The sequence below is a fragment of the Melitaea cinxia genome, chromosome 27 (genome assembly GCF_905220565.1).
Source record: "Melitaea cinxia chromosome 27, ilMelCinx1.1, whole genome shotgun sequence".
In the NCBI taxonomy this organism is placed as follows: Eukaryota; Metazoa; Arthropoda; class Insecta; order Lepidoptera; family Nymphalidae; genus Melitaea; species Melitaea cinxia.
In genome coordinates, this window is record NC_059420.1 from 8,334,275 (window position 1) to 8,463,863 (window position 129,589).

Below are 129,589 nucleotides of genomic sequence, written 5' to 3' on the forward strand. Positions count from 1 at the left end.
GACCCGGGGTTTTGCGAAGGGAAAACCCTACGAGTAGGGGAACCATCATTAAGGATGCAAAGATTGGCATCATCAACAATGTCCACCAATAAGTGAGCATATCTATCGCAAGAATGACAGCCCCATGCAGTGTGATGAGCGTTAAAGTCACCCATTATAAGGACAGGAGGAGGTAGTATGGAAAAGACAGAGTGAAGATCTGGAAAAAGGGAAGAAGAAGGATGAGGTATATATATAGAAAGGATAGAAATGTTTAAGGATCTCACAGCAACAGCACTAAAGTGCTGGCTGGGAGGGAGGGGGATTTGAGAAAATGGGATAAAATGGCGGATAAAAAGGGCACAACCTGCATATCCATCACTTCTGTCATCTCTCAAACAGGAGAAACCTGGGACCCGAAACCGAGAACCAGGAACTAACCACGTTTTAGAGATGGCAATAATGGATGGACTATGCTGATTGATGAGGGAAATGAGTTCATGTTTTTTAGGACGAATGCTCTGGCAGTTCCACTGAAGGAAGCTGGTCGGAAACATTATTAGCAAAATTAGCTAGTTTGGAAAGGTTAAGGGCAACGTTGGACGGTAGGGGAACATCACTGCATGAAACAACCATACTAAGGATGAGTTCAGTAAGCATTTCTAAAAGGTTTGAGGAGTTTCTAAAGGAAGGAGTGTTATTGTTTTCATTAATAGCGCAACCGTTAGGAGTGGTGGAAGGACAGCTGCCAATAATGGCTTGGTGGGCTTGTCTATCGTACCCTTTCCCAAGAGCGGAAGAGGGGCGAGAAGAACGGACTACGGTTTTGCGGTAGGAGGAGATGGAATTGTTTGAGGAAGGGCTGGCATTGTGGGGGTTTACAGAAATATGTGAGGACGGGGAGGATACTTCTTTAGTTATCTCCGCGTAGGATCTACGAACAGGAGGAAATTTAGTGGATGCTTCGAAATATGAACTATTACTAGCGGCCATTTCTAATTTAATCGAGTGTTGTCGCGAATACTCAGGGCAACCTTTGTCTGTAGCGAAATGCATTCCTGAGCAATGAACACAAGAAGCATTGTCCTTAGTGACATCACATGAATCTCCACCATGTTGCTGTGAACATTTGTAGCACCTCGGTTTCGATCTGCATTGATTTTTAACATGTCCATAGCGGCAGCAACTGAGACACATGATAGTAGGAAGGTTGTAGGTTTCTACAGGAAGGGCAGTGTGATAGGAGAAGATTTTAGTGGGCAATATTTGTCCCCTAAAGGTCAAAACTATGGATTGGGTAGGAACCCAGGTGATGACTCCCTCATTGAGAACTTTGCGATTCATACGTCTCGCTTTCACAACTTCACCGCATCCAGCCGGAAGTTCTAATGAGTCGACGAATTCCTCCATCGATCAGTCCACGGGAACTCCTTTAACTAAACCCATTCGAGATATATTATATGTCGGGATAAAGGCATTATATTTGCAGAGGCTTAGAATGGGGTTATTTAAAAATGAATTAGCTGCATCAGCGGAATCAAATTGAACAGAGATTTTATTTCTGCCTAGATTTTTCACTCCGTCTTTTACGACGGAGCTGATTTTATGTTTATGTAAAAATTGCCCAAACTGTATCGCACGGAGAGTAGTACCTGAGGAGGGCTCAGTTACTTCCCGCGACACCTGAACGATGAAGGGGCCTTTATCATCACCTGAGTATTTTTTAGGACCTTCAGAGAAAGATGGGTGTACGTAAATGGATTGGATGGACGGATTTGCAGTGGCCGGGTTGACAATTATTTTCTTAGATGCTATATCAGTTAAAATATGTTCATTCGGTCGTTTACGAGATTCGGAAGATGAATTAGATAAAGAGGGATCAGGGATATTGTTAAAAATCCCAGGATCGGGGGGATCGGGAGGTCGATCGACCTCCATATTGAATTAAAAAACTTATTTCTAAACTAAAATAAATTTAAGTTTACAAAAATAATAAATAACTAACTACAAACACTTACAACAACCAGTAATGAGAGTAGAATACAATGATTATAAAAAACAGACTATTTTTACAGTAAATTAACGAAAGAAATGAAAATAAAACACCAAAATCTCTCTAATACGTGTGTTAGCCAAAACCACTAAGGCGCGAAAAAAACAGATTCTTAATTTAACTTCCAGAAGTTTTATTCAACTTATGACATTGTCAAACTTGTATGGCAGAAAAACATGACATATGACATTTTTATTTACGTTTTAAATTTCATTAATGTAAATTTATACTTAAATATTTCTATATAAAATATTTGATTGTAATTGTAACTACTAATGTATACTGTTACATGATTCCACCGTTACATCACATTAATCTCTATACGTGACATTGTCGAATCTGTACGCTATCTTAGCAGTATTACAGAATAGTACTTCATATAGATAAATATCGTTCATATCAACTAACGACTCTCCCAATCTTTTAGTATTTGATTGTCAATAAATCAAATAATTAATTAATTCAGCAATGATTTGATAGATTTAAGAATTTTGTTGAGTAACCAGTTGAACATGTCAAACAAAAAGTCGAGCAATTAGTTGAGCATCTAATCTACCGACAGGTCAAACATAGATCGGCTATCCTAGCTATTTGTCTAGAATCTAGCTGAGAAACTAATCCAGCTAGTATTCGAACAGCTAACCGAATAACTAATTAAGTATCTTATCGAGCAAGTAATAGACTAACTGATAATTCAGCATCTGGCCACGCTCTTAATCAAACAAGTTGAATGTTCTACTATATAATAATGAGTTTTCTACATTTTATAATTATGTTCCTACTGCAACAGCCTTAAAAAAGACTCCCACCACTCTTATAATGGACTATCAAATGCAATTGACTATGTAACACATTTGTCAATTTCACGCAAGGTTTACAAATAAAATAAAAAGATATACAAAATAATAAATTTTATTTTGGTTTCTCGCAACGATAGTTGTACACACACATATATACAAACACGTATCCACACAGAATTAACACTTATTTCTTACACGATAAACTTAATATTACAAAGTGCTATACAACAATACAAAAACTGTTTCAATCAAACTTGTACCAAAATACTATTGTAACTCCCTTTATAGGGGGCGAAATTGAAGAACCATTTTTATAGACTCCTTAAGGGTTCGTGCAAAAAATATTTAACATTCAATCATCAAGGCTTTAATTTTTTTATTATTATTAATATAATTTTTAATCATCAAGTCTGAACGTAATATAATTTTAAGCACCCATTATAATAAAAATAACTACAAAAATCAAACTAATTTTTAAATGGCAACAAATATCATCAATGATTTTTTTTTAATTTTGTTAATAAATAAATGGAAAAATAAAATTATATTGTCCGTTATATTATCTAAAACTAAACTCGAATTAGTTATCCATTGTCAGTTCAATGTATAATTGTGACCTGTTATACATGTATTGCAAACCATTAAACTGTGAACTGGTACAAAATTTACATCTAAACAGATAGCTATAAAATTATTTTGATCATTAAAATCTAATATTAACTTAACCTAATCCATGTTTTTGTTTACCATTTAGGGACGGTACACAATTTTAAGGTTTGCAATTAAATTATATTAAGAGGTCTAGGTTAAGATATTTTCAAAAAATCCCATTGGGTGTCCACAGCTGGGCACAGGCCTCTTTTTCCATAATCCACCACGCTGCTCCACTGCGGGTTGGCGAATAAAATTACTTAATAACCTAGGGGATATTAAAATAGGCTATTATTTGAGACATTTTGTTAAGAAACCCTAAAGAGAGTGATTCCAAAATTGAACTAAAAATTGCTTTTGAAGGAAACATTTATTTAGCATCTAGAAAATAGGTTTTTTTTTTAATGTTTATTTAGTACATGTTTAATTGAAACAGATATATTTACAGACTATTAGAACGAGACAGCAAGTGATTTTTCGTTCTTTCCTTACATGACATTTTGAACATTTCTGACATAGCCAAGGCGGGTTTGATGTTAAAAAAAACTTCTAATAACAAAAATGTCAACAAATAAAATGATATCTTGTTTTGTCTCTTTAAAAAACACCTGATCTAGAACACACTGTCCTCAAACTACTCCTTCTATTTGACCGGTTTTTTGTATATAGCTTGAGTAATGTTGTTTCGTATTTAGTATATGTGGATTTTGCACCACGATAGTAAGTCCACTTTTATAAAAAAAAAAAAAAAAAAAAAAAAAAACTAAGAAAACAAACCGGTTATCCGCTCCCGCAAAATAATTTGAAGATGCTCTCAATTTTATACTAATAGAAAATAATTGACCAAACTGCTTGATACAAAATTAGCTGCATTTATTATCACGCTTAATATACACTAATAATTAACATTCGAGACTTAAACCTATAAATTTACAATTTATATACACAATTTAGGAGATAATTTCCAAAAACGGCCATTTCCAAAATTTTTTTTTTTTTCGAACATTATCACCAGATTTCTCAATTGAGGATCGAGTACAAAATACACGTGACTGAAGTCTACTCCTTTAGAATGATAACAGCGATATTTAGAACCATATTTATCTACTACTAGGACTTTATACTGAGGTAGGGCACAGTAGGAATTTCCTGCTCATAATCTGGAGCAGCCCGACTGGGGTACCTCGACCTTATAGAAGACCACAGCTAAATAATACTGTTTTCAAGCAGTATCGTGTTCCTGTTGGTGAGTAAGGTGACCAGAGCTCCTAGGGGGATTGGGGATTGGGTCGGCAACGCGCTTTCGATGCTTCTGGTGTTGCAGGCGTCTATAAGCTTCGGTATTAGGTGAGACGTACGCTAATTTTCCGACCTAGTTATATAATATACAGCATCAATAATTATAACTCTATTTATTAGTCTATAATAACTTTGAAATGTTGCAGTTGGAATTGTTGAGCATTATTGGCTATTTTTGAAAATTATCTTCTAAATATTACCTTATTTATATTATACAAAGTACATAATAGCTGACGAGATCGTGTATTTACTTTAGATACATTGGTCGTTATCAATACACAATTATTAATTATATAAATTATTCTTACAAAGAAATGATAAGTCAAAATCGCTTAAAAGTTACCGATGTAAATAAGTACTAAGAAAAAAAAACAACTTATTAAATATAGGCATAATGTTTTACTTATACAAATGGTTTAAACTTGGTCTAAAAAAAAATCAAATGAAAATTAAATTTTAATGAAATTCACAATTTTATCAATAATTTGTTAACATTTATTACAAATAAGGACTATAAATATTGTTTAGGTCATAGGAGACCTGCCCCCTTTCCAATCCCTACCCTCTACTGGCCAATTTTCAAGCAAACGGCTTATAACTCCATTCCCAGACGTGATGATAAAAATCCACAAATAAAAATGTTAAATTTTGTTACTAAACGTACAATTCGAGTACGACTGGGTCAAATTGGCTTATTTTTGTTTTAACGTCTTTTTTTTCTTTGTAAGTTCTTATGGAACGAATATTTTTTTAGAAAATATTATTTCCTCTGTCTTTTCTTGCGTGAAATTAATTGTTTATTTCCTGCTTTTACTTAATTAAATATTGTTTCCAAAGGTTTGTCTACTTCTAAACCAATTTTTCACCAGAGGCTAAAAATATTGTTCAATATTTGTGAATTTTTACTTTTCATAAACAACTATAATCACCAATAATAACTAATCAATACAATAATTGAAAATAACTATTTTAAAGGACATCTACTTATATTAAATTAAATACAAAAACCTACCTAAATTGAACTAAACTATGATTAAACGCAGGTACTCTGGACGTTTTCAAAATTATCACCAATTTTATTTTTTATTAACTTAATAATAATAATAATATTAAAAATACATGAGCAAAACGTTATAATACTACTAAATAATAAGTTCATCTTATTATTCTTTTCATTCTCAACTTTATAAAAAGAAAATCGTAATTTAAATTATTTTGATTCCACAGTCACTACAAGTTTTTGTATACAAAAGGCCCGTTTCACCAGTTACTGTCAAAACTATCCGACATATAACTGTATCCAACAGATAATAGTTTATCATACACTCGTTTTACCATTGTATTTCAACTGATCACATTACTTATAGGATATTTAGAAATTATGATAATAAAAATTGTAGTTTATTGAGAAGGAACAGGCTTAAATGGCCTATTCCACCTCCTGCTGATAAAGACTATTCACAACTTATCTGCTGGACAAAAGGGGCCTTAGCAAATTTTTATATTGTAACAAAAACTAACATTTGTATGTTAAGTGGAGAACGAGCTTGGTAGTTTGGATTTCATACCCTCTCATTATAATGATAAAGGTCAGCAATGGTTAACTAACCGTTTACTGTATGACAGAATTCAAATCTGCATGCCTTAAGCTTCGCAAATAGTAATCATTCATTTTTGTGTTAATTTTTTTAAAATAAAAATCAATGTATTAATATTTATATAACACATGATTCGTTTGTATGTTTGTGCGTATAACAAAAATGGCAGTTAATTGTTATTGTTTGTTAACACAGATTTATAGTTACAAAAACAATATGCTTTTTATATTTTTATCGAAGCCTGTACGCATAAAGTCAGAACTTATTCAGTGTAATAGCAGTTTTGTGACGTTAATTGAATTGAAGGTGATGAGTAGAGGCCTAAGCCCAACAGTGGTATGTTACAAGCTGAATACTATTATGCATGCTGTTTTCACCTTAAAAGGCAGCACAATAAGATTGCCACTGGTGGGTTAAAATAAAAAATAATCTCAAATAAAATCATCTTTTTTAATACGCACGGCCAAGGAGTGGAATTCCCTGCCGGCGTCTGTATTTCAGAGTTCATACAACCCGATCATGTGATCAAGCGCGAGTGAACAGGCTTCTTCTGGGCGAACTCGCTCCATCTTCGACCTCGTCTGTGCTCTAGAGCTAGACTGGGGTCAAGAGTAAGCCCATTATATAATAAAAGAAAAAAATAATAATAATAAAACAAAACAATCATACATACATACATATATATATATATATATATATATATATATATATATATATATATATATATATATATATATATATATATATATATATATATATATATATATTATATTGAGTACTAGTTGACCCCATATACGTTGTCTTGCAAAATGTTAAACGCGCGCTGTATTAGTAATATTTCTGAATATTCCTAATTATTTTTTGTGCAAATAAATTTATTTTTCATTTATCTTCAACAAAGTATTTGAAAACTTCAAATGTCAATGAGTCAGTAATAATTCTCAATTCATTACGTAATCAAGGGGAATGTTGGACCCGGCAGACGTTGTCCTGACCGGAATACGTGTACCAAATTTAAATGTTGACATACCGACAGCACCACCTACCAGGTCAAATTGTATTCTCAAAACATTCATGAACCCATAGAAATATACATACAAAATTTTAACCATCGGTCCAGCCGTTTACGAGTGAAAAACAGACGCACAGAAGAAATGTATATATAAAGAATAATTCAGTAGATATGTATAATAAATTCCAACTTTATCCATACGAATCACAATTATACACACAACAATCACATTTTAATTTAAACATTTACTTACAAAACATTTCCTAAGGCTCACACACTAAATATACAGACAGAAATTATTTATATATATACAAATATAGACAAATTACATGTCATCCGTTAAATGACTATACAGTTACAACCTTTGGATACACAGAAAACCCTTAAATAAAATTTCTCAGTCTGCCTTCGTACAGTTCAGCTGCACATACACATTACCTCACTTATATAAAGTCACTAACTCATCGATACTAATTCAATATATTTACATTTTTAATATTTAACTTAATACTAATATCTTATTTTAAAACATGTTTCTATATTACAAGAAAAAACGTCGTTTTCTTGACAAACCGTTCGTTTCGTGTGACAACGAATCGTTCTGAATATAGGAACGGTACTTTAGACAATGGCACACGATTTCTTAAACTTTCGAGGACGCTTTGAACACTTTTGATTCTAGACTTACCGCGACTGTCAATTTGATACTTCCGATATTTCGATTACGTCGCAGACACCGTTGACGAAATATCGAGATTTTAATGTTATGGAGTGTAGAAGGGAGGAGTGTAATGTTGTATGGAAGAAAAGTTGAAATATTGTCCAGCTGTATGCTGTAAATAACAGTTCAAAAACCTTCCACAATCACGCCGGTGTAGACAAAGGTTATGAATGTAGAAATTATAGTTCGAAATTTGACCGAAATGGCGCTAATATCACCAAAAGTATGACATGAAGTGAAGAGAGGGGGTGGATATGTTCTTTAGTACCGTAGCCACACAGTACTACACAGTACTAGTACAGTAGAAGTGAGCATTTACAGAGGACGTGAAGTTTAAGATTTACCCTGACGCCAGTGTGGCTCAACCCTAATTTACTGCATTTCGACGGACACTAATATATAAAGACTAGCTGACCCCGCAAACGTTGTTTCGCTATATATGTTAATAGCCCCCTTAATCCCCCGTAACTTAGGGGAATGAAAAATAGATGTTCGATTCTCAGACCTAACCAATATGCACACAAAATTTCATGAGAATCGGTCGAGCCGTTTCGGAGGAGTTTAACTACAAACACCGCGACACGAGAATTTTATATATTAGATTATTCTCCTCCCCTCTACTGTCCATACAAGTGTCCTAACTAATGTATCACAGATGATACTAAACCACAATATTTAACATTTGAGTGAAAAATTCTATTAACACATAAAAATAGACAGTCATCTTTAACTTTCTACGTAACTAAAGCTGGCGTGGCCATTCAACGCCAGTGCAATCGTACAATCACAGGTAAAAAAGTAAATATTTCACATTAAAATTAAAAAAAAAATCTTCAAATTTCATGTATCAATAGAAACAGAAATAAACAAGCAATATTTGGACTACACTTCGTAAGTTTAGTCACATTCGAGCGCCATGTTGATGTAATAATGACGTCACAACACACAAAGTTATTTCACGGAAATGTCATATAATAACGTCAGCTTTAGTTACCGGTACTAATGTATTTACAATCTTGGACACTATCATTATGTCGCTATACTATCACAAATCACATGGTGCTTAGTGATATCACTATCAAAGATATACAATCCACCATATGTAATTTTTAGCGAATATTTCCTTTAGTCTTAACTCTGTATATTAAACTATGTACAATCTATAGTTGATTAAATTGTTGTTGAAAAGAATTGACTCATCTAGACCTATACCCGGCAAAGGAACATTTATGTATTGGTATCATTATATATTATAAAACAAAGTCGCTTCCCGCTGTCTGTATGCTCAGATCTTTAAGACTATGCAGCGGATTTCGTTTAGTAAACAGAGTGATTCCCGATGAAGGTGTATAGGTATAATACATGTATAATAAAGTAGAGGAACACTGATAGTTTTTGCAAATGTGCGAAGCCGGGGCGAGTCGCTAGTAGTGCAGTAATTCTGTATTTGGACAGTACTCTTATATAACTATATTCAAGATCACTAGTAACACAGTTCACTTATATTTTGCCCACATTGTCCAGTCCAAGCACGGGGAAGTTTGAGTGGTACGATGCTGCAACACTGCCTTATCCGGTAGTTAGGCGATTTTCACGCAGACGGTGAGGGCTGATTTTCATTCGACTCAATCTCCACTTTAAAGCAAATACGGTGCACAATTTCACATAATCCGCACATAAATCTGTTATTTTAAACACTATACCCTGCCGAATTCTAGTGGGACGAAGATGTTCCACAATCGAGAACAAAGTGTCAATTTGGTTCCGATTGTGGGTAGTTGAACACAGTCGGCCGATGTCGCCAGTATCAAGAACAAAATACACAAAGTGTCACTTAAATTCGTGCCGAGGGTAGTTAAACACAGTCGGCCGATGTCGCCAGTATCAAAAACAAAAGTCAACAAAGCGTCACTTAAATTCGGGCCGAGGGTAGTTGAACACAGTCGGCCGATGCCGCCAGTATCAAAAACAAAAGTCAACAAAGTGTCACTTAAATTCGTGCCGAGGGTAGTTGCACACTAGGTTCGTGCCGAGGGTAGTTGCACACGGACGAGCAGTGCCGGCTCAGCGCGGGTCGGGCCGAGGGTAGTTGTACATAGACGAGCAATTTTCTCCATTAGTATTACTACTTTAAAGCAAACACCGTGCACAATTTCACACAATCCGCACATAAATCTGTAATTTTAAACACTATACCCTGCCGAATACTAGTGAAACGAAGATATTCCACAATCAAAAAAGAAGTGTCAATTTGGTTCCGGTTGAGGGTAGTCGCACACAGACGCGCAGCGGCGCTCAGCGCGGGTTGGGGCAGTGGAAGCGCGCGCGCGGCCGCAGCGCGGGCGCGGGCGGCGCGCCGGGGGGGCCGCAGCGGCCGCGCGCGGGTCAGCGCAGCGCGGCGCGCGCCTGCGCCACGAGGCGCGCCACGCGGCGGGCCGGCGCGCGTCAGTGGCGCAGCAGGCCGCGCGCCTTGGCCGTGAGCCGCCGCACGCGCCCGCGCGACGAGATCGACACGGGGCCCGAGCCCGAGCCCGACGACGCGCCTGCGGGCACGCGCTCGTTCATCACTACGGCCCATACGGTCCACTGCTCGACATGGGCCTCCACAAGTTTACGCCAACAATAACGTGAGCTCATGTGTTTTGCCCGTAGTTATCACGCTGGGCAGGCGGGTTGGTGACCGCAGGGCTGGCTTTGTCGCACCGAAAACACGCTCGTTACACGCTCCTAATACTGTTTTCAAGCAGTTTTGTATTCCTGTTTTTTTTTTTTTTTGACTAGCCCGTTGGCGCAGTTTGTAGTTACCCCGCTTTCTGCTCCGAGGGTTGTGGGTTCGATTCCCACCCCTAGTCTGGGTGTAATATAAATATATATATATATAAATATATACTGTGTGGCTACGGTACTAAAGAATTTAGCCACCCCCTCTCTTCCCGTGGGTGTCGTAAAAGACAACTAAAGGATAAAACAGTTCCACTACCACATTGAAACTTAAAAAGCCGACCGATGGCGGGATAACCATCCAACTACTAGCTTTGAAATACACAGGTCGAAGACGGGCAGCAGCGTCTTCGGTGCGACAAAGCCAGCCCTTCGGTCACCAACCCGTCTGCCCAGCGTGGTGACTATGGGCAAAACACATGAGTTCACGTTATTTTTGGCGTAAACTTGTGGAGACCTATGTCCAGCAGTGGATTGTATAGGCTGTAATGATAATGATTTATATATGTATTATTTCTAAGGATGTTTATCGAAAAAAAAATATGTGTAGCTATATACCAGTCGGCTGTTACCTATAACACAAGCATTAAGTTGCTTACTTTAGGAACAGACGACCGTGTGTGTATTATGTAAATATTTATTTATTATTATTTTTTATATAAAAATATATATCCACAGGCTTATAATGCCCGTGCTTTTGTTATTCCAATTATTTGTTCGTTAATATAAATAACTTGATACTTACAAATGCAATTTTGTCATTGTGTTCCTGTTGGTGAGTAAGTGACCAGAGCTCCTGAGGGGATTGGGGATTGGATCGGCAACGCGCTTGTGATGATTCTGGTGTAGCAAGCGTCTATAAGCTAATGATAATCGCTTACCATCAGGCGAGCCGGACGCTTGTTTGCCGACCTAGTGACATAAAAAAAAAAAACGCACCGCCTCGTTAAACTACCTCGAGTAGGGTCAGCGCTTAATGCAACACGCTGCTTAAATGCGGTATATTGGCTACTGCCAATAAACGACCCCGCGTACGAGAACGATCACAGCTTAATGCACAACGCTGCTCCAATGCGGTATATTCCCTAATATGAATAACGATCGCTATCGGGTGTACGCGATAACGACCGGAACCGACGGCTTAACGTGCTCTCCGAAGCACGGCGGAGAGACCCACGGAAACTACATAAACACCCAGACCACGACAACCAGAGGTCTCGACTTACTAAAATATAATATAGCCCCGGTAAATAGACTATCCAAGACCTGAACTGACCAGACTAGTTCTCGAAATTAGCGCATTTAAACAAACAAACTCTTCAACTTTATAATATTAGTACAGACGAGCTTACAGAAGATCACAGCTACAACAGAGTCGGGAATAGGGTCGGCAACACGATTGTTATACTTCTAATATTTGCAAGTGTCTAGACGCTCCAGTGATCGCTTACCATCAAATGGGGCATACGCTTGTAGGCATAAAGAGAAAAAATTAATACTAAAACTAAAGCTGTCACAATACACATTTACATTTTGCACTCATGTATTATCATAAATTCATGTACTGTGACGTCACACTGCATAGAAATCAAGATCAATCAGTCTGTCTTCCTCACACGCGGTCGATTATGAATTAATATTGTTTAAATTTTCTCAATTGTCTGTAACTTGAAAAATGTATCAATTTTGACGAACAAATATCTTTTACAAGATTTAAAAGACTATTGTATTAGACATTACTAGCTATACCCATGCGAATAATCCTCACTAAATAAGTAATTATCACTTTCCAACTACTGGCTTTGAAATTCACAGGCCGAAGACGGGCAGCAGCGTCTTCGTTGCGACAAAGCAGTGTTAATTTCAATAAAAAAATTAAGTTTGTTCAATGTGTCATGATAAACAAATACTATAAGGATTAGCATAACGAATCGTTATTAATATAGCAACAAAATGAGGGTAAGTAAATATAGTTTAGCTATCGAGCTAGTCGCGAGCTAGTGGTAAGGTGTGGGTGGTCACCGTTGGTGCCGTTGTGCTGCGCGTGCCCGTTGAAGTAGTTGTGGTCGCCGGCGGTCGTTCGCTCGCCGCCGGCCGCGCCCGCGATCTGGAACACCGAGTCGCTTACATAATTATTTTTATAACTAAGTCGGTAACGACCAACAACAATAAATGAATTATATAAAGATTTTTATCTACACTAATATTGTAGCATTCTACTTATGTTTCCAATACTTGACTTATAATTACTACTGTTATAGCGCAGACAACAAAACACTCAATTTAAGCAATTTCACATGATGGTATAATATCCACATCGATATCGTAAAATCTCATTATAACATCGCGCGCATGCTCGCAGCTGCGCTCTCATTGGTTAGATTTTAATGGCGGCAAAATCACTGTGACAATACACGTACGCGTGAATTTAATTTAATAAATTAAAAGTTAAAAATGGATAGCGACGATGATATTTGTACGCCTCCGGATATTCTAGAATTGGCAACAAAATTAACTCACAATCTTTTGCCAGAAAAATCTAGAAAATTATATGAAAAAGAATATAATAACTTATTCCGACTCCGTCTACGAGCTCTACTGCTTGCCCCGCGACCGCTACAGCTGCTGAATCAATAATTAACATTAACTTTCAAAATTGTACCATCCAAAATTTGAACAATTATTATAAATAAACTATTGTCAGCTTTTACTCTTGTCGTTTGATTAATTGCATTAGTGAAGATAAAGTAGTGTATGCAACTGCATATAACACGGGTATTAAAACAGTCGTTACTATTATGAAACGAGCGCATACACTCGTGTTTTAATACCCTTCATTATATGACAGTTGCATAAACTACTATATTAGAATTTTTACTGATTGATCGAAATGTGATAACGGGTCCGGGGCTGCATTTTATGTTCCAATAACAAATTTTAAAGAAAAAATAAAAATAAAAACGGATTATTTGTCTACGATGTCAATAGAACTGATTGCTATTTCAGAAGCTCTAACTTATGTTCAGAACTTGGGCTTACAAAATGTTATATTGACAGACAGTAGAAGTGCATTGCAACACCTTAAAGGGTGTAGTTTAGGGATTAGAGGTTTACCTATAGCCTATAATATAATAAGCAAATTGTACCAATTTCAATATATTAATGTCAATGTAATTTTACAATGGGTGCCGTCCCATATCGGCATCAGTGGAAATGAGGAGGCTGACCGATTAGCTAAGGAAGGGATAAAGTCAGGAAAAGAAATTAATTTACAAAAAAGATATGGTGGTGATGATGATGATGGTGGTGGTGGTGGTGGTAGTAGTAGTGTATGGTGGCGGTGGTGGCGCGTACCTGCGCGTGCCTGCGGCGCCGCGCCAGGGCGCGCTGCTGCTGCAGGTGGTGGCGGTGGTGGTGCGGCAGGCGCTTGCTGATGGCGGCCACGGAGTCCTCCTCGCTGTCCTCGTTGTACCGCCGGGGGCTGCCGCGGCGGCGCAGCGACACACCGCCACTCTGTGACAGATAGATACATTCAATAGATATCTTAACATACAAACCCGTGTCGGCGCTCTAGCCAATTAAGCTATGGAACGATGTACCCGCTAGAGCGAAATTTTTGATATGATGATTTTTATTTTCGGTTTAAGCGAACCGTGGCGCCGTCTATAGTGAGTTCTTTAGAGACCCGTAACTATTCAAAATTTCATATTACAATGAAAATCTTTGACAGGAGACGACACCATGCTATTATTAATACCTACGATTTTATTTTTGTGTTACCCCCACATTAGGAATTCTAAACATTTTTGAATATCATATCAAAAATTGATTGAGGTCAATTTTTGATATGATAATCAAAAATAATCAAAAATTGATTGAGGGGGTAACACAAAAATAAAATCGTAGGTATTAATGTTTAGAATTCCTAATGTTTGGGTAACACATAAATAAAAATCGTACATACAAACCCGGTTATCTGTTGCTAAGCTAACTTAAAGGTGTTATTGTTGTGTTATAGTTAACAGCCATATAGATATAGATAATTTTTTGAAACATATACATGAAAATAAATTACACCCAGATTGAGCTGCCTGAGAGCAACCGGACATATAACTTTATCCAACTAGGTGTCATTGTCTTTCCAAACATTTTATAAATAATTGTGTTTGTAGGCAAACGAAGAAAAACCGACTTCAATTATATCGACAAGTAATACAACGTAGGTAGACGAAAAAATAGTCAAGTAAATACGCATTATCAAAAATTATTCAAAAAGTTGTAATCAAATATCGATGAAATTTAAATGTCACCACATGATAAATATCGTCTTTCGATTAAATAAAAAAATCATTAAAATCGGTACACCCAGTAAAAAGTTATGCGTATTTTCGAGTTTCCCTCGATTTCTCTGGGATCCCATCATCAGATCCTGGTACCAAACTAGGGATATCTCCTTTTCAATCTAAAAAAAGAATATCTAAAAAAAGAATTATCAAAATCGGTTCATAAACGACGGAGTTATCCCCGAACATATATTAAAAATATATATATACGAGGAGCGGCTGTAAAGTTCGCTGAATATATATATATATATATATATATATATATATATATATATATATAAATGAGTCGCTGAATGTGTTGCTAAGCGCAAAACTCGAGAACGGTTGGACCGATTTCGCTAATTCTTTTTTTAAAATATTCCTTGAAGTACGAGAATGGTTCTTACGGAGAGAAGAATTCTAAAAAAAAAAAATTTTAATTTTCTGAAAAAGTCTAAAAACAACACTTTTCTATACTCCCATACAAAAGATTTGTGATAATACTTAAAAGTCACTGTTAGGAGATACGAAGTTCGCCGGATCAGCTAGTGTATATATATATATATATATATATATATATATATATCCTCCTTTTTTTGAAGTCGGTTGAAAAAGTATTATTAATTTAAAAGTCCCCATACCCTGTGAGAATTGTAGTTGACACGAGATGGACCCGCTCCCTCCTCGTCGGCTTGTCTTTGCCTGAAAATTTTATAGAAATGATTACGTTGATGTATTGATTTTCTTTTTCTAGTATACATGATTAAAAAAATCCTAGCAAATTTAAGAAAAACATCTAAACCTTTTTATATTTGTCCTTATACCTAGAAATAATCGTTAAAAAAAAATAATCGCCAAAATATATGTACGCTCATAACTTATGAACGATTGCATTGGATATTATTGTTCCTGTGTACTTTACTGTCAGGACAAGGTTTGGACAAGTGAAAAATTATTTTGGGGCACCGCACACACAATTTTTCGTAGGTTGTAAGTTGGGCTGATCCGTCACGCTCTGAGGTGAAAGGCTCGATCGGGTGAACTCGGGACCGCCGAGTGAACCCGAGCGAGAAAGATGCAGACAGCTGCTCTTCGCTGTTGTGTCGCTGTGTTTATTATATTCAATTAATACGGAATAATTGTCATTATTAATTTAATGGTTATTATTATATTACAAATCGATTGCGATCGCCAATTAAGTTTTCACTTCTGCCGTGAGATATTAAGCACACACTCTATTTTTTTTTTCTTTTATTATCATACATACATATAATCACGCCTCTTTCCCATAGGGGTAGGCAGAGACCACTTCTTTCCACTTGCTACGATACTTACATACTTCTTTCGCTTCGTCCACTTTCATTATTCCCTTCATACATGCTCTTTTCTTTGCCTTTTTTCAAGACGTCCCTTATTTGGTCTCGGAACGTCCACCTATATTCTATTTTTTTGGAATAGTCTTAAATAGTAAACAAATATGGCGTACTTCCGACCACAGACAATAGAGTAATATAGAGTAATATAGCTAGAGCGCCGACACGGTGACGACACGGTCAGTCGGAGACGCGGGTTCGAATCCCGCTGGAGCGGTCAATTTTTGATATGATATTCAAAAATGTTTAGAATTCCTAATTGTGGCTAACACAAAAATAAAATCGTACATATTGTAAGTATAGTCAAGTGACACAAAGAGCAAATGAATGAATAATATTAAAAAGCCATAGACGAATAAAAAATTCATTTTATGTTAAAATATTTAACGCTAACTAACATATTGCTAAAATTATTTCAAAACCTAATATATATTGAATATTTTCGCTAAGAATTAGTAGAGGTACAAAAAAAAAATATTATTCATATTAACATTATTTAACAAATTATAATTCGTGAATAATTAAAATATAGGTAAAGAACATGGCCTATTTTATCGCTCATGCTGTTCATTCACTTATACTCATTCACCTCCAAAAATAATATGACCACATCCCTATTTGACTTTTAAAAAATATATATTGAAATGTCATGTTAAAAAATATTAGTTATCTGTACTCTCGGAATTCGTATTTTAGTAATTTTTATGTGTTTAAAATCATAAATTCATATTTGTTTTTAGTGAAATAAATAGTAAATGGAATTTGACAAATGTCCGTAAGCTAATGTGTTGTGAAAGTGAGTGATAAATGCAAAAAAAACGTGAATTACGTTTGACAGGGGTTTGTTTACCAAATAAGACTCTTCCAAAAAAACGGAATATAGGTCTACACCCCTTCCAACCCTTCCATTCACACTCGATATATATCTATATATCTATAATCACAAAATAAAAATTGTATTCAACTCGATGTTCTAACCCTCTGAGCTAATTTGCTTTGCTTGTTTCCTGATCAAGGAACCAAGAAACGGACGATTTAGGTAATTTAGGCTCTGTTGTTATTCAATGTTGAATTATATTAATTATACACTATCCGCGGGATTTACGATCTTGGAGCTCGAATCTCCCTGCGGAATGTTTTTCAAAAGGTAGACTTATTAACAATTGCGTCGCAATATATTTATAACAATATTATGTATATTCACCAGAATATTCATTGTTTTCAAATAAATAGTAATAATCGCAGTGTAAACACGAGAAGGAATAACAAAATTGTAACTCCAAGTTTTCGACTGCTCAAAAAATCCCACAAAGAATTTTGGAATTGTCTCAACATAATTTTAAAGTTTTTATTAAAAATAAATTAATACATAAAGCGTATTATTCGGTGCAGGACTACATAGTTGATGAAGATGTGTGGACTTGTACTAAGACTACTTGACTTTGTACTAAGCTTTCAAAAGAGTAACAGCGGAGTTTCTAGTCGATTCTTCTCTGAAGAATCTACATTCCGAATCGGTGGTAGCTTCACTTATACAAAAATAATAATCATTTTCCAAGTTTTAATTTGTAAAATGACGATTCGAAAGTGCTGTTGGGGCCTATTGGAATAAAGCTGTTTTTGACTTTTGATATTGAAAGATATTGCCGATTTTATAACAAAACACAGATTATTTTTTATTTTTGAGTAACTGCGGAGTTTCTAAGTCGATTCTTCTCTGCAAATGGTAATCAGTGGTAGATACACTAACTATACTTTATTAATTTGTAAACAATACAAAAGTGCTTTTGAAGCCTTTTTGAATAACTTTTTTTTTAATTAATATCATCCTTCTGGTTCCTTTTACACGGAACTGTTATGACAAAACATATCTGGGAGTGTCTCTGGAGTTTTCTGGTGGTGATTCCGGAGTGAGTAGTTCAGGTTCTGACCGGTAGAGCAGTAGCGGCGCGTCGTCGTCTGAGGAGTAAGCGGCGGGGCGGTAGGAGCGGTCGGACTCGTAGCGGCGCCGCGCGGAGCCCGAGCGCCAGCCCGAGCCCGAGCCGGAGCCCGAGCCGGAGCCCGACGACGACGACCAGCTGCCCTCGGAGAACCGCTCGCGAATCCTGTATCGAAAGTTTTTTTTTTAAATACAATCAATTCGGAAAACAAGCGTACAGCTCACCCGATGGCAAGCGATTACCGTAGCCTACCGACGCTGGCATCACCAGGAGGATCTCAAGGGCGTTGCCGACTCTACCTCAAATTCCATCCAGGAACTCTCGCCACCTTACCCACCACAGTAACACAACACTATCGGAGAGCAGTGTTATTTCGCTATGACCAAATGTAAGATCAAGGTACTTCCCGCTGGTACAAGGTATTTCTTGCTGTACCCTACTACAATAATAGTTTATATATTTAATTAAAACACCTATTGAAAATACACTACAGCTGAACCAGAAAATGGTACCACTCAGTGTGATATTTTTTTACTACAATATGCATGTGGACGCCGCGTTGGCGCAACGGTTACAGCAATGGATTGTACCTGTTGCGCTGGCGGTTGCGGGTTCGATCCCCGCACATGAGCAACATTTGTGCCTTAGAGAGCACGTTAAGCCGTCGGTCCCGGTTGTTATCATGTACACCTGATAGCGATCGTTACTCATAGTAGGGAATATATCCGCCAACCCGCATTGGAGCAGCGTGGTGGATTGCTTAATCCTTCTGATCCTTCACCTACATCGGGAAAGAGGCCTATGCGCAGTAGTGGGATGTTACAGGCTGAAACGATGCATGTGTATGAATGAGGTAGGGGAGGGCGTACCTTTTTTGGTGGGGGGAGGCAGCACTGCTAGCGGAGCTGTGTCCGCGCCGCCGCTTGCGACGATCCGCTGCTGCGCGCCGCTGGCAATGTCATTGAATAATTATTAACTATACGTTACTTATATATTAATAATAGTCACTATAAAATAGAAAATATTTTGTAAAACGAATTAATATAACAAATAAAATATATTGAATATCTTCTCACTTGAAATAATGTTATTGACATTCAAAAAAGAACTAAAATAAACATTTAATATCACAAAACTTGCAATGAAACGTAACTCAAACTAAAACTTTATGTTACATAAACACATATTAATATATATATTTATGATTTTAAATACTTTTTTGCTGGTACGAAATATAAAATAGTACTAGATATTGTACTTGGTGAGATGAGGGCGGCTCGTACTCCAGCTCCACTTCATCCTCAACCAGCTCCTCCTCAACCACCTGGAACAATTATCACCATTACATCAATATTAACTTGTGTTCTACTCATGACACATATTTTGAGCATGGAACAGCCCTTCTGGGTTTTAGTTGTAAGTGAGGTAGCCAGAGCTCCTGAGTTGGTTCAGGGGTATTCCAGATGCTGCATCCGTCAATAGGTCATGATAACCACTTACCATCAGGCGGACAAATGTAATGTTTATGGTAGCGTCGCTATTTTCATTATTGACTTCCACTATGTTATTGTGATTCATATAGTGGGCGTTTGACGGGAAGCGTTGGTTCAAATAAAGAAAAGTTAAATTTGCTACTATAGTATAGAATTTTAGTTACCAACCATGTACAGTCAATACAGAACGCAGACAATTTCTAGTAGTGAACTGTCCGCTGGATCAAGCTGAACAACCTACTTTGACTTTTCAAAAAGCGTTTGACCGCGTAAATATTGATATTCTTCTAAATAAGTTTTCAATACTTTATTAAAGTTCTTTGCAAATTATTTCACAAACCGCGTTCAATACATCCAGCTTGGGTTTTATCGGTCTGATCCATACTTTGTACTTTCTGGTGTAAGCCAGGGTAGTACTTTAGGACCTACCCAATTTCTCATCATGATTAACGACCTTCCAGAAGTACTCAAAAGAACCCAATGTCTGATGTTCGTTGACGATCTAAAGCTGTTTATGACTATTGAAGGCAATATTGCGATGCGCTTAAAAATGACATACATAATGTTTGTGCCTGGAGCAGAGACAATCAATTAGCATTTAATACATCTAAATGTAAAATTGTAACATATACTCGGTTCCGTTCCCCGTTCTCCTTCACGTACACCGTCGACGGCGAAGCTTTGTCTAGAGTGGATGGAATACGTGATCTAGGTGTAATCTTTGATTCGGCGTTAACGTTCAATCACCACATTAAATTAACGTGTCGAAAAGCGTACAAAGCACTTGGGTTCGTTATAAGACAATCAAGATTTTCTAACAAAGAATCAATTTTAATATTATACTTTGCTTTTATTCGAAGTACATTGGAATACAATGTTTTAATTTGGAATCCACACGAAAAACTTAATAGAACTTTGGATGAGCGAGTGCAAAAAAAGTTTGCCCGTTATTTGTTCTTTAAACTCTATGGTTACTATCCTCATTTGTATCCCTATCTTTATGTGAATGGTATGGTGGGCTTGGATACACTTGAGCTAAGGCGAAAGTGTGCCCTTGTGGTCCACTACTACCATTTAGTAAATAATAAAATAGATAACCCTGCGACATTGGGGGCATGTGGTATATGCGCACCGCGCTGTGCGGTCACGAGGCGCTCCCGGCCGCTGTTCGCGGTGGAGTGTGTGCGGACGCAAGCTGCTCGGAGCGCCCCAACGCAGTCGGCCCTTCGCTCACTTAATAATATGATGGCCTCCAATAGTAGTATTGATATATTCGCTATGAATTCGTCTGAATTTGTTAAATTTTGCTTTAAGTATTTAGAATTATGTTAATGTGTATACACGTATTATAAGGTAAATTGTTATTTCTTTAATGTATTTGTTGTAGTGTTACTGATTTATGCTTGTTTATTGTACGCCTTGGTTGTATACTGTAAGTGCAATAAATGTAAACTGTAATAAATAAATAAATAAATAAAAATAAATAAACTGAGCTCACTGACTGCCACAACGTAAACTCCGTCCCCAAAAGCTGGCGTTCCGAATACTTATAATTATAACTTCACTTCCGACATGTATAATAATATGTACGTATAGTAACCTCAATCCTCGAGTGTTCGCTGCTGTCCCCGGAGCGCGCGGCGCCCTCGGGCTCCGACGGCAGTCCGTTGCTTGTCGCCGGAAGACTCTCTGAGGATACGTATCGGAATTAAAATTAAATACTTAACATTTTTTAATATGACATTCATTAACATATTTTAACTGAGATAGGGCACAGCAGGAATTTCCTGCTTAAAATACGGAGCAGCCCGACGGGGGTAGTACCTCGACCTTACAGAAGATCACAGCAAAATAATACTGTTTTCAAGCAGTATTGTGTTCCTGTTGGTGAGTAAGGTGACCAGAGCTCCTGGGGGGATTGGGGATTGGGTCGGCAACGCGCTTGCGATGCTTCTGGTGTTGCAGGTGTCTATAGGCTACGGTAATCGCTTACCATCAAGTGAGCCGTAAGCTTGTTTGCCGACCTAGTGACATATAAAAATAAAAAAAAATAAAAAATATCATATCCTAAAATCGACCGTTCCAGCGGGGATCGAACCTGCATCTCCGACTGACCGTGTCGGTGCTCTAGCCAATTCGATTTCTGATTCAATCGCTGGAACGGTCGATTTTTGATACATACATACATACATACAATCACGCTTCTTTCCCGTAGGGGTAGGCAGAGACCTCTTCTTTCCACATCTTTGATATGATATTAAAAAATGTTTAGAATTCCTAATGTGTGGGTAACACAAAAATAAAATCGTACAAATTAAATACTTAATTTATTAACAACCAGTCTGGTGTAGTGGTGCTAGCAGTCGCCTGAAACATCTACGGTTTGCGGTTCTGATTCCCGTTCGAGATTGATATTCGATCCGTACAAAATTTCTTTCCCGTTTAGATATCTGTCTTTGTGGGTCTCCCCACCGTGCCTCTGAGAGCTCGTTAAGCCGTTGGTCCCGGTTATTATAATAAATACCTGATAGCGATCATTACTCATAGTAGGTAACATATCCGCCAACCGACAGTGGATCAGCGTGGTGTGTTAAGCTCCAGTCTTTTTCGTGAATGCTGAGAAAGAAGCCTATGCCCAACAGTGGGATGTTACAAACTGAATGCATATTTAATTTAATCAAGTAGTATGAATGAAAAAATTCACAGTACATAACATACAATAATTTCTTAATATAAAACTTAATGGGGGACTTGATGTTACATACCCGGAGGAGCTCGACTGCTTGAAGATGCGGAAGCTGCACTTTTACTCTTCTTGCCAACGCCTTTACCTGTAATATGGATTTTAACAAAATAATATGAAAATGTAAACAATTTTGTAAAATCTACACTTCACTTTATGTCTCTCTCACACACACACTTCAGCCTATCACAGTCCACTGCTGGACTGTTATTCAGCCATCGGTAGGCTTTTTAAGTTCCGCGGTGGTAGTGAAACTGTGTTATCCCTTAGTCGCCTCTTACGACACCCCACGTAAGGTAAGAGAGGGGGTGGCTATATTCTTTACTGCCGTAACCACACAGCAAACTTTTTCTCTGCACACCTCAAAATATTAGTCGAACGGTTGGTAGCTTTCGAGAAAAACTCCTTTAAAATTATCCCTCATCTTTTTATCACAAATTCTCATCACGTCTGCTGTATATCAGCTGAGCCGTATGCTTGTTTGCCTGTCTAATGTATTAAATTACACGACTGAAGTAAATTTTTTTAGCTTCATACTTACATCTACCTATCAACTTGCGTTCGCCTCGCTCAATCACACTTTTCGTAACGCTCTCGTCACGCATTCAACAGCTTAGTCCCCAAGTCAAACGTGCGTTTTAATCCAAAAAAAACTTCGACGTCAAACCACCATTACAGCCTATACAGTCCACTGCTGGACATAGGTCTCCATAAGTTCGCGCCAAAAATGGCGTGAACTCATGTGTGTTGCCCATAGTCACCACGCTGGGCAGGCGGGTTGGTGACCGCAATACTGGCTTTGTCGCACCGAAGACGCTGCTGCCCGTCTTCGGCCTGTGTATTTCAAAGCCAGTATTTTGATGGTTATCCCGCCACCGGTCGGCTTTTTAAGTTCCAAGGTGGTAGCGGAACTGTGTTACTGTACGTGTGACGTCAAAAGCAAAGCGGTCCATAGGTCCATTTCCTACCCGGTACCCTGCCCTTGTAAGTCTGACGTCACTTGTGTGTAAAGTTCGAGTATGTCGTATGTGGAAACGCCTGTTCGGTGGTATACAGAGCGAGGGGTGTGGTAGAGAGTTACCTTTCCTGTGCGAGGTGAGCGGCGCGTCGCTGTCCCACGAGTCGTGCGCGGACGAGGCGGACGACGCTCGCGCCGGCGCCGCGGACGCTGCGGAACATTCACTAATAAATCGTTTCCGACTGATGAATGTGGGCTGACCCGGCTAACGTAGTAACGCCGCTAAACGCTATTAAAATATAGGGGTTGGTGGTAGAAGGGTGAAAATTTTGGATGGTATTCGATGCCAAAACATAAAAAAATTAAAACTTTTGCCAAACAATTAAACAAAAAAAAAAAAGAAATTCGGGGTGGGCGTTTTATAACTTAGGGGTTTAAAAAATTGTTTAAGGCCGATTCTCAGACGTACCAAATATGCAGAAAATTTTTCATAAGATTCAGTCAAAAAATCGGACGAGAATTTTATATAAGTAAATTTTAATTACACACACGGCCATCTGTTCCTAATGCGACTTGTTGTAGCTATAGTTATCGACACGAATATTGAGCGTTAGCCTGCAACTTAAGCTTTGACATTTTATGGATATTGTATGGTGTACAATTTATATTTGTGTAACAGGTAACATATGAGGGGAGGTCATGAGGTAGACCAAACTCAATGATAACGATCTAACACTGATTTTACTAAGAATATTGTAAGTATATATACGCATATGTATAAAAAATAATGTTAGAAAGTGTTAGGTTATGTTTTATTCCTTATGTTACTGCCAAATTAAGAATCAATAGTTTTTTTTTTAAATGCTAGTATTTGTACAGCTAGACACTACACACCAACGATAGCTATTGTAATTTATTATTTTACCCAAAAAACCAAATATTTGTAGCTGTTAACGTTGAACAGTAGGTGTATAAGGTATTGAGCTTTTGACGTATTGAACGAGTTCTTACACACGTCATACACGACTTTTGTTATTAACCACTAGCGACTCGCCCCGGCTTCGCACGGATGCAATGCTGATACTAAATGTACTATAGAATGCCTTTATTTATAGTGTGAAGCTAGCTTATAGCATGGTTATTAACATAATAACAACAACATTCAAATATGCGTCGTTAGATTACACGTTGTTACAGAATGCGTTGAGGAAATAAAGGTCCACTGCTCGTTCCCCGTAGGTGATAGCGTGATAATATGTAGCCTATATGTTGACCCGACTTCTTAATAATATTCGTGCCAAATTTGAAGTAAATCCATGCGGTACTTTTTGAGTTGACAAACAGACAAAAATTCTAAAAACTATATATTTGGCTTCGGTATCGTTTGTAGATCACACCCCAAATATTCTTTTTAAAAAATATTCGATGTACAGTTTTGACTTTCCTACATTTTATTATATGTTTAGATATTTCGTCACCCCAATGGCTGATAGCGTTTTCACGGAAATAAAAAAAGGTTTAAGAAGTAATTAAATTTTATGGCATGAAAGCGTATTTACTTTGCCAAAAAAATTTTTTGTGGCTTTTTATTGGAAAATTAACATTTTGAAGTACTTTTTCAAACATAGTGACAATTGACAAACAACCCTATTATATATTTTTGTACTGAACATAACTATTATTTGTTTAACTGAGCGCTCAACATCCGTGCCGATGGCTATGTACAGTAATACCTTGCTCCTCCACAGCGGCCTGCCTCGTGCGTGCGCGTGCGTGCGTCCGCGTGCGTACGTGCGTGCGCGTGCGTGCGTGTGCGCGGCGTGTTCTTCGCGGCCGTGAGGTGTACAGATCCATAGTAGCTTGTAGGCGAGCCCACAGAGCTTCGAAGAGGGACGATAGTCGGACCGTCATCGAGTAGATCTGTTTAAAATAATCGTGTTTGCAGGCAAACGAAGAAAAACTGACTTCAATTATATCGACAAGTAATACAACGTAGGTAGACGAAAAATTAGTCAAGTAAATACGCACTATCAAAGATTACTCCAAAAGTTGTAATCAGACCTCGATGAAATTTAAATGTGACCATATGATTAACATCGGTTTTCGATTAAATTAAGAATCATCAAAATCGGTACACCCAGTAAAAAGTTATGCGGATTTTCAAGTTTCCCTCGATTTCTCTGGGATCCCATCATCAGATCCTGGTTTCTTTATCATGGTACCAAACTAGGGATATCTCCTTTCCAACAAAAAAAGAATTATCATAAATCGGTTCATAAACGACGGAGTTATCTCCGAACATACATAAAATATATCTATCTTTTCCTTTTTTTTGAAGTCGGTTAAAAAGTAAATATAAAAGATTAAAAATGAAATTATTTCACATAAAATTGTTACAAGACAAATTACAAAGAGTTTTTATTAGTAGTTTAATATGTATAACAAAAATATTGTTTAATAATATTCCGCTTGTTTGTCCGACAAAGACAGACTAACAGACGAGTGTTTCTACAGCGCCCTCTATGTTCCTACCTCCGGTTCAGTTGAAGTTAGCATGTTTGTCCGACAAAGACAACAGACTAACAGACGAGCGTTTCTAAAGCGCCCTCTCTGTTCCTACCTCCGGTTCAGTTGAAGTTAGCATGTTTGTCCGACAAAGACAACAGACTAACAGACGAGTGTTTCTACAGCGCCCTCTCTGTTCCCACCTCCGGTTCAGTTGAAGTTAGCATGTTTGTCCGACAAAGACAACAGACTAGCGTATCTACAGCGCCATCTATGTTTCCACCTCCGGTGAGGTTGAAGTTACCAAAAGGTGTCCTCCAGCAGGCATTCAACATAACATATACACCCACCCGGCTCCGCTTGTTCGTGTTATAGAGCCTGCTGTTCGCGAACACGAGGCGAACGTCGGCGGCGACCTGCTCGGCGCGAGCGTACTTCCCGGCCGCGAGCCGCCGCTGCACCGTGCCCAGGTCCATGGGCCGGGACACCACGGAGAAGTAGTCTGGAATTGGGGGGTGGTTGCATTGTGGCGTACTGTGGGCTCCGGTCAAGTGTGCGGTGGGTACGACTACTTGGATTTTAAATTAACATGGTTATTTTTATTGCTAAAATTAATATTTACCCCGATTTATTTACAGTTTTTTTATTTACATTTTTTTTTAAATATTGGAACGAAGTTCCTTACGGCAGGCTTGACATTTGGCTGGGCGACCGACCTGAGAAAAATGTGATACTAAAACCGTAAGAAAAATATATAACGGAAGTGACGTAATATCAGTCACACGACTATAATATGACGTTTTTAAACTAAAATATTACAAGTAAACTTTTTACGGTATTTGTTATTTTCTAAAATACTAAATTTCCTAAATACTTTTATGTACTTAATTAAAAACCAATCAACAAAATATAATAAAAAAATCAAGAACTAGAAAATATATATAAAAAATTCAACATTTTTCTTTTCAAATTGTGTTGCTTCTATACTAATCCGAAGGAACTTCGTTCCTACCTGGTGTCCCATGACACCACATAATTATTTTTTTTAATTTACTTATACTTTATTTTACACTTACAATAAGAACGTTAAAAAGAAGAGAAAAAAAAAACATGTGAATAAAGTGCAAAGGCGGTCTTATGACAGTGATTTCTTACAGACAACCTGTCTATAAAGAAAACATATGTAACATATGTAAATGTAGGTGTTGTATTATTCATTTAATTTAAATTTAATTTAAGTTTTTCTACGATGGCAACACGTTGCACTAAGTTTATTCTAGAACCTACAATAAAATTCTCAGGCTTTATACGTTAAAAGTTACACTTTATGAAAAAGCTGGAACAAGATAAAAATTCAATATGCACACAAAGTCAGCGAAATAAATAGAAACAATATCAAACATTTTGTGCTGTACATTTAAAATATATTAATACGGTAGTCTTTCGAAACTTTATGCAACGTCGTACATAACATGCAGTCGGAGACATGCACAAAGAGAGAATGATTTGACTTATCCTTCAATTTCATGCCTCCGACTGCATATTATCTATGACGTTGCATAAAGTTTCGAAGGACTACCGTATTAATATATTTTAAATGTACAGCACAAAATCTTTGATATTGTTTCTATTTATTTCGCTGACTTTGTGTGCATATTGAATTTTTATCTTGTTCCAGCTTTTTCAGTTGATTTTCTATTAGTTGTTCTTCACGCAGGCGGGTTTTTTGTTTTTTTTTTTTAATTATTATTTTATTTATGTCTTTTTAGTCAGACAAATTACGTAATCGGTTCAATTCATTAAAACAGTTTAGTTCATCATGTGGTTGATTAAGTAATTTTTTAGGGTCAAGAGAACTGATAGCAAGCCCGGAGAAAGATCTCACTCTGCTCAAAGCAACGTAAGCCTGACCTTTAGCAAATAGGTGACTGCTTAAGTCAACAACTATTAGTTTTAATGTAATGAAATTATTATTAAAATTATTTGTTTGTATTTGGTATTATGTATTTGGTATTATGTATTTGTTGTTGATTTTATTAATGTAATTGTAAATTGGTGTGACATTTATTAATTTTTATTTGTAATTTTAATTGTATGTTTTTTTTTAACCATTGTATTTTATTAGAAAGGCTACACCCCGAAGTTGATCGTCGCCTAGGAATTTGTTTTTCATTAACTATAATGGCTTCGCGCAGCCGCCATGTTTGATATTTTTTTAATGTCACCTATCTAAGAACACTTGGGCAGCTAAGACGAACCTAACGATACCTCAATTATGTAAATCCGTTTAGTGGTTCTGGAAATATGAGGTAGTAAAGAATATTACATACAAACATACATACATACATACAAGATACGCGCGAAAAACATAACCCTTCCTTGGCAGTCGGGTAAAAAGAAATAATTGTAATTGTGAAAAAAACAGTATCCCAAGCGATAGCTTTTAATGTTGTTTCTCTTTACGGGTAAATAATTATGTAATGTTAATAATTTATACATAAGAGTGTAGAATCAAGCTATGTTTAAAAAAATATTTGTTATGTTCTAAAATAAATTTCTCTTTACAGAGCAACAATATTAGTTTTTTGCTTTAATAAATAACATATTACACATAAAACAGGCACACGGTGTAATTTAATACAATATACTATGTATAAGATTCATATATACAATACATCAAAAACTATATTTACATATACATAAACGTAGACATACTGTCCTAACAGATTAAAATTTTGTGTTGCATACTTATAGATAAACATTTGTATTGGGCATACAGGTGTTTGCCGTGGTCTGGGTGTTTGTGCAGTCCTTGTGGGTCTCCCCACCGTGTCTCGGAGAGCACGTTCAGTCGTCGGTCTCGGTTGTTATCATGTACACTTGATAGCGATCGTTACTCATATATCAGCCGACCCGCATTGGAGCAGCGTGGTGGATTAAGTTCTGATCCTTTTCCTAAATGACAATGAGGAGTCACTGAAAATCAGCGTCTCACCATTGTTTGCAATGGTGTGGCAAATGCTGAGTGGCTGCCTGTATTGTTCGTAATATCTATGAAACCGTATTTGTATTTTTTTGATCTTTTTATTGTGAACAATAAAATATTTTTCTTTCTTCTTTCTAAATGGAGAAAAAGGCCTATGCCCAGTAAGCCCAGTAGTGAGATGTTACAGGCTGAAACGATATATATATATATATATACAGCGGGCTCCACTGGTTACGCGCGCCACTCACCGGGCGCCTGCGCCGGCGACACGGGCTCGCGGAAGGGCTCGGCGTCCGCGGAGGCGCCGAGCTCGTGCAGCAGCGCGCCGCACGCGGAGCGCCACGCGCCCAGCGCGCCGCCCGCCGCCCGCCCCGCGCGCCCCGCCCGCCCCGCCCGCGTCCGGCTCGCGCGCCGCGGCTTCTGCGCATGCGTGTAGCATTACTAAAGTGCGTGCGTACGAAGTACACATGTCAGAAGAGAAACTCCTCTGGCAGACTGATTAATAATAATAATAATAATGATATTTATTTCGGGACTAGCCCATATAGTGTTAGTAACAATGTTTGTTATAACCTAGTGTTAGTACAATAACAGAGAATAAATATAAAATAGTTTTTATATTTATACATTTTTTTTTCAAATCACATAGAGTTTTATCCAATGTGGCAGCATTGGACTCTCCCATCTATCTACAAATAATTAAAAAAACTAGTTTACAAAAAAAGTGTTCCCGGGCGGTCACCCATCCAAGTACTGACCGCGCCCGACGTTGCTTAACTTGTAACACTTAACACAAAACCAGCGTATTCAACGTAGTATGGACGTTTAAAAATTCGTAATTCGTGACGCGTGGATTTTGTTTCTATGAAAGCCAACTCCAAGCTAAGTGATATACCTTATTGGGGCACAGCACTTAGTCGCGGACGATATTAGTATATATAATATAATTATTTTGACATTTTTTTAGAACTATTTGAAAACTTTTGTTTTTAATTTTCTTATGACTTATGGTCTTTTATTATATTGATTTGTTTTGTTGTCTTTTTACCTTTGATCTTATCATTTTTTTTTTTTGATTTAGTGTTTTTTGTAATTATATTTACTAATTATTTCATAACATTAAAGAAATATCATAAAATCAGAAGTAACGCTTACAAAACGATACACGTTTATCTTCTTACAGATAAACGATCTTTAACTAATTTTAACTACTGTGTGGCTACGGTACTAAAGAATATAGCCACCCCCTCTCTTCCCGTGGGTGTCGTAAGAGTCGACTAAGGGATAACACAGTTCCACTCCCACCTTGGAACTTATAAAGTCGACCGATGGCAGGATAATCGTCCAACTGCTTGCTTTAGAATACACAGGCCGAAGACGGGCAGCAGCGTCTTCGGTGCGACAAAGCCTGCGATCACAAACCCGCCTGCCCACCGTGGTGACTATGGGCAAAACACACGAGTTCATGCCATTTTTGGCGTGAACTTATGGAGGCCTATGTCCAGCAGTGGACTGTGATCGGCTGAAATGATGATGATAATGAGGAACTAATTTTATAAAAATAAAATTAAACTACTCTTGTAATAATTTCCAAGTACCAAATAGCAAATTAATAAAACGTCTTACCTTCTCAATGACCTCGTCCTCGGAGGAGTGGTAGGAGGCGGCTAGCGAGTGGTACTGCGCCACCACGTCCACCGTTTCCCAGTTACTGAAACAAATACGATTTACTTGACATCATTCGATTTCAATGAATATCTTAGACGATATCAAAGTTTTAAAATAACTTTGCAACGAATTAATGATCACAAAAAATAAAAAGATGATTTTTATTGCATTTTTATTAGCCAGGCATACAAAACCTTACGAATGAAAAACATTTCATGAACAAGGCCATGAATTATTTGCTCATGTATATACTAAGCCACTAACGTTACTTTATATTACCTCCCTTTTTTCTTATTTATCTGAATCTTACTAATACTCGATTTTGCACACCTACAAACGTCTGCTCTTGTACGTCCTAAGGTTGGCTGGTAGAGAATGCTTTTAGCATTAAGCCCGCCTTTTGTATAATTCTATAATGCATTGTGCAATAAAGTATTAATTAATAAATAAAGATTATTTTGTATGGGAATTTAAACAGTGCAGCCTAGACGATAAAGAATAGAATACGATACAATCGATACAGAGTCATCTAGCGGCAAGCGCGAGAACTAGGTTGAAATGTCGAATTTCCCATACAAAATGAAGTTAAAATTTACGCCCGTTATAGCGAGGCGGATTAAACAAAACTCGCACTAGGCACTCACGACGCCGAGCCGTCACTATTATTCTTTTACCCACAACGCCGAGCCGTCCATTCAACTGTATTTTTTTTTAATACTTTACTAGCTGTGCCTGCGACATTGTCTGCGTGGAATTTAACAAAAAAGTTATTGTTCAGTTTGTAGAGTTATAAAATAAACAAACTTCTAAAATTAAAGTAGCCTAAGTTACTCCTTACTACATCAGCTATCTCCCAGTGAAAGCCCCGTCAAAATTGGTCCAGCCGTTTCAAAGATTAGCCGGAACAAAGAGACAGACAGACCGACAGACAGACAGAAATTATAAAAAAAAAATGTTATTTTGGTATGTGTACACGGGGTATACATCCATATGTGTTGAGTAACATGCGGTTATTTTAATATTACAAACAGACAATTTTATTTATTTGTAAAGATATTAATATACAATTCGTTAATAGATACATTCCACTTGTTTAACCAGCAATCGGGTACCCAGTTTTCCATAACCACAGCGTCACAGGCAGTGGCCCCGACAGAATTCTAGGTTACAGTATCCTAAGCCCTGTTCAGGGTTTCAGTTACCTGATGATGTGCAGCAGCAGGTCCGTGACAAGCCGCGCCTGCCTCACGATGGGCGAGTGCGGCTCGTTGAACCGCTCCGCGTTGGAGGCCAGCCAGCGGGCGTCGAACTGAGCCGCGGCTGGACGCCGGTAGAACTGGGGACGATAGCTATGTTAAGTATGGAATTTGGTTGATTTTTTGGTTTCGGCAACTGGTATTTTACGCGTTTTTCCGCTAAATTGCAAATTTAGACAACTTTCGATAGAATCCTTGACAAAACTTTTTTTGGCATATCTTCTGCCCGATGGTCAGCGGTTACTATTGCTATGGACGCCTGTAGCACCAGAATTTCAGCATAGCAGCAATCTCTAGCTACCTTACTACAGAAACATAATATAATTTGATAGCAGTGCTTTTGTCTGCGATCTTCTGTATGGTGCAGGCATTTCATCAATGAAATAACTCCAGACTTTGAACAAAGAATTTAACTGCTGTGCCCTATATCAAGAGATTTTCTATGCTCAACTTTGGTCAAAATTACTATATGTTTTCAGCGCTCTAATCAATGTTTTTTTTTTTTTTTGAAAAATCGGCTTGATCCACATCCCACATCACCATCAGGGAAGATTATAGTGAGGTAGATAACAACAGGACTAGTGTTGCCCAAATGCAAGAACAAGACGAGACTTAGCCAGTCTTGGTCTTGGTCTTGCGCCAATACACCTGGTCTTGGTCTTGGTCTTGGTCTTGCGCTCCCAGTCTTGGTCTTGGTCTTGGTCTTGCAGCAAGAGTCTTGCAAGTCTTGCAATTACCTATTAGTCTATTACTATTTATTAAAGTTTACTTTAAATCTTAGAAAAACGTATTAGAATTGGAACATTGTGAGCTTGAATTAACATAGCCATAGTAAAGATCAAGCAGATTAATAAATAACTAAAGATTTGATAAGAAATTCGAAAAATCAACTGACCTATATGTCGTTTTCCATGGAAGTAACTGTTTCTTAATAAACATTTATGATTTATAAGCTTACATTTGCTAAAACATGTAAAAAAACAAATTAATTACAATAACTTGACTGTATTTTAAAGAACAATACTTATCTGTCTAGAAAGAGATTGAACCCTCAACTTATAAGAAATTTAATAAAAGAGTTTTACGATTTATCATTTATTTGAATAAAAAATAAAATACAACACAAATCAACAGCTTTATCATTAGGTTATGATACTTTATATCAATTTTTTTGACCAAGAATTAATACAAAGTAACCATCTGGCTGACTCATCACTTAACCTATTTCTATGTTTTCTAATTACTAATGATGCTTTAGAAAATAACCTCTCAGCAGGTACTGAAGTTGCAGGTATTGAGAGAAAATCACGGGCCATTTTCGATAAAATCGGATACTCTGTCTCATGCGTCCTCCAATCTAAAATGTCTTCCGAGCTGGCAGTTCATGGTTTTCTCAGGTACTCCTCCAACTCGTCTATCACTAAGCCTTGAAGACAAGATCCAGATGACGTCGAGGGACATTCATAGAGTTTATCAAAGTCTATTACGTCTTCATCTTCATCACATACTTTATTTTCTTTTTCTGGTAATTCCAGAGATTTGTTCAGTGAGTGTAGAATTCCTAAGCGTACCTACCTATACACCGAACTGTTACACCTAACTACTCAGTGAAATAGCGCTAAGTCCTAGCTGCAAGACGCAAGAGTCTTGCAGGCTATGTCTTGTTCTTGCTCAAGTCTTGCACGGTCAGTCTTGGTCTTGGTCTTGCTAAAAATACGCGGTCTTGTTCTTAGTCTTGGTCTTGCAAAAACGCAAGAACAAGACCAAGACTGCAAGACCAAGACTGAATTTGGGCAACACTAAACAGGACATATCTTGCTAAAAATCTGGAGCAGCCCAGCTGGCTAAGTACCTTGACTTAAAGAAAATCACAGCTAAATAATACTGCTTTCGATAATTTTTGTGTTAATATTGGTGAGTAAGGTGTCCAGAGCTCCTTAGGGCTGTTGGGGGTTCTTTTACGTCTGTATACTTAAAATAAATACTTTTTACTCTGAATCGATAAGATGAACGTAAATAAATTAACTAAAAGTTTCAAAGTTATTGGTATAGAATGGGAAGAAACGCTTCTTTACAATTTGTTTGGATAAAAGGAATTTTTCACCAACCCGCCTGCCCACCGTGGTGACTATGGGCAACACACATGAGTTCACGCCATTTTTGGCGCGAACTTGTGGAGGCCTATGTCCAGCAGTGGACTGCGATAGGCTGTAGTGATGATGATGAAAAGGAATTTTAATTGAATTATATTTTTAATATGCATAATTAATGTCTAACATTTCCATTACAATAAGAGATGTTTTAAATTCATGGTACTATAAGTATAAATAATACAGTAAGGAGAACGAGCTCCTGAGGGAGGGACTGGGGGTAGGGTTGACAAAGCGCTTGGAATGCTTCTGGCATTGCAGATCACGAGAGCCGTACGCTTGTTTGCCAACCTAGGTTTATAAAAAAAAGATTTAGAGATTAATGCAACACGTTAGATCATTTAACTTAGCGGATAATTTCTAGCCAGTGTCAACTCACCAAGTTATCGAATCTAGCACGTATGGTGGCCAAGTCGATAGGGTAGGCCACGACCAGCGCGTAGCTTGGGTATAGTTGTAGATCCACGGGGGCCACGAAGGGCTCCGCTACTGAGAGGGACATGACCTGTAAATGGTAAATACAGCTCAGTGGGTAGTGGATAGTGGGTAGTGACTAATTATTTTTTAGGTTTTAATTGTCAATGGTCAGTTTTTATTGGTAAGTTTTCAGTTATAAGTTTTTAGTGTGTATCGTGAACAGTTTATACGTGAGTGAGAGATAGCATGTGAGGGTCATGAGCTACAGCAAACACAACGAAAGTCGATTATAGCACGGACGCGGAGCACGAAGAATTTCGTACATTGACCCCTCATCTTTGGTCTTTGTCGTTCGCGTATAAACATGTTGCCGTTGCGCTCACACTGCTGTAGTGACAGCCGTATTCACAGTTTGTCAACCTTTTTACTTTTTTTTTTACCAATATAAGTCACAAGATTTATCGTTTTTCATTAAAAAAAAAAGTTAACAATACTTATATTAAATGCGAATGTGTATTTATTGGTGTCTTTTTTCACACAGCAACAGATCTAAGATTTTTTGCATATACAAAGTATAATCACCAAATTGTACACATAGTAATATATACACTAACTTTTATATGGCGCGCGGTGGCCACTCGTGCGAGCGTGTTGTGTACGTGCGTGCGCGTGATGTGCGCGTGTACCTGCGAGATGTGCTGCGCGACGGTGCGGCAGGCGCGCGGCGGCCACTCGTGCGAGCGTGTTGTGAGCGTGTTGTGTGCGTGCGTGCGCGTGATGTGCGCGTGTACCTGCGAGATGTGCTGCGCGACGGTGCGGCAGGCGCGCGGCGGCCACTCGTGCGAGCGTGTTGTGTGCGTGCATGCGCGTGATGTGCGCGTGTACCTGCGAGATGTGCTGCGCGACGGTGCGGCAGGCGCGCGGCGGCCACTCGTGCGAGCGTGTTGTGTGCGTGCGTGCGCGTGATGTGCGCGTGTACCTGCGAGATGTGCTGCGCGACGGTGCGGCAGGCGCGCGGCGGCCACTCGTGCGAGCGTGTTGTGTGCGTGCGTGCGCGTGATGTGCGCGTGTACCTGCGAGATGTGCTGCGCGACGGTGCGGCAGGCGCGCGGCGGCCACTCGTGCGAGCGTGTTGTGTGCGTGCGTGCGCGTGATGTGCGCGTGTACCTGCGAGATGTGCTGCGCGACGGTGCGGCAGGCGCGCGGCGGCCACTCGTGCGAGCGTGTTGTGTGCGTGCGTGCGCGTGATGTGCGCGTGTACCTGCGAGATGTGCTGCGCGACGGTGCGGCAGGCGCGCGGCGGCCACTCGTGCGAGCGTGTTGTGTGCGTGCGTGCGCGTGATGTGCGCGTGTACCTGCGAGATGTGCTGCGCGACGGTGCGGCAGGCGCGCGGCGGCCACTCGTGCGAGCGTGTTGTGTGCGTGCGTGCGCGTGATGTGCGCGTGTACCTGCGAGATGTGCTGCGCGACGGTGCGGCAGGCGCGCGGCGGCCACTCGTGCGAGCGTGTTGTGTGCGTGCGTGCGCGTGATGTGCGCGTGTACCTGCGAGATGTGCTGCGCGACGGTGCGGCAGGCGCGCGGCGGCCACTCGTGCGAGCGTGTTGTGTGCGTGCGTGCGCGTGATGTGCGCGTGTACCTGCGAGATGTGCTGCGCGACGGTGCGGCAGGCGCGCGGCGGCCACTCGTGCGAGCGTGTTGTGTGCGTGCGTGCGCGTGATGTGCGCGTGTACCTGCGAGATGTGCTGCGCGACGGTGCGGCAGGCGCGCGGCGGCCACTCGTGCGAGCGTGTTGTGAGCGTGTTGTGTGCGTGCGTGCGCGTGATGTGCGCGTGTACCTGCGAGATGTGCTGCGCGACGGTGCGGCAGGCGCGCGGCGGCCACTCGTGCGAGCGTGTTGTGTGCGTGCGTGCGCGTGATGTGCGCGTGTACCTGCGAGATGTGCTGCGCGACGGTGCGGCAGGCGCGCGGCGGCCACTCGTGCGAGCGTGTTGTGAGCGTGTTGTGTGCGTGCGTGCGCGTGATGTGCGCGTGTACCTGCGAGATGTGCTGCGCGACGGTGCGGCAGGCGCGCGGCGGCCACTCGTGCGAGCGTGTTGTGAGCGTGTTGTGTGCGTGCGTGCGCGTGATGTGCGCGTGTACCTGCGAGATGTGCTGCGCGACGGTGCGGCAGGCGCGCGGCGGCCACTCGTGCGAGCGTGTTGTGTGCGTGCGTGCGCGTGATGTGCGCGTGTACCTGCGAGATGTGCTGCGCGACGGTGCGGCAGGCGCGCGGCGGCCACTCGTGCGAGCGTGTTGTGAGCGTGTTGTGTGCGTGCGTGCGCGTGATGTGCGCGTGTACCTGCGAGATGTGCTGCGCGACGGTGCGGCAGGCGCGCGGCGGCCACTCGTGCGAGCGTGTTGTGTGCGTGCGTGCGCGTGATGTGCGCGTGTACCTGCGAGATGTGCTGCGCGACGGTGCGGCAGGCGCGCGGCGGCCACTCGTGCGAGCGTGTTGTGTGCGTGCGTGCGCGTGATGTGCGCGTGTACCTGCGAGATGTGCTGCGCGACGGTGCGGCAGGCGCGCGGCGGCCACTCGTGCGAGCGTGTTGTGTGCGTGCGTGCGCGTGATGTGCGCGTGTACCTGCGAGATGTGCTGCGCGACGGTGCGGCAGGCGCGCGGCGGCCACTCGTGCGAGCGTGTTGTGTGCGTGCGTGCGCGTGATGTGCGCGTGTACCTGCGAGATGTGCTGCGCGACGGTGCGGCAGGCGCGCGGCGGCCACTCGTGCGAGCGTGTTGTGTGCGTGCGTGCGCGTGATGTGCGCGTGTACCTGCGAGATGTGCTGCGCGACGGTGCGGCAGGCGCGCGGCGGCCACTCGTGCGAGCGTGCTGTGAGCGTGTTGTGTGCGTGCGTGCGCGTGATGTGCGCGTGTACCTGCGAGATGTGCTGCGCGACGGTGCGGCAGGCGCGCGGCGGCCACTCGTGCGAGCGTGTTGTGTGCGTGCGTGCGCGTGATGTGCGCGTGTACCTGCGAGATGTGCTGCGCGACGGTGCGGCAGGCGCGCGGCGGCCACTCGTGCGAGCGTGTTGTGAGCGTGTTGTGTGCGTGCGTGCGCGTGATGTGCGCGTGTACCTGCGAGATGTGCTGCGCGACGGTGCGGCAGGCGCGCGGCGGCCACTCGTGCGAGCGTGTTGTGAGCGTGTTGTGTGCGTGCGTGCGCGTGATGTGCGCGTGTACCTGCGAGATGTGCTGCGCGACGGTGCGGCAGGCGCGCGGCGGCCACTCGTGCGAGCGTGGTGTGTGCGTGCGTGCGCGTGATGTGCGCGTGTACCTGCGAGATGTGCTGCGCGACGGTGCGGCAGGCGCGCGGCGGCCACTCGTGCGAGCGTGTTGTGAGCGTGTTGTGTGCGTGCGTGCGCGTGATGTGCGCGTGTACCTGCGAGATGTGCTGCGCGACGGTGCGGCAGGCGCGCGGCGGCCACTCGTGCGAGCGCGCCAGCACCGCCTCCAGCTCGTGCGGCAACACGCCCACCGCGCCGCCCGGCTCCGACGGCAGCCTGCACGCGCACGGTACTGATTGGGTCGGGTCATGATCAAAATTAAGAGAGGGATGAGCATAGTGCGAAAACGGGAACGAGAGATGATATATAACGATTACTGATTTGTACCCCCTCTCTTCCCGTGGGTGTCGTAAGAGGCGACTAAGGGATAACACAGTTCCACTCCCACCTTGGAACTTAAAAAGCCGATCGATGGGGGGATAATCATCCAACTGGGCTTTGAAATACACAGGTCGAGGACGGGCAGCAGCGTCTTCGGTATAATAAAGCCAGCCCTGCAGTCACCAACCCGCCTGCCCAACGTGGTGACTATGGGCAGAACACATGAGTTCACGTCATTTTTGGCTCGAACTTGTGGACAGGACTACGGATTATTTTGTTTCTACGGATATTTTTATTAAATTAGACGTTTAATTGTTATTTATATTATGTAGTAAGTAAGTTTGCTGTGTGGTTACGGCAGTGAAGAATATAGCCACACCCTCTCTTCCGTATCGTAAGAAGCGACTAAGGGATAACACAACTCCACCATCACCTTGTAACTTATAAGGCCAACCGATGGCGGGATAGCCATCCAATTGCTGGCTTTGAAGTACAGAGGCCGAAGACGAGCAGCAGCGTCTTGGGTGCGACAAAGCCAGCCCTGCGTTCACCAATCCACCTGCCCAGCATGGTGACTATGTGCAAAGCATATGAGTTCGCACCATAATGTTTGGTGCGAACTTGGGGAGGCCTGTGTCCAACAGTGCACTGCGATAGGTTGAAGTGATTATGTAGTAAACATTGTGGCTAACGAGTCGATACTTACCTCTCTGGGTCTATGGGCTCAAGGTCCCATGGTGATAGTCGTTCCACTTCCCCATTATCCCATCTTACTCGCAATGATAGGAAATGAGCTGGAATTATCAAAAAATACATTTTATGACTAGTTATTACATACCAAAATCCATATAAAATTAAAATGAAAAAAAAAAGGTGTATGTCAGTTCCGACGGATGACTGGAATTTACTCCTTCAGATCGATCCTCTAAAAAGGGACAAAAAAGCTTACGTCTAAGAAAAAGATTAATACTATATCAAATAGTCAAATAAACGAATCAAATAACGCCATCTGTCATCCATCATAGATGGCATTAACAAAAACGTCATTCGTTCAGTAGCTTATACTCCTCATATTTTTTTCACACCGGGGGCCTTTTATGAAAATCAATTCTTGAGGAGTGAATTCCATAAAATAATTGGTTGTCTGTGAAGTCGGTTAGCGGACAACTAATTTATTAGAATTCGACAATGACTAAATCCATTTATATGTATAAAATACGTCATAGTTAATACGAATCACTTGTATAGTACTACTGTACGGTAGGGAGGGCACTCACAGGCGGCCTCGTTGGCCCAGGCCTCGGCGTCGCTGCAGCTGGAGGCGGCGGCGGCGCCCGACGAGCGCTCCAGCACCTGCCCCGTCCACCACGAGTCGTCGATCATGCAGCGGAACCTGGCGCGCACACATTGGCCATGACAGGTGTTATGCGGCACACGCGTCACACGCCTGCCTACGTGTGACGGCGTGTTAGTAGCGTCAATATTTACACCTTTATTATATATGCGTTATACAAGACGAATACAAACAGGAGGCATTCAATTGAACCATATATACTGCATACCATTTCTAATAAAGAAATAAGTTGTAATCAAATAGAAACAATAGTTAGAAAAATGTTTTTAGTTTTGCAATATATTTTGGTACACACAACTCTCTCGGGTGTATCCACGGTTCACACATGTCTCTTCGGTACATATGTACATATCACTTTTACTGATACATAAGCCATGTCACATCACACATCACATGTTATAGTTTTTTTTTTAATGCAAGTAGGTCAACAAACAAGCGTACGGCTCACCTGATGATAAGCGATTACCGTTAGTTTATAGACGCCTGCCACACCAGAAGCATCAAAAACGCGTTTGAGACCCTACCCCCAATGCCCCCAGGAGTTTTGGGTCAACTTACTCACCATAGGGACACAACACATAAGATCTCCACGTCCTACTCACCTGTCTCCAGCACCCCAGCGGCGCGCCACGGCCGCCTCGTAGTGGTGGCGCAGCACCAGGAAGTCGATGACGTCGGGCATATCGTGGTAGCGGACGGTGAAGGCACGCGAGTCTCTCTCCCGGAGTAACTTCAGGCTGACGACCCGCGGAGGCTTTATTACGTACTTGATGCCGACCACCTTCACCGCCTCGCAGTCCTGGGGGCAGAAACTCATTAATATCAGGCATGTTTAACAGTCATCTCTACTTTTGGAACCTCATGGATCTAAGCTACTTCTAAAAATCATTCACCTAAAAACCATGTTTGGATTGTAACTAGTGGCGTACGATAGGCAGACCTAACCTGCTCTCAAGAATCCTTTGCCACCATTTCTGAGATACCATGAAACACTCCTAATACCCATGATTTCTACTATCGAAAGGAATCTTTAAAAGTATAGCGAATGAGGAATCTATAGTTTTATCACATTTTGTTCCATCATTAGCCTAATTGAAATAGTGTAATTTTCCAAAAAAGAAAGACCTAGTTTTAAAAAAAAATCTTATTTTATTTATGGTTTTTATACCTTGACACGGGATTTTTATCCCAAAATCAATTTCCTTTTTCCCCACTTGCCTGCCACTTGTAAGCAAGCTTGTTGCATTAATTACGTGAGCTCAGAATGGGGGGGAGCGCTCCAATGAAATCTCATTAAATCATTTAAGCCGAGGGGGGATACATCAACTTCAAAAAATATAAAATATAACAGATATTAACAAACAAAAAAAATGTGTTAATTTTGCCCGCTAAAATTAATCTCATGGCTATTAAAATTATTTCGCTTTTGCTTGAATTTTATTTAATTTAGATAAATTAATTAATAAAATAAAAAATAAAAAAAAAAAACGAAATTTAATGGTAACAACTTACGTAAGATAAAATTCAACAAAATTCAATTCTAATACTAAAATAAAGCTTTACACAAAAATATAAATAAAAAAAATGAATTTGTGATGTCACCAATCGGACGCCCACTCAGTATTGTTGAGACATCATTGCCCCACCACTAATTTTCAGTGAGCACCGTGTATATGCAGACCGCAAAAAGTGCAGCACGGACAGTGATAACATTGAAAAAAAAAGTTATAACAAACAAATAAACAGCAGGAAAACACAAAAAAATTAACTATAGTATACTGAAATATATGATGATTATAAACTATACTTGAACAGTTCATTTTTGCCCGTCAATCTCACGTAAGGGGGGGGGGGGGAATCTCACGTATGGGGGGGGGGGGCAAATCTCACTACATCAAACCTAAGGAGAGGGGGGGGGTCTAAGCTGATCGAAAAATAGTTCACGTAATTAATGGATGCCCCCTAAGAGTAAGGAGTTTGTTTATTACAAAAACTCGTCACTTCTCCCCATACAAATAAAAATAATTATAATCCATCACTTACATATATTTGTATCCTCTCCCAAGGTTTATCCCTTGGGTGTATTTTGTATAAGTCTTTCTCGGCCACCGCCTCGAAATACCTCTGATGACCCTGAAAACAAAAAACGAGTGTGCTTTAGACCACACAACTGAAATAAAAGTTACGAAACGTAACTCTCTGTCTCTTTCTATCTTCACTAACTCATATCTTCCTCTCAACTTCCGTTCACCGCGCCCGATCACTTTCCGTAACGCTCTCGTCACGCATTCACCAGCTTACTTCCCAAGTCAAGTGTGCGTAAAGAATATTTTTTAAATAAGAGTTATAATTAGCCTATAGATCCATACAACATCAGAACCTTACACCTAATATAGACTCAGCAACCTTGACACAGGAGCACAACATTTCAGAGCAGTGTTATTATCTGAGGTAAGTTAAAGTACACAAAGTCAAGTCAAGGTCACGTTTGAGTATAAGGAGTCATCCTTGACCATGGTAACCAACGACACCAAAATGTCGGGAGCTTCTTCTTTATTATATATTACTAGTTCGGCAAAAAGTGTACGGCTCACCTGATGGTAAGCGATTACCGTAGCTTATAGACGCCTGCAACACCAGAAGCATCGCAAGCGCGTTGCCGACCCCATCCCCATTCCCCTCCAGGAGCTCTGGTCACCTTACTCATCAACGGGAACACAATACTGCTTGAAAACAGTATTATTTAGCTGTGGTCTTCTGTAAGGTCGAGGTATTAACCCAGTCGGGCTGCTCAGTTTCTATCATATAATTAAGGTGACTGCCATAAAATCAAAATTTCTTCAATATTTTAGTCAGTATTTCTTTAGAGCATTGCTTACCAATCGGAAATACAAGCAGTGATCACCCATCTGTGGGTGGTATGGAGCCTTCCTCGGGGACACGGCTGTCAGCCATTCTCCGACTCGGTACACTTCGGGCAGCTCCGTGCTCGGTCCCGCTGTGCTAGCTGAACTACCGGCGGCGGTTGTGTTGCGTTTCGCCGTTGTTGTGCTTGGACTATACCTGAGGGTCATGTATATAATTTTTTATGAGAAATATTTGTAAATTGCAAAGTTTGTCTCTTGGCCAATTAGCCAATAGGCATTATTTGTCAAGGCTCAGTCTAATTGTGAGTGTAACATATTCTTGTTTATATGCAAAGTCTTGTATATTATATTAGATGAGTAACTGCGAAGTTTCTCGTTGATTCTTCTTTGGTTTAAATTAACTTAAAATAATTTCCTCCTGGTGGGATTGGGGATGAGATCGGCAACGCGCTTGCGATGCTTCTGGTGTTGCAGGCGTCTATAAGCTACGGTAATCGCTTACCATCAGGTGGCGAGAGAAAAAATTTTACTAACCACTAATTTAATTACTATTTGCGAAATATAATTTATGAATAATGACATTTTTGATTGATTGTGCGTCATAGATCTTTATAAAACAGGCCTTGAAACATGCCTAAGTGGTAGTTACGAGTGTACCTGGCGGTGGGCACGGGCCGGCGGCGGAGGCGGGCGGGGGGCGCCAGGGCGGGGCCCGCCTGCCAGTCGGAGTACTGGGAGGACGAACTGGAACATTTATCAGTTATCGAGCCTCACATGTTTAGCTGCATTTACATCAATGTTGGTATGGTGAAACCGTTTGGCACATCTATTATCTTACTAGATGTACTCCACGGTTTCACCCGCTTAAATCTTAATATATATAATTCTCCTGTACATGTGTCTGTCACTAACTCCTAAATGGCTAGATTAATGTGGCTGAAATTTTTTGTGTATTTAAGTTCAATTAATAATCTCATTAGTCAGTAATAAAGTATATCTAACACAAAGTTACTAATAAGCTATTTGGGTCTATTTTACCCCAAATATTAAACTATAATTTTTGATTTCACCAGTTGGGAATAAGAAATATAAAAGAAGTGATAGTACCTGGGTGTACTAGTACCGATATTAGCTCAGTATTTTTTAGTAATGGTTTTTTTTGGAAATCATATTAAATACGAATTACATATTGATAAAATATAGACTCAGGTCTCACTGCCGAATATTACATTGAATCTTAGATATGACTATTATAAAAATACTCATTAAGTTGCACTCCCAACTGTTAACGTAACACTTAGAATATAAGCATCATTGTTATTATTTTTAAGTCGACTTAATCACTTGATGTATGGATATGTAGGGATAAAACGACATTTTATAAAAATCTGTCCTATCTATATCCATTTGTCGCCCCCGAAATCCCCTGCATACAAAATTTCATGAAAATCGTTAGAGCTGTTTCCGAGATCAGATCCTATCTGAAACTTTGTCAGTTACTGCTAAAAATGTTCTTTAGCATATTATAATATTTTTTTTAAAACTTACCTGTCGCTTTTGCTCGCTGAATGTGAACTGGAAAAGATCAAATGAAATTATGTAAAACTAATATAAAATATTTGAAAACAATTTTGAATTATTTATTATTTAACGAAAATCACAAAAACTTTTTTTTCGTGATAATTATTTTTAATATATAAATTGTGACAGGCAGACCACTTTCTCTTCATTTTTACTTTATTTTTTATTTGTTATTGTATTTGTGCTCTCATTGGGTTAGTTGTATGTTTGTTAGCAGTGTATGTGTCTCAAATAAATGTCTTTCTTTCTTCTTTCTTTTTCAACCATGGAAAAAAATAGAAGGTTCTAAATTTCACTGTATTCATTTATGAGTAACATTTTACTCAGAGTATTTTGTTGAATCTTATTTTAATCGAAAGCTGGTACTTATATCGCGTTGGCACAACAGTCACAGCACTGGTTTGTGACTGTAGCGCTGGCGGTTGCAGGTTTGATCCCCGCTCATGACAAATTTTGGCCAATAGGCCATACAGATATTTGGCGTGGTCTGGGTGTTTGTACTATCCTTGTGGGGTCTCCCCACCGTACCTCGGAGTGCACGTTAAGCCGTCGGTCCCGTTTGTTATCATGACCTACATGACATACACCTGATAGCGATCTTTACTCATAGTAGTGAATATGTCCGCCAACCCGCATTGGAGCAGCGTGGTGGATTAAGCTCTGATCCTTCTCTAATATGGGGTAAGAGGCCTATGCCCAGCCGTGGGATATTACAGGCTGAAGAAACTTATCATACGGCCACATACAAATTTGAAAGACCTGAGAATGTATACTTAATTTACTTCGGCCACATTAATGATGTTAACGTGGTCGACTTAGCAGTAAATTACGAGTATAACACAAATTGAATATGATATCCTCACCTATCCGAATCAGTCATATCCGCACTCGAGTGTCTAGACCTAGACGAGTGAGATGATCTAGACGATCTAGATGATCGAGACGAACGCGAAGATCTCGATGAACGTGATGCTGACAGCCGGACTGATTCATCTGAGGTATCGCTGCCGCTGTCCTCTATCGCCTCTGGTACTTCGTCCTCGAGGCGTAGTGTCTGGAATAAGATATATTTATTAGTGAAGGGATAATAGGTGATATTGTGAATTAAAGCTTTTTTTACGCACGCTTGACTTGGAGTAAACTTGTGAATGCGTGACGGGAGTGTTACGAAAAGTGTGATTGGGCGAGGCGAACGGAAGTTGAGAGAGAGATATAAGTCAGATGGAGCTAAAGAAGTTTTACTTCAGTCGTGTGGTCTAAAGCACACTCATTTTTTTTTGGTGTTTTTACATTTACTGAAGTAAATTCAATGGGTATATTATGTAGTGTAAAATCTTATATAAATGTAGGAAGATATGAACACAGATCAGGTTTTTAATGAAAACATTTTTAAAAACGCAAAAAGTGAAAACTGGTTATAGTAAAATATTTTATTTAGTCTCTCTGATTACATTTATGATTGAGTGAACAACTGATGAGTCTTATCATAACGTCAGCACTTCATCACTTCAGCCTATCCCACTGCTGGACATAGGCCTCCACAAGTTTGCGCCAAAAATGGCGTGAACTCATGTGTGTTGCCCATAGTCACCACGCTGGGCAGGCGGGTTGGTGACCGCAGGGCTGACTTTGTCGCACCGAAGACGCTGCTGCCCGTCTTCGGCCTGTGTATTTCAAAGCCAGCAGTTGGACGGTTATCCCGCCATCGGTCGGCTTTTTAAGATACAAGGTGGGAGTGGAACTGTGTTATCCCTTAGTCGCTTCTTATGGCACTTAGTATTTAACAAAATTATACTTCTGTCGCTAGAACATTTCAATACTTATATGTATTCTTCAATCGACATTATTTACATATAAATAAATATAAATATCTTATAACGTACACCCGGTCGTCTGTTCCTATGGTAAGGAACTTAATGCCTTTGTTATAGGTGACAACCCACTGTTATAACTTTTTTTTTTTTTTTGATAAATATACATTGAAATAATACATATATAAATACAAAGGACCTGGGTGACCGAGCTTAGCTCGGTATTTTTAGTAAATCGTGTTTTTTGAAAATCATATTTAAATACGAATTACATATTAATACAATATGAATAATATTATTCGATTTTATTTTTTTAGAAAAAAAAAAAAGAAAAAAAATGACTATCGATCTGGAAAACTTGAGGATTCGAACCATGATCTTTTCGGCCGAGCGCGATCGGCCGTTTTCCCCTGAGCTACTACAACTTTATTGACAGATGCGAAATTTACCTTCTTATTCTAACGATATTGTAGCCATTTTTTCATTCCCTAAAAACAGGGATAAAACGACATTTTCTAAAAATGAATCCTAGCTAGATTTATTTATCTCCCCCGAAATTCCCTGCATACTAAATTTCATGAAAATCGTTGGAGCCGTTTCCGAGATTCAGATTATATAGATATATATATACAAGAATTGCTCGTTTAATAGTATAAGAATATTACACCCAGACTCAAAAAGGAATCGTAACCGCAACCCGCGAAAGAGAAATCAGGGCTACTACAAACTGAAATATTAATAAAATAGGAAGAATCGATTTTTAGTCAATTACGATTTTTGTAGTATTTAGTTATTCAACGTGTTTACTGTTTTTTTAATACCCGCATAATCCTACATACATATACAATTAAAAGAGACCAGCGTCTGAGATGCAGGCTGGACCTATTTCAGATGCCAGTAAGGATAGATTTGTTCGTTTATATAAATAGGTCGGCATACAAGCGTATAGCTCACCTGATGGTAAGCGATTACCGTAGCTGATAAGCGCGTTGTCGACCCTATCCCCAATTCCCCCAGCTCTGGTCACCTTACTCACCACAGGAACATAACACAGGTAGATAACAGTATTATTTAGCTGTGATCTTCTGTAAGATCTCGACCTTACTACCCCGGTACTACTCCAGTCGGGCTGCTCCATATTTAGAGCGGGAAATTCCCTGCTGTGCCCGTCCTCAGTCAATAGTAAGTACGGATAAGCAAAGCTAGGATAATGGTCAGTACCGGCGCGGTCCTCGGGGGCGGAGGGCGGGCGCGCGGGGCGGCGCGTGGTCGACGGCCGGGGCGACGCCGCGGGCCCTCGCCCCCGGGCGCAGTGCTGATCATAACCGGCCTCCGCCTCATCTCGCGCCGGTACCACGACATCTCCCATTCGTTCATCTCCACGCTGAAACACCATATTTATTATTGTACTATGACGTCACCTGGTCCTTTCGAGCCGGATCCTGGTCGGTTTTATACGTATGTTTAAAATTGATAAAAGCAAGAATTTTAGTACAATCGGTCATAAAATGGATATTGTATAGTTTTAAACTTTTTTTGGTTTACTTGGAAAGCTAGCGTGACTTACTAGGACTTAGCGAAGATTTCTTTTAACGCAATAAAAAATTTATCCAATTGACAACTGCAAACTATTTGTTTCATCGCTACGTAATGTAAGTAATATGTAAGTGTGCAAGTATGGTGTTTAAATTATTATTCGGTATACTGCAGTAATCAACGATCGTCAAACGAAAATAAAAAAATTTTACGTAACAATAATGTGAAACATTCATTTATTTATTTATTTAGGATATCTAGTAATGGTAACACTCAGTCAGTTCAGCCTATTGCAGTCCACTGTTGGACATAGTTCGCGCCAGACATCCCGGTTTTCCGCAATCCTCACCCAGCCTACGTCCCACACTGCGTTTGCCACGAGAAGTTATCGCTTCAAAAAGAAGACAAATCATATAGAAGTATAAAGGGCGAGCGCTGGCACCTGTCGCGCTCGAGGCGCGCGCGCGCGGCGGCGGCGGGCGGCGGCACGACGGGGCGCGTGCTGAGCGGCACGTCCAGGCCCTGCCACTCGCCCGCCGTGTGGCGCACGCCCTCGCCGCGCCACACGCCGTGCTGCGGCGCCTCGCCCGCCGCCAGCGCCGCGATCATGGCGTCCAGGCGCGTGCGCGGCACCAGGCGCTCCAGCGGCAGCGCCTCGCGCCCCGGCACCAGGCGCTGGAACTCGGGCGCGTGCGGCGCGCCCTCCACGTCCACGAGGAAGGGCGGCGGCATCAGGTGCGGCGGCAGCTCCGTCTGCTCGTCCAGCGCGCCGCCCAGCGCGTCGCGCGCCAGCGGCCGGTAGTCCGTGTGGAAGAACAGCTCGGTGGGCAGGCGCGCCAGGCGCGGGTGGCCCGCGCCGAGCCCCAGCAGCAGCAGGTGGCCGTGCGAGTCGCTGGCCGCCACGCGCGTGCCGCACGCCGCCCAGCGCGCGTCGAACAGCGCGCCCTCGCCCTGGCCCGGGATCACGTTGTGGAAGCGCGCCAGCGGCTCGTCGCGCTCGGCGTGCCACGCGAACAGCTGGCCGTCGTGGCCGGCGGACAGGAACACGCCGGCCAGCGACGGGTGCGCCTCCAGCACGTAAGCCTCGTCGCGGTGCCCGGTCAGGGAGCGGATCTGTACGCAAGTTCGCGCGCACCACACGCGCACCGAACTGTCCGATACGGCGGTCATGACGTACGCGTCGCTACGGTCCCAGCACACCATGGTCACCTTCAACTTTCGGGGCTCGTCCGGGTCGGCGACTCGCAGAGGAGTGTGGCGCCATTGAGTGGCGTGTAACGTCCACAGCGCCGCCGTGCCGTCTTTGCTGCCGGACACGAATCGTAGACCGCAATGCGCCCAGGCCAACGAGTCCACCGCGTCAGCGTGGGCCGGAGTCTCCAACACGCGGCGAGGACCCGCCGCCTCTAACGCGTATACTCTCACGTGTTGATCCGCCGACCCGGCGGCCAGGAAGGCGCCCCCCGCTGACCAAGCGGCACAAATCATGTGACAGGCGCCGGGTCGGAGGCGCTCCACGTACTGCACGGGCTGTGAGAGGAACTGGCCGTCACGTGAACACGTCCAGAAGGCGACGGAGCCGTCCGTGCTGGTGGAGGCGAGCCAACGGAGCTCGGAGTGCGCGAGAGGCGCCCACTGTACACAGGTAATGGTCCCGGCGTGCGCGTGTAGTACGGCCCGAGGGGCTCCCGTGACCAGGCACCACACTCGAACGAGGCGCTCCACAGACCCACAGGCCAACAACGCGCCGTCCGGTGACACACATACGTCGGTAATCTCCGCACCGGCGCCCCGCAGCGTAGCGACCAAGCGTCCGTCCACAGCACTCCATACTTTGACCAACAAGTCATCGGCACCGGTGAGCACGTAGCGGCCGGTGCGGTCGAAGGCGAGGCAGTAGACGGCGGACAGGTGGCCCAGCGTGCGGCGCTGCAGCGTTAGGCCGGCCAGCAGGCGCGCGGGGAAGGGGCGCGGCGCGGCGGGGGCGGCGCCCGGGCCCGCGCCCCCGGCCCCGCGCAGGGCGCCCGCGCCCAGCTCGCGAGACACCAGCCGCCGCACTGAAACAGGTTCGCGATTAACAAGACCATTCATACTTATGATTATGAGGAGATCATAATTATGAGGAGAACAACATCAGATGTATTTAAGGAAGTACATAAATTCAAAATACCAGTCTTTTTTTATACTACACATACAATAAAGAGAGAAGAAAATAAAAAAGATTCAACAAACAGTCATACAACTCACAAACATTTTTATACACACTCAAAATTCACCAAAATAAACAGTCGCTTCAGCCTATCAGCCTTCAGTCTATCACAGTCCACTGCTGCTGAACATAGGCCTCCCGAATTACTTTTTCTTTTCAGGATATAAACAGTATTTATGTAATTTAGAAAATAAAATTGCAACAATATATATTAAAAAAAAAAAACAATTTTGAAAACATAAAATAAAAGACAAATACAATAGCAATAATTTAAAAAACAAATATTAGAGAAATGCTCCAGATTCTCTACCAGTATGGTAATTTCTTCTTTGGGGGTGGCTATATTCTTTACTGCCGTAGCCACATAGCTTAATTAAACAGAGTAATTAACTTGAACAAAAAAGCAACAAATACATTACAAATATTCCAACTCACCGAGAGTGTGATCTTCCTTAAACGATGCATACTGTGGCTTAGGTCTCACTAGCGTCTCACTGAGGAGTGAGAGGCGAGCACCCAGCAACTTGCCATCGGTGCCGGGCTGTGGTAAGCAGGATGTGGATCTGGCTAGACGAAGGGCTCGCTCGCAGACTGACGCCAGGCGACGCCATGATATCTCTGAGTATTGCGAATCCTGGAAAAGGGAATAATACTTATTAAATTGAAGATACTTAAGCCGATTAACTCCTCAATCCTCTAAGCCACCAAATAACTGTAAAAATTTAAAAAATTATGCACATTATAGACTTATAACATCTCTACAAACTTTGTTTTCATTTTATTCATTCAATAGATATATATTTTATAAACAAATATTATGTACTAGCTGTAAGTCAGAAGCCTTTGTGGGCTCATGAACAACACTTTGCTGAAGATCATGACGTAATCAAATGCAAAGTTTACGATTCCATAAAGGACATACAGACAAACATTCATTTAAATATAAATAGATTTTTAAATTTAAAGTTGTACTAATAAATTAATACTAACTAATCTAGATACAACATGGATCATTAGTACTAACAAATATTTCATTTAGTTGATAACATAATATTACGGAATCTACGAGTATAATTATATCATGATGAAAACACGCAAAATAGGCGCAATGAGACGTCGAGTTGCGGAGAATAGCCCTTGAAGAAGAACATCATAATGACAAGTTAAAATACAAAATTTGGCGCTCTTTTTACGTCAGCCATGTTTGTAACACTTCGGAATAATTCGCAGGGCATCGGCCAATAGCTGTCAGTGGATGAAGGTTCGGCTGTTAGAAAGAGAGAGACAACGCTACTTACGAGTTATGTAATAAGATAGACAAGGACAAACGCGGCCTTACTTACGTGATCGCAAGATTGAACGCATGATATATCAATTTTTTCGCAATTAGCTAAAATATTAAAAAATAATAACAGAAAAGTCGCCAAAACATCTTTTACGTTTTTCCACCGCATTTTCACGATCATTTCTGTATAAATTACAAATCAGATTTTTTTTTCATTTTTACGCAATTTAATGTTTTCCAATCGCTAATCTACCGAGAAAAAGTAAATAAACACAAGTTCACGGGCTTAAAAGTTGTAAACTTACCAATTCATTAAATGATTGGGGATGTTCGACGCCCTCCCAGTCAAGTCGCCGAGGCAGCACCTGTCACAGAGAAAATTGCATAAAAACTTTTTCAGTAAACTTTCAGCGAGTTTGACAGCCGCTACCACGTGCCGTCGCGACCAAAACAACAATAAGCTCTAAACCCGGCACTAGCAAAAGCTTAAACTCACCTCTACGCTCTCCAACTCTTTCAGCAGTGTCTGTGAAACACAAACGCGATATTAGTAATTTTAACGTTACATTCTTAATATTTACAAATAATTCTATCGATTTTACCTTCGCAGTCTCTTTCAGCGGACCCCCGGAGAGAAATTTCGCTATCAAAAAGTAGAGTTCTGAAACCGGGAATGCTGCCATTACACGACCTCGCACATAGGGTACACACTTTATCTAGCTCGATTTTGAAGCACTAGACTCACCTGGGACGACATTGGCCTCCTCGTTGAAATCCTCCATAATCCTAAATTATTTATAGTCGGTCAAACAAGACCTCAATCATCACAAATAATCTTAAAATCCTTCAAACATTTTGCTTCGAACATTACATTGTTGACGAAAGATAATGCAACCTACTGTAATAATAGCAAAATGGCGTTTGCTGTCATGGTCAAACAGATGCATGTCAGTGAAACAGTTCAGCACTTAGTGTGGTAAACTCACGCTAGATGCCGATAGTTACTAAATTTGTTTAGCAATAATTAAGAGATTACAACGAAAACATTTAGTAATTTATTGACAAATTAATTCAAATTTACGTTTATTTTATTTGCGTATTGTTTAAAACTGGTAATTGTAGTAATAAATAACTCCGATAATAGAAGATACAATTACAATACGACATTACGACCACCGCCTCCTGACATCTAGCAACCATGGTTTGGTATCTGTCAATTTTTTGGGGTGAATGCACCGCTTTCCATAAATGTGCAGAAATGAAGCGATATATTTTTCAGTAATGGGTTTTTGTATATGGTTTAGAAACTTACAGCCTGAAAGTGACATTATTTCCAGACATGATATTTAATGCGGCAATTATGATACGTGACAGTAACTTTTTGGTGAAGAACTGTGTTTCTGCATTTTAATGAATATTACGTGCACGAAGATCGTATATCCACAAAGCTGATGCTGTTATTATGAAAGAAGCATGTTTTTAATCTCGTTTAAGTGTATCTGATAAAACCGTAAGTTTATTTTTGTTATCGTTTATCATACTGTTACAATAAAGAGTATTTTTAATAATTGGCGCGTTATTAGAAATAACTCCGATATGTTATATAAAACAATTTCAGTATAATGTTATAAATAAATGAATGTTTAACGTTAACTACTCCTAGTGACAAATATATAAAGTAGATAATTATCGATCTGTTTCTAAAAATAAACATTTATACACAGATCGATCCTATATCCTGCCCTACTAATATAAATTTAAAAGTTTGTTAGGATGGACAGATGTTTGGTATTTTTTTTTAATGAAAACACTGCTGGAGTAATTGTTATAAAAACCTGGTATGTAGATAGATCTTAGATAACACATAGGCTAGTTGTTATTACAACATTATCTTTGATATTGGAAATTATTTGACTAGCCCGTTGGCGCAGTTTGTAGTGGCCCTGCTTTCTGTTCTGCGGGTTGCGGGTTAGATTCCCACTTGAGTTTGAGTGTAATATTTGTATAGGTATTATTTCTTTGTATATTTATCAAAAAATATTTACCTATAACAGTAACCTATATCAGAGATGATATCACAAGCATTAAGTTGCTTACCTTAGGGACAGATGATCGTGTGTGTTTGTTAAAAGATTTAAAAAAAAATTACATGAGTAAAATCGCGAGGGGCAGATAGTGTAATATACCTAAGTAACTATGTTAGAATATAAAAATGATGTAAAACTAAAGTTTTCTTCTGTTCTTAGTCAAGTACTAAGATAACCAAGATGAAATTTTTTTTGATACACCGACCCTAGTGTGGTCCATCTTGATCTAGTGTTAAACTAACTGAACCGGCAAACTTTTTAATGTAATATTTTTATTAGTGAAAATATATAAATTGTTTTTATTTTTAATTTAAATACAAAACTTATTCTAATAGTGACAGTCAAAATAGAAATATCCAATTTGATATAGTTGATTAATAGTTATACACTTACATTTTGGCATTTTTTACTTTACAGTAGATTTAAATGTGTGTAAGGTTGACGAATGTTACCTTATAAATTATACTAGCTGCGTCTGCGACATCGTCCGTGTGGAATTTAACAAAAAAATTATATTTCAGTTCGATGAATTATAAAATAAATAAAATTCTAAAATGAAAGTAGCCTAAGTTACTCCTTATTACATCAGCTATCTGCCAGTGAAAGTCCCGTCAAAATCAGTTCAGCCGTTTCAGAGATTAGCCGGAACAAACAAACAAACAGACAGACAAAAATTGTTAAATAACCTTATTTTGGTATATGTACCGTGTATACATCCATAATTATGTATTTAGTAAAAAGCGGTTATTTTAATATTACAAACAGACACTTCAATTTTGTTTATTTGTATAGATAAGAACGAAAACCCAAGACTAAGGTAACAAAATGATTGATCAATTCAGCCTGTAACATCCAACTGGTGGGCCCTTTCCCCTAGACCCTTAGACCCCCTATAGACCCTTTCTCCGTGTCCAAGAGTGGTCTGAGCTTAATCCGCCACGCTGCTCCACTGTGAGTTGTCGCATTAAATAATAAATTTGTAGTCTTTCGACTGTTGGAAGCTCGTTTTTCTATATTTGCAGGGCGCGGGCGAAGGTTATACTCGCACTCTTTACAATATTATGTAGGTAGTACTCAAAAAGATTATAACGAAATTGTAACGTCCACCGAACACGTGTCTATCGTGTGGCAGAGGGAGTAACTCAGAGCAGTGCCTAGGACTTGCGACCCAGGTGTAGGTTTAAGGAGATCTCCTTTGAGATGCGCATCAACGCTCACCTTCACTGCTCGAGTTATCCGCCATAATATGTAACAATTAATTCGTATGCACAAATTAATTATCGAATGAGTCTAGGTTAAGCTACTAGCAGGATACAACAAATGTATCGTGCCAAGCCAGAGCCAAGACTGCCTTAGCCGAGGTGACACCGTTCGTTTTATACATGTCAGAACAATTCGAGTAATATAATAAATGAGGGTAGGTGACTATCGAACGATGTGCTAGGTGGCGCGATCGTTGCATCTGTTGTTTAATAATTCCTTTCTAATTGCGTAAGACAGCGCTAATGCCGACACGGCCATCCTGCTAGCACACGCCCTCGTGTGATAGTCAGCCTGGAGTAGAAGAAAAAGCCACAACAGTGCCTTGTACCACTAAGTCAAACTCAACGTAAAAGGGGAAAGTAGACAAACTCTACGCTCTAAACTTAAGTTATTCGAAGAACTTTACAAGAATCTCAATCATAACTAATCACTACAGATAAATACCACAGCCATGTACCATCGACGTCATCACAACCAATACTATAGACCTCGACAACAAGCTACAACCAACCCACAGAAATCCCCGAGTAAATGCCTCCAACACCACGGCCTTCCAGCCGAAGAGCAATCACATGACTCTATCACAACAACGGTCTCCATAGACCACGACCTCCGCCAGAGCCAAACTCACATCGCTCACCCACGGACCTGAGTCTGACAAGTTACACGTAACACGTGTAATGTGCCCTTCGAAGGCTGAACGCTGCACACGTCCACGTGCCGCCCGCTGCGCGCCGCGCCGGCCCCACTGCTGATACAATCGATCGACAACACAAGCGGCTTTCGGGCAACATCAACCATGTAACGTCCAAAACAGCTAGCCAAACCCCGACAATCGCACGACCTCGCGCGTCCACGCCGTGCATCCGCCAACTCGGCGCTACTCCTCCCGACCTATACAACAGTAACGAGTGACTTTAATAACTGTTCGGCTATTCCTGACCAAAACGCTGAGACCGTAATGCACTAGCGGGTCGGGCGTACTGGGCCCCTTCATCCCTTCCTAACATAGCGTGGCCCGGGCGTACGTGGCCCCTTCGACCAGCTTACCAACCGTGGGTCGGGCGTGCTAGGCCCCTTCGCCCCCACTCTATAGCGTGGCCCGGGCGTACAAGGCCCCTTCAACCAGCTTACCAACCGTGGGTCGGGCGTGCTAGGCCCCTTCACCCTCACTCTGTAGCGTGGCCCGGGCGTACAAGGCCCCTTCAACCAGCTAACAACCGTGAGTCGGGCGTGCTAGGCCCCTTCACCCTCACTCTGTAGCGTGGCCCGGGCGTACAAGGCCCCTTCAACCAGCTAACAACCGTGGGTCGGGCGTGCTAGGCCCCTTCACCCTCACTCTGTAGCGTGGCCCGGGCGTACAAGGCCCCTTCAACCAGCTAACTAGCCGATAAGAATATTACAGAACGACCGAAAAGAACTAAAATACCGATGTACCCACTAATAAAAGAAAATAAAACGATGATCGATGTACCCACTAATCACCACAAAATAATGCAACTAACTGGCACACTCGCTAAAAACAGATGTATCGTCAGGAGGTGGGCCTATAACTTCAGCTATTTTCTGAAATAGCTTCCATACCGGAAGCGAAGGGAGACATTTCTTCGTTCAATGTAACTAACTGAATTAGTTAAATTTTGAAAGTGGGGGTGGATCTTATCCCGCTTCTGATGTAGTCTTTCGACTGTTGGAAGCTCGTTTTTCTATATTTGCAGGGCGCGGGCGAAGGTTATACTCGCACTCTTTACAATATTATGTAGGTAGTACTCAAAAAGATTATAACGAAATTGTAACGTCCACCGAACACGTGTCTATCGTGTGGCAGAGGGAGTAACTCAGAGCAGTGCCTAGGACTTGCGACCCAGGTGTAGGTTTAAGGAGATCTCCTTTGAGATGCGCATCAACGCTCACCTTCACTGCTCGAGTTATCCGCCATAATATGTAACAATTAATTCGTATGCACAAATTAATTATCGAATGAGTCTAGGTTAAGCTACTAGCAGGATACAACAAATGTATCGTGCCAAGCCAGAGCCAAGACTGCCTTAGCCGAGGTGACACCGTTCGTTTTATACATGTCAGAACAATTCGAGTAATATAATAAATGAGGGTAGGTGACTATCGAACGATGTGCTAGGTGGCGCGATCGTTGCATCTGTTGTTTAATAATTCCTTTCTAATTGCGTAAGACAGCGCTAATGCCGACAAATTAATAAAACTATAATAAAGTGATGAACGGTATACTTGTTACGGTCTATATCGCACACTAAACATAAAATGTAATAAAACTGTACATATAAGAATTGTTTAATTAATTCAAATTAAACTGCTGAAGTACTGCTGATGCGACTTATTTCATAAACGATACAATGGGTTTATTCGTGCACCATGTGATACAGCACTCGAATTTACTTTATTTTATTTAGTGCCTGCTTTACTTGTTGGTAAGGCTAATCTTTCAACTACTTAATCAGTCGGATTTTTATATTTGCAACCGGTAACACTATACGAGGGGTGATCCAAAAGTAATGATAATCGGTTACTACAGGTCCGCATAAAAATCCAAAAAAAAATTTTTTTGCTTGCTTATATACACACTACGTCAGCCTAAAAAAAAATCATATAAATAGATCACGATTTCCGGGAGTTACATTCATTTGAATACGAACTGTCAAAGAGAAAAACGAAATGAGAGCTGTCATCAAGTACCTTTGTTTGAAAAAAATGTCTTCAAAAGACATACACAGTGACTTAGTGGAAACATTGGGGGACTCTGCTCCTCCATATTCTACAGTTGCACGCTGGGCCAAGGAGTTTAAACTGGGCAGAACATCCACTGAAGATGAACATCGCGAAGGACGCCCATCCACGTCCCTCACTGAAGACAACGTGAAAAAAGTCGAAGATGTTGTGTTGGCAGATCGAAGAGTAACCATCAGGCATGTAGCTAAGGTCACAGGGATCTCATATGGCAGCGTTCAAAGAATCCTGGCGAACGAGTTGCATATGAAAAAGGTCTCTGCGCGTTGGGTACCCAGAATGTTAACCGACGAGCAAAAGAAAAATCGAGTTGAAATTTCGAGGGTCAATCTCGAAAAGTTCCAAGCAGATCAAGAAAATTTTTTGTTCCGTTTTGTGACTATGGACGAGACCTGGATCCACCATTTTGATCCTGAAACGAAACAACAATCGATGACTTGGAAGCGAGCCTCCTCACCGACGCCAAAGAAATTCAAAGTTTCAAGTTTGGCGGGAAAGGTTATGGCATCTGTTTTTTGGGACGCTCAAGGCATAATTGTGGTGGAATATTTGGAAAAGGGAGCCACTATTACGGGCTCTTACTACGCAGACCAAACAAAAAGATTACGGGAGGCCATTAAGGAAAAAAGACGCGGCAAACTGCGAGCTGGAGTTCTGTTTCACCAAGACAACGCACCGGCTCACAAAGCCGCAGTTGCGATGGCTGCCATTCAAGAAACGGGATTCGAATTGCTCGAACACCCTCCCTATTCGCCAGATCTAGCTCCTAGTGATTTCTACCTCTTTCCTCGGCTCAAGGAACGCCTCCAAGGCAAGAAATTCGAAGACGATGGCGAAGTAATGGCCGCTGTTGAAGCGTTTTGGGAGGGTCGAGGAAAAGAATTTTTTTCAAAGGGAATCCTGGGTTTAGAAAAAAGATGGACTAAATGTATTGTTTTGTTAGGAGACTATGTAGAAAAATAAATTATTATTTCAACTTTAATTACCGTGTTTTATTTTCATTATCATTACTTTTGGATCACCCCTCGTATAAGGCCCTATCAGTAACTATAATAAACAATTAATAAACGCTTCACAGTCAACTAATATGTTAGATACACTTCTGCTACTTGGAAAATAGGTCAATTCTCAGGCTTGTTCTGATTCTGATTCATGAATGTCTTATGATAGTACTAAAGTGGAAATGATTTTGGCAATGTCATCTAAAATGGAGAAAACACATGGATGACACAAATTTCACGATTTTTTTACTCCCCACAGATGGTCACATTTATGAGACTCCCTTACCTAGTGTGAAATTAAAACATCGGTTTTTATATTATTTTCATTTCAATTAAAATTATTTTTCAATCTATCCAACATAGGTATAAAAAATAAAATTATTTTAAGAATAACTATTATATATCTGTTGTGTCACAAAATTTTGGAACCTTCCACACATCCCTTGTTACACAATGTTACAGTTCATGGACCTACTACGCTCCCCTCCCGTTAACGGAGATTACAACCTTAATAGACTTTTAAAGACTTGCTGCTTGTAATTTTTTTTTTTTTTGTGTATGTTAATACTATCTGAAGCTGCGACTTCGTCTGCGTGGAATTGAACAAAAAAGTTATTGTTCAGTTTAAAGAGTTATAAAATAAATTAATTACTAAAATAAAATTATCCTAATTTACTCCTTATTACATCAGCTATTTGTCAGTGAAAGTCCCGTCAATATCGGCCCAGCTGTTTCAAAGATTAGCCGGAACAAACAGACACAGAGAGACAAAAATTATAAAAAAAAATGTTGATTTTAAAGAAGTTTTACTTCAAAAATCTGCATTCAAAAGCGCGATCGCCATTTTATATAATACTAGCCGACGCGTGCCCACTGCGTTTGACGTTAATTATTATTTTTGTGATGCAAATATATAGTAAAGTTTTCATCTCGCTCGCATTTCTCCTACTTGATTTACATATACTATTATTTTTCACTGATTTTTTTGTTCAATAACAATAAAATATAGCCTATGCCACTCCTGAATAGTGTAGCTTTCTGTTAGTAAAAGAATTTTCATGATTAGATCAGTATTTGGGAAGATTACCCCCTCCCTACAAACAAATAAAGTTAGAAAATTTACCTCTTTTTAATATTAGTATAGATTATATTTTTTAACTATATTATAATAAGTATAAGTTACGGATATCGAGTACTTAATCAGCAGGAGGCGAAAAGGCACAGCCTAATTAATCGTTTCGTAAAAAAGTAATAAAGCAAAAGCGTTTTTGATTAATAACCGGGCTTATATCTGCAATATTATTGGTCCACAGCTTGGCTTGGCCAATATGTCGGGAGCCGCTGCCAGCGGGGCTAGTAGCGCGGCCTCGGCGTTGGGCGGTCTGGGCGGTTCTCTAGAAGACAAAGACTGCGATCTTCTCTGCCCGGTCTGCTTCGAGCTCATAGACGAGGCCTACGTAACTCGATGCGGCCACTCCTTTTGCTACGCTTGCATCGCAAAATCAGTGGAACTCCATCGACGCTGTCCAAAATGTGGAGCAGCGTTAGCCGGACGAGATCACTACTTCCCCAACTTCCTGCTAAACGAATTAGTGGCAAGGAGAAGATTGAGGTCAAGACCCCAAGTGGTCAGTGGACCAGTGGCGGCTTCACCAGGTCCGGACGCGGAGCGTCTTAGAGCCCTTCTAGCATCCGAGGCTAGGCATCTAGCGTTGCCTGATGTGGAAGGGATGTTGGACGTTTTGACGAGAAGGAAGAGGTTGTTGGAGGCGGAGTCGGCCGCTGCTCATCACAGGCTGTTGTATGAGTTTCTGGCGCAGTTGTTGAGACATAGGACGCACCAGTTGGAACAGTTGTCGCGTGAAGCCGCGCTGGTGAAAAAGGTTGGTCTATATTCTATCAATTTCTAAAGCTAAGCTATGCTGTACCATATATTGTGATAGAATCTTCATTAATGACGTTTTTTCTAGATTGTTTTTACTTTTAATGAAATAATTGTTTGCTCGCAAACGAAAACAAAACAAACTTCACAACATTGACAAGTAATACAACGTAGATAGATGAAAATATATACAAGTAAATAAATAGACGCCTTATACTGAACAGCCTCTAATGCTAATAAACTCGTTAATTCCATCTGCGCGATTTGTCAATTTCGACCAGCTTGACACCTACTGGTTTTTCCTGACGTACGGATCAACAGCCCCTAATTGGATTTACTCCTTTGTCAGGGGTTCGGAAATACAGACAATACACAAGCACAAATACCCAGACCATGACAAACATATACATATATGACCAATACAAAGTCTGTTGTGATTGGGCATCGAGACCGCGACCGCCAGCGTAACAGCCAGTGCTGTGATCGCTGCGCTAACGCGTCGTCGAAATTCGCGTTACTAGAGATAAATCAATTAAATTTAATGGACATTACAAGTACCATCTTTCGTTTAAAAAAAGAATCATCCAAATCGGCTTACCCAGTAAAAAGTTATGAGGTAACATCAATTAAAAAGGCTATACAGTCGAATTAAGAATCTCCTTCTTTTTTAAGTCGGTTAAAAAAATATAACAGATACGGTTATTGACAGAGCAATAAATTGCTAACTTCGTGTTTTCTATTGTAGTAGCGTCAAAATTATTGGGGAATGGTCGATAATTGATAATGTCATCATGGCTATGTCATAATGGCTATGACTATTACTATCAAATTAACAAAGAATTAGAAAAGAAAAATTTTAATGATTGATTGACCGCTGAAATACCGTACTGAGTCATAAGTTTTAAAAATTAGAAAATGGTGAGCAATTGTTATATATGCATAAAAAATAATTCGTCTACCGTTATCGCGCCAAAATGGCTTATTTGACAATATTAACAATGTTAATCTGTTACTAGTACCAATTATTTTTAGATCTTGAACTAAATGCTGTGAGTTTTGTATGATAGAACATCATTGAATTAGTGGATTACTAGAGTCATTAAAAAAACATGGATTGACCAATAATTTACCAGAAGTTGTTTCAATTTTATCAAATGAAAATCAAGGGTAAAGGTATACTTCGCTTTCTTAGGACATGGAACACGTAGCCGGAGTGCTACGGGATCTGCGATCTGGTGCTACTGAGCTAGGGCGGCTACCTTCACCCTCGGAGCCGCCTTCGCTATCAGGCTCTGTCAGGGATGTCCGCCCTAGACTGGGAGAACTTGGGGAGACCGCACCCAGTATGTTATCTTCTGATTTTCTAAATTAGCCTTATTTTTTTAAATTATGTATAACTTTTTAAATTATGTAAACTCTTTTGATTTGATAGTTTTAGTTATTCCATTTTTCACCTTTAAAATATAGTATAATAATGTCAGTGGTAACAAAACAATTTTTAAATTCAGTTTGGTGACCGCAGGGCTGGCTTTGTCGCACCGAAGATCTAGTTATTTATAGTTAGCTGCCCGTCTTCAGCCTGTGTATTTCAAAGCCAGCAGTTGAATGGTTATCCCGCCATCGGTCGTCTTTTTAAGTTCCAAGGTGGTAGTGGAACTGTGTTATCCCTGAGTCGCCTCTTACGGCAGCCACGGGAAGAGAGGGCGTGGCTATATTCTTTGCTGCTGTAACCACACAGCCAAAGAGTACATAGGCTTATTCGTTTTTTTTTTCTTTCATCATTTCCCCTTAAGCAATTTGCTTTCTTCCTCGAAATTTTGAATCCCTCGTATATGGACTATTGCTAATTTGCTACCAAATATAAAGCTTGAGAAGATTTTAACATTGAGTATAAATAGTCTATTAAAATATATTTCATATTACATTTAACTGGGATCAACTTTTGCCTTTTTTGTCCTGAAAAATAGACCTTTTTTGGGATACTTATAAGTTTGTTTAATTCAGTATTATTTAAAAGATTTAGTTGTAAGTAGTTATTCGTTATCCTGGAGTGGAGACGGCGTATTAGTAAACTTAGTGTGGGATGTCCTCCGGCCCACTGGACCCACGATCTGTGTGAGATTGCCGGTGTAGGCAGGATGGGGATTGCGGAAAATCGGAATGTTTGACGCGAACTTGGGGAGGCCTATGTCCAGCAGGGCAGTCTGAGCAGTGAAGCTGAAAATCATTTATTTTCATTGGTGAATTTTTCGAGACGAAATGGTGATTTCACTTTTACCTTCAGGGAGCCCACCAGCTGAGGAGGAAGAGAGTTTCGCGAGCACTGGTGGAGGTACGGGAGATGCTTTGGCGGCGCGGTGGAGACGCCTCACAGCGCACTTTGATGACTTTGTACAGGTAATCTTATATATGAAATTCTCGTGTCACAATGTTAGTTAAAATACTCCTCCAAAATGGGTACACAGATTTTGATATATTTTATATACGGGTGAAAATTTTGTGTCAATATCAGTTAGGTCTGAGAAACGGTCAACATCTATTTTTCATAGCCCTAAGTTATAAGGGGGGATTAAGGTTAATATATACTAATATTATAAATAGGTAAAGTTTGTAACTATGTTTGTTTGTAGGGGATAATCTTCGCAAATACTGATCTGATCATGAAAATTCTTTAACTTACAGAAAGCTACACTATTCAGGAGTGATATAGGCTATATTTTATTGGTATTTAACAAAAAATTCAGTAAAAATAATAGTTTCGTAAATCAAGTCGGAGAAAGGCGAGCGAGATGAAAACTTTAGTATATATTTGCATCACAAACATAATTAACGCCCAACGAAGTGGGCACCGCTCGGCTAGTAATATATATGGCAAACAATGTTTGCGGGGTCAGCTAGTAATTTTATGTGTATAATATATTTTTATTAAGAAGCCGGACTCCCACAATCACTGGACAAAATTTTAATTAGTAAAGAATTTGCCACAGAACATGAAATGAAAAAAGACATTTGCATTTTCGTTTTCAATCATCCAAATAAAAATATTGGTTTACAATTTTACAAGATATTATATGTCAAAATATATACTCTTATGAGAATTATTATACATTAGTGTTGAAGATAACATACAAGTAAATATTTTGTAACTTGTGGTAATTAATTAAAAGAAACTTTTATTTACCCAAATTTTTGTTACAATTTTTTTTATTATAAGTGTTGCTATGTTCAAAAACTACAGAAAAACTTGTACAAATATATAATTGCCAGGTTGAATTATATTTTTGTGTATTACTATTATAAAATACATGTTTTGGTTCTAATCAATTAGTATTTATTATAAACCAACTCTGCGTTTTTCTGAAGAGTGTCATAGGCGGCACAGTGTCTGTCTGACACTGTCTAAATCGTCTGCAACAGACGGACTAAGGCCAATTTATCATAGTAAATGAGTAAATTGGACTCCAGTGCTACTTCGCGCACCGCGCCGACGAGCTGTACTTCCCGGGCTCGGGCTCCGCCACGCCGGCGCCCCCGGGCCCCCCGGGGCCCCCGCCCGCGCCGCCCGCGGGCGCCGCGCGCGGGGCCGCGCTCGCCGACCCCGTGCCGCAGCAGGCTTCCGCCCCCGAGACCAGGGCCTCCAGCGCTGCAGGTGAGCGACTGTAGCATTGCATCAAAATTAAATGCTTTTAATTTTTTTTTCTTGGAATAAATAAAGAGTAACGTTTAATATCGACAAAAAAAATGTTTGTTCCAAATTACCAAGCTATATTTCAAGTGTGTGTGAGACTGTTACCTACACACAAGCCTAAGGGCTTTTGCAAGTAAATGTAGTGTAAAACATGCTCCTCTAAATGTTACAAAAATTAAAGAGAAAGAAGTGCTGAGAAAAAGTGGTGCTGTTAAATTGTAACTTTTTTTTTAACAAAGATCCTAACATGTAAAGCACTTCTTGTTTATCATCTTTTTTTTTTTTTATTTGGACGACGCTTTGGCGCAGCGGTCACAGCACTGACTGTTGCGCTGACGGTCGCGCGTTTGATTCCCGCTCACGACTACCATTTGTATTAGCTGTATAGATGTTTTTCGTGGTCTGGGAGTTTGTGCTTATGTGATGTGTGTCTTTCCGGGCACAGGAAGAAATTCTAGTGGGGGTTGAGTGTAAGGGGTTGAGGGTGCGTTGAGCGTGAAGCATTTATTATTTATTTTTAGATTATTGATAGCATGTGTAGTTATTTTCGATTTGAATATCTGTCCTCAGTCTGGTCACTTAAGTTTATCTAATCGATCTTCACTTCCTGTATACCTTATGACTTCAAAAGCTCTATTTCTTTCTTTCTTGATTTATATTAGACACATTAAACAGTACACAGTTTTAAAGACCACACACCAATTTAATAAACTGTCCGCTCTTTGGCTAATAACCTGACATTTTTTGACTATCTGTTTAATTGCTTAGTAATAATGAAACATTTCACATGTTACAGGGGACCAGCGCGCTCCGGAGGGCGACCCGCCCCCCAGCAGTGCGACCGTGCCCCCTGCCCCTCCAGTTTCAGGAGGGCCCCCCGCCCCTCCAGTGTCCGGGGGGCCCCCCGGCGGCGGAGAGGGCTTTGGAGGGCTGGAGGCCTTCCGCGAGGACCTCGCCGCCTTCACCCGCTACAGGGCGCTCCGCCCTCTTGCCACGCTGTCTTACTGCAGCGACGCCATCAACTACTCCACCATCGTGTCCACCATAGAGTTCGATAAGGACGATGAGTTCTTCGCTATCGCTGGAGTAACGAAGCGTATCAAGGTAGCCTAGCCCTTTGCATCCTGTTTGTATTTATCCAGCCCCAAATATTTACGGAAATTTGACCTGATTCTCTATTTTAGATTACATTATCATCTCTATACCGTGTTGAATTATATCGCCAAAGATAAAGACGTCCATGCTGACTGGATTTAAACGTGTTTTCATCACAAAACACTATTAGACCAATCAAAAGTGCTTTCTGGCTCATCCGTCTAATACATTTTCTTGGCGTAATGCATGTTGTGCAACCCTGTGTAATGTAGATGATTCCTTATTGTTTGGGCACTCACATCGAACATCTCCGCAAAATGTTTTGCCGGCTTAAAACTATTGATTTCATATTCCGGTCTTATAAATTCTGTATCGTTATTGGAGAGTGCGTTAGCGTCTTCGATGCGACAAAGCCAGCCCTGCGGTCACCAACCCGCCTGCCCAACGTGGTGACTATGGGCAACACACATGTGTTCACGCATTTTTGGCGCGAACTTGTGAAGGCCTATGTCCAGCAGTGGACTGCAATAGGCTTAAATGATGATTGGAGAGTCCAGGCCGGCGACCACTTCTTCTGCGATCCAACAAACTTCCCTCCTCTCCTTCACGACGAATCCAAAACCGGACATAACGTCGATATATTCAAATTCCGCGATATCGCACTGATTGGTATCAGCACCCCCTCATTGAATTGGCCAATTATTTGTGCCCCTTCGGCAATGGTCAAGTTGGCAGGCATCGAAGATGATATTTATATGCAGTTGCTTGAAAATAACACGGAAAATATATAAAGACTTTAGAAGAAAATTAAGAAAATTACGTAAATATATTTGACAAAATGTCAATTGTTAGTTTTCTTTATTAAATGTAATTTGGTTGTCTATTTAAATAGTTTTTATTACTTTTGTTTGGAAACATTTCAATTTCTTTGTAGAAATTAATGTCCTTTTTTATTTTATTTTTAATAAAGTTTAAAATGTCATCTATATATATCTACGATTTTATTTTTGTGTTACTCACACATTAGGAATTCTAAACATTTTTGAATATCATATCAAAAAAATAGCACGATGTCGTCTCCTGTCAAAGATTTTCATTGTAATATGAAACTTTGAATAGTTACGGGTCTCTGTAAAGAGCTCACTATAGACGGCGCCACGGTTCGCTTAAACCGATTATAAAAATCATCATATCAAAAATTTCGATCTAGCGGGTACATCGTTCCATAGCTTAATTGGCTAGAGCGCCGACACGGTCAGTCGGAGACGCGGGTTCGAACCCCGCTGGAGCGGTCGATTTTTGATATGATATTCAAAAATGTTTATGTCATGTATAATAATGATGTATGAATATTTATCAATTGGGCTTACGTCATTATTATATGTGTCTTTCAGTAATATCTTTTAATAACGAATATTGTTGTAATTTTCGATGACCAGGAAACTAAATCAAAATTGGCACACCAGTTTCTTGGCCGACCATACCACCAGAGTGGTTGTTATTAATCTATATTTAATTTACTAAAGGTATTCGAGTTTGAAGCGGTGGTCCGAGACGCGGTAGACGTTCACTACCCGGTCGCAGAGATGCAGTGCTCGCACAAGATATCGTGTGTATCGTGGAACGCGTACCACAAGAACGTACTCGCCTCCTCCGACTACGAGGGTACTGTGAGCGTTTGGGACGCGGGGGCGGGGGTTCGAACCCGCGCGCTACAAGAACACGACAAACGCGCCTGGTCCGTACACTTCAACCGGGCCGATGTACACTTACTAGCCTCGGGGTCCGACGATGCCCGTGTTAAGCTATGGTCTCTAAACGCGGAACGCTCTGTGGCTACTTTGGAAGCTAAATTCAACGTATGCTGTGTTAGATTCAACCCGCGATCCTCCTGCCATCTAGCTTTCGGATCGGCGGACCACTGTGTACACTATTACGATTTAAGAGCCCCGCGTGCCCCGCTGGCTGTGTTCCGGGATCATCGGAAAGCCGTGTCCTATGTTAAGTTTGTGGACGCCCGTACGCTGGTATCGGCCTCGACGGATTCTCAGCTGAAGCTATGGAGAGTTGAGTCGCCTCGCTGCGTGAGAAGTTTCACGGGACACGCGAATGAAAAGAATTTTGTTGGATTAGCGACGGACGGGCGCTATGTGGCTTGCGGGTCGGAGAATAATGCTCTGTATGTTTATTATACGGGGTTATCGAGACCGCTGTTGGCATACAGGTTCGATGCCGTGCGGGGATTTTTGGAGAGGGAACGGAGAGACGAGGAACCGGCTGAGTTTGTGTCAGCGGTGTGCTGGCGACGATCCGCAGACCGGCCCGCGTTACTAGCAGCTAATAGCCAGGGAACCATTAAGGTGCTTATTCTTTTTTTTTATAAACAAGTAAGTCGGCATACAAGCGTACGGCTCACCTAATGGTAAGCGATCACCGTAGCTTATAGACGCCTGCAACGCCAGAAGCATCGCAACCGCGTTACCGACCCTACCCGTAATGGCCCCCAGGAGCTCTGGTCACCTTACTCACCACAGGAACACAACACTGCTTAAAAGCAGTATTTTTTTATTTATTATTTTTTTTCTTTTTTTTTATACTATGATAGGCTTGCGTTTAACCACAATTTCACCTGATGATAAGTGAAAATGCGGTTTAAGATGGAGCACGCTTACCTGGAAGTAACCTATTCGCTCGCGACTTAAAGATCTCCAGGTCATAGCTTTCGTGAAACAAAGAATGAATAATTTTTAATGTACTTGTATATTGATGAATATTATAAACATCAGTGGATGAGTTACCGTACGTACCGATGAGTAATACGGGACACCGCCCAATACACGGTACCTTGTGATTTGTTTGTAACTCTCATTATAATTATAATTAATGAACTTTATGTATTTTGTATTTAAAGGTGTTGGAGCTGGTGTAGAAGCCTAACGCTGCTTTCACCAGCCATACATCACCATAATGCTCAATACGCGTCTGACCAACAATAACTTTACCAATGAGCAGTGGCAAACAATGCACCGTACAAAATGCTCAATCTGAAGAAGCCACCACACTGCCATCAACAGTGACGATCGAGGAAGTGTCTAGAGTAGATACAACGCCAGTGTTGCCAACACAGTCGCCGCAAACTTCGAAACCTTCCATATGTCACAAAAATTATTAGTAACAATGAGTATTCAGCCAGCCAGTAACAACTTAATCCCAAATTCACGTAGTTCTAAACTCTCCAACCAACTTGTAATGGGGCTTAGTTTACATTGTATGGAATGGAGTGAGATTTTGCTTTTTCTAATGATATTGTATATACCTTATGTAATTAAAAATAATGTGTGCCACTGTATTGGCAAACTACATAGAATATATACAATGTCATTACAAAACTTCGTATTCAATCAGAGGCGTAACTATCGAGATACTCGTATCAAAATTTCCCTAAATTATAAGCTCGGGCGGGACTCATTGGGCAAAGTTGTCTAAGTGCCACGTTGTTTTACGTGACCCTTTGTACTAAATGACCCGTTGTTTACGTCCCCCTTTGTCCTAAATGACCCGTTGTTTTACGTGCACCTTTGTCCTAAATGACCCGTTGTTTTAACTGACCCTTTGTCCTAAATGACCGGTTTTTTCACGTGACTCGTTTACTTAATTTTTAACCAACGATACAACCAAAATTTAAATCATTACGTGATAATATAAAACGACCATAGACTAATAATATTTAATTCAGGAGTCTTAATATATATGATCTCTCTATATAGCCCATCATCTCTGATATAGCCCATACTAATAGTTATACGTCGGATTAGTATAGTTATGCCTCAGACCTATTCCATTCAATGGCAATGTACACTAAGCTAACACTTAATTAGTTTTTTTTATTTTTATTTAATTACTTAGTAAAAACGTAAGAAATTCAATTTTCCCTGAATCCGAACTTGCACTACACGTAAAACATTAGTGTTTAAGAAAATACAAAATGATAATCAATTTTGTAAATATACAATAATGAAATTATATTTATAAAATAATTATTGAATGATTTTGTTAGCCTGTATACTTTTACACTTTCTTAAAATCCTGTTTCACTGATTGCTGAAGAAACTACCTGATGTATCCAACAGATAAAAATTTATCAAACTCCACTATCCATTGACTACTTTTATTAATAACCTGAAAGTTAAAGCTGGAGATAAATAGTAAAATAACTCTACTTCTAACTTGTCAGTAACTTAAGTACGAGATAAACTATATAGATATCAGCAACTGGCGAAACTGGACTTGATATATTAGTTTTGAAGTACTATGTTATAATTATTAAGTGAAATTATAGTATAACTTTTATTATAAAAAGCACAGTTAAATCGGTAATTTTGTTATGTATTTTAATAAGTGATTTCGTGGTAAATGTGATTTGTCTACTGCTGTTGTTGTCGTTGACCCGTTTTGTAAGACAATCCGTGCCCAAGTTACCCCCTTGACCTAGGTGACCTGACGCGTTATACGAGGTGACTGGTTGTCTAAAATGGCCCGTTGTTCTTAAGTGACCTGTTGCCAGGTGACCCGATTTTCTCGGCAATATTGTTCGTGCAAAATGGTTTTTTTTATCCATGTAAGTCTCTGTGCAAAGGTAACCCGTAGTCCTAAGTGAATCTATGACCAGAGCGACCGTTGTAGGAAGTAACCTCTTCAAAATAATCCGTATCCCTATGAAACTTTTAACTTACGTCTTACGTTGTCATGGGAAACAACCAAAAAGAAGGAGCGAATTTTTACAAACGCAACAATTATTGTAACATATTAAACTTCCAGCCTACAACGAATGTATTTAAATTGTCTATAAAATGTTACTTATGTAAAACTAATTCAGTGTGAATTTAATGTTAGCTGAAACTTAAATAAAGGTAAAAAATAAATCGGAAGTGCGATAATTTTGGCAGCTCCGATAATCTGGCAGCAAACACATTTCCATAATTTCCGATATTAAACACCGTTCTTTGTACTGTGAAACGTTAGAATTTTAAAAGGTCTAAGTGACGAAGCAGTTTTTTTTTATCATTTATTAGAAAATTTACCAACAGCTGGAAAATGACTGACTACTGTAAAATGACTGACAGCTGTAAAATGACTGACAGCTGTAAAATGACTGACAGCTGTAAAATAACTGACAGCCGTAAAATGACTGACAGCTGTAAATTACAGACAAGTAACTGACATCTATAAAATCAAACAGAGGTATGAGATTTCACACTTGAAAGTAATTTTAGATATATGCCTTGAAATATCTGAAAACTGTTTTAATTGTACATTGTGCTAATAACAAAGATTCTTTACTATTTGTCTATAAAGGAGTATAATGAGGTAGTGACCTCCCTGTGTCCATAAAATTGAAGTTCCCAAGAATTCTTAGCAAACTCGTTGTATTATATTTTTAAGTATAATAAATATATTGTAGTTATGTAAATTAAATGTCTATATATAGCATTTCCCGCGGATCCGTATATACCATATACATAGGTATTTGTAAAGATATTCAATAGGCTTTTTCTTTTTTGGGACTCTTTTAGGTTAGCATAATTCTGAGCAGAATATTGTGCAATAATCATTGTGTCATAAATATTTTTTTGTTTTACAATTTCAGTTTTAAATGGATTTCGTTTTTTTTTTTCTTGCGTAATTAACTACACTCACATAAGACTATATTGTCTGATAATAATAGGTAACAAAAGGTATACGTAAAATAAAATGTAGCAATAATAAGATGGAAACGCGGTTTGGTGATTATTATTCTAAATTGTACTGTGTTACTAGAATGATATCAAGTGAAGTAATGTTTAATGTATGATCTGCGCATCTTCATTCAGTTTTATTGAATTTTTCAAGTTGTATTTTTTGGACGGTGTTCTTGAATTATCTGTCGAAAAATTTATGGGCAATATTTTTTTTTTTAATTTTCAAATTTAAGTTTTTTAAACGGCACAACACTACGCAGTAAATCTTTAATGGATGTTAAAATTTCATTATGAATTGTCATGAAAATTGGCCCCGATGGAGACGCCGTTTAATTTTTTTTGCGTTTTCAAGAACATTGACTGAAATATTTTCTTTTTGGTGTAATATATTTTTTTAAATATATTTTCACAGAATGAACAATTTTATATTAATAATTAGTTTACGTCCTTATTAATAACATATAAATAATATTTGTAAATGTGTAAATAGACAAGTTTTTATTTTCTTTTTTTCTTTTTTATTTCTTATACCTACTCAAATCTTAGCGATATATTTTTTATTATTCTCTTAATCGATACTAAAAATAGTTGAATATTTTGTATATTTTATTCACTTGATTCTATTTCGATAAATGCACTTTTATTGTATTTACAAGGAGATTTAAAATTATAGAATATATAGATATTTTCGATTCATAGTTATATATTAGGTTGGTAGTATTTAAGTGCCAAATTGTGTGCGTTATGTATAGATGAGTGATGTAGCCGCTAGTTGTGACGCGGTGTTAGAATTACCGCATATTGGAGAATTATCGGTTTCTAAATTCGTTTGACTAGTTCTCATGCCTCCCATTATTAAAAACTGTCCAAAAGAAAAGTAAAAATAGTAATATACTTTATTGCACCTTAAAACAAACAAGGAAAAATATACAAGCAATTATAAGCCGACAACCAGACACCTAATGCTAACTAGCAACTACTTCCAGATTACCTAAGAGTGAGTTATCATTCAAAATTAATTGGAATTTTGGCCCCGAAACTAGCTTTGGGACCAGTACCTGACTCAACAGTGTAATAAAGTAAATATGACTATTGTATTTGCCTTAACTACGACACCGGGACACACATCTACTATTGATTGATTGATTGGTTTAATGGCTTTCAGTTGTGCCAGAGGAAATCTGCTATTAAATTTGTTATAACAAATGTTTTGACAGCGCAAAAGGTTTGACAGCGTCATGGTTCTGTCATAAAGACGCAATGGCGACCTAGTTCAGTATCAATTGCACCCAAGTAGTGTCGTAAAGACACCCGAGTGTTCCCAATAGCGCCCTTGTGAGGACACAATGTCGCCGTAGTAGGGTCGCAATGACGCCCTAGTGGGGTAGCAAAGGCTCCATAGGCTCTTCGAAAAATAAATGTTATAGCTTATATTGCACACATAAAGGTCTCTAATTCGTTTTCTCAAACATCTGTCGTGTGCAGCCGGTCATGATAAGCCGGCTGCAATTTCGTTATACATATATTTTATTAATATACTAAAAATATTTTAAAATATAATATTTAATATGTGTAACTGATAATTCTGTAATATGGTCTAGTATTAGTGTGTCGCCGACCTGCTCCATGTGTTCCCAGTAAACTGGCCCTCCTACAATGGTGTTTCATTTATACCTCTTGCCATTGATGTAGCTAAGAGACTATGGTAGGTAAATTGTTTGGCTAATGTAGCCAGAACAAAAATAGATATGTTTGGGTTTCAAGGGTATTTCTAAACAGTTTTCTGTTCTGCTAATCACAGTTTGTCTATGTAATATAGATTTTTGTCGGATCTGCTCTTTTTCTAGTCTTGAAAAAATAAAAGTTAAGGAAGTAAATAAAACTATACAATAAATGTATCAAAATATATCTTTATTATAGAACAATAAATGCCTTCATAATATTTATAAATTACACAAAACTCGACCTTCTTTAACAGTTACGGTAAGACTGAAATTTGGGGACCCTAATCCCCGGTTCCTATGTTGCTAACAAACCATTCAACTCTAACTGAACTTTTTTTAACTTTTTAGTTCATAATCTATCCAATGCAATTACAAGTCTAATTTTTTATTAAATTAAGGTCCTGTTTTATCGCTTGCCGTTAAAGCTACCTGACTGACTTTTCTCTATCGATTTTCACTTAAGAGAAATTCCTATTATGAATAATATGAATTTTAAAGTTGATTATTATTAATTAAAGCGAAACAGATCCAAATGGCTTTTTAACCGACTTCGAAATTGGAGGTTTCTCAATTCGACATCTATATATACAAATATTTGTGTTGTCGCGGATAACTTCGTCGTTTATGAACCGATTTTGATGATTCTTTTTTTGTTGGAAAGGAGATATCCCACGGGTGGTACCGTGATAAAGAAACTAGGATCTGATGATGGCATCGCAAAGAAATCGAGGAGAACCTTTGAAAATCGTAGGAGCGACTAGTGCGTTTGTTAATTTTGTTCGTCTACTTACGTTGTATTACTTGTCGATGTAATTGAAGTCGGTTTTTTTCATTTGCTAGCAAACACAATTATTTACATCCTGCTTTTAAAGTCTATTCGTAACTTATATGCAGGACAAACTAGCCACAACCGGTGGAACAGGCCCTAATTAATTTCAATAGTCACGACAATTTCTAACAACTTGACGCATCATTTGTGTAACGATTGGAAGCGTAATTATTATTCGCAAAGGATAGATTACAAATGTACTTATGTTTATTACTAAAACAAATGGGAAGAACAGCAAAATTATCATGAGCTATATTAGTTTTGAGTTTAATTTTACAAAATTTCTAAATAACCTCGTTTGATATTTGGGACACGATTAACTTTTTTTAGGATCTAACATTATACAAAACTTGCAGTGACGTAGCGAGCTTAATTCGTGCCCGGGACAAGTTGCATTTTTAGGGCTACTTTGTATAGTTGTATATAGTTATGACGCCGCGTTGGCGCAACGGTTACAGCCATGGATTGTACCTGTTGCGCTGGCGGTTGCGGGTTCGATCCCCACACATGACAAACATTTGTATTGGCCATACAGGTGTTAGCCGTGGTCTGGGTGTTTGTGCAGTCCTTGTGGGTCTCCCCACCGTGCCTCGGAGAGCACGTTAAGCCGTCGGTCCCGGTTGTTATCATGTACACTCGATAGCGATCGTTACTCATAGTAGGGAGTATATCCGCCAACCCGCATTGGAGCAGCGTGGTGGATTAAGCTCTGATCCTTCTCCTACATGGGGAACGAGGCCTATGCCCAGTAATGGGATATTAGAGGCTGAAGCGTATATAGTTCTACTATAGACACATTGTATAAGATATACAAAACATTAATCAAACAGAAAACCCATCTCGTGTTCAAACTACTGCCTCCATTTCAGTGACTATTTAATGTCGTATGTTTGTATCGACTTGTACATAATTGAAAAGAAATATAATGAATATTACATAATCAAGGAATCGACCAGCGTGGTTTTACCTGCGTTTAAAATGAAAGCCGTTTCTGCGTTAAAGCGTTTGTTGGAACAAAAAATTCGTACGTAATGATACTAGGACCCGTATTATTAGTTGCTGATAAATCATCTTCCACATAAGTTACTGATAGATTGCGATAGAAATATTTGATAGAAGTTAAGTTTGTCAGTAAAAATAAAAACGTACTAATATTAAAATGCATTTATTGGTACGTAGACAGCTAGAGAATCCAGTATAACACATGGATTTTAGACTTTTCATCCCGACATTTCCACGAGATTGGAAATTACGCGAGCAAAATCGCAACGCGCAGGTATAACATAATCATTTATCTTTCAGATGCTCTTATTCGTCAGATAGTTTCATCAATAACCAATGAAGCCCTTATAAAAGATTCTGTTATGTGTAATTTTCTCGGAAAATAATTCCCCATTTTCCAGCATGGGACGAATCTTTCCCATGTCAAAACGATATACATAATTAGCTTGTCGTTTTTACCCTAAATCTTACGCTTGTAGTCAATTTTTTTCATAACTTGAGACTGATATTCGAGTATTTATATTATACAGAAAAATAAGAAATTACAGATATTTCAACAATGACCAACAGATGGCGCTAGTGTAAACTAAAGTAATTGAAACATGTATGATGATCATTTTTTTATAAATAAACATATACTTAAATACAATATAAAAGAAAATCAAACATACAGCTCAAGTATCAAGCATAATGGGTCCTTTACTAATACTTAAAATACTCGAGATTTATAGCAACAAAAAAAAAATCACAACTACCCACATAATCACACATCCCTTTTTTAAATAAAGAAAAAATACAAAATCATTTTATTAGATAATAAGCATACGGACACAAAAAGAAAACTCTTGATATTAAAACTAATGTGTCACATGGCGTGATTGTAGAGGCGTCTCGTGCGTTTCGTGTCTATCTGTGTGTCTGCTTGTGTCTTTGGCGGTGTCTGTTTATCTGCATAGCGCTTTGTTAGCTCCGAATACGTGGGCGGGGATGTGTTTTGAGGTTGGATGCTTGAACGTAGTTGTCGAGCTGGTTTCTTGGCTTCCTCGTTATTAGCTGGAAAAAAATATAGTTATTAACGTACTAAACGTGAAACATTGCTTTTTCATATAAATTATATCTAGCGAATATATTAGGTTGATATACTTTATAATCTACTATAAATATACAAGGTGTGCGGCTACTGCAGCAAAGAATATCGCCACCCTCTTTCTTCCCGTGGCTGTCGTAAGAGGCGACTAAGGGATAACACAGTTCCACTACCACCGGAACTTAAAGCCGACCGATGGCGGGATAATCATCCAACTCTTGACTTTGAAATACACAGGCCGAAGACGGGCAGCAGCGTCTTCGGTGCGACAAAGCCAGCCCTGTGGTCACCAACCCGCCTGCCCAGCGTGGTGACTATGGGCAACACACATGAGATCACGCCATTTTTGGCGCGAACTTTTGGAGGCCTATGTCCAGCAGTAAACTGCGATTATCTGAAGTGATGGTGATGATGAAGTGATGGTGATGATGAAGTGATGATCTGATTAAATTAAATTTACACCGATCAGCAGGATGTAGTGGCTGGCTATAAAAAGAAGTACAATAATCATTGTTCACCTAACGTATTAAAACATTTATATTGTATCTTCAGGTGGTTGTCCTTACCTCTTGGTGTATAGGAAACAATTATTTATATTATTTTTTGAAATTGTTTCTTACCTGTTCTAATTGATGTTCTAATTGATCTTCTAAGCGTGCTACGTCTATCGTTTAAGAAGTCTTGAGAGCTTGTCGAGCTGTCACTTGAGGTGGTCGTGTTAGCGGGCAGGGAGCGGGAGCGGGAAGGGGGAGGAGCTGGGGAGGGGGAGGGGGAGGGGGAGGACTTACGAGGGGCGCGTTGGGTCCAGGCGCTGCGTACTCGCGGTTCTGCTAGTATCGAGTTGCGGCGTTGTGGCTTCTTGCGGGACTTTAGCTCGCCTGGAATATTAATTAATTTATTTACAGACATACCAAGAATTGTTTGCTCGCAAACGAAAAAAAAAAAAGCCGTAAGCCGCTCATATCATTTCATATCTGCCCCCAGGTTAATTCAAGCGAGCCTTATCTGCTTATAGAAGGGGACAGTGGGTTGAAGTCAGGAGTATCCTCCTGCCTTTTAGCTGAAAGAGTGCGATCGAGATCACATTTATTAACATCATGTTCGATATATATATATATATATCATGTAGCGCAGGTAGCGGTTGCGCAGGGAGTGCCACGAGCGGACTGCGGGCGGCCGTTATATGTGTATAGCTTGCAACTAATGTCAGTGAGTGCAGGTACCGGTGGCGGCGGCGGCGCGCAGGCGCGCGGCCTCGGGCGGCGGCAGGTCGAGGCGGTGCAGCGCGGGCAGCAGGTAGCGCAGGTAGCGGTTGCGCAGGGAGTGCCACGAGCGGACTGCGGACACACGGACGGGAGTCATATACAGTATATAGTTAGCTTTTAGCTTGCAATTACCACGTTTTCCTACTAATATTGGACATCATTCCGTTCCATATAATTCTGTCATCCTATAATATGCTTTATGCCCCAACTTTGATATTTTCAATGGCTCCTTGGCCACGGTCAAGAATATTATTCATAGATTGGTTGAATAGTTTTTGATATTCTGTGATTAGTTTAAGCTGAATGTGTCAAAATTGCATGCTGTGTTCACTGTAATAAAAATGAACATTGTATGCCTTTCAAATTGTTACACATAAACATCCTTATATTGTTATATCATTTAATTTGTGAACCTAATTTAAAAAAAGTTTTCAAAATCATACCCTGGTCATTCTATATTAATTATCACTTTACAAAATTACATAAAGTATTTATATGCGAGTTGATTTAAAATTGAACAAAAAGTTATTGACCGTCAATCATGTTGACGTTGTTTCAAAATTAAATCTGTCATATATATAATTTTAATAATCAATTAATTTAGAAAAACAAAAGGAATAACAATTTTTTAGTTGTGGATGCCGGTAGAGCAAGCGCTTACCTATAAAATTATATATAATTCATGTAGAATAATTGTGAAGTATTTTTTTTAAAAAAAACGAGGTTAACATTTTAACCTCAATTCATAAACTCACAATGTCCAGTCATCTGTTGGTACTGCGTTTGTAGTTCCCTCCACAGCTGGTTTCCGTTGACACGCTTAGCTCGCATCGAACCCGCTACCCACCGGACCAGAGCTTCATCCTCTGCTCGGGTGTACTCCCTACCACTGCCTTTCCCACTCACGCGTATTGGCTTTTTGACCTCTTTTCCAATAGATCTCTTGTTATCTCCCTTGCTCTCTTCTGTTCTCTTTGTTTCTCCACTTGGTCTCTTCTTATCTTCTATTTTACTCTTGATCTCTTCTCTGCTAGGCCTCTTATTATCTCCACCACTAGGCTTTTTGTTTTCACCAGCACTCTGCCTCTTCTCTTCTTTACTATTAGATTTCCTACTACTTCTAGAAGTTTTGTTGTCCCCCCTACTACGTCTCCTCTCCCGACTAGAATCTTCGTTATTGCTACGAAAGATATATCAGATAATAAGAAACAAAATCCTGTACTAATAATCAACTAAATACTACTACTACTAGTACAGTTAGAGGCCTTAATTCTTGTGTCATAAGAAACAGCTAATTTACACAAACGCATACATAAATATTACTCCGAGACTTAGGATGAGAATCAAACCCACAAAACTAAAATAGAAAGCAAGTTATAAATTAACTACTAGCTTGGATCTTGGACCTAACTATGGTAATCTTTAGTGTATTGCAAATTCTGTTAAGCCGTCGGTCCCGGTTGTTATCATAAACACCAACCCGCAATAAAGCCGTATGGTGGATTAAGGCTCTTAGCATTCTTCTACATGGAGAAAGAAGCCTATGCCCAGCTGTGAGATGTTACAGGTTGAATCATTAAATTTATTTTTAAGGCCCTAATGACTAATTCCTACTTACATAATATTAACACCCTCACCGCTTCAGCATAGTTGCTTTCGGCCTACTCTCCCTGCGTACGCTTTTCTTAAAGACGTTATCGGTATCACTGCTTAGCGAGACCACTTCGTCATCCTTCAATACTGGGTTTGAAGACACCTTACTTGTGACCGTACTTTTCACTTCATTCCTTGTATGTTCAACTAAAATTTTATTCTGTGAGATAGCGGCATTGCGTAGAGGTCTCTTGTAGTTCTCCTTATCTGGTTCGCTTTCACTAGAATGTTTTTGTGTATCTTTTTGTGATGCGATTATAGATTTTCGTGGCCTCATCTTGTATTTACTGCTGGCTTGTGAACTAGTGTCTAGTACGCTGCGTAGACCGAGATTAGATATGAAATCCTCAAATGTAACTGTATTTGTTGGTCGTTGTCTCAACATCTTGGCTATTTCTTTACACCTTTCAATGTTAACCAGCGGGTTCAGTTTGTAAAAAACTAGGCCTTTATACCGATCGTCAGTGTCAAACTGTTCTAAATCAACATTAAATATATTCTTTTCGTCGTTTTCTATAAACGTACGTAAAAGAACAATATCCTCTTCGCTTATCAATAATTCTTTACAGAGATCTTCTCTTTCAGATTCTTCCGTCTGTTTCTTTGAATTGTTCTTCTTTGTCTTTCTAACTTTTCTATCTTGAGAGTCTTCGATATCTGATAGCTTTCTTTTAGTTTTTCTTAGTGCTTTATGTATTTCACTGTTTTTATTATTATTTAGATATGCAACTTTATTATTTAGAGAATTTCGTGTCTCTTTTCGTTGTGTCAACTGTTTATCAGTGTGGTTTGCTGAATTCTTTCGAGGAGATCTATCTTTTTCCCGTTCAAAATTTTCATCTCCACTGGAATAAATACTGCCTATTTTACTTTTATTGTAATTTTTTACCGTTCTCGGTGTGTCCCTCAAAAATTCTCCTAAACGAGTCACTTCTGAGATACGATTTTCCAGATTCAGTCGCTGTGACTTTCTGAGTTTTGGTATATCTTCATCATCACTTGTAGATGATGTGCTACTCCTTCTTGATTTTTCATTCCCATGTCTATTTCTCTTAGAACTGGTTTTTCTTAAAGCCTTTTCAATTCTATTTGCATGTTTTCTGTCCAATAGCGATCTGTCGATATCTGAATCGCTTTCAACATTTCTACTTTTTGTAGATTTCAAATTTTTATTTGGCAATCGAACCTCATCATCACTTGATCTTCTACGTTTTGTCACTAATTTTTTCACCTGATTTTGGCTGATATTAATAAGAGTTCCATTTGTTTGAGAATTCGGTTCTATGCAAGCGTTTAATTCTGTGAGGCTACACTGCACGGCTGCGGTAGTTGTGGCCGCTTTCAGTAGATTATTGAAGATCGCATTCGAATTGTAACTGGAAAAGATGAAAAAAAAAACTATTATAACAATAAAATATCAGGTGAAAAAATATTAGATCAAGAGGATGCAAATAGAAATATATTTTAGTTATAGTGGAGTTTGACAGTTATCAATATAGAACAGATGATGACTCTTAATCAGAAACTGATGTAACTGGTCTTTATTATCTATACATATAATAAAATAGTAGGAAAGTCAAAACTGTACATTGAATATTTTTTTAAAAGAATACTTGGGGTGTGATCGACAATCGCTACCGAAACCAAAAATATGGTTTTTAGAATTTTTGTCTGTTTGTCTGTATGTATGTCCGGGATAAACTCAAAAAGTACTGCATGGATTTACTTCAAATTTGGCACGAATATTATTAAGAAGTCGGGTCAACATATAGGCTACATATTATCACGCTATCACCTACGGGGAACGAGCAGTGAACCTTTATTTCTTCAACGCATTCTGTAACAACGTGTAATCTAACGACGCATATTTGAATGTTGTTATTATGTTAATAACCATGCTATAAGCTAGCTTCATATCATACTATAAATAAAGACATTCTGTAGTATATTTAGTATCAGCATTGAACCCGTGCGAAGCCAGGGCGGGTCGCTAGTTTAATACAAAATATTATCAATTTTGATTGATTATAAAAATCACAATAATATATCGCAAGAGGCTGTCTTCTATAACCTTCAGAAATTTTATTCATGTTTGAATAAAAATTATTTTTCTTATATCACTAACGATAAGATGGCAAACAGATATACAGTTAGCCTGACAATAAACAGATACTGAAGCTTATGAACACAAGCGACAGGAGGATCAGAGCTAACCTAACCTAACCTAACCCTCCCCGGGACCTCTCTACCTTACTCACAACAGAAACACTATATTTCTTGACTACAATTTACAACAATGATATAACTATTTTGTATTAAATAGTATGTTAAGGTATGTTTGATTGAGGCAGGGCAGAACTGGATGTACCTTGCTGAAATCTGGAGCAGCCTGACTGAAGAATAACTCCAACCTTACAGTAGATTTATTTATTTTATTCGAAAACCGACAGCGTTACAATTCGTAATATAACATTTAACATAATATTAACAATAATAAGGCCAATAATAGATTTTTCTATCTCTACATCTTAGTACTGTTACAAAAGGGCCGTATTAAGAGCCGATATTAAAACGACTTGAAACACAAAACAAAATTACAGTCAATAGGATAGTAACATAATAGATACATGACCCATCACATTAAGCATCACAGACTAACAACAAGACGTAGAACAAGTACAGTGAGTCCAAACGTATACAAATAGCCAATGCAACATAATTTTTCAAACAGACACTCCAATTTTATTCATTTGGATAGATAATAAAACTTTGTAGTAGTTATATAACGAACAACATATACATACAGACATATAACTTGTATGTAGCTATTACATTTATTTCGCTTACGATTGCTTATGAGATTCCTAATTTACTCGTTAAGATTACAGACAAATAGCACTGCTTTTAAGTAGGATTGGGATCCTGTGGTGAGTAAGGCAGTCAGAGTTCGGGGGACAGTAGAGGATCTGGATGTTTCACACATCTATAAATAAATAAATAAATAAATATCTACACAATACACACACGGTCGTCTGTTCCTAAAGTAAGCAACTTAATGCTTGTGTTATAGGTAACAGCCGATTGGTATATAGCTACATTTTTTTTTTTTTTCGATAAACATACTTATAAATAATACATATATAAATATATAAATAAATATTTATATTACACCCAGACTCGGGGTGGGAATCGAACCCACAACCCTCGGAGCAGAAGGCAGGGTCACTACAAACTGCGCCAACGGGCTAGTCAGCTCTATAGGCAACTGTTACCGTAACCGCTTACCTTCAAGCAGATCGAACTTTTGTAACAAAGTGTTAAATCGGTAAATGTGGTGATTAGCTTACCATTGATTATGTTGTTTACAACAGCAGTGATGTTGTTGAAGCTGCACATCGTCTTCTTTCTTGTTTTCTATGACATTCTTACGTCTGAAAATATAAAATAAATTTTATACCCGACAATGTTAAAATATATTCCCATAGTCTCGATTGAATATTCAGCCTGTAACATTCCAACGCTGAGCACAGGCCTCTTTTTAAACGGTTTTATTTAGCTCACCCCGTTTGTTTTATTTTTTATTCTTGGGTCAAATTTAGTAATTCAAATTTCACCCTCTTCCTGTCAACCGATTAATCTGAAATTTTGTATACACTTTGGATTTTGGTGACAATACAATTATGTTTATTCATTATCATTATAAATTCAAGATGGCCGCCGCTACAAAATGGCGGATAATTTATGTTTTATTAATCCCATCAATATGGGTATCAAATGAAAGGGCTCAACAAGCAGAATACAATATACTATAAAAAATTGAAATCCAAGATGGCGGCCGCTACAAAATGGCGGATAACGTAGGTTTTATCAATCCCATCAATATGGGTATCAAATGAAAGGGCTCAACAAGCAGAATGCAATATACTATAAAAAATTGAAATACAAGATGGCGGCCGCTACAAAATGGCGGATAACGTAGGTTTTATCGATCCCATCAATATGGGTATCAAATGAAAGTGCTCAACCAGTATAATCAATGTACTATATAAAATTAAAATCCAAGATGGCGGCCTCTACAAAATGGCGGATAACTTAGGTTTTATCAATCCCATCAACATGGGTATCAAATGAAAGGTCTCAACAAGTAGAATACAATTTACAATGCAAAATTGAAATCTAAGCTGGCCGCCGCTACCAAATGTCTGATAACAATTTTTTATCAATCCCACCAATATGGGTATCAAATAAAAGGGCTTGACAAGAAGAATACAGTGCACTATACAACCTCAATATTTAAGATGGGCCTTGCAATAATGAAGCACTAAATGAATTAAACAGAATGCAAAATAAAAACTAAAAACTAGAAAATAAAAATAGGTAAAAAAACTTTTTAAGTTAAACGGTTTTATGTTAAACATCATTGCAATGTTTAAGATAAATGTACTAAAAACCAAAAAATAATAAAATAGATACAGTCGTGGGAATTATAAACATATGCATAGACTAGACTAAAATAAAACCGTGGGGCACGTCAATTGTCTACAAATTATCGACTTAATGTGCGATAGAAGAATCGTTTAATTCGTCGTTAAAATAGGCAGTTGGCCCGCAGACGGGGAGGAAATTACTTACTATTTTCTTGCTCATGGAAATTCCAATAGTTATACACTCCATGTAAATAAAAGAGATGTTTCAACTAGTTTATCGTTGGACATTCACACTGCTGGCTGGCGAGGAATCGTTTCACTGCTCGTAGTTTGTCTTTAATCGACAAAACATATGATAAAAGTACTACTCGCTCACCACTATGAAACCCTAAAACTCGCTTATAATCGAGCTTGCTAGCTTGTTTCCACATTCTAGCCCTACTTATCACACGTCCATCGTTGTCGGTTGAACAACTGCCTAATTATAGTGTAACATTACAAAACAAACATTTTAATCAACGATTGTAGACAATTGACGTGCCCCACGGTTTTATTTTAGTCTAGTCTATGCATATGTTTATAATTCCCACGACTGTATCTATTTTATTATTTTTTGGTTTTTAGTACATTTATCTTAAACATTGCAATGTATGTTTAACATAAAACCGTTTAACTTAAAAAGTTTTTTTACCTATTTTTATTCTATGATAGAGAAAGGTCAGAGCTTAATTCACCAAGCTACTTTTCTGGGGGTTGAAAGACTTAGCCTCAATTATTAAATATAATACTAATAAAGCTGAAGACTTTGTTCGTTTGAATGCACTAATCTCAGAAATTACTGGTTCGAATTGAAAAATTCTTTGTGTAGTGGATAGTCAATTAACCGAGGAAGACTATGGGGTTATATAATATTTTAGGAAGTTATTTCCTCAAATTAATGCGGACGAAATTAGATAAAATTTATTAAATATATCTTTTTAGGGTTCCATACCCAAGGGTAAAAACGGAACCCTATTAGTAAGACTTTGCTGTCTTTCGGTCTGTCTGTCACCAGGCTGTATCTCAAAAACCGCAATAGGACTTTGCTTTTGGGTTGAGTGTTGTATACTGAGTGCTTGAGTGATCTAACTCATTTGCGTTTTCTTTTTAATTTTAGTTATCTTGTTATCAGTTAAATTGCCTATTTGTATTTTTGTCCCGGGAAGTTTTATTTATAATAATGGATGACGAACCTCCAGATCCTGGTCGAGGTTATGTTCCATCAGTAACATCTAAACCCAACATGCAGATGGATACAGAAAATAGGCGAAACGTCCAAATTCTGACACCTTAACATCACAAAATCCAAAAAAAAAAAAATTGTAATAAACCCACATAATGTCACACCTTCCGTCCAACTTAGTTACACAAATCCTGAATTTGACAAGGAGAAAAATAAATATTCTACAGAGGATGTTGGACCCTTTGTAGTGCATATTTCCAAAATAGAGCAAGAACCCAATTCTGGCACAATATTAAGACCAATACAATTTGGACATTTTTTATTTAAAAATAACATTCAAAACATTATGCTGGATGGTATTAAGCGTGTAGGAAGCCTGCCCCTTTTGCATTCCCTGACAGTAATACATCAAATCCCAACAATATTTCATCAAACGATAATCTCATTGAATAATTACTCTCTATAGTCATTAACTTAGTCTCCCGGTTTAGTGAGACCGGTCTACCGAACAACCTCATGACCATATTATCCAACTTAATTTCCTTGTCACAAAGCAATGAAGCACAACGTGATTCAATGGAATAGTCGTAGCATTAGAAATAAAAAACAAGATCTCATTTATTTTGCTAATTATTATAAACCACTTGTCTTTGCCGTTCAGGAGACATGGTTAAGACCTGGGTCTCATTTTGGGGTCCGGGGATACTCATGTTTCAGGGACGATACAGATGATGGTAAAGGTGGTGTTACCATTTTGGTTTCCGGTAATACCACTTATTCTTATATCTCTCTTCCTTCCCATAGTGTAGGACTAAACATAGTTGCTGTCCGCGTTATGAACATATCTTTTCTTTCTGTGTACATTTGTCCACGATCCAAATGTGTCTGTTCTGTTTGAGCTTGAAAATATTATTTCCTCTGTTTCTCCTCCCATTTTTATTTTAGGTGATTTTAATGTTCACCATACTAGTTGGGGTTCCTATTACTGTGACCACCTTTATTCCTCCTTTCTTGATTTTATAGATAATTTAAATTTCTCCTACTCGTAGTTTCCCCCGCTCAAAATCCGAAGAGTGCAGTAGATTTATCTATATGACCTCCATCCTGTCTTCTCATCTTACTTGGAACACCCTCCAAAATACATTTGGAAGTGATCACTTCCCGATTGTTATTTCCATTTCATTGTCATCAGTACCTGTTTCTTTACCCAACTCTCCCAGATTGAATTACAAATTATCTAAGGCAGATTGGTCACTTTTTTGTCAACTACTGATGCTGAAATCCAAAATTTTCCCCCCATAAATATTTATAATGTTCTCTTTAGAATAATTTTAAAAATTGCCTGCTCAGGTGTGCGAACTTGTGTATATCTCAAAATGTAGGCAGTACAAGGATTTCCTCCTCGCCCTGGTGGGATAGTGAGAGTTCACCAGCATGCAAGAGTAGAAAAGAGGCAGAACGGATATATTCAGCTTCTATGACTCTTGAAAACTTTCTGAAATATAAAAATGTAGCTGCCGCAACAACCAGATTATTTTTACAAAAGAAAAAACTTAGTTGGAGACACTTTTGTGAAATTCTATCTCCATCCTCCTCTCCTTCTTTAGCATGGAGAAATATAAGAAAATTTTGTGGATCATTCTCATCTAATGTCCCTATCAAATGATCCATCGCTGTGGCTAAACTCCTTTGCACAAAGACTGGCTCCTCCTTATGTTCCTTCCTTAGAAGAATCTGAATCTTTTTCCTCTATCACTACTTCAGAAAGTTTTGATTCCCCATTTTCGTGGGAAGAATTTCAGTTGGTACTAGGGTCCCTTGAAGACTCCTCCCCTGGGGTTGACGGCATACCATATTCCTTTTTTGTTAAAAGTGGTCCATCAACTAAAAAAATTGTCTTGGATGTTATTAATACTATTTATTTGACTGGAAGTCCTCCTGAGGAATGGAAAACTCAAGTAATTTTGCCAATTCTTGAACCGGGAAAACTCTTTACCGATCCCTGTGGATACCGCCCTATCGCTCTTTCATGTACGCTTGCCAAGATATTAGAACCTTATTAAAAATAGACTAGAATGGCTAATGGAAAACAGAGGCATTCTTTCAAAAAGTCAGTTTGGATTTCGCAAAGGCCTGGGAAAAATGGATAGTCTCACGACCTTAGTTACTGATATCCAGATTGCCTTCTCGAGACGTGAGACTCTCATAGGATTATTCTTGGAATTTTTTTCCGGGTATGATAATGTACTACTTCTGATACTCAGGCAAAAAATGCTCAATCTGAGTATTCCAGTGAGGATAGTAAATTATATTTTCAATTATCTTTCTTGTCGCTCCCTCCTTATTTCTACACGTAATCTGGATCTATCTCCTAGATTGATATGGAGAGGACTACCTCAAGGCTCCGTTCTCAGTCCTCTTCTGTATAGTATATACACACACGATTTAGATCTCTCTGTTCTTAGTTTCTGTAATATTCTTCAGTACGCGGATGATCGGGCTTTATATATTTCCTCTGAGAGTCTCTCGGACTCTGTTGAACGAATAAACAGAGCTGTATTTTACTTAACAGATTGGCTTGATAACCATGGCATGTCAATTTCTATTGAGAAAAGTAGTGTTGTGCTGTTTTCTCGTTGTAGAACTACTCCAAATATAAGTGTCACTTTTAACGGACAAGCTTTCCCGGTTAAGGATTGTGTAAAATTTTTGGGAGTTGTACTAGATTCGAAAATGTCAGGATCAACTCACATTAATATGAAGGTTAAAAAATGTGAAAAAAACATTAATATTATGCGTTCGCTCTCTGGTGTCTGGTGGGGTTCACATCCATACACCCAAAAACTGGTGTACAACGCCCTGGTTCGCAGCCACTTGGACTATGGATCGTTTTTACTTCAAAACAGTAATAAAACTAGCTTAAAATTATTTGATAGGATTCAGTCAAAGTCGCTACGAATAATTATTGGTGCCATGAGATCTTCTTCACTCAACTCTCTTCAGATTGAATGTGGGGAGCCTCCTCTTCAGTTTCAGAGACAATACCTTTCTGACCGTTTTCTTTTCAAAGCATATCAGTATTCTTCTCATCCTCTTATTCCAAAATTATTTATCCTTTCTGAACTTACTTCTTCTTCTAATTACTGGAGACACAAGGAGCTGCCATGTTTAATCAACTCTTTCCTTAAATTGACCAGTCTTCCCTGTCCAATTTATCAGTGTAGGCTCAATCCCTTATACAAGATCCCATATGAAGCCATCACTAGCGTCCCCAAAGTTGTATTAAATCTGGGTATAGAAAAAGGTTCCGCCTTCGCTAGCTTCTAGTTTAATTATAAAATTAATGAAATTTGTAAGGACTGAATACATGTATTTACACAGATGCCTGAAAATTAGCCCGAAAGGGATGTATTCGATCAGCAGTGCGGATTCTGAGATTTAATGTGGTACTAAATTTTAAATTGCCTCCATATTCTTCTGTTTTTACAGGTGAACTTTTGGCTATTTTTGAAGCAGTAACCTACATAGAGTCTCACCATTTAGATAAATCCGTTATACTCTCGGATTCCCAATTCTCACTTCAAGCCATCCTTTCTAATCAATTTAAATCGAAAGTAAAATTCTATTTAGTCCTAAAGATAAAGCATTTGCTCTTTAATTGTCACTTAAAGGGGATCCATGTCAAACTGGTATGGATTCCTGGTCACTCAAGGTATCAAAGGCAATGAAGATACAGACTACTATGCGAAGGAAGCCACTACATATGGAATATTGTGTCAATATAGAGCTTACTGTTATGATCTCATGACCGTTCCCAAAACCCGCATGCTCTCAGACTGGGATGAACATTGGTCCCGTAGTAGCCTCATTAAAGGGAAGAACTATGCCAGCATCCAAGAATCAGTAGTAGTCAAGCCGTGGTTTTTAAATATCGTGATGCAAGCAAAGCCGTTACCTCAACTATTAGTCGTCTAAGGTTGGGCCACTCGTGTACACCTGTACTTCTGGCCAAAATACGAATAAAAGATGTGGTTTAGACGAAGGCACCCTAGAACATATATTTTTTTCTTGTCATAGAGTTAAAAATAATTTGCTACCGGTATGGATGAAGTCTTTTTTAATAATGAAGAACTGTCTCGAACAAAGTAATATAAAATATAAATAAAAAAATGACAGTGTAATAAAAATAATGAAGCGCATACAAATTACAAGATTGAGTTTGTTTCTAAAAACTGATAGGTGCTTCAACACTACGCAACGGATTTTTATTCGATTTTCTTTAGTAAATAGAGTGATTCCAGAGGAAGGTTTATATGTATAATACATGCATTATATAGTAGAGGCATGCATAATATAGTATAGGAACAGTGATCAACTATACAAGAGCAGTTGTTATTTATATTTTGTTAATATTATTTGGCATCATACAAAGCTATATGTGTATGAAAAGCATAAACCATTACACCATGACTGACAAGTAAACAAAAATATTAAACTATATATTAAAATTACATGAATCACAATTGAAGCAGATGCCTTCACCGGTGGTTGATTTGTCAATCTTACACGCAACTTAACAATAAACTATAACTGCGCAAGGTACATTGGATCATTAGTACCTATTTCGTCTGTTTAAAAAACTAAACCTTTTAGATTCACAGTTGAAAATAGAAAAATCCCACAAATATAGTGGAATTATAACATGAAAAAGAAGAATATATCATAAACTTTGTCTGTTGGATAAGTTGCATACGTCAGATAGCTATAAAGGCAACTTGTGAAACAGTTATTATGTTAGTTTGATCACTTGTATATGTCTTCGAGAACCTGAACTGGTACATAAAATTACCTGATCTGCGACAGTGGTGATCCAACATGAACAGTAGTAGGCTTGCCAGCTGCTAAGGACCTCAGTCCACGCAACACTGAAGTCTTTCGCGCCACTTCAAGACGACCCTGGTGAAGCGCCAAAAACTGCACATTTCCCCAACCAACAACATTACCAGACGTGGTATCGACTTCGCGCCACCGGCATCCACCGTAAACGAAGAATTTTGGACCAGCCATCATTCGATCATGTTTACAACTTTAGTATAAGACGCCATACATCCCGCCAATTTTGTCACGTTGACGTACAGAAATCACGATCTGTATCTTATCATACGTCATAACAAAAATATCGAAAAATTGACACATGCAAACAAGTTAACAAATTTTGTTAAATTTTGCCACGTTTTAGTTAAAACTAATAAGTTACACGTATTATACACATATTAATTTCTATAAAAATTCAAATATACAATGGTTTCTCCACGGTTATATTTATATTGCGAACTATAAATTTAAGAAAATTTTTCATGGCAACGTGGTGACACCAGTCAAATAATACTTACTAACTTAAAAACTTGAAAATAAATTAATTTTCCACAGATTTATTTATATATTTTCCAAATATTTATATATTAACTGTTATATAACAATAGTTTATTTTAATGTTAGTAAGTTAAATACCATTAACTACGATATCATTTATCAAGTCAAGAGTGATCTTTTCAAACAATGGCTTCCAATAGTGCCAATGCAAATTAGCTAAAATAGCATGGATTTTCTGTCTATGACTTTGAAGTGGACGAGACTTATTATATCATAGGTTCCTGGCTGCGCAGGATCTACGTGGAGAAAAGGAAGATCCTGCAGCAGGCCATATGCCGAGCCAAGGAAGAGGCCTGGCTGGAGCTAGTTGGGGGTCTGGAGAGAGACCCCTGGGGCCGACCGTATAATTGGGCGCGAAACAAGCTCCGTGCCCACTCGGCCCCCATCAGCGAAACGCTCCAGCCGGAGCAACTCGGGAGGATCGTCGGGGAACTCTTTCCCGACGAACCCGACGGCTTCGTGCCCCCCAGGATGGCTCGGCAGACGCCGGACGAGGAGGAGGGTATTCCCCCACCCGTCACAGAGGCTGAAATGGAGGCGGCGTTGTCCCGCCTTCGGAGTAAGAAGAGGGCGCCGGGTCCAGACGGGGTGCACGGGAGAGTACTTGCGATCGCTCTCGGGCACCTCGGCAACAGCCTCCGGGAACTTTTTGACCGCTGCCTGCGGTCTGGTCAGTTCCCGGGGGCATGGAAGGAGGGTCGGCTCTGCCTACTTCCTAAGGCAGGGCGGACCCCGGACTCGGCTTCGTCGGTGCGACCGGTGGTGTTGCTGAACGAAGCTGGGAAACTCTTGGAGAGAATAGTGGGTTCCCGGCTCGTTCAGCACCTGGAGGAAGGCTCGGGACCCGGACTATCAGAATCTCAATTCGGGTTTCGAGCACGCCGGTCGACAATCGATGCCCTCAAACGCCTGCGGGCGGTGACGGGTGAGGCGGAACATGGGAGGGAGGTGGTGGTCGCGGTGTCGTTGGACATCGCGAACGCCTTCAACAGCCTCCCGCACGCAGTGATACGGGAGGCACTGAAATTCTTCGGAGTGCCCCCGTATCTAGGGAGGCTGTTGGAGGCGTACCTCTCCGATCGGAGAGTAGGCCTCGAGAATCGGTCGGGGTCCGTGGAGTGGCGGCGAGTCGGATGTGGTGTCCCGCAAGGATCGGTGCTGGGCCCGATCTTGTGGGACATTGGTTACGACTGGGTCCTGCGAGGCCGTCTCCTCCCCGGGATGGGTGTCATCTGCTACGCGGATGACACCCTCGTTTACTCTCGGGGACGAGACTACAAGGAGGCGGCGCGGCTGGCCGAGGTCGGACTCGACCTCGTGATCAGCCGCATAAAGAGCTTGGGGCTTCGGGTCAGAATTGACAAGACCGAAGCCCTCCTCTTCCGCGGGACCGGACGTAAGGGACCCCCACCGGGGGCTACCCTGCAGATCGGAGAGGGGAGGGTCAGGATGAGCTCCCAAATCAAATATCTGGGGCTCATCCTTGACGGAGGGTGGACCTTCGGCCCACACTTCGCTGTGGTGGGACCGAAGGTCGTGAAGGTGGCGAGTGCACTGGGCAGACTCCTCCCGAACCTCGGAGGACCCAGCGCCGCCTGCAGGCAGCTATATTCCGGAGTCTGCCGGAGTATGGCGACGTACGGTGCCCCGGTTTGGGCGGATCGCCTCACTGCGAGGAATAAGGCCGCGCTGCGGTCTGCGCAGAGGATCATCGCGGTGAGGGTGATCCGGGGGTACCGTACGGTATCGTGGGCTGCAGCTACTGCTCTAGCCGGCGATCCCCCGTGGGAACTCGTGGCGGAGGTCCTTGCCGAGACCTACTCATACGTCTCGGGTAGGAGGGCTCTCGGTGAGAACCCCACATTGGACGGGATCCTACGGGTGCGCCGGATGGGGCAAGAAGCACTAATGCGGAGGTGGGGGGAGGACCTGGCGGAGCAGCCGTATGGCACACGCGTAACGGCTGCCTTGCGCCCGGTCCTTGAGCGGTGGATGCGCCGTAAGCGCAAACCCCTCACCTTCCGTCTGACGCAGGTTCTCACCGGGCACGGCTGCTTTGGTGAATACTTGTGTCGGACGGCCCAAAGGGAGCCGACGACTGAATGTCACGATTGTGGCGCGGCGGTGGACTCTGCCCAGCACACCCTCGAGGTGTGCCCGAGATGGGCGGCGCTACGTCGCGATCTGACGACAGTCCTCGGAGGGGACTTGTCACTGCCGAGCGTTTTCACCGCGATGCTCGGCGACGACGAGTCCTGGAAGGCGATGGTCTCCTTCTGCGAGACAGTAATGTCCCAGAAGGAGAACGACGAGCGGATGAGGGAGGGGGCCGCCGACGAGGCCTCCGTCCGCAGGCGACGAACGGGGGTGCGTAGGAGGCGCTACTTAATGCGTTTCCAGTAACGCCCCTGTGCCCATGTCGGGCCGGGATGGGAACCCGCTCCTGCTAGACATGGCGTCGTCGGGATTGTTCAGAGGTGAGCCGGATAGTCCCATGGAGGAGAAGTCTGGTCTTTTCGCCGAGGCCAGCCTGTCGCTGGAGGGATCCTGTTGCCTGCAGATCCGGGACCCTCCAATTAAAGCGGCTGAAGGCTCCCGCAGGGGTTTTGGTCGGTAGTGCACCCCCAAGTGCTAAGCCGACATACGGTCTAGGAATGCCTACCCGGGCATCCTGGATATCACCCGTAAATGGGTTACCCTGCGATATCAAAAAAAAAAAAAAATAGGTTCCTGTATGCTTATTACTCTTTGGTCTATGCATTTGCAACCTTCAGCAACTACATATTTCATGAACATCTGATGTCTATCTCTAAAAATTATTCGATATTTCCATTTAATATATAATATATCATGGAAAAAATACCCACTTAACAATTTTAATTAAGTCCCCTGTTTCATTTTCTGATATTCGGCCATAATGGCCGAATATAATATAATAGGAGATCCCAACTAAAGACGAACTTCACCCATCTGCTTAATGGATGGAAATTATTTTATATGTGTTTTAGTATGTTAGAAAAATAAGCGCGAAAGGGTCGACAATAAATTTTAGGTCAAATTATATTTAGTCCAGTAAGTCAGTCAGAGACTTTGTTAGTTAAATGTATACAAGTATAAATGTTAATGCTATTTTTTATAGTCAGGCGCTTAGATTATTTAATATTAGCTTTTACCCGCCGCATCGCTCGCATTGAATTTTTTTTTAAATAAAAACGTATCCTATGTTACTTCTAATACCTCCAAAAATATGTGTACAAAGTTTCACGATGATCGGTTAAGTAGTTATCGCGTGAAAGCGTAACAAACAAACCTAAATTCACATTTATAATATTAGTAGGGATAGTAGGGATATCGGGGTATCTCGGTTCGTTTAACTTCGGTTATCTTCGTGGTATCCGTTGTTCCTCGAAAGTTCTCGTATGTGGTTGCGAGGTGGAGGACGTGGAGTAGGACTGCTGGCGGCCGACCGCTGAGCGAGGGTCTTTCTTTTCGCCTTCAGCTATGGTGCAGATTACATATAATATATTGTTGGGTGAATCATTGTCGGAATAATTTTAGTATTGAGTAATTAGTTTTAGTCTTCTTATTTTTCTAATGTGTGTATTTATTTCTGGTTGTTTATTCGAAGTGTTAATTTGTTTGTTTTTTTTTTAAATTTAATGTAGGTTTGTGTAATTCTGTTCCTTACGGGCCATTTCCGTATCAACCCTTAATCATTGGGGGTCGAATACGGAAAGGCTCACCTTTCTTGGTGTGATCTTTCAGAGTTCTTGGCGATAGATGTCTCGGTCGGTGCCGTTTTAACTTGAGTGGTACTACGTGACTGACGTGATGGACTTCGGTAGCAGGTTTCTGCTGCGACCTCAAAAATATTGCCCAGCAAATTTGCACAGCAATGTTGCCCAACAATATTGCTCAACAATATTGCTCAACAATATTGCTCAACATTATTGGCCTGAAGAATCACATCCGCCATCGAAAAGGGAGGATCCTCCGACCAGACGGAACTTGTGTCTGGCGGGCTACTGCGCCCCGACGATTGTTGTCGGGATCTTTTATATATAGTTATTCACTTTGAAAACTCTGATAGCGCGATGTAGCATACGTCAGTAATTACGTCTCTAATTACGTAGTTTGTAGTTGTTCGTATTTCGCGCGATAGATGTCGCCACATCACTCCCCGCCGAGACCGGAGGTCGATAGCAGGTTAAGTCGTCCATTCATCTTGAGATGCTTGTTGGGCCAGTAGAGTGTTCCAGTGAGTCGGAACCAGATGCCGCATAGTTCACGGTGAGTCGGAACTATCTGCGGTGATGCTGCATATGCTCCAGTGAGTCAGAGTGGTGCAGTGCTGCGTAGTGGCTGGCTGCTGCGTCGACCAGGAGAGAAGTGCGTCTCTGCTTGCTGACCGGCCGAAGTGCAGTGTGCTGTGCTACAAGTCGCTGAGAAGGCTGTGGGCGATGACCAGGAATGCGCGTCCGCTGCATGCTGGTGGTCAGGATACCCGTAGTAGCCGTAGATGCTGGCTGGCTGAAGCCGTAGATGCTGGATGCTTCTCGCTGCTCGAAAGCTTGAGGAAGTGTTGATGACGATGAAGGTTGCACTGATGTTCATGCTCGGGGTCACCAGTTTGGTATGCGTGTGAAACGTGGTGTGAAGAATCACCTCCGCATCGAAAAGGGAGGATCCTCCACCAGAGGCCTACAATTTTGAGCATTTATCACTCCAACGCAGATCTCTGTGGCGACATCTATCGCGCGGAATACGAACAACTATGAAACTACGTAATTAGAGAAAACTGACGTATGCTACATCGCGCTATCAGAGTTTTCAAAGTCATTAAGTATATATACAAGATCCCGACAACAACCGTTGGGGCGTTAGCCCGCCAGACACAACACCCGTCTGGTCGGAGGATCCTCCCTTTTCGATGGCGGACGTGATTCTTCACACCACGTTCCTCTCGCTATCCAAACTGGTGACCCCGAGCATGAACATCAGCGCAGCCTTCGCAAGTTACGTCATCGTGACGTCATCATCACTTGACCCCGAGCATGAACATCGGCGCAACCTTCATCGTCATCATCACTTCCTCAAGCTTTCGAGCAGCGAGAAGCATCCAGCATCTACGGTTTCAGCCAGCCAGCAATCTACGGCTACTACGGGTATCCTGACCACCAGCATGCAGCGGACGCGCATTCCTGGTCATCGCCCACAGCCTTCTCAGCGACTTTGGCACAGCACACTGCACTTCGGCCGGTCAGCAAGCAGAGACGTACTTCTCTCCTGGTCGACGCAGCAGCCAGCCACTACGCAGTACTGCACCACTCCGACTCATTGTAGCATTTGCAGCATCACCGCAGACAGTTCCGACTCACCGTGAACTATGCGGCATCTGGTTCCGACTCACTGGAACACTCCACTGGCCCGGCAAGCATCACAAGATGAATGGACGACTTAACCTGCTATCGACCTCCGGTCTCGGAGGGGAGTGATGTGGCGACATCTATCGCGCGGAATACGAACAACTATGAAACTACGTAATTAGAGAAAACTGACGTATGCTACATCGCGCTATCAGAGTTTTCAAAGTCATTAAGTATATATACAAGATCCCGACAACAACCGTTGGGGCGTTAGCCCGCCAGACACAACACCCGTCTGGTTGGAGGATCCTCCCTTTTCCTCTCACTACCAAATCTCCACCATTATTTTACCCATCTATCATCTGCTGACTTTCGCTGGTCAGCGCCATCAACCCGTGGTAGAAGAACCATCGGAGTTTACTGTGGTGGTCCCTTGATTTTGGAGTTGCCGGCGTGCGCGTAGCCACGTGGGCATATCCGATTAAGTTACCCCTTTAATCGATTTCCAGCTGGCTACCAGGAACATTAGCTCGCATCTTACGTCTTTTATCTTGTCTTTTTTTTTATTAAATTAAATTTAACACACATCCCGGTTTTCCACAATCCTCATCCAACCTATACCGGCAATTTTACGTAGATCGTCGGTCCACCAGGCGAGAGGACGTGGTCTGCGATAGGCTAAAGTGATAATGATGACAAAACAACGTAGGTCGACAAAAAACTCGAAAAATGCTTGTCAGATCTCAATTATATGGCACCACATGTTACGTAACACCTTTCGATTTAAAATAAAATCATCGAAATCGGCCCACCCAGTAAAAATTCTGAGGTAACTCCTCTTTTTTGGAAGTGTGTTATTAAGAGTACGGATTGTAAAGAGTTTTTATATGTATATTTGGATGAAGAATATTTTGTACTTGTGGTCATTTACACGTGTAACGACACACATAAATCTTTATCACCTGCGCCTATAACCTAAACGTAAATAACAAAAAAAAAAAAAAACGAAACAAAATCAAGAGACTTCGCAGTTACTATTTAAAAAAAAAACTGTCAACTGTTGTAAATTAATTTATTCATGAAATACGTTAAAAGTCTCACCTACTAAGAATTCTGGGGCCCCATAATTGTCTGTTAAGCGTACTTGTGACTCAATATACTATTTCTAACTTACACACACACACACTAAAAGTATTCACATGTTTAAACTTACATGTACATACGTATATTGCATTAACCTTTAAACTTTTTTGATAGTCATATCTGAGTTATTATAAACAAGCTATTGCCCGCGTCTTCACGCGTCGCTCAGAAATTTAATAATCAGTCCGTCTATATTCTAAGCAATGCAGAAAATTATGCCAATCTCATACTCAGTGTAAAACAAAAACGAACGTATCCCAAGCCAACAATTTATACCTGGACAAAAAAATATACGACTCGGGCAGCAAACAAGCGTGCGCTCCACCTGATGGTAAGCGGTTACCGTTGCCTATATATGCTTGCAACAGCAACAGCATCGCAAGCGCATTGCTGACCTTATCCTCGACTCTCCCATGATGCTCTGGCCATTTAACTCACCACAGGAACACAAAATCACTCAAGAGCAATATTATTTAGCTGTGATCTTCTGACAGCTTGAGGTACATTCCTAGTTACTAGTTAGGCAGTTCCATATTTTGAGCAAGATATTTCCTGCTATAAAGTCCTCGTAACCCGCTTAGTCGTTCAATCCTGAATGAGTTACAAATGTAAATGTAAAGTTTCGTAGATCACACGATTTTGGCTCTACTGTTTTCTTCATTAAAATATAGCTTGTATTACTCAGCGATAGCGTAGCATTTTACTGGTAAAATAATTTTCAAAATTGCTCCAGTAGCTTTTGACTTTGTCCATTATAAACAAACAAAAAAAAACTTTTGTCTTTATTATAATACTAGCTGCCCGGACAGACATCGTTCTGTCAAAATTAACTTGTTATTTTTTTTTAATTAAATTTTTTTTTAATTAAAAAAATTTTTTTTAGTATATAAACCTTCCGTGGGCCATATTAAAAAAATTACCGAATTTGCCGAGCCATTCTGAAGTTATGCTCTTAGCAACGTTCATTTTTATTTATATAAAGATTACTAGTATAAAAATAAGGAATATTGAACTAATCATATCAATAGTCAATTAGTTCTTCATACGATTAAAATATTCATTCCGTTTTAAAATGCTGTTGAGGTAATGTCATTTTATTTATAGTCTTTTAAAAATAAGATTTTTAATTGGAATAACAGCTTATTAACCTTTTATATTGTTTACTGAGTGTTGTGCTTTATTGCGACTTCAAAAAATGAGGAAGTTCTCAATTCAAGTGTATTTTTATGTGTGTTACCTCATAATTTATTACTTGGTGTACCGATTTTGATGATTATTTCTTTAAATCGAAAGCTGGTGCTTGTAGTGTGATAATTTGTTACTCAGTGATAGCGTAGTATTCTACTGATGAAAGAATTTTTTAAATTGCTTAAGTAATTTTTGATTTTATTATCCATTAAAAGAAAGAAAAGATAAAATCTTTATTATCTTTATAATACGTACTGAAACTCTCTCGAACTAATAATAAATTTATCTTTCCTTTACTTGGGTTGTCTGGAAGAACTGGTTAAATAGTCATAAGTCCGCCCCTTGTGCTTCGCAGTCTGTAACTGTCTTTAAATATGTTTAATGTCTAAAATGTAGTTGTGATCTACAATACAGTATAAATAAATAAATAAATATTGGTATAGTATTAGTAGTTGTTCGTAAGTATCCTTTGGTATACCATTTCCCGTACTATGCTGTTGAGTGTTGACTTTATTAAAGTTATATGTATATGTGATATATTAAGGTTGGCGAAAAAGTTTCTTCGTATTTTATATAGAAATTCAAGGTACGATTTTACAAAATTGATCCACATTAAATATGATATATATGTACTATTTTGTTCGATAACTTGCCGCCATCTCGTAGGTAGTACAGGATTCCGTATTTGTGGATATTTTAAGACTTCTCATTAAAAAAACAGCGACAAGTACTTTTGACAGTCCTCTCTTGTTAACTTTTTACTACTTAAAGAATTCCGAAGAGACCGAAACAGGTGGATCTGAGGGTTCAAGATCGGGGTTATATGGCTTTAAGACTTCCCAGTTAAACTCTTTCAATTTATGTTATCTGGCTATAGACGTATGTGATCGGGCGTTGAAATACTACACTTTTTCTGTTGATCAATTCTGGCCGCTTATTCTCAATTTCTTGCTCAACTCTTATCAGCTGTTATCGTTCTTAGCAGCATGATGATGATAAGCTGTTATGTTCTTGGATGATGATGATACATTCAACAAACAACAATAAGGTGTTATTGCGTGTCAACCCGGGTTTCCCGATAGTCTTTGCACTGTGCCGCTTGACCGATCTTTGACTACGATCTCTTTCGTAGATTCTTATCGTATTGTGATCCAATTTTCGTCATTAGATTTATAATCATTACGTCTTAAGAAAGAATCGCAAATCATCGCAAATCGAGTAAACGGACCATTAGGTTTCTTTCGGTGCATATATCGAGGTTTTTTGTACAGACAGCCTTTTTTTTCAAATAGGTTAAAACTATTTTATCTTATTATTATTTTATTTCGTAACTACTCAAATGTTGATCTATCTCCACTTTTTCAAAAATGTCGTCATGCTTATTAGTAACTGGGCGACAAGAGCGAAATGTATCTTTGACATCATAATTGCGTTTGCAGACAAACGAAAAAAAAACCGACTTCAATTACATCGACAAGTAATACAACGTAGATCGACGAAAAAATAGTCAAGTAACTACGCGTTATCAAAGATTACTCAAAAAGTAGTTATCAGATCTGGATAAAATTTAAATGTGACCACATGATGAACATCAGCTTTTCATTAAATTAAAAATTATCAAAATCGAAATACCCAGTAAAAAGTTATTGCGGATTTTCGAGAGTTTCTCTCGATTTCTCTGGGATCCCATCATCAGATCCTGGTTTCCTTATCATGGTACTAAGCTAGGGATATCCCATTTCTAACAAAAAAGAATTATCCAAATCGGTATATCCAGTAGAAAGTTATGCGGTATAATACAACGTAAGTCGACGACAAAAGCGTCAAGTAAAAACGCATTATTAGATATAACTCGAAAAGTAGTTGTTAGATCTCAAATAAATTTAAATGGGACCAATTGACACACACCACGTTTCGATTAAAATAAAATTTGTCGAAATCGGTCCACCCGGTCAAAAGTTCTGATGTAACATACATAAAAAAAATACAGTCGAATTGAGAACCTCCTCCTTTTTTGGAAGTCGGTTAAAAATTTCCTTACGTTTAAACCAATTTTGTGCTACTCTGACTGACACTGCATTAGGTCCATAAACATCGCATTTTTTTTTTCGCGGCTCGAGTCACAATTTCCCTTTTTTAAAAAGTAAAACTTTTAAATGTACTGAATTTCTTTGTTGGATTCACCGATTTTGGCGGACAGAAAAATTATTGAAAAGTAGCGGGAAACTGTTTTTAAAATGTCACCTTTTCATGCTATCAAAACCAGCCAGCTACAAACTATAAACACAACCAAAAAGATTTTATGCAACTTTTTATTACAAAATACGAAAAGACTTTTTCGGTTTTTCCTCGTCTCATTATTACTAATCTGAGTATTTATGTCATAAGATATGTTGCATTGTCATCATCACTTCAGCCTATAAATACCTATCCTTGGTTAAATAGAAAAAGACATTAACCAAAAATAGTAAATTTTGCAATACAGGCATTTAAACTTAAACTCTTATTAAAATTAATTTTTCCTTATAATTATTATATTTACACGTAAGTGTTATATATAATTTTAAAGGTATTTACATAAAGAATATTGTTGTTATTTTAAAACATAAAAATATTTATAAAAAATGGCAGAGCGACGTTTTTCTACAATCAATATGGCGATGACCGCAGAGTACCGAAACGACACTGGTGTCATCTAGTGAGCTTGACGTGTAACTTTATAAAAGGTCTTTTATCCATATAAAAATAATGTTGTTAACACTCTTTCCAGTAATAATCTTACTTTTAGAAAATTTTGAGAAATGTCAGTTTTCCATTTAACCGACGATATATGGCAATTTTTTTTAAACCTTTTGAAAATTAAAAACGAAACGATTATTTTAATTTTGACGGTTTTCAGGACAAAACGACACCTGTCGGGTAGTAGATAATAAATTATTCATGTTACAGATACACGTTCGTTGTTCTACTGATGTCGTTTCTCTCATTTGAAGCTGTTCCGCTTGACTCTGGTCAGTATTACTCCAGATTACTCTCTAACGGTGCTCCGTTTATGCAATGAATTTTTTTTTTTTTTATATTTGACGATGCGTTAACGCAGCGGTGACAGTCTTAACTTGAGCTGTTGCGCTGGCGTTTACGTGTTCGATCCCCGCACACGATATACATTTCTATTGTCCATACCATAGAGCAAAAACAATTTGCTCTGTGGTCCATACAGATGTTTGTCGTGGTCTTGGCGTTTGTGCTTGTGTATTGTGTGTGTGTTTCCGGATCCGCGAAACAGGAGTAAACCCTAGTGGGGGCCGTTGAGTGTGAGGCGTTATTTATTCATTTAAGTATATTTAAAAATTTAAATATCATAAAAGTTCGATAATTATGTACATCGCCGGCAAGAAATTTATGGAGTTGCGGGAAAGGAGGTGGGGGGGGGGGGTGGCGAGTGGGAGGTCATGTGGGTTTTTCCACCCCCCGAACAACTATTTTCGTGTAAACCCCGTTGTTACAGAGATATCGTGGTTGAAGTTTTGAGGTTCAATTCTTAAATCGAAAAAATTAACCTAAGAATAACGCTTGGCTCCGGCGCTGCGGGAAGTGCAGCTCTTCCGCCTTTGCGTGTGGAAGCACGCTCACTCATGCTCCATTCCGCAATGGAGCCGCTCCTCTACGCATTCGTTCGCGGCGGGCGAGGGCTGCCCTCCCTCCGCGCCTCCGGCTTAAAAAAAACACTCTAGGGTAGGACAGACCAAGACTACAAGTGGACAGTGGGGTGCTCCGATTCGGTTTTGGGTATTTTTCGAATTTCTATACCTATATTCTAGTACGCAATGTTACTAATTTTATTAGAATATTATGTCTGACGCGTTAGTTGGTTTAAAAGTGTCTATTTGTCAGTCGTTAAAGGTCAGTTCGTATCGTATTTTGATAAAGATCATTTTTACGTAAATTGGTTCAAAAATAACGCGTGATAGTCGCAGAACGGAGCATGAGTACACTTCCCGCAGCACAGAAATCAAGGTAGAGTTAGAAATAACAAAATAATCTCCATAAATTAATCTACCTGTGATGTATATATATTGAAATTTGGCAGGTAGGTTCCGTATAGAGCGTAGACATCTGGTAAGAACGAATTTTACAAAACTCGACTCCTAAGGGGGTAAAACAGGGGTTGTAAGTTTGTATGAAAGTCCTATGTTTTTGAAGTAAGAGACTTGAAATTTAAAATGTACGCTCTTTAAATGGTGAGAAGGTGTCCAAATAATGTATTTTTAGAAATCAACTCCTTTTTGGGGTTAAAACGAGGGATGGTAGGTTGACTCCCTCATCACGAAATCTCCGAAACTATAACAGCTACAAACTTGAAATTTGGCAGGTAGGTTCCATATAAGGTGTAAATATCCGATAAGAGTTGATTTTACGAAAATCGACCCCGAAGGGGATAAAATGGGGGGGGGGGTTGGAAGTTTGTATGAAAGTCCTATGTTTTTGAAGTAAGAGACTTGAAATTTAAAATTTATGATCTATAGATAATGAAAAGGGGTCAAATAATGCAACTTGAAATCAACTCCCTTTTGGTGCTTAAACGGGGGATGGTAGGTTGACTCACTCATCGTGAAATCTCCGAAACTATAATATCTACAAACTTGAAATTTGGCATGTAGGCTTCTTATAAGACGTAAACATCCGCTAAGAACGGATTTTATGAAATTCGACCCCTAATATATAAAACGGGGGTTGCAAGTTTGTATGAAAGTCCTATGTTTTTGAAGTAAGAGACTTGAAATTTAAAATGTATGGTCTATAGATGGTGAGAAGATGTCCAAAAATTGTATCTTTAGAAACCAACTCCCTTTTTGGGTTAAAACGGGGGATGGTAGGTTGATTCACTTATCACGATCTCCGAAACTATAACACCTACAACTTGAAATTTGGCAAGTAGGTTTTGTATAGGACGCAAACATCCGCTAAGAACGAATTTTACGAAACTCGACACCTAATAGGATAAAACGGGGTCGGAAGTTTGTATGAAAGGCCTATGTTTTTAAAGTAAGAGACGAAATTTAAAATGTATGCTCTATAGATGGTGAAAAGGAGTCCAAATAATGCATCGTAATCTATATATATAAAAGAGAAAGGTCACTGACTCACTCATCACGAGAACTCAAAAACCGCTGGATGGTCCATCCATCCAGGATGGACAAAGATGAAATTTAGCAGGGAGGTAGACTATAGTTAGTAAACGTCCGCTAAGAATGGATTTTTTGATATTCCACTGCTAAGGGCGTTTGATTGGGGTTCATAGTTTGTATGAAACATATACAGCAGCTATAACTTCGCCTGCTAGGTTATTTATACTGCAGCCTGAAAATAAAACTAAAAATGTGGTGTATAGAGAGGTTTTATAAAAATAACTAATAAATTATACTAAATTGTGCCTTTTAAAAAATTACTCAGCGTGATAAGCATTTCAAGTGACTGAAATAAAAAAATAATTTGCTTAAACATCTTGATAGTAATGCATATCTTCATAACCACGCGATCGTAGTCGCGGGCAACAGTTAGAGTATTATAACAATAAGTCCCCAAAAGTGTATGTGATCGATTCCCTCAAAATTTACTGAACGGCTTTTCATGCGGTTTTATCAAGCCCTCTGGCTTCAAGAGGAAGGTTTACGGAATGACTAAGCCGATTTTGATGAGATTTTGAGTTTCACTGGAAGTTTGCCGGGAAAACTTTGTGACTCACTGATTTAAACGCGGGCGAAGCCGCGGGAACAGCTATTAATTATATATAAATATATTGTTATATTGCGGAAAACCGGGATGTCTTGCGCGAACTCAGTGAGGCCTTTGTCCAGTAGTGGATTGACTGACTTACTTGATATAACGCTTAAACAGATAGTCGATCCCGTGTTCATCATCATCATCATCTTCACTTTAGCTTGATACAGTCTACTGCTGGACATAGGCCTCCGCAAGTTCAAGCTCCTCATGTGTGTTTGCCATAGTCACCACGGTGGGCAGTCGGATTGGTGACCGCAGGGCTGGCTTTGTCGCACCGAAGACGCTGCTGTCCGTCTTCAGCCTGTGTATTTCAAATCCAGCAGTTGGATGGTTATCCCGTCACCGGTCGGCTTTTTAAGTTCCAAGGTAGTAGTGGAACTGTGTTATCTCTTAGTCGCCTCTTACGACACCCACGGGAAGATAGGGGGCGGCTATATATTTTATTGCCGTAACAACACAGAGCTTTTGTCCAAATGAAAGTCCAGTAATAAAATAAAAAATAAATAAAACAACTACCGCAGGTTAGCTGGAAGAGACTTCTTCTAGAGTTATCTCTACCGGCTTTCTACATATAAATTATATAATGTGTATAACGCCTGACTGAGCGCAGTAGCCAGTGGTCGTCGTCCGGGCTACATCTGACCCCCGTTAGCAATAGTTTTCATTCGTTTTGTTTCATTGCATATTGGAAAATTACTAAAATCGGAAACATCGACAACAATAGGCCAACACGCCAATACGCCAATACGCCAATGCGCCAACACGCCAACACGCCAATGTGCCAATACGCCAACACGCCAACATGCCAACACGCCAACACACCAATACGCCAATACGCCAACACGCCAATACGCCAACACGCCAATACGCCAATGCGCCAACACGCCAACACGCCAACATGCCAACACGCCAACACGCCAATACGCCAATACGCCAACACGCCAATACGCCAACATGCCAACACGCCAATAGGCCAATACGCCAACACGCCAATACGCCAATGCGCCAACACGCCAATGCGCCAACACGCCAACACGCCAATGTGCTAATACGCCAATACGCCAACACGCCAATACGCCAATGTGCCAACACGCCAATACGCCAACACGCCAATACGCCAATGTGCCAACACGCCAATACGCCAATGTGCCAATATGCCAACACGCCAACATGCCAACACGCCAACTCGCCAATACGCCAACACGCCAATACGCCAACACGCCAATACGCCAACACGCCAATGTGCCAATACGCCAACACGCCAACACGCCAACACGCCAATATGCCAATACGCCAATGCGCCAACACGCCAACAAACCAATGTGCCAATACGCCAACACGCCAACATGCCAACACGCCAATACGCCAATACGCCAATGCGCCAACACGCCAACACGCCAATGTGCCAATACGCCAATACGCCAACACGCCAATACGCCAATGTGCCAACACGCCAATACGCCAACACGCCAATACGCCAATGTGCCAACACGCCAATACGCCAATGTGCCAATATGCCAACACGCCAACATGCCAACACGCCAACTCGCCAATACGCCAACACGCCAATACGCCAACACGCCAATGTGCCAATACGCCAACACGCCAACACGCCAACACGCCAATATGCCAATACGCCAATGCGCCAACACGCCAACAAACCAATGTGCCAATACGCCAACACGCCAACATGCCAACACGCCAACACGCCAATACGCCAATACGCCAACACGCCAATACGCTAACACGCCAATACGCCAATGCGCCAACACGCCAATGTGCTAATACGCCAACACGCCAACATTCCAACACGCCAACACGCCAAAACGCCAATACGCCAACACGCCAATACGCCAACACGCCAACACGCCAATACGCCAATACGCCAACACGCCAATACGCTAACACGCCAATACGCCAATGCGCCAACACGCCAATGTGCTAATACGCCAACACGCCAACATTCCAACACGCCAACACGCCAAGACGCCAATACGCCAACACGCCAATACGCCAACACGCCAATACGCCAATGTGCCAATACGCCAATATGCCAACACGCCAATACGCCAATGTGCCAATACGCCAACACGCCAACATGCCAACACGCCAACACGCCAAGACGCCAACACGTCAATACGCCAACACGCCAAAACGCCAACGCGCCAACACCCCAACACGCCAATGCGCCAACACGCCAACACGCCAATACGCCAATGCGCCAACACGCCAACACGCCAATGTACCAATACGCCAACACGCCAACATTCCAACACGCCAACACGCCAATGCGCCAACACGCCAACACGCCAATGTGCCAATACGCCAACACGCCAACATGCCAATACGCCAACACGCCAATACGCCAATGTGCCAACACGCCAACACGCCAATGTGCCAATACGCCAACACGCCAACATGCCAACACGCCAACACGCCAATACGCCAACACGCCAATACGCCAATGCGCCAACACGCCAACGCGCCCATGCGCCCATGCACGACAGGACGCCAAGAAAAAAAAAACAAACCTGTTTAATAACGAACCGTTATTTATTATATTATATCTGTCCAGGTCCGGAAGAAGCCACTTCGCCATCTATGGACATCGTGGCAGGATAGGAAATTGACTTACCCTTTTTGCGCTTGATTAAGCTCCAAAAAAGTTTAGGGTTTGAAGACAAAGTTGTTTCCAGGCTATTTAAATACAATTTATAGTTTAGATTATGAAGCTTCGCGCAACGCTCCCTGAGCAACTTAAAAGTAATTAAATCACGAGGGTTGCCATTTTTACGATATTTAAATTTTTCATTGATGACTTTTATCAGTGCTGCAGAAAACCATAGCGGATATTTACTAGACCGTGTTTTGGATTTGGGCACATGTTTAGCAATGATAATTTTCAGAACAGCAATCGTAACTCGACAATTTCTTCTCCCAAGAATATTATCCAGGGCACTTTTAATTTTGTCATTCGAGCTTTTCCTGAAAGTTAATTTTAACGGAAAACTCAATAGGAGGGTGTAATGGTTCTATCCCGGAAAGAGGGTCCTTGCTTTCGCTCAATTGGGAGATAACCAGAGAGCTAATTACTAGGTCTAAAACGCGATTTTTATTATTTTTACAACAATTATACTGTGTAAGAGCATTTAATGACATTAAATCAGTAATCATGTTATTCAACAAATTATTCGTTGTTATCGGAGTCAGTGCAGTGCCAGTCGTTTAGTTCCAACACAGACCACCCAAGTTAAAATCCCCAAGAACGATTATGTTAAAGGAGCTAAGTTTATCAATTATATGATTTGTATTTTAAATGAAGTGTTCCAAGATATGTTTCTGTACCGGTGGGGGAATATAAACGGTGCAAATGTACAGATAATCAGTTTGACCATTGGTATTTAGCAGTTCAAGTTTAACCCATAAGTCCTCACAGTGCGATATACAATTTATGTGGAGTAATTGTGAGATTTTTCCCAAATAGGAAGGCAAACATCTTAACCTAAGTGTATTAATATAATATATGATATGATATTTGAGAGCCAATTCATTGACGAAAGCAATCTATAAAATATTACGCTACAACGATTAATAAAATAAAAATATTCCAAAATCGAAAAAAAAAGTATCTCTTTTCGTAGCATAACAGATGAGTTAATATAAAAAAAAACTATCCCAACTGTTATGATAAAAATAAGACATTTATCCATTCCGTACTCTTAGTTATTTTAAGATATTGAAAAATTAAAACGAAAAAGGTCCGACGAAATTAAAAAAAATTACATATAAGTTGTTACATAGCGAGCAATGAACACTTTGTGACTGTCACAAACAAAAAAAAAACTGTAGAATTATTATTTTATTTATTTATTGACAATTGACTTATCTCATATACATACAAAATTCTCGTGTCGCGGTGTTTGTAGTTAAACTCCTCCGAAACGGCTTGACCGATTCTCATGAAATTTTGTGTGCATATTGGGTAGGTCTGAGAATCGAACAAAATCTATTTTTCATACCACTAAGTTAAAAGGGGGGGGGGATTAGGGGGGTTAATAAAATAATTGGCAAAACAACGTTTGCGGGGTCAGCTAGTAGAATATATATAAAAGTATACGATTTAGCCAGTAACATTCCATTGCTGGGCATAGGCCGCTTTTTTTATATAGGAGAAGTGTCGAAGCTTAATCCACCACGATGCTCCACTGCGGGGTTGGCGGATACATTCCTTACTATCTGTAACGATCGCTATCAGATGTTTATAACAACCGGGACGGACTGCTTAGTGTGCTTTTGAGGCACGATGGGGATACCCACAAGGACAGACAACCAGACCGGAAAGGAATCTTTGTAAAAATACAAATATTCATCCCGAACGAGAATCGAACCCGAAATTGCCGGTGTGTGAACGCCTACACAGTGCACGCACCACTACGCCAGATTGAATAAAAGTATGTAATTTCAAAAATGTTAAGACATATCATAAATCACCAGTACAATAGAAAGTGTTCTTAAGAACTCTTCAAGATGGATGCAAGGGCAGATGTGATGGTGGCATCGCTGCAGGGATGCCTGTTTTGCACAAAATGACCTTCCTACCGCAATTTTCCCTAAATGCTATAATTTAGGGGTTTTCAAGCGTGAACCTTACCTGACAGTAAGCGATTACCATAGTTTATAGATGTCTGCAACACCAGAAGCATCACAAGCTTGTTGCCCACCCTACACACAATTCCTTCCAGGAGCTCTGGTTACCTTACCACAAGAACACGCTGCTTGAAAGCAGTGTTAATTAGCTGTGATCTTCTGTAAGGTTGATGTACTTCCAAAATTGGGGTGCTTCAGATTTTAAGCAGGATATTTCCTACCTGTGCTATATCTCAGTTGGGACCTGCATCTGCGCAACCGAAATCCATGTCAGCGACAGTAGCATTATCTCCAACTGGTGCTGTGATCAAGTATAATTATGATCTTTGTTACAGATTCCGATAGTGATGATTTCGATTCCGAAAATATTGATACCGATAATGCCAAACAAGAAAACTCACAAGAAAATTTCGGTAAGTTTTCACGTCACATGACATCACAACCGTGTGACCCATGGAGCTTGGAGGGAAGACGAACGATCGCTGTAGAAAATAGTGTCCCGGAAATATCGCTGCGATCGCTAAATTGTGTCAATAAAAGCGCGGGCTGTTGTGCGCTAATTTGAAATGATCTATCAACGTTTAGTCCGATCATTTTATTAGACATTCGAAGGTAATAATATATTCGCAACAAGCTGAAAAACTAACTTCATCTACTTGTACTCATAAGCACATGGAATAAACAGCTAACTTCACAGACACTATTTACCGACGGTAGCGCGACTGGTGGCAGAAAAATGAACTATCAATTTTATAATCACGTACAAATTTTTAGGGCCAGGCGGACTAATGCTTTTGAACGTAGTGATCGTTCTCCTTCTCTCCAAGCTCCACGGTGTGACCTAACATGATGTAGATAAAGTCACACCTAATGTTTTAAATATGAAAAATTTGAGAATTAATCAACCGGTTTTTGATTCAATTTATACTACACTTTTTGAACTAATACTACAATTATTCGATGACAGATAAGGTAAAGCTTTATGCTGTATTATCTGCAAAGAAAAAAACCGACTTCAATTTACACCGACAAGTACAACGGAAGTAGACGCAAAATAGTCCCATTTAAATTTGATCGATATTTTATGTTATTTACTTTTTGTATAATCAATCTCTACTTGAGTATTTTGCATCTACTTATACTTATACTTGTCGATGTAATTGAAGTTGGTTTTTTTTCGTTTGCGGGTAAACACAATTATTTTGTTTTGTATTCGTTGTAATCATGACAAGAGACAATAAAATAAATATTGCGGTACAAAGTTCGATGGATCATCAAGTTATTTGAGTTTTTTTTTTTGAGTGAAAATGTATTTAGGATTACTTCGATATGAAAGCAATTAAAAAAAGCGATTGATAACAAAATCGGGGAATACAGTTTGGTGTTGCAGCTTGATATTTTTAATTTAATAATGTAAAAATATAAAATCAACGTATAATATACTTTTAGTAAAACTTTTTTACGCACGCTTGACTAGGGGAGTGAACTGATGAATACGTGACGAGTACGTTACGAAAACTATGATCAGGCGAGGCGAATGGAGCAAGAGAGAGAAGTACGATCACAGATTTTCTTTCTCTCTTTCTGTCATAGCCAATTACGTTTCGTATATCTCCTGCACTGTGGCAGGCCCATTGTGCAGAAGTTTTACTTCAGTCCTTAGGTCTAAAGTATACTCGTTTTTTTTCTTACAGTTGATTGTTGGGTAGACAAAAATCAGAAAGGAGAATGCGTCGTATATTTTCGCTGTAGCTACATAGCACCTGGTGATGATGATAAGAATGATGATGTTAAGAATGAATTCGAAATTAAAGCTATCGTTTCATCAAGGTTTTTATGGTTTATTTATATTATTTTTAATAATGGCCTCAGTCGGCGCGGTTCCGGGTTCAATTCCCTCTTGGAATGGATATTTATATTTGTGGAAATATTTCTTTCCATTCTAGGTGTCTGTCCTTGTGGGTCTCCCCACCGTGCCTCGGAGAGCACGTTAAGCCGTCGGTCACGTTTCTTATCATGTAAACCTGATAGCAATCATTACTCATAGTAGGAAATTATCTGCCAACCTGTACTGGAGCAGCGTGACAGATTAAGCTCCGAAACTTCTCCTACATAGAGAAAAAGCACTATGTCCAGCAGTGGAATGTGTGGGCTGAATCGTAATCGTATTTCGCCAGTCACCGCTTAAACAATCTAATGTAAAACGAATTTTAAATCGCACATAACTGGGGTTGTGCACAGTAGGAATTTCCTGCTCAAAATATGGAGCAGCCCGACTGGGATAGTACCTCGACCTTACAGAAGACCACAGCTAAATAATACTGTTTTCAAGTAGTATTGTGTTCCTGTTGGTGAGTAAGGTGACCAGAGCTCCTGGAGAGGGGGGGATTGGGGATTGAGTCGGCAACGCGCTTTCGATGGTTCTTGTACTGCAGGCGTCTATAGGCTGCGGTAATCTCCTACCATCAGGTGAGCCGTATGCTTGTTTGCCGACCTAGTGATATAAAAAAAAAACATAAGAGATGTTTATTAAAAAAAAAAAACAAAACAAATGAATATACTAAATATATAGTAATTTACCTAATGAACATGATAGAAAAGCGATGTCTACTGAGATACTATTGAAATACACAGGTCGAAGACGGGCAGCAGCGTCTTCGGTGCGACAAAGCTTGCCCTGCGGTCACCAACCCGCCTGCCCAGCGTGGTGACTATGGGTAACACACATCAGTTTACGCCATTTTCGGCGCGAACTCGTGGAGGCCTATGTCCAGCAGTGCACTGCGATCGACTGAAGTGATGATGATGATGACTGAGATACTTGAGATAAGAACAAAATAAAAAATATTGTTTCTTATTGCATAGCTCTGGGTTACATTACCTTAGTTTGAACTCTAATGTTAATATTGTGGCAATTTTAAAATTGTTACGTGAGTCTTTTATTTATTTTTTTGCAATGTAGTTGTTGTTGTTTTAAAAATCCCCAATAGGGAAAGGTAACGGACTATAAATCCATACAGCCTAGTCCGAAATTGTTTGAAATATCATCATCATCAGTTCAGCCTACCACAGTCCACTGCTGGACATAGGCCTCCACAAGTTCACGCCAGGAATAGCGTGAACTCATGTGTTTTGCCCATAGTCACCACACTGGGCAGGCGGGTTGGTGACCGCAGGGTTGGCATTGTCGCACCGAAGACGCTGCTGCCCGTCTTTGACCTGTGTATTTCAAAGCCAGCAGTTGGATGGTTATCCCGTCATCGGTCGGCTTTTTTATGTTCCAAGGTAGTAGTGGAACTGTGTTGTCCCTTAGTCGCCTCTTACGACACCCACGGGAAGAGAGGGGTGGCTTTATTCTTTAATGCCGTAACCACACAGCATATGGTTTGAAATATAGATATATTTTTTTAATATTATTTCAATTCAATTAGATCTTAACAGCAGGAGGTAAAAAAGTATATATTTTTTTATAATAATATATTATATGTATAATATATTTTTGTTTACAGGAGGACAGACAGCTGTAAGGATCAGAACTACTTGCACGTCTGTTGCCCTGTTGGTTACAGCTTACCAGAAACAAAAGTCCCCGTACCAAATCAAGCCGTACGTCTTCCAAAGCTAAAATAAATTGTAATAACAATCAAAAAAATGTCTCAAATATATGTCACAACTAGCTCATAAGACATACGTTTTCCTGTTTATTGAACTGTCAAATTTATGAATGTGAAACAATTGTTACATGGTCTAAAACATTAAATGCTTTAAAATTAAGTTGTAAGGATCTATGGTTGTAAGCAGTTGGTATATTTATCCATTAATTATAATCCGTTTATAGCTAACTAGCTGACCCGTGCCCACTTCGTTGGGCGTTAATTATTTTTGTAATGCAAATATATAATAAAGTTTTCATCTCGTTCGCATTTCTTCGACTTGACTCGACTATTACTTTTCAATGAATTTTTTGTTCCATAACAATAAAATTTGCACAAACACCCAGACCACGGCAAAGACCTGTATGGCCAATACGAAAGTTTGTCATGTGCGGGGATCGAACTCGCAACTGCCAGCGCAACAGGTACAATCCATGGCTGTAACCGTTTCTCCAACGTGGCGTCAATAACATTAAAATATAGCCTATACCACTCCTGAATAGTGTAGCTTTCTGTTAGTGAAAGAATTTTCATGATCGGATCAGTATTTGTGAAGATTACCCCCTACAAACAAACAAAGTTAAAATTTTACCTCTTTGTAATATTAGTATAGATATATAAACATGTTTATCTTTTTGTACGTTCAGAAGATAAATTTAAATTTTCACAAATTAAAATATGATATGAGTACATTCTTAATCTGGATTATTTGGTTTCTCGACCACATAGAACAAAGATGCTGGGAGAATCAATACTGTTGCACATTAGCCACTTATTTTAATAAAGTTTGAATTGCTCAACCTTGTTGTATTATTTCTACAAAATGGCGGCGGAGTTGAAAAATTGTGTTCTGTTTTCAAACGTAAAAGGACCGACTATTACACCTACGATTAATAAAGTGAGAACTACATCAACATCGAAAGTCAATTAAATAGGCTTCATAAGGATAAATCAAAAATTAATTCTCAAATCTCGCTCAAATCGAAATGGAACCGCAAGATTCGAAAACTGGCGCCCGTCTTGTGATCCCGTTTAGTCGAGATCTGAGAAGTACTTTTGCCTTTTTGGTTACCCCTAATACTGCATATTTCACTGTCTACCTTTTGCTTTTTTACTATTTATGTTTTTTTTTTCCTTTTCCAAGCAAACATTTTTTTTTATAAAGACTGAAGCTTTTATCAAGTTATACTAATTATGATAATATTGTTATTTTATTTAATGTTACTAAATGTGCAATTTTTTCCAATACGTTAAGCTGTCGGTCCCGGTTGTTATCATGTACCCACACCAGCCTTTAACGTCCCATGTTTGGATTTGTACAAATATTTTTTTCCGGCTGGGATATCTGTCCTTGTGGGTTTCCCCAGCGCGCCTCGGAGAGCACGTTAAGCCGTCGGTCCCGGTTGTTATCATACATGATAGCTATCATTACTATCTTTCCACTTCTGACTAGCCCGTTGGCGCAGTTTGTAGTAACCCTCCTGTCTGCTCCGAGGGTTGTGGGTTCGATTCCCACCCCGAGTCTGGGTGTAATATAAATATTTATTTATATATGTATATGTATTATTTATAATGAACTGTGTGGCTATGGTACTAAAGAATATAGCCACCCCCTCTCTTCTCGTGGGTGTCGTAAGAGGCGACTAAGGGATAACAAGGCTCCACTACCACCTTGGAACTTAAAAAGCCGACTGATGGCGGGATAACCCTCCAACTGCTGGCTTTGAAATACACAGGCCGAAGATGGTCAGCAGCGTCTTCGGTGCGACAAAGTCAGTACTGCGGTCACCAACCCGCCTGCCCAGCGTGGTGACTATGGGCAACATACATGAGTTCACGTTATTTCTTGGCGTAAATTTGTGGAGGCCTATGTCCAGCAGTGGACTGTATATGCTGTAATGATTATTTATAAATATGTTTATCAAAAAAAAAAAAATGTTACACCAGTTGGCCGTTATCTATAACACAAGAATTAAGTTGCTTATCTTAGGAACAGACGGTCGTTCGGTATTGCGTAGATATTTATTTAATATTTAATATATTTTTAATAAATATGTAATAAATAAAAAGATAAAACAGAAAATAAAACATATGGTGTCGCGGGACACCAGATAGGAACGAAGTTCCTTATTATAAAATATTAACTGTTACTTCTATTCGAGGTATAAAGAAAATAATTATTCGGGTATACGTTTTTAATTATGATTTTTTATCGATAAAAATAAAAACAAAATTACAATGATTTATAAATATATGTAATAATTATCGAATGATAGGATAGGATACCCCTCCGCAACGCCCCATAAGGAACTTCGTTCCAAAATTATTAAGTACTCGCTGACCCCGCAAATATTGTTTTGCCATATTATTAACCCCTCTTAATCTCCCCCGCCCTTATAACTAAGGTGTATGAAAAATAAATGTTGGCCGATTCTCAGACCTACCCGATATGCACACAACATTTCACAAAAAGCAGTCCAGTCGTTTCGGGGGAGTATTGTTACTAACATTGTGAACGACAATTTTATATATAAGATTTTTCACTAATTTTTTTTTTGTTCAATCTCAATGAAATATAGCCTATGTCGCTCCTGAATGGTGTAGCTTTCTGTTAGTGAAAGAATTTTCATGATCGGATCAGTATTTGCGAAGATTACCCCTTACAAACAAAGTTAGAAACTTTACCTCTTTATAATATTAGAATGATTAATATAATTATAATTCCTAAAATGACTATTAAATACGAGATTAGTAGCTTTTAAAGCCTAGTAAATTAAATTTTCGTTTTCATTTGTTGATGATCACAAATCTACATCTTACTTAGTAGGGAATATATACGCCAACCCGCATTGGAGCAGCGTGGTGGATTAAGCTCTGATCCTTCTCATACCTGGCGAAAGAGGCGTACGCTCAGCAATGAGATATTACTGGCTGAAGCAAGCAAGCGAGCGAAATGTGCAATAAAGAATTAATTAAATAAATGTGTATGTGACTAAGATGTTGGCGCAGCTGCTTTCTGCTCCGCGGGTTGTGGGTTCGAATCCCGCCTGAGTCTGGGTGTAATATTTGTATTTATGTATTTATATATGTATTATTTATACGTATATGTATCAAAAAAAAATTCGCTGTAGCAGTCAACTGTTACCTATAACACAAGCATTAAGTTGCTTACCGTAGGAACAGACGACCGTGTGTGTGTCATAAGATATTATAGATAATAAATAAAAAAATTATAGGTAGAGTAGAACTTAATTATTATAATTGAAATATATATTCCACTATTTCTATTATATAATAATAATGATAATAAATCCTTTTAAAATTCCATGCAAAAAGTAGGATACATACGAGTAGTAGTTTAGAGAAAAAATAATTGTGTTTGCTCGCAAACGAAAAAAAACCGACTTCAATTACATCGACGAGTAATACAACGTAGATCGACGAAAAAATAGTCAAGTAACTACGCGTTATCAAAGATTACTCAAAAAGTAGTAATCAAATCTCGATAAAAATTTTATGTGACCAACTGATAAACATCAGCTTCGATTAAATTAAAAATTATCAAAATCGGTACACCCAGTAAAAAGTTATTGCGGATTTTCGAGAGTTTCCCTCCATTTCTCTGGGATCCCATTATCAAATCCTGATTTCCTTATCATGGTACAAAACTAGGGATATACCCTTTCCAATAAAAAAAGATTTATCAAAATCGGTACATCCAGTAGAAAGTTATACCGTATAATACAACGTAGGTCGATGAAAAAAGCGTCAAGTAAAAACACATTATTAGATATAACTTGAAAAGTAGTTGTTAGATCTTAAATAAATTTAAATGGGACCAAATGATATACACCACCTTCCGATCAAAAGAAAATTTGTTGAAATCGCTCCACCCAGTCAAAAGTTCTGAAGTAACAAACATAAAAAAAATACAGTCGAATTGAGAACCTCCTCCTTTTTTGGAAGTCGGTTAAAAAAGAAAAGAAAACTAATGATGTTAATTACACGCATTTCGCTTATTTTAGAAAATTGTTTAAATCTAGATAATAATAATATAGAAGTTGAGAAGAGCATGAACCGCTCCTCAAATGAGGGTGAAGGCCTCCTCTAAAGAATTCCATGTGTCTCCATCTTGAGCTATTTGCGGTTAGCAGGTACCAGCTACTTTTATCAACTCGTCTGCCCGTCTCGTGTGGGGTCTGCCTGTGAGTCGTTTGCAAATTGGACCCTTCAACGTTGTTACCCTGTTATTCTATTGGAACGAATTTCCTTACGGCAGGCTTGACATTTGGCTGGGTGACCGAACTGAAAAAAATGTGATACTAACACCGTAAGAAAAATATATAACGGAAGTGACGTAATATCAGTCACACGACTGTATAATATGACGTTTGTTAAACTAAAATATTACTAGTAAACTTTTTTTTAAAGACACATGTTTTGTATTTCACTTAATAGTTTGAATTATTATTATTATTATTATTTTGTTTGATTTATTTTATTTCATGGTATTTGTTATTTTCTAAAATACTAAAGTTCCTAAATACTTTTATGTACTTAATAAAAACCAATCAACAAATTTAAAAAAAGAATCAAGAACTAGAAAATATATATAAAATTCAACATTCTTTTTTTCAAATTGTGTTGCTTCTATACTGTCCGAAGGAACTTCGTTCCTACCTGGTGTCCCATGACACCACATATTTTTACATATACTTTTCTAAATATGTCCGTCAGAGAATTTCGTCGTAGACGAGTCACATCATTTATATTAATAAATTACCATCATTAATATAAATGACCATTTTCTTAATAGATTCCTAATGCACTTGGCGTGTTTATTAAAATGTCACCGTTGCTGTAAAAGCGGCGAGCGTTAAATATTACGATTATTTGATGGTGTTCTATGAAAATGGGTATTAACCTCGAGCTTGTGTTGCTCGCTGGTTTTGTTCTAGAGTCAAGTTTGTGATATTAATGTAATGAAAACACAAATACATTTATTTACTAGCTGACCCCGCAGACGTTGTTTTGTAATATATGTTATTAACCCCCTTAATTACCCCCCTAATAACTTAGGGATACGAAAAATAATTGTTGCCCGATTCTCATACCTACCCGATATGCACACGAAGTTTCATAAAATTTGATTCAGCCGTTTCTGAGGAGTATTGTAACTAAAATTGTGACACGAAAATTTTATATATAAGACTAGCTGACCCCGCAGACGTTGTTTTGCAATATATGTTATTAACCCCCTTAATCACCCCCCCCCCCCCCCCCTATTTATGATAATAAAGATTCAAAGAGCCCATAAAATGTATAACAAACGTTTACCTTAAGTATAAGTTTGAAGTGATTATTAAAAAAAAATTCTATAATATAAAAATGTAAAGGAATTATGTCTCGACTTGCGGTCACTGCCTCAGACAAGCGTTAAATGGAAAATTGTTTTTCTCGATCGCCTTTTAATGATTACGGCAGTTAAAATTGAATATTATTTTTTATATACAACCAGCTTTGCCCCGCGGGTTCATCCACGTCATTATATCCTTCCTTCGGAAATGGACTAACCAACACAAAAAGAGTTTAAACAGTCGAACTTGTAGTTCCTGAAATAGCACGTTAAAAAATGAACTCTCCAGATTTATAATATTAGTATAGATCTCACACTCTTAGACAAAGGGTTTTTAAGTAACTACTTTAATTTGAACTTGCTGCTGTGTGGTTACGGCAGTAAATAATATAACCACCCTCTTCTCGTGGGTGTCGTAAGAGGCGACTAAGGGATAACACAGTTCCACTACTACCTTGAAACTTAAAATGCCGACCGATGGCGGAATAACCATACAACTGCTGGCTTTGAAATACACAGGCCAAAAACGGGCAGCAGCGTCTTCGGTGCGACAAAGTCAGCCCTGCGGTCACCAACCCGCCTGCCCAGCGTGGTGACTATGGGCAAAACACATGAGTTCACGCCATTTTTGGCGTGAACTTCTGGAGGCCTATGTCCAGTAGTGGACTGCGAAAGGCTGCTTTGATGATAGATATATAACTGCTATGTGAATGTAAATTGTTGTGTCTTTAAAACTACGCAACGGATTATGATATAATTTTCTTTAGTAAATAGAGTGATTCCAGAGGAAGGTTTATATGTATAAGACATACATAATATAGTAGGGGAACACTGATAGCTTTAGAGATTTGTAATGTGATGTCGTAAATAAACACATTTTTTGCGCTCACATTGAAAATATTAATTTTATATTTAGTATCAGTTTGCACCCGTGCGAAGCCGGGGCGGGTCGTTAATAACAGATAATTCTAGTGTCTAGTATGTATGAAGCGTCACAACAAAAGATTCAGAGAAAAACAGAACTGTTAAACAGACATACAAAAGTTAACCAGTCCTATCTATATTGAGCGAACGCTACTTAAGCGATCTTTAAGCTTCAATTTTATCTAGAACCAATCATTACACCTGTTTTTACTGACATTGACATTTACGTTCTTGGTTAATGATGTCTTTTTCAAAACGTATGCTTACTATTTCAATAATTGTGTTTGCTAGCAAACGAAAAACTCGCTTTCAATAACATCGACGAGTATACAACGTAAGTAGACGAACAAAATTAACAAACGCATTAGTCGCCACTACGTTCCCCTCGATTTCTCTGGGATGCCATCATCGGATCCTTGTTTCCTTATCATGGTATTACCATTGAGATGTATCCTTTCCAAAAAAAAAATAATCATCAATATCGGTTTACAAACGACGAAGTTATCCGCAAAGACACATAAAATATACATACAGGATGTCCGGTAATTAATGGATAACCTTACAGGTGCTTGTGGAAGGGCACGGGATCACTCAGAAATTAAAAAAAAATCTATCTGCAACGGTCGAGGATTTTTAAATTTTTTTATTTAAGTACGAAATTTGACCTTTGTTCAAACTTCTGGGCTCTACGACTGCAAATTCCATAATAACGAGTTGATTTTCTCTGGAAATAATCTTCGGTAATTGGCCTTGCTATCGCGCATTGCAAAAGATTTCTAGCTACAACTGTTTCTTTTTTTCAAATACTTAAAAATAAATATAGTTTATTCCAATTTTTTGTAATAAAGTTTGAGCACCTGTGGTTTAAAAAAACGTAGGGAGGCCTAGGTGGCCCATAGCTTAAAAAAACATGCTTACTTCATGAAGTTTCTTAAATTGTATGACACTCAATTTTTTTATTGGCAAATCACCGAGTTATTGCTACCTATGTTTCTCTAGACCTATTTTTCTTATAACCAAAACAAATAATATAATTATGTTTGCAGGTAACGAAGAAAAACTGACTTCAATTATATCGACAAGTAATACAACGTAGTTTGACGTAAAAATAGTCAAGTAAATAAGCATTATCAAAGATTACTCCAAAAGTTGTAATCAGATCTCGATGAAATTTAAATGTGACCACACGATAAACATCGGCTTTCGATTAAATTAAAAATCATTAAAATTGGTACACCCAGTAAAAAGTTTTGCAGATCTTCGAGCGTTACCATGGTACCAAACTAGAGACATCTCCTTTCCAACAAAAAAAGAATTATCAAAATCGGTTCATGAACGACGGAGCTATCCCCGAACACAGATAAAATATATATATACGGTCGAATTGACTAGCCTCCTCCTTTTTTTGAAATCGGTTAAAAATAAGAACTTTATTTTTAAAATCAGTGAAAGTGTATTTTAGCGTGGTTGGGGTGTTATTAATTTACACAACAATTTCGAATGGGTAGTTTTATAATAAATGTTCAAATTGTTTGCCACCTACTTTAATATAGGCTCTACATCTTCAACTCTGTAATTTGCCTGACTTGATTTACATATAATAAAATATAGCCTATACCACTCCTGAATAGTGTAGCTTTCTGTTAGTGAAAGAATTTTCGTGATCGGATCAATACTTGCGAAGATTACCCCCTACATACAAAGTTAGAAACTTTACCTCTTTATAATATTAGTGTAGATTGGACAATTAAATTGTCAGTTTTAGTATTTGCCGTTACTTATTATTTATGTTTCGCAGCGTTTAAACCTTATCTGAATTTCAATAAATATTCCAAGATCAAAATCAATCAAACAGGTCCAGCCGTTCTCGAGTTTTAGCGAGACAAACGAACAGCAATTCATTTTTATATACAAAATCTACGACACAGTATGTTTACATACGCTCACGCTTCAGCTTGTAATATCCCAGTGCTGAGCATAGCTCAGAAGGATCAGAGCTTAATCCACCACGCTGCTCAAATGCGGGTTGGCGGATATATTCCCTACTATGAGTAACGATTGCTATCAAGTGTACATGATAACAACCGGGAGCGTTGATTAACGTGCTCTCCAAGGCATGGTGGGGAGACCCACATGGACTGCACAAACACCCAGACCACGGCAAACATTTGTATGGCCAATACAAATGTTCGTCATGTGCAGGGATCGAACCCGCAACCGCCAGCGCGACAGCCACAAACCAGTGCTGTTACCGAATATGTAAACACAAATAATAATAATATAATCAGAAAAACCTATTAATCAATAAAATATCAGTATAGCTCCTTTTATACATTGCTATTTTTGACCCGCGGTTTCATCCGCGGTTTCATCCATCCTTAATTTAAGGAATAAAGAGGTACTAAAATATTATAACAAGCTTATTAGCCTTCCTCGTCAAGAAATGGACTATCCACTCGATAGACTTAAATAAAAATAAATGTTGCTAAGCGCATAACTCGAAAATGGCTCGACCAATTCGGCTAATTTATTTTTTGTATGTCCCTTACCCACGGAAGGTTTTAATAAAAAAAAATACAATTAACTTTTGACAGAACGAAGTCTGTTCGGGCAGCTAGTATAAAAATAATTTTTCAAAGCTAATCAGTAGTTCCTGAGAGTAGCTCATTTAGACTTTTCAATAAGATTAGTTAGATTGTAAGCTTATGGTTTAACGTTTCATAATATACTAGCAACTCGCCCCGGCTTCGCACGGTTGAAAAACTATCAGTGTTCCTCTATATTATGCATGTCTTATACATACAAACCTTCCTCTGGAATCACTCTATTTACTAAAGAAAACCGCATCAAAATCCGATGCGATTAAAGATCTGAAAATACAGACAGCGGGAAGCGACTGTTTTATACTATGCAGATGCGTATAGTTTTAAAGATACGAATACAGACAGCGGGAAGTGACTTTGTTTTATACTATGTAATGATGGAAATTGATTGCAGTAAAATATCAATTTTTCTCTCTGATGCTTGTTTATTGAAATCGCGAGGCACTTTTTTTCTTGTAATTTAACATAATCGGTTGCTATTTTGATAAATTGCCAACTTCATACAGTTGAACGATTTTCGTGTGTTAGGGGTATATTTATACGAGTTTATTTGGGATAGGGTTAGATGTATTGTGAAGTAATCTTGCAGATAAGGTGCTTTTTCTGTTCTTACGTCAGTTTTTAATGTAAGCAACTTAATGCTTGTGTTATAGGTAACAGCCGACTTCTATAGCTACAGTTTTTTCGATAAATATACATATATACGATTTTATTTTTGTGTTACCCACACATTAGGGATTCTAAACATTTTTTGAATATCATATCAAAAATTGACCGCTCCAGCGGGATTCGAACCCGCGTCTCCGACTGACCGTATATCCCGCTGGAGCGGTCAATTTTTGATATGATATTTAAAAAATATACATATAAATAATACGTATAAATAAATATATAGTAGATAATATATTACACCCCTTACAACCGATAACCCGCGGAGCAGAAAGCCGGGCCACTACAAACTGCGCCAACGGACTAGTCATGAATAGATTAATCAATCATATTGTAACGTTGTGCTGGAACGTTACTCTAATAAATAAGATCTTGTAGTAAAAGTTAAGTTTTTTCACTTTATTTTATCATGCTTCTACTTGTGGCGCCATCTATCGGCAACTTTTCAACACTTCGTGACTATTTGTGTTTCATATCGGCGTTTTTTCTCTAACGGACTTGATAGATGCCGCTGATGTTTTTTGGTAATTATTGATCTTTCTTTAATAAAATCAATTTAATTGTAATTAGAAATTCTAAATTTAATATTCCTGTCTACTCCTTAAATTATAAAATAATTTAATATCTAAATTTAAACTTAATAATTTATAAAATTCCGCTGGGGTAAGTTCTCATGATATCTATTATAATTACATATTGCTGGTGTTCTTAACTTAACGAGAAAATTGTAATTATTATTATTTTGCTAATTGTGACACTGGTTTCTGAATTGTTCTTTTCCTGACTCGGAACTTTCTTCGTTCCAGGATTCTTATTTTAAGATTTATATCTTTAATTATACTTTGCTACAAATCGAGTCACTGCCCTCGATTAATAACGGGCTGACTGATTACCGGCATTTACACCGGTGGAGATCTCCGCCGGTCATCGGACGAAGACGGAACTGAAGACCATCATCGCCGGGAATTAGTCAGGCCAGTGTCCTTCCATTTTACTTCTAAGGTTCGTTGTCGCGGCGTGGGCCAGCTAAGGAAATAAAGGCTGAAAATCAGGTGCCTAACGCGCCTGATTCCGAACCTACCCCCTTTTCTGACCGCGTGCTATTAAAATTTATAACTTTAAAAACTAGTTTAGTTTATTATTCTATTTCTACGACCCCTAAATCTACAAAGCGCGGCAATATCTATACTTTTAGATTTCGATTCCTTGAATATTCCAAAAATGATAGAGTCGAAGCAACCGGCCTTTTAGGACCAACGTAATATTGTAAAGCAAAGATGCAGAACAATAACATACTGTCCAGCGTGGTGACTATGGGCAACACACATGAGTTCACGCCATTTTTGGTGCGAACTTGTGCGGCCTATGTCCAACAGTGGACTGCTTCGTCCGCGTAATTTCCGATCCCGTGGGAATATTAGAATAAAAATTAGCCAACGCGTTATTCTGGATAGTTAGCATATGCACCGGGTTTAATTACGTTCAGTTTGTTATTTTGTACGTGAAGGAGAACATCCATCATTACACTTTTGCATTTTTTAAAAGTAAAACTTCTTTACGCACGCGACGAGAGCGTTACAAAAAGTGTGACTGGGCGAGGCGAACGGAAGCTGAGAGCGAGATATATGTTAGTGAAGATAGAAAGAGGGAGAGAGTTATGTTTAGTAAGTTTTACTTCAGTCGTTTGGTATAAAGCACAATGAAAAACTTTTAAAAATTTTGGAATGTAACAATAAAATTATTAAAAAAAGTTTTATACATTGCAATTATAGGCTAACCCAACACGTCTATGGAAGTATACGTCTAACTAACTATGTCATAGATAAAAAAAGAGAAAAGTATTGTAATCTATACTATCTATGCTGTTGGTGTTCCAAATAAAATAAAATAAAATAAAATAAAAAATACTAATATTATAAGGATAAAAAGTTTGTTTATTTAAATAAGCTAATCTCAGCTACTGATTCGAATAAAAAAAATTCTGTTTTGTTGGTTAGTCCATTTACCGAGAAACGCTAAAGGCTTTGTAATATTTTAATGTACGTTTCTTTCCTCAAATGAACGCGAATGAAACCGCGTGACACAGCCAGTTAATATATATTCAAAATTAAAAAATAAAAGAAATGACCTTTCATTATATTAGTAGGATTTGAGAGTGAAACGAAACGCTGAGAAAAACAATACGTAAGTTTATACCGAGAGAAATTTTGAAAAGTTTTTCAAAAGTATTTTTATAAGATTTCATAATTAAATTACATTCATATCGCATTTCTGTTTTCTTTATTATATTCGAAATATTAGCTCGTGTTACTTTTATATCAACACTAACTCTAAACCGTGGTTTCACTTGTGGTGAACTTTTTTAAAAAAAAAATTCAATATCTAATGTAGTGACAGAATTTGACAGATAATGACAGATTATATTTGTATCGTTATAAGCATAGATTACATACAATTTGTCTGATAGAAGAAAATGAAAACATTTAAACAATAACAAAAAAAAAAAGTCGGTGTCGGACCTAGCTTTTCTAGGTGGTCTGAGTGCTGCTGGACTGAAGTGCCAATGTTATAAGAAATCGCTTGGAATATAATAGGTACTAGATTTTTTTTTAAAAAGCACAGGAAACTACGAGCCCGTAAATCTAATATATAAAATTCTCGTGTCGCGGTGTTTGTAATTAAACTCCTCCGAAACGGCTTGACCGATTCTCATGAAATTTTGTGTTTATATCGGGTAGGTCTGAGAATCGAACAACATCTATTTTTCATACCCCTAAGTTGTAGGGGGGAGGGGGGGTTAAGGGGGTTAATAAGATATATGGCAAAGCAACGTTTGCGGGGTCAGCTAGTGTTATATAATAATCAAACATCTGTACGGTCAATCATGTTTGTCATATGCGGGGATTGAATCCGCAGCCGCCAGCGCAACAGCCACTAATCAGTGCTGTGACCGTTGTGTCAACGCGTCGTTATACAATAGCAACAGTAGATAAACAAAATATTATGCTTAAGACACCTATACGCGCGTTCGTCTGCTCTAGAGGGCCTACTTAATAACTGTGTTTTAGGTAACATTACTATAGATTCATATTTTTTGTAATATATATTTAACGTCCATATACATACTAGATATGCGAATGAATAAATATATAATGTATAGTAAATTGGTGGCAAACAAGCGTAGATGATGCCTGGTGGTAAGCGATTACCGTAGCTTATAGACGCCTGCAACACTACAAGCATCGCAAGCGCGTTGCCGACCCTACTCCAAATCCCCTCAGAAGCTCTGGTCACCTCACTCACCACAGGAATACAACATTACTTGACAGCAGTAATTTTTGTGAGCTTCTGTAAAGTTAAGCGCTATGGAAAAAATTATCTCACAAACCTCACAAAACATAAATCTAATTCTCATACCGAGTTATGAGAGGTTAAATCTATGAAGCATTTGGTCTGCATTTGTTCAGGTTTTTATGAGATTTTATTCATAGGCAGGCACTTCCAAATTTTACTGCTCCAAATTTTGAATTTTATCATCATTTCAGCCTATTACAGTCCACTGCTGGTCATAGGCCTCCACAAGTTCACGCCAAATTTGGTGTGAACTCATGTGTGTTTCCCATAGTCACCACGCTGGGCAGGCGGGTTGGTGACCGCAGGGCTGGCTCTGTCGCACCGAAGACGCTGCTGCCCGTCTTCGGCCTGTGTATTTCAAGGCCAGCAGTTGGATGGTTATCCCGCCATCGGTCAGCTTTTTAAGTTCCAAGGTGGTAGTGTTTTTTCCAATTTTATATTTCCTACTTATAATAATAATAATAATAAATTTCCTACTAAGTAAATGAATCACAACCACATTTGAGGCGTATACACACCACCACCACTCATATACCAGATAGAGCAGAACTGGATATATGGATACTGCCTTTTGGGCCAAGTGGTAAGACGCAAATCAAAATGAATCTAGTTATATGCAATATCACTACACTCGTGTGGTGTACCAACATATATACGAACTTTTTATGTTAGGATAATATCAAACCTCATTTTATTTTTATATTTTTAAAAAAATAATTTTTTATAGATGTCGAATTTGACATTTATATTTTGCTATGGGATATTGCTTCTGGTTATTTTTATCGTTAAATAAAAATTTAGTAGAACTTTTAAGGATTTTTCATTAAACTTCCACTAATCTTTATTATTTAATAATTAATATTTATTTCGCGACTGGACCATTTTATAATCTTGTGTTAGTACAATTACAAACTCTAAAAATAATTACATTTCAACATTTTAATAAATTTTGAAATAATAATGTTTTTTAATAATAATAATTTTCAAATAATCATATTTTTAAATATTCACATCACTAATTTTCTTTTCAAAACTAATTACCTACTATTTATAAACTAGCTGTGCCCGCCACTTCGTCCGCGTAGAATTAAAGCATAAATGAATAAATTTCTAAAATTTAATTAGCCTTAGTTACTCCTTATTACATCAGCCAGTTAAAGTCCCGTCAAAATCAATCCAGTCGTTTCAGAGATTAGCCGGAACAAACAGACAGACAGACAGACAGACAAAAATTGTAAAAAATGTCATTTTGGTATATGATATTATACACTCGTTATATTGACTCGTTTTTACCGATAGCTGTAATATTGAGTCGTTAGACACACACGCAATTTTTTTTTGCTACAATACAACTGATCAAACGCGGTCAGAGTGATGACGAATTGTACAACAGTTCACAGACTCGAACTTGCAAGGTTCGTTTATTATTATTATTTTATTTACACAGTGCACTGTTAAACTGCTGTGTTAAATTGTTTTTGCTGCACTGTTTATCACATAAATTGTATTTTTAAATAAATAAATAAAATAAAATCGTTATTAATAATATATCGTTAAATAAATCGTTTATTTATTTTATTTATTAATTGTAATTAGTTTGTTAATTATATATATTCTATTTTTATGTTTTACGTAGAGCTGTATTTTAATTTTAATCAAAAACTGTACGTATAAAATATGAGTCTAATAGTATGTGTTTTCAAGCGCAACATTCGAGAAAACGCCGACCCATTTTGTTAAAGATCGTTTTATTTCCAGTTTTTCTATTACTATGTTTAAGGTTCAAATAAAGAAAGTTGTAAAAAAAACTGAGAGGCAGCCCTCACCTTGACTCCTCAAGATCTCTGGCCACTGTACTGATACAGGAACACAACACTTCTTGAGACCAATGTTACTTAGCCATGATCTTCTCTAAGGTTGAGATGCCATTTTATAAAGCCTACGCCTCGCTTTTGGATAGCAAATTACTACAGTACAGTTAAATAATTAAATTGAAGGTATTAACTGTATACGAGGAACAAAGTGGGTCTCCCAATCGCACATGTGGGTCTTGCCACCGTTCCTCGGAGAGCAAGTTAAGCCGTCGGTCCTGGTTGTTATCATGTGCACCTGATAGCGATCGTTACTCATAATTGGGATATATCGGCAAACTCGCATTGGAGCAGCGTGGTGTATTAAGGTCTGATCCTTTTCCTACATGGGGAAAGAGACCTATGCCCAGCAGTGGTTTAACTGAGGTAGGTAGCAGGAATTTCCTGCTCAAAATATGGAGCAGCCCGACTGGGATAGTATCTCGACCTTACAGAAGATCACAGCAAAATAATACTGTTTTAAAGCAGCATTGTGTTCCTGTTGGTGAGTAAGGTGACCAGAGCTCCTGGAGGATTGGGGATTGGGTCGACAACGCGCTTGCGATGCTTCTGGTGTTGCAGGCGTCTATAAGCTACGGTAATCGCTTACCATCAGGTGAGCCGTACGCTTGTTTGTCGACCTAGTGACATAAAAAAAAGTGGGATATTACAGGCTGAAGCGCGAGGAATAAAGTAATACTTATAAGAATCTTTTTTGATTGAATTAAGCAGGATTACACACCTTACTCATGAAGCAGCACGACCGGGGACGTGAAGTGCTTTACATAATATTACGGCTTAGTACTCGTAATATTAATCTCAAGAAGTGCTCTGTTCCTGTGGTGAGTGAGGTGGCTAGAGCTGCTCGGGAGGCTCGAAAATAGATCAGCAATTTTCTTGCAAAGCTCTTGATGTTAGAGGCTAAGTTCATAGGTCCGATCGTTTACCATCTTTATCATGGGTAAAAAATATCACGTAATTCCGTCATAAATGTTTATCAGTTGCATACGGTTACACGTCAGATAGCTTCATTAGCAAGACAGGCGTTATGTATATGGAGCATGAGGTAAAAAAATATTCTTGGTCAAGTAAAGTCGCGCGGCGTATCTACTTCAACATATAATGTGTAGTTGTAGGGAAACATAGCGATGACGTCACAGTTATAGTACAGTAACATTATGACGGCAATGTGAACGCAATTTAGCGGGAACTTTGGGCTACGTTATGATTATGAACGGCTGCAATTCATATATACACACAACGGGATACGAACATGTTGTTTGTTACGGAAAAATTCGGATGAACTAGTCCAATTTTCTATCTTTTCGCTGGAGTAAAACCTTTTGAATTTGCATGGGTTTAACGTGTCTGTCAGATAGATGTTTTTTAGCAAAACTTTGACTAGCCCGTCTGGGCAGTTTGTATTGACCATACTTTCTGCTCCGGGGGTTGTGAATTTTATTCCTACCCCGAGTCTGGGTGTAATATACATATATATTTACATAATACTTATGTAAATAAATATGTGTATATGTTTACAAAAAAATCGCTATATCAGTCGGCTGTTACTGTTGAATTGGTTACTTTAGGAACAGACGACCGTGTTAAAAAAAAGTCTTGCTGATTTGGCAAACTTCGTACCAAAAATCTACTTAAATTTAGATCAATATTAAATGAAAAGTCAAATACGTATTATTAAAGACAACTCAATAACTCATCAGTTCTTAATCTAAAGAGGATGACCCGACAATCACCAGCTCTCGAATATAGAATATCAAATTGAGAAACTTCTCTTTTTTCATGTCGGTTAATATTTGCTTGTATTTCTTCAATCGTAAAATAGTAAATAAAAGCTTCCAGTAAAGCTTTACACTCTTCATTACAGCCTATACAGTCCACTGCTGGACATAGGCCTCCACAAGTTTACGCCAAAAATAACGTGAACTCATGTGTTTTGCCCATAGTCACCACGCTGGGCAGGCGGGTTGGTGACCGCAGTACTGGCTTTGTCGCACCGAAGACGCTGCTGCCCGTCTTTGGCCTGTGTATTTCAAAGCCAGCAGTTGGATGGTTATCCCGCCATCGGTCGGCTTCTTAAGTTCCAAGGTGGTTGTGGAACCTTGTTATCCCTTAGTCGCCTCTTACGACACCCACGGGAAGAGAGGGGGTGGCTAAATTCTTTAGTGCCGTAGCCACACAGCACATACACACAAAAGCACTACACTCAAAAGCTCTTTATAGGAACACATGTGTGTTAAGTCAGAAAACACAGAACACAAAACTTGTGTTAGTTCGCCCGGACTGTGGATACTGCCTGCATAGATAGACATTTGTCAAGAGTTTTGAAGCTTTGACCGCCACAGCAGCTGAATCTTACTGTTACCGTCGCCACATACTTAACACGAATCAATAATTATGTTTGCAAACGAAGAAAAACCGACTTCAATTATATCGACAAGTAATACAACGTAGGTAGACGAAAAAATAGTCAAGTAAATACGCATTATCAAAGGTTACTCCAAAAGTTGTAATCAGATCTCAATGAAATTTAAATGTGACCACATGGTAAACATCGGCTTTCGATTAAATTAAAAATCATTAAAATCGGTACACCCAGTAAAAAGTTATGCGGATTCCGGATCCCATCATCGGAACTTGGTTTCCTGATCATGGTACCAAACTCCCTAGTTTGGTTTATATTCTTTCCAACAAAAAAGAATTATCAAAATCGGTTCATAAACGACGGAGTTATACCCGATCATACATAATATATATATATATACGGTCGAATTAAGTAACCTCCTCCTTTTTTCGAAGTCGGTTAAAAATTAAACTAAAAATTTACTCGAATTCGAGTAGGCTTCCAAAGGACTTTTGTATCATCATTTTACACATTAAAATTGTATTTGTTTTAATTGCTTAATTAGTTAAGGTTAGGCTGAGGTAGACAAAATATGGAGCTTGAATGCTAGAGCGACCCCATCGCGCCCCACCCAGGCGGACGACTGCTCACACGTGGTGGTTTTTAGTCAGTAGGAGTCTGACATAACCCTCTGGGGCCCCCGCGTTGGAGGATATCCATGATGGATTTTCCCCACATATAAAAAACGGCAAAATATGGAGCAGCCTCGATCACAGCTAAATAATACTATTTTCAAGTAGTGTTGTGTTCCTGTGGTGAGTAAGGTAACCAGAGCTGCTGGGGGGGATTTGGGGGTAGGGTCGGCAACGCACTTGCAATTCTTCTAGTGTCGCAGACGTCTATAAGCTACGGTAATCGCTTACCATCAGGTGAGCTGTACACTTGTTTGTCTATCTAGTCTTATATATAAGATTTTCGTGTCACAGTGTTAGTTAAAATATACTCCTCCGAAACGGGTGGTCAGATTTTTATGTAATTTTGTGTGCATATCGAGTATATCTGAGAATCAGCCAACATCTATTTTTCACACCCCTAAGTTACAAGGGGGGTAGATATTTGGGGGTTAATAATATATATGGCAAAACAACGTTTGCGGGGTCAGCTAGTTATATACAAAAAATCTACTACCGATTCTGAACGTAAATTCTGCAGTGAACAATCGGAAAGAAACTCCGCACTTACTCTTAAAAAAAAGCTGAATCTAAACTGTACAAGTTCAACTTCCATAAATAATACCAAAAATATTTTAAATATCCAGTTTAATGTGGCTGTTATTGCTTATAATTTATTAAAATAATATAGTTTTATTCTTTAAAAAATAATTAAATAAACAAGTAAACGCAGAATAAGCTATTTTAGTGAGAAAAACCGAAGGGATGGGCTAGTGTTTGTTCGAAGTGCGTGTGTGTAGTAACACAGCAGGGCTCCCTGCGTAGGACAGAGGCAAGAGACTCCTTAGATTAAGTTTCTTAAAAAAAAAAATCAGTACCATCGAGTTATTTTACACATTTTGATTGACTCACACAATTAAATGCAAAGC

At 39.4% G+C, this 129,589-nt stretch overlaps 4 protein-coding genes and 1 long non-coding RNA gene across 5 annotated transcripts; 3 read left to right on the forward strand and 2 right to left on the reverse strand.

Moving 5' to 3' along the window:
* Positions 1-10,359: 10,359 nt before the first annotated feature.
* LOC123666947 (bromodomain and WD repeat-containing protein 1) lies at positions 10,360-51,713 on the reverse strand. The gene is made up of 33 exons (XM_045600960.1): positions 51,677-51,713; positions 51,534-51,607; positions 51,428-51,457; positions 51,237-51,296; positions 50,082-50,280; positions 47,880-49,494; positions 47,123-47,285; positions 44,999-45,129; positions 43,167-43,253; positions 42,522-42,705; positions 41,686-41,775; positions 40,245-40,441; positions 39,566-39,681; positions 38,995-39,082; positions 38,063-38,183; positions 34,608-34,733; positions 32,025-32,158; positions 30,781-30,865; positions 29,403-29,574; positions 26,519-26,670; positions 25,397-25,583; positions 23,787-23,873; positions 22,728-22,793; positions 21,563-21,651; positions 20,595-20,681; positions 19,728-19,793; positions 19,339-19,418; positions 18,392-18,634; positions 15,798-15,858; positions 14,189-14,347; positions 12,857-12,941; positions 12,286-12,344; positions 10,360-10,656 (listed from the first exon to the last, which is right to left on the reverse strand). The coding sequence occupies exons 1-33, from the start codon at positions 51,711-51,713 to the stop codon at positions 10,360-10,362; spliced, it is 5,427 nt and encodes a 1,808-aa protein (XP_045456916.1).
* A 5,295-nt stretch (positions 51,714-57,008) lies between these two features.
* On the forward strand, positions 57,009-58,007 carry LOC123666948 (histone-lysine N-methyltransferase SETMAR-like). The gene has a single exon (XM_045600961.1). The coding sequence runs from the start codon at positions 57,009-57,011 to the stop codon at positions 58,005-58,007; it is 999 nt and encodes a 332-aa protein (XP_045456917.1).
* A 1,366-nt stretch (positions 58,008-59,373) lies between these two features.
* Positions 59,374-67,639, forward strand: LOC123666949 (E3 ubiquitin-protein ligase COP1-like). Its single transcript, XM_045600962.1, has 7 exons — positions 59,374-59,928; positions 61,120-61,270; positions 62,212-62,324; positions 63,393-63,576; positions 64,412-64,719; positions 66,237-67,070; positions 67,622-67,639. The coding sequence occupies exons 1-7, from the start codon at positions 59,374-59,376 to the stop codon at positions 67,637-67,639; spliced, it is 2,163 nt and encodes a 720-aa protein (XP_045456918.1).
* A 6,511-nt stretch (positions 67,640-74,150) lies between these two features.
* LOC123666950 (general transcriptional corepressor trfA-like) lies at positions 74,151-88,821 on the reverse strand. The gene is made up of 7 exons (XM_045600963.1): positions 88,507-88,821; positions 81,356-81,439; positions 77,993-79,384; positions 77,111-77,535; positions 76,314-76,427; positions 75,711-75,968; positions 74,151-75,056 (listed from the first exon to the last, which is right to left on the reverse strand). The coding sequence occupies exons 1-7, from the start codon at positions 88,725-88,727 to the stop codon at positions 74,869-74,871; spliced, it is 2,682 nt and encodes an 893-aa protein (XP_045456919.1). The 5' UTR covers positions 88,728-88,821; the 3' UTR covers positions 74,151-74,868.
* A 7,837-nt stretch (positions 88,822-96,658) lies between these two features.
* On the forward strand, positions 96,659-107,628 carry LOC123667161. The gene is made up of 3 exons (XR_006745399.1): positions 96,659-96,682; positions 99,737-99,798; positions 107,554-107,628. It is a non-coding gene; the product is annotated as an uncharacterized LOC123667161 (long non-coding RNA).
* Positions 107,629-129,589: the final 21,961 nt, after the last annotated feature.

Bases quoted from the DNA above. Each gene is read 5' to 3' on its own strand.
- LOC123666947 (XM_045600960.1), bottom strand. From the start codon at position 51,713: ATGGAGGATTTCAACGAGGAGGCCAATGTCGTCCCAG. The intron at 30,866-32,024 runs GTAACTGAAACC...TATTTGTTTCAG, and splicing joins CTGCTGCTGCACATCATCAG to TAACTGGGAAACGGTGGACG. The intron at 20,682-21,562 runs GTTACTATACGT...GCCGAATCAAAG, and splicing joins GCGAACACTCGAGGATTGAG to ATTACACCTAGATCACGTAT.
- LOC123666948 (XM_045600961.1), top strand. From the start codon at position 57,009: ATGTCTTCAAAAGACATACACAGTGACTTAGTGGAAACATTGGGGGAC.
- LOC123666949 (XM_045600962.1), top strand. From the start codon at position 59,374: ATGTCGGGAGCCGCTGCCAGCGGGGCTAGTAGCGCGGCCTCGGCGTTG. The intron at 59,929-61,119 runs GTTGGTCTATAT...TCGCTTTCTTAG, and splicing joins AAGCCGCGCTGGTGAAAAAG to GACATGGAACACGTAGCCGG. The intron at 64,720-66,236 runs GTAGCCTAGCCC...AATTTACTAAAG, and splicing joins GAGTAACGAAGCGTATCAAG to GTATTCGAGTTTGAAGCGGT.
- LOC123666950 (XM_045600963.1), bottom strand. From the start codon at position 88,727: ATGATGGCTGGTCCAAAATTCTTCGTTTACGGTGGATGCCGGTGGCGC. The intron at 81,440-88,506 runs GTAATTTTATGT...TTATATTTTCAG, and splicing joins TCACCACTGTCGCAGATCAG to ACGTAAGAATGTCATAGAAA. The intron at 75,969-76,313 runs GTACCTGCACTC...TTAATATTCCAG, and splicing joins GCGCGCCGCCGCCGCCACCG to GCGAGCTAAAGTCCCGCAAG.